General features: G+C 49.4%; 7 protein-coding genes and 1 long non-coding RNA gene across 12 annotated transcripts; 4 read left to right on the top strand and 4 right to left on the bottom strand.

Annotated features, from left to right (window-relative positions):
• Window positions 1–7,718: 7,718 nt before the first annotated feature.
• Window positions 7,719–25,932, top strand: Fbxw12 (F-box and WD repeat domain containing 12). Its single transcript, XM_051140390.1, has 8 exons — window positions 7,719–7,873; window positions 8,734–8,894; window positions 10,360–10,478; window positions 18,848–19,057; window positions 21,702–21,860; window positions 22,719–22,929; window positions 24,910–25,088; window positions 25,589–25,932. Exons 1-8 carry the CDS (start codon window positions 7,719–7,721, stop codon window positions 25,715–25,717), a joined length of 1,323 nt encoding a protein of 440 aa, XP_050996347.1. The 3' UTR covers window positions 25,718–25,932.
• Window positions 25,933–42,860: 16,928 nt separating this feature from the next.
• LOC127184142 (SRA stem-loop-interacting RNA-binding protein, mitochondrial-like) lies at window positions 42,861–44,917 on the bottom strand. The gene is given in 3 exon segments (XM_051140389.1): window positions 42,861–43,097; window positions 43,099–43,227; window positions 44,913–44,917. Coding segments are annotated over 3 exon segments (333 nt in total). The 3' UTR covers window positions 42,861–42,898.
• An 831-nt stretch (window positions 44,918–45,748) lies between these two features.
• Window positions 45,749–69,209, bottom strand: Plxnb1 (plexin B1). Its single transcript, XM_051140363.1, has 38 exons — window positions 69,127–69,209; window positions 64,660–64,712; window positions 62,775–63,887; window positions 61,956–62,138; window positions 61,719–61,847; window positions 61,488–61,588; window positions 61,158–61,290; window positions 60,735–60,891; window positions 60,343–60,451; window positions 60,156–60,264; window positions 59,066–59,740; window positions 58,765–58,887; window positions 58,440–58,562; window positions 58,075–58,168; window positions 57,815–57,987; window positions 57,516–57,667; window positions 55,960–56,065; window positions 55,641–55,777; window positions 55,217–55,393; window positions 54,888–55,023; window positions 54,439–54,681; window positions 53,734–53,910; window positions 53,505–53,653; window positions 52,739–52,839; window positions 52,439–52,656; window positions 52,142–52,320; window positions 51,945–52,011; window positions 51,623–51,769; window positions 50,836–51,004; window positions 50,448–50,551; window positions 50,288–50,372; window positions 49,891–50,063; window positions 49,602–49,762; window positions 49,361–49,508; window positions 48,940–49,004; window positions 48,744–48,819; window positions 47,808–47,882; window positions 45,749–46,479 (listed from the first exon to the last, which is right to left on the bottom strand). The coding sequence occupies exons 3-38, from the start codon at window positions 63,879–63,881 to the stop codon at window positions 46,375–46,377; spliced, it is 6,366 nt and encodes a 2,121-aa protein (XP_050996320.1). The 5' UTR covers window positions 63,882–63,887; window positions 64,660–64,712; window positions 69,127–69,209; the 3' UTR covers window positions 45,749–46,374.
• A 3,016-nt stretch (window positions 69,210–72,225) lies between these two features.
• On the bottom strand, window positions 72,226–85,230 carry Ccdc51 (coiled-coil domain containing 51). 2 transcript variants are annotated; one of them, XM_051140351.1, is made up of 3 exons: window positions 85,170–85,230; window positions 73,682–73,846; window positions 72,226–73,212 (listed from the first exon to the last, which is right to left on the bottom strand). In XM_051140351.1, the coding sequence occupies exons 2-3, from the start codon at window positions 73,829–73,831 to the stop codon at window positions 72,457–72,459; spliced, it is 906 nt and encodes a 301-aa protein (XP_050996308.1). In that variant the 5' UTR covers window positions 73,832–73,846; window positions 85,170–85,230; the 3' UTR covers window positions 72,226–72,456. The 2 variants fall into 2 exon arrangements, with proteins under 2 accessions (XP_050996308.1, XP_050996307.1); XM_051140350.1 differs by lacking the exon at window positions 85,170–85,230 and adding an exon at window positions 75,311–75,664.
• Window positions 85,231–85,273: 43 nt separating this feature from the next.
• On the top strand, window positions 85,274–89,841 carry LOC127184123 (uncharacterized). 2 transcript variants are annotated; one of them, XR_007830100.1, is made up of 4 exons: window positions 85,274–85,409; window positions 85,508–85,563; window positions 85,646–85,733; window positions 89,743–89,841. It is a non-coding gene; the product is annotated as an uncharacterized LOC127184123 (long non-coding RNA). The 2 variants fall into 2 exon arrangements; XR_007830099.1 differs by having other exon boundaries at window positions 85,402–85,563.
• Window positions 89,842–94,121: 4,280 nt separating this feature from the next.
• On the top strand, window positions 94,122–111,143 carry Atrip (ATR interacting protein). 2 transcript variants are annotated; one of them, XM_051140342.1, is made up of 13 exons: window positions 94,122–94,402; window positions 95,940–96,073; window positions 97,111–97,281; window positions 100,115–100,233; window positions 102,126–102,283; window positions 102,930–103,031; window positions 103,974–104,100; window positions 104,240–104,920; window positions 109,486–109,622; window positions 109,772–109,863; window positions 110,160–110,240; window positions 110,359–110,608; window positions 110,996–111,143. In XM_051140342.1, the coding sequence occupies exons 1-13, from the start codon at window positions 94,153–94,155 to the stop codon at window positions 111,061–111,063; spliced, it is 2,370 nt and encodes a 789-aa protein (XP_050996299.1). In that variant the 5' UTR covers window positions 94,122–94,152; the 3' UTR covers window positions 111,064–111,143. The 2 variants fall into 2 exon arrangements, with proteins under 2 accessions (XP_050996299.1, XP_050996298.1); XM_051140341.1 differs by lacking the exon at window positions 94,122–94,402 and having other exon boundaries at window positions 95,903–96,073; window positions 109,775–109,863.
• On the top strand, window positions 111,123–113,331 carry Trex1 (three prime repair exonuclease 1). 2 transcript variants are annotated; one of them, XM_051140354.1, is made up of 2 exons: window positions 111,123–111,266; window positions 111,964–113,331. In XM_051140354.1, the coding sequence occupies exon 2, from the start codon at window positions 111,971–111,973 to the stop codon at window positions 112,886–112,888; it is 918 nt and encodes a 305-aa protein (XP_050996311.1). In that variant the 5' UTR covers window positions 111,123–111,266; window positions 111,964–111,970; the 3' UTR covers window positions 112,889–113,331. The 2 variants fall into 2 exon arrangements, with proteins under 2 accessions (XP_050996311.1, XP_050996310.1); XM_051140353.1 differs by lacking the exon at window positions 111,123–111,266 and adding an exon at window positions 111,493–111,702.
• A 484-nt stretch (window positions 113,332–113,815) lies between these two features.
• On the bottom strand, window positions 113,816–131,582 carry Shisa5 (shisa family member 5). The gene is made up of 6 exons (XM_051140357.1): window positions 131,416–131,582; window positions 128,599–128,755; window positions 120,349–120,435; window positions 114,862–114,977; window positions 114,465–114,677; window positions 113,816–114,321 (listed from the first exon to the last, which is right to left on the bottom strand). The coding sequence occupies exons 1-6, from the start codon at window positions 131,483–131,485 to the stop codon at window positions 114,242–114,244; spliced, it is 723 nt and encodes a 240-aa protein (XP_050996314.1). The 5' UTR covers window positions 131,486–131,582; the 3' UTR covers window positions 113,816–114,241.
• Window positions 131,583–139,010: the final 7,428 nt, after the last annotated feature.

Below are 139,010 nucleotides of genomic sequence, written 5' to 3'. Positions count from 1 at the left end.
TTTCCTCACAAGTATGTCTGTGTACCACCGGTGTGTCCGCTACCTACTGAGATCAGAAGAGGCTGTCAGATCCCCTGACACTGGGATTGTGAGCTGCCATGTGGGTGCAAGAACAAGTACTCTCAGCTGCGGATCCGCCTCTTCGTATCAGAATACCAGGCTAGCCTGTGACTCCAGCTCCACGTCATTCCAACACCGTCTTCCGTCTGCTGTGGACGTTATTTTTATAAAACTATGTTTGTTTCTCTTAGCTTATTTAAAAAAAAAACATTGATTATTATGTATACAGTGCTCTGCCTGCATGCACACCTGCAGGTCAGAAGAAGGCATCAGATCACATTCTAGATGGTTGTGAGCCACCACTCGGTTGCTGGGAATTGAACTCAGGTCCTCTGGAAGAGCAATCAATGTCCTTAACTGCTGAGCCATCTCTCCAGCCCCTCTCTTAGCTTCTTTCTTAACTTGGCTATCAGACAAATAATTGAGACTCTTATATTTGTTTATAAATAAGCTTTACAACACAATCTTGAGCAGTTTAAGTCTATTTTTTTCTTAAATATTTATTTTATGTGCATTGGTGTTTTGCCTGCATGTATGCCTCTGTGAAGGTGTCAGATCTTGAAGTTACAAAGAGTTGTAAGCTGCCATTTGGGTGCTGAGAATCAAACCTGAGGCCTCTGTGAGAGCAGTCAGTGCTCTTACCACTAAGCCATCTCTCCAGCCCTTAAATCTATTCTTAAGCTTCTCTGTTATTTTGTCTTACTCCCAGCAATACTAGCTTTCCTAGGCTCCAGCCCCTTCCTGCTGATCTTTATCTAACCTCTACCAGAGGCTAAGTCCCCCTACTGAATCCCCTGCTTCCTCTTATAACTCCTCCTCCCCAGGCTGGCAGGAAGTCTAGCCCTATTCTCTTCCCTGCTCATCGATTGGCTGTAAGCTGCTTTATTGACATATCAGGGGGACAATTGGGGAGTAGAGTTTATACAACATTAAGATAGGAGATTCTCCCCCTACCCAGATCTAGCCAATGGTCAGAACATTCTCCATAGTTGAGTGGAGACTGGGATATGACTTTCTCATGTACTCTGGTGCCTCACGTTTGGCCATGTCCCCTGGAGGGGGAGACCTGGTGGCACTCAGAGGAAGGACAGCAGGTTACCAAGAAGAGACTTGATACCCTATGAGCATATACAGGGGAGGGTAGATCCCCCCTCAGGAACAGTCATAGGGGAGGGGAAGAAGGGGAAAATGGGAGGGAGGGAAGAATGGGAGGATACAAGGGATGGGATAACCATTGAGATGTAACAAGAATAAATTAATAAATAAAATAATAATAAATAAATAAATAAAATAAGAAAAAAAAAAAAAAAAAAAAAGGAGATTCTCAGAGCAAGGCTTGCAACCAGATATGGGGGGAGGTACAGAAATCAGCATTTGAATTACACAATAACCTTATATCAACAGTCTCCTTTGGATACCCACTCACAAAAAAACAAAACACAAAAACAAAAACAAAACAAAAATATATGCACACATATAGATGCACACTCGTAAATTTAAAAATAAAAATTTGAGCCAGGTATGGTGGCACACGCCTTTAATCCTAGCAGTAGGAAGGCAGAGGCAGGAGGATCACTGTGAGTTCAGAGGCCAACCTGGTGTACAAAGCTAGTCCAGGACAGCCAAGGCTACACAGAGAAACAAGAAACAACAAACAAACAAACAAACAAAACAAAACAAAAACCAAAAAACAGATGTTGTGGAGACATCTGTTAGTAGTTTTTAATCCATATAAACTGTTCGAGGTAGATGAAATGAGAGGAATCAGGAAGCAGACATGGCTTAATGCCGGGACCCAGACTTCCTTTGCTGAATACTATGGGGTGATTTGTGGGAAAATGCATGCTTCCAGGAAAACAGATTAAAAAGGAAATCAGATTTTCAAAAACGAATCTTTATGACATCTTCAGAGAGCGGCCTAACTAACTAGAATTTGAGTAGGCGGAATATTCAAAGAAGGGAACCAGTGTGGGGAGCCAAAAAATTTTTTTTATCTGATTTCTGCCTTTGGGCAACTGACTGTTAATACAAAGGTGGCTGAAATGCCAGTCTAAGGAGTCTGAGGCTGCTGAGCCACTGGAGAAGAGAACAAAGTAAGTAGCGAGAGTGAAGTGTGGAAGGCAGGACTCTGGGAGACAGCATTGCAGTGAGAGGAGATGGAAGGGGAAACCTGGACATCTGATTTGGGGGTCTCCTTCCCGGGAAGCCTTTCATGCAGTTTACTCCTGCATTACATAGGGGACTAAAACTGTGAGCAAAAGAGCCTCTAATGTGTGCCAGCTCTCAGGGCCAAAGAAGAAAACACATTGTGTTTCAAGACCTAAGCAAAAGGGGGAACCCTTTAATAAACACACTTTTATTTATTATTGTGTTTCATGGGTGGTTTGCCTACATTCATGTCTGTGCACCATAAGCACTTCTGGTGTCAGAGAGGGCCAGAAGAGGGCACTGGGTCCCCTGGGACGGGAGTTACTGTGAGCTGTCATGTGAATGGCGGGAGTTGAACCTGCGACCTCTGAAAGAGCAGCAAGTGCTCTTAACCACTGAGCATCGTAAACACACTTATTTTTTTAATGGGCTGAGACGGCCCAGATTCAAGTAATAAAGTAACATCAAGGTGATGCAGAAGGCCTTAAGAGGTGCACAGCTGGGGGGCGGAGGGATCCCTCAGCAGTTAGGAGCACTTGCTGGCTTTCCAGGGAGGAGTTGATTTCCCAGCACCCACACCAGGCAGCTCATAACCTAATGTAACTTAGCTCCAAAGAATCAGATGCTTTCTTCTACAGTCCTCAACCACCCACACGTATGTACACACACACACACATACAGAGAGAGAGAGAGAGACAGACAGACAGACACAGGCATTCACGCACACACACAAATAAATTTCAGGGCCTAGAGAGATGGCTTGGCGGTTCAGAGCACTTACTGTTCTTGCAGAGGACCCAGGTTTGGTTCCCAGCACGTGTATGACAACTCCCAATTATCTGTAGTCACAGTTCCAGGGTATCCACACCTCATACATACACTCAGGCATTACTCATACACACAAAATAAATAAAATTTAAACATAAAATTAGGAAAAGGAGCCCAATTTGAAGCACTGTAAATTTGCTTGACATTAAGATCCGTCTTGACGAAGACACAAATACGTTTGCTACTGAAATGGGTTACTAATTAGAACATCACAGCGAGCCCTGTGGTGGATCACCTGGTTTCCTATCGAAGCGCTCAGTGCAGTGTGATAAAGAACATACAGTGCCAGATTGGTTGGATGTCCTACAGAAAAATGAATTCATAATGACTCACAGGGTAAAGCGTTGGGAAGGCGCCTCAGTTAAAAGCACTAGCTGCTCTTGCAAAGGACCAGAGTTCCATTCCCGGAATCCACTTTGGGCAGCTCAGAACCTCCTGTAACTCCAGCTCCAGGGGATCCACGGCCCTCTTCTGGCCCTTGTGGGTACCACACACATGGAAACACAAAATAAATCTTTTAAAACTTTTTGTGCCTGGTGTGGTGGCGCACGCCTTTAATCCCAGCACTCGGGAGGCAGAGGCAGGTGGATCGATGTGCGTTCGAGGCCAGCCTGGTCTACAAAGTGAGTCTAGGACAGCGAAGGCTACCCAGAGAACACTGTCTCTAAAAAAAAAAAAAGAGATCTTTGCACTAGATCTCATTACAGATGGTTGTGAGCCACCATGTGGTTGCTGGGAATTGAACTCTGTACCTCTGGAAGAACAGAGGGTGCTCTTAACCTCTGAGCCATCTCTCCAGCCCACATAACTTTTTGTTTTAAGGAGGGTCTCTATGTAGCCCAGGCTGGCCTTGAATTCTTCATCCTCCTGCCTCAGCTGTCCATGTGTTGGGATTATACATATGAGCCACCATGCTTGTTTGTTTGTTTTGTTTTGTTTTGAGAGACAGGGGTTTACTGTGTAGCCTTGGCTGTCGTGGACTTGAACTCACAGAGATCCACCTGCCTCTGCCTCCCAGTGCTGGGATTAAGGCATGCAACACCACACTCAGTTTCCATGCCTTACTTTTGCTTTTTTTTTTTTTTTTCTTTCCCCAAGACAGGGTTTCTCTGTATAGTCCTGGCTGCTCTGGAGCTCACACTGTAGACCAGGCTGGCCTCAAACTCAGAGATTCACCTGCCTCTGCATCCTGAGTGCTGGGATTTAAGGGTGTATGCCACCACTGCCTGGCTGCCTATTTTTAACCACATAGATACTTAGGCTTAATGGAATCATTGTTGAAAAGATTACTGCTGCCCTGTGGAATGAAGCTGGCACCTTTATTGAACCCAGGACCACCAGTCCAGGGATGGCACCAACCGCAATGGTCTGGGCCCTCTCGCACCAATCACTAATTAAGAAAATGCCCTACAGGCTTACCTGGTATTTTGACAACCTTTTCTCAGTTGAGGCTCCCTCCTCTCAGAGGGTGTATAGCTTGTGTCAAGTTGACACAACACAAGCCAGACAGTGTCTAATGTGCTTGTCGTCAAATGGAATCCCTGGCAGCACTCATCGTCTGAGCTTTCTGTATTCTATCTGCTGCCCGGGCGGCAGGATCTAAGTCCCTCGCTACTATTTAAATGGTATTATAGGATCCCCAACCAAATGAACATGCAAATGTGTTTTTATTCGATAACTGCAGTGGATCGACTGGTTTCCTCTTCTAAAAGACACATCCATGCCCCAGTCCCTGGAACTTGTATTACCTTAAGTGTGAAAGTCACTTAATATAAAAAATTTGACTTGGGTGGGATTGGAGTCAGCAATTAAGAGCATATACTAATCTTACAGAAGACCCAGGTTCTGTTCCCAACCTCTACCTGGGGCAGCTCACAACTGACACCTCTAACCTCTGTGGGCACCTGCACTCAAGTTCACACCCACACACTCATACACACAATTAAAAAATTAAAGATGTAATTGAGTTATCAATCCCAAAAGAGAAGCTTATCTTAGTTTACTCGGATGAGCTCTGAATACAATTGGGAGGTGACCTAATAAGAAAGGCATCCTAGCCTGGTGGTGGCGGCACACACCTTTAATCCTAGCACTTGGGAGGGAGAAGCAGGCAGATCTCTGAGTTCAAGGCCAGCCTGGTCTACATGGTGAGACTAGGTCAGCCAGAGTTATGACATAGTGAGGCCCTCTCTCAGAAACAAAACAAAACAAAACAAAACAACAACAAAAAACAAAACAAAACAAAACAGAAAAGAACGTGCACCTGGATAAGAACGCAACTGCTGGCAGGGACAGAGAATAGCATACAGACTCTTCAAGTCCAGGGGTGCCAGGGCTGCTGCCGTGAGCGGGCAGAGACAAGGAGTGGATTGTCTCCTCATGCCCCTGGATAGAGCAGGGCCCTGCCAATTTTAGAAAAGCAGTGTCTAAACCCGGGAGGGAATGTGCTTTTCCCACAGACCCCTCACTTATACTTATTTGTTATATTTTTGGTTGTGAGCCTAGCCTTTATGAGCTGAGCTGTCTCTCCAGCCCTGTACTGACTTGTTGGTGGGCCTCAGAAAGCTAGTTCATCCCACACTGCGTGGTCAGGGCATTCGAAAGGTTTTTCACCTCATCTTTCTACTAGTCACCTGATGGTCACTTAGACAGATAGCACTTTTTGAACCACTGTTTTGTTTTGTTTTGTTTTTTTCCTGAGACAGAGTTTCTCTGTGTAGCCTTGGCTGACCTGGACTCACTCTGTAGACCAGGCTGGCCTCGAACTCACAGTGATCCGACTGCCTCTGCCTCTCAATACGGGGATTAAAGACGTGCACCACCACAGAACTGGTTTCAATATAGCCAGAAGAAATATCTATTTGAGGGGCTAGAGAGATGGCTCAGTGGTTAAAAGTACTGGCTGCTTTTCCAGAGGACCTGGGTTCAATTTTCAGTACCTACATGGTTGCTCACAACTGTCTGTAATCTCAGTACCAGGAAATCCAATACCCTCTTCTGGCTTCTGCAGGCAGGAGGATTTTGTGTTTGAGGCCAGCCTAACCTAACCTACACAGTGAATTGTATACTAGCCTGGACCTTAGGATGATATCCTGCCTCAAACACTCTCTCTCTCTCTCTCTCTCTCTTTCTCTCTCTCTCTCTCTCTCTCTCACACACACACACACACACCTTAAGCAATTATACATTGTAAAAATAAATCAAAATTTCCACATGGATGGGAAATGCCCATTGTTAAAGGGTCTGGGGTAGCCATGCCTCATGCCTGACATAAGGAGTAATGCAATAGCTTTGCATTTGAACATCTAAATCTGTTGCTCAGAGAAAGAGGCCAGGACCACCCACTGCCTCAGTAACCATGCAAATAAAATTCAAAGCCAGGCATGGTGGCACACACTTTTCATCTCAGTACTTGGGAGGCAGAGGCAGACAGATCTCTGAGCTTGAGACCTGGTCTATCAAGTTACAGGCTGGTCAGTCAAGCCTAGATAGTGAGACCTATCTCAAAATAAGACATAAGAGAAAAAGAGAAGAAAAATCAAGAAAACTAGAACAAGGATGTATCTGGGTTCTCTCAGGCCCTGGCCTGTGCCTGTAGACCTTCTTTAGGCTTCTTTAGCTTGGCTGGGCACTTCACATTCTAACCTCCAGCTGACTCAGTGGTAGCAAAGTCAGTGGTGGGATCCGCAGTCCTCAAAACTGTTTTCAGTCTGAATCAGTAGAAAGCATAGTTTAAAAAGTGCGTCCACATGTGCATATATATGTGTGTGTGTGTGTGCACATGTGTATATATGTACATATCCATTGTGTATGTGTGTGCTCTCTAACTTAGTGCTGGATTCCGTGAGTTTTTGTCTTAAAGGATAAAGGGGCACAGTTCCAGAGGGTCCGGATACAAGCGCTATCCTGTGGGTGCACAGGAGAATGTAATTTTGGAACAAAAATGCCTTTTGATTTCTGATTTGTAATATATGCTGGAATAAAACCAGCTTGAGGCTTTTGCTCTTCCTCCCCACCTCCCTCCCTGAGACAGGATTTCCCTGTGTAGCCCTGGCTGTCCTAGATTCACTTTGAAGATCAGGCTGGCCTCAAACTCATAGCAATCTACCTGCCTCTGCCTCGAAAGTGCTGGGATTAAAGGCGTGCTCCATCACGCCTGGCTTTGTCTCATTCTTTAGCCTAGGCTGACCTGGAGTTCATATGCAGTACATGTGTAAGTGCTTATATGCATGAGTGTGTGTGTGTGTGTGTGTGTGTGTGTGCCTGTTGATCTAACTCAGTTCTCAAGACTTCCTACACTAGTAATTTGGGGCAACCTAATGGCTTCCAGCTGAACCTGATGAAGACGAGTGTGCCACTTGGTATTTTCTAGAGAGTTCTGACAAGTGCATCAGCAATCAGGGTTGCCCCAGGAGAGCCAGGAAGGGGTTGTTGAGTTCATCTACATGAACTGTGGAGTGAATTAGGTGTGAGTGCCCTCAGCTGAGTGTATGGAGCCCCGAGATAGGGGGCGGGGCGGGGGCGGGCTGAGTCTACACACCTGCAGCATGCTCCATCCAACCAAAGCCTGATGAGCTGCAGTTGGCGAGGCCGCTAAATGCCGTCGCCATCTTTGGCCAAGCCTTTAAAATCCGAGGATGGGAAGGCGAAAGAGGAGCGAACCTGGACTTAGGTCCCGTAAGATGGCGTTCAACTTGCCTAATGTGCCGCTGTTAAAAGTCTTCTCCTACCTGGATGTCTATAGCTTGCTGCAGGCTGCCCAAGTGAGCAAGGTAAAGACGCTGCCCCTTTCGCCGCTGTCTAATCGACCAGCTTCCTGCCTGGACTCCTCCACTTTGTGCGTTTCCTGCATAAGGCCCTTTCGGCCTTTCTTCCTCAGTCATGGAGTCTTGGGTACCGCAGCATCACACTCACACAGGCTCCCTTCATTCCTTACACACCGCATTCGGACCTGTCTGTTCAGCTCTGACACCTTAATGCCTGGAGGTGGGGCAGGGGCGCTCAGGCGCTTCTCTTGAGCAGCGGGAAGGACAGCCTACTAAGATTAGCAAAGTGCTGCACCGAGGAGGGCTCGTGGGCTGGCGCTATTCACTCTGAAGACCTCAAATCTTGTTAAATGAGCTGGGAGTGGTGTTGCGCGCCTGTACCGGGGGGGGGGGGGGGGGGGGGAGGAAGCGAGAAGATCCAGGAGTTTGGGTCAAAATTCAACCACATGAATTTAGAGCCAGCCCAGGCTACTGGAGACCCTATCTCAGAACACTGCCAACAGCAACAGCAAAAGTCTGTCCCGTGGATGGCACAAGCTGCTATGTGGGGCTCTGCTGCTGCTGTGTGTGGGCTCCTGGAGACTGGTCCCCCTCCTCCTGGGCCTGGAGAGCTGGGATTGGGTTTGAGTAACCTGTGCAGGCCCAGGACAGACCAAGTGAGGGCAAAGGGGAGGCTTTGCTGACTTAAGGATTTTTTTTTTCCTGTCCTGTAGACCTGGAATATGCTTGCAAACAGTGATGCCCTGTGGAGGTAAGGAAAGTGGCAGAGCAGGGTGGGAAGGGAAGAAGAGGCCCCCCCAATTTTGCACCTGGACCTCTGCTGCATGAGGAAAGTGAGTGAATAAAAGGTTCGCGCCAAGTAACGTAATGGCGGCTCTAAGGTGAGCTGCCGCGAGAGTCAACCTGACAGGATCGCAACTGTGCATTGCAGGGACGTGTGTCTAAAGAGATGGTACTGCTCTGACGTCACCCTAGAGTTCCTGGGCGCACAGACGTGGAAGCAGTTCTGCCTTTCCCGAACCAGGCAAGAGCACGCCAAGTCCCGAGCAAAGCCAGAAGACTTCATCTATAGAGAGATTCCTGGAGACTTTGGTATGGGCGTGGGTACTCTAGAAGAGGCGCCCACTAGGTTTTTTCCCCCATTTCATGCAGTCAGCCAGGGGTGGTGGCGCACACTTTTAATCCCAGCACTCCAGGGAGGCAGAAGCAGACGGGTTGCTGTGAGTTCGAGGTCTACAAAGTGAGTCCCGGACAGTAAAGGCAGTCCTGCACTTAATTTAGAGGAAGTGAGTTTCAGTTTGCTGCGCTGATGCTCTGGCCAGCCTAGCCATAGAACCAGTCTGTGTTCTCCTCCTGTGCTGTGCTGAGTGGAAGGCCCAGCAGGATTTGATCAACAGTATAAACCCAGCCCTATCACTCCCTCTCCCCAAAGGCTTCCGACCCTTCCCAGAATATAGAGAGAACGTAATGGGGAAATTACTAAATTGCATTGGCTTTACTATTTATCTTTTCCTAAAAACCCCCATGGGGCAGTTTTCTGGTGGAGAGGTACTTTTTAAATGTTTTACATTATTACTATTTTTTAAAGATTTATTTATTATGTAAACAGTATGCATCAGATCACGTTATAGATGGTTGTGAGCCACTATGTGGTTGCTGGGAATTGAACTCATGACCTCTGGAAGAGCAATCAGTGCCCTTAACCGCTGAGCCATCTCTCCAGCCCATTATTACTATTCTTAGCGTGTGTATGTGACGTATGTACATTACACAACATGTGTGTGTCAGAAGCCAACTTTGTGGAATCCATTCTCCTGATCGGAAAAGGCCTTAATTTTTTTTGTGACAAGGCCTCCCTGTATAGCTATGGCTGGCCTGGAACTCGATATATAGACCAGGCCAGTATCAGACTCAAGTTCTGCCGCTTGCTTTCGCTGGGACTGGAACGTCACCACCCTGGCTTTTTTTTTTTTTTCCTTCTCACTTTTTGTTTCGTTTTTCCAGATAGGGTTTCTCTGTGTAACAGCTCTGGCTGTCCTGGAACTAGCTCTGTAGTTCAGGCTGACCTTGAACTCATAGAGATCTGCCTGCTTCTGCCTCCCTAGTGCTGGGATTAAAAGCCAGGCGGTGGTGGCGCACACCTTTTTTTTTTTCTTTTTTTTTTTTCTTTTTTCTTTTTCTTTTTTTTTAAAGACAGGGTCTTAGTACCATAGGCTGATCTCAGCCTCCCCTTGTAGCAAAGTTCTGGTCCTTCAGCCTCCAAATGAGTGCCTCCAGGCCTACAGTTCATAGGATTCTAGGAACAGAACCTAGCACTCTATGCAGGAGTTTCAGCCCCAAACCCCAGTACCCATGGTGTGTCTATAGAAACAGATTAAAGCGTAAAGGCATCTGACCAGATGGCCAGCCGGCAGCTTGTTTGGCTGTTTTCATCCTTTCCACAGCTGTTGTTCAGGCCTTCCTTGCAAAGGCAGAGGGAAGTGAAAACATAACTTCTTTTGGTTTGAGCCGCCCTTCGACTATCTAGTTTCCAAATATTGTTGGGGTTTCCTTGCAGGATTTAAGGGGCATGCGAGTTACCTCTCAGGGAGCGGCTTAACAAAAACAGGAAAAGGAAAGTCGGTTGTCTGTGTGGTGACCTCCACGACCAGGCTTACCACCTGGGATCTTAAAGAGGTGAGTCGGGCCGGTGAGTTGCAAAAGTCACCTAGACATGAATTCTGACGTCATCTTTTGGTGGTTGTTGATAATGAGACAAGGTTTCCCTGTGAGGTCCTGACTGTCCAGACTCCCTATGAAGATCACATGCCTCTGCCTCCCAAGAGCTTGGGTTTAAGGTGCTATGTGTCACCACTCTCGTCCTCCTTTTTTTTTTTTTTTAATGAGACAGGGTTTCTCTGTGTAGCCTTGGTTGTCCTGGACTCGCTTTGTAGACCAGGCTGGTCTCAAACTCACAGCAATCCGCCTGCCTCTGCCTCCTGATTACAGGCGTGTGCTACCATGTCCGGCCCTACTCTTTTTTTTTTTTTTAACTTATTTTATGAGTGTCTGCCCTGCATATATGTATGTGCACCACATGTGTGCCTAGTGCCTGTGGAGGTCACAAGAGTGTCAGATCCCTGAAAACTGTAAGCAATGGGCACTAGGCATCCAATACAGGTCCTCTGCTGAACCATCTCCAACACCTCTCAGCGTTTAAAGTTTTCATCATAGAGATCTTACACATAATGGGTTAGGTTTACTCTCAGGAATTTAATTAATTAATTAATTTTTATGGTTTTTTTGAGACTGGGTTTCTGTGTGTAGAGGAATCTTTTTTTTAAGATTTATTATTTTTATTTTGTATGTGTGTGTGCCTGTGTGAGTTTACAGTTGGTGCCAGCTGGTAGAGACTAGAGACTATGAGCCGCTGTGTAGGCTCTGGGAAGGCAACTGGCCTCCTCTGCAAGAGCAGTAATTTCTCTCATTGTTTTTTGTTGTTGCGGGTTTTGTTTGTTTGTTGGTTGGTTGGTTTTTTGAGACAGGGTTTCTCAGTGTAGCCTTGGCTGTCCTGGGCTTGCTTTGTAGACCAGGCTGGCCTTGAACTGCCTACCTCTGCCTCCCAGGTGCTAGAGTTAGAGGCATATGCCACCACGACCCAGTTTGGCATATTCTTTATTTTATTATTTTACTTTTTAAAAGGTTTAAAAATTTTTTAAAAGATTTATTTATTTATTATGTATACAGTTCTCTGCCTGCATATATACCTGCAGACCAGAAGAAGGCATCAGATCACATTATAGATGGTTGTGAGCCACCTTGTGGTTACTGAGAATTGAACTCAGGACCTCTGGAAGAGCAGCCAGTGCCCTTAACCTCTGAGCCATCTCTCCAGGCCCTTATTTTATTTTGTTTTTTATTTTTTGGTTTTTCAAGACAGGGTTTCTCTGTTTAGCCCTGGCTATCCTGGACTCCCTTTGTAGACCAGGCTGGCCTCGAACTAAGAGTGATCTGCCTGCCACTGCCTCCCGAGTGCTGGGATTACAGGTATGCGCCACCATGCCCAATTCCCCAGTGTGCGCTTGCATTCAGTTTGCTGGTCCCAGTCAGGGCTACACACAGAAAACCCTGTCTCAAACCCCCTGCCAAATAAAGGGCTTTATCTGGTTTTTGGTATCAGGTAATAACAGCTTCATGGAAAGAGTAAGGTAAATTGGGCATGATGGCACACGCCTTTAATCCCAGCACTTGGGAGGCAGAGGCAGGCAGATCACTCTTAGTTCGAGGCCTGCCTGGTCTACAAAGGGAGTCCAGGATAGCCAAAGCTAAACAGAAAACCCTGTCTCAGAAAAAAAAAAAGAGTAAGGTAATTTCCCTTCCTTCCTTTCCGATGACACGGAGTAGTTTGAGAAGCATTGGTATTAATTTTTCTTTTCTTTTTTTTAAGATTGATTTATTTATTTCATGTATATGACTGCTTTATACCTGGAGGCCAAAGAGGGCCAGAGAGGGCACCAAATCTCATTATAGAGAGTTGTGAGCCACCATGTGGTTGCTGGGAATTGAACTCAGGACCTCTGGAAGAGCAGGTGGTTCTCTTAATCTCTGAGCCATCTCTCCAGCCCTCTTTTGGTTTTCAAGACAGGCTTTCTCTGTGTAACAGCCCTGGCTGACCTGAACTCACTTTGTAGACCAGGCTGGCCTCAAACTCAGAGATCTGTCTACCTCTGTCTCCTGAGTGCTGGGACTTAAGGCATGTGCCACAGTGCCCAGCTGGTATTAATTTTTCTTTGACAGGTTGTTAAATTCAGCAGGGAAGCCTTGGGGTGATGGTTGTACGCCTTCAATTCTAGTACTGGGAAGTAGAGGTAGGCAGATCTCTCTGAATTCAAGGACAGCTTGGTCTGCAGAGTGAGTTCTAGAACAGTCAGGGCTAAACATAGAAACTCTATCTTAAAAAAACCAAAGGCAAAAAAAAAAAAAAAAAAAAATCACCAGGAATTGATCTGGCCCTGGATATTTTTTGTGATGCTTTTGTTTAATTTTCCCTTTTTGCATGTATATGTGTGTGGCATGCATACATTTATACATGCCTGTCTGTTCATGTCTTAATTTTGGTAGGTCATAAACATCTAGAAATGTATCCATTTTTATTTTCCAACTTATTGGAAAATATTTATTTTTAAGGTATAATCTAATAAGTTTCTGAATTTGGCTGATATCTGTCGTAGTGAGTCCCTTCTGTAATTTTATTAATTTAGGCAATTTACTTGGTTCTTTCTTAATTTTTATTTTTATTTAATTAATTTCTAAGCCATCTCTTTATTATACATGAATTTTATGTGTATGTGTACATGCATGAGCACACACTCACGTACCTGCAATATCATGACATGTATGGAAAGGTCAGAGGACAACTTGTGGGAGTCAGTTTCCTCCTCCCGTCATGTGGAGGTCAGGGATCAGACTCAGGCCAAATGAACTTAGATTATCAGTTTTGGTGGCGCGTGCCTTTACCTACTGAGCCATTTCACTGGCCCCTTTGCCCAGATCTTAGTGATTTATTGATGTTGGTGTTTGGTGTGTTTTATTTTCCAGGTATATATTGTTAGGTTATTTATTTGAGATTTTTCTGAAAATTTTTTTCTGTAGCCCTGGTTGGTCTGGAACTCATAGAAATCCACCTGCCCCTGCCTCTACCTCAGGATTTCTGATTTCTCTGGTGCGCTCCAATTTCTTTTCTTTTGTATTGATTCTTCATGAGTTTCATATCATGCACCCCAGTCTTGCTCATCTCTCTGTCCCCTCGTATTTACCCATCACCCTCACAAATAAAAAGTACATAAACAAAAGCATAAACATCTCAGCATAGAAGCTGTAGTAATGTCACAGTGTGTTCCACAGGATGTCTGCCCATCTTCACTTGCAAAAGTTCACTACAGTGAGTCACTGGTCTAGTTCCAGATCAGGACTGGATCCTCACCAGGACTCTTCCTGGTCATCCTGTTGTTTCCCTTTGTCACGGAGACCCTACAGCTTTGGAACCGCAGGATTCCAACTGTTTCCAGATGGTACAGGTTTTAGAGTGAGCCAGCTCAGAGCCCTGAATCTGGGCTGGTCATCTTGGTGGTTCTTCTTCTCTATACCTCCAGCACAACTGCAGCTATGCTACCTAATGCTGTCAGCTCCCCTGCTCTCATGCCCGTGAGTCTGTTTCACCCACATCCACACCTCCAGAGCTAGCTTCGCTGTGCTGCCTTGTCAGAGCACTCCACTGTCTGGAGTGCTACAGCCAGTGATGGGCAGGGCCAGCTCTCCTGACTAGAGTCGGGGAGGGCATCACGCCCATGCCACCTAGAGGCAGACCTAGAGTGGCCATTTCTCCTGCACACTCACCCTCGAGGTAGCTCACCTCTCTACTAGGGCCAGCTCCTACTGTGCTACCTAGGGGAAATATAGAGCTTTTCTGAGTGTTAAAGCCAGGAGAGAGACAGGGGACAGCTCACCAGCTCTCACAACCCCAGGGCCAGCACTCTCAATCTCTCTGATTTCTTTTTATTTATTTACTTATTTATTATATATACAAATCTCGTTATAGATGGTTGTGAGCCAACATGTGGTTGCTGGGAATTGAACTCATGACCTTTGGAAGAGCAGTCAGTGCTCTTAACTTCTGAGCCATCTCTCCAGCCCCTCTCTGATTTCTTAGCATCTGTAAATTTCCCTTAATATCTGTAAACTTCTCTTCTTAGAGCGGCTTTCCTTGTGTCTCATGGATTTTGGTGTGTTGTGGTTTTGTCTTCATTCAATCCTACTGTTACAGACGGGTTCAGGAATAGCCACTGGACACCAGACTCAGATTGATGGAAATTTATTTGAACACTGAACAAAAACTGACCAGTTAGGGACTTAATCTGGGCTTGAGAGCCACACTGTGACACTAGTCTGCTTCTAAGGCATGCTTTTAAATAAGAAAAACCAAACTAGGTAACCAGGGAGGAAGGAAGGGAGAGGGCAGCATCATTTTAACCAGTTAAAGCATTTCCAGGTACGTTGTATCTAGAAAGCTAGACAAAGCATTTTAAGGTGATTGGCTAGGATATAGGCTTGGGGACTTTCCAGTTCTCCACTGGTCTTTTTTTTTTTTTTTTCTTGAGACAAGGTTTCTCTGTGTAGTCTTGGCTGTCCTGGACCCATTTTGTAGACCAGGCTGGTCTCGAACACACAGACATCGCCTGCCTCTGCCTCCCGAGTGCTGGTATTAAGGGCGTGCGCCACCACCGCCCGACTCTTCTCCACTGGTCTTAACTCTATTTTTTTTTTTTTTAACTTTATTTATACAGTGTTCTGCCTGCAGGCCATAAGAGGGCACTAGATCTCACTATAGATGGTTTTGAGCTGCCATGTGGTTAACTGGGAATTGAACTCAGGGCCTTTGGAAGAGCAGCCAATGCTCTTAACCTCTGAGCCATCTCTCCAGCCCCCCTAATTTTTTAAAGATTGATTTATTTATGTATACAGTGCTCTGCCTGAATGTAAACCTGCAGGCCAGAAGAGGGCACCAGATCTCACTATAGATGGTTTTGAGCTGCCATGCAGTTACTGGGAATTAAACTCGGGACCTCTGGAGGAGCAATCAGTGCCCTTAACCTTTGAGCCATCTTTCCAGCCCTCAGTCTTAACTCTAATAGAACATACATTTATCTTTAACTCAAGGAGAATGTTCATTTATCACCAGGTGTTTTATTCTAAGCAGCAAGTGAGCTGTCCTGGTCTCAGGCACTTGGGGCCTGAGGACTTGAACTTAATTTCAGCTTATGATCAAAATGGAGTGTCGGAGGAAAAATGGTTCCAGCAGGTGTTAACAGAGGAGCTACGGTTATGCTAAGAATGGAAGCAGGTTTCAGCGAGGGACTATAGAGGTTAAGCAAGTTAAGCAGGTTACAATACTAGGAAAGTTTTGTCCCTTCTGATTTCTTGTTTTTTTGGTTTTTCGAGACAAGGTTTCTCTGTGTAGCCCTGGCTGTCCTGAAACTCACTCTGTAGACCAAGCTGGCCTTGAACTCAGAGATCCTACTGCCTCTGCCTCCTGAGTGCTGGTTTAAAGGTGTGTGCCACCATTGCCCGGTCCCTTCCTTTTGAATTTTGTTTGTTGTAGTTTTGTTTTTGAGACAAGACTTCTCTGTGTAGCCTTGGCTATCCTGGTCTCGATTTGTAGACTGGGCTGGCCTTAAACTCGTAACAATTCACCTGCCTCTGTCTCCTGAGTGCTGAGATTAAAGGCTTGTGCCACCAGGCTCGGCTCTAGCTCACTTTCTTAATAAAAATGAAGTGACCTTTATCTCTTCTGGCTAGTTTCAGCTTGAAGTCTATTTTCTCAGATATTAAAACAACAGCTGTTTGTTTCCTAGGTCCATTTGATTGGAATTCCATTTTTCTATCATTTTACCCTCAGGTAGTCTGTCTTTTATGGTGAGGTACATCTTGGGAGACATTTTGCTAAGGGCTCAGTTTTGTTATCTGCTCTTGATCTAGTAAGTTTTTTTTTTCATCTCTTGAGTCAATTTTAGTAGGTTTTTGTTACTGTGCTTTGTTTTTGTTTTTCGAGACAGGGTCTCTCTGTGTAGCCTTGGCTGTTCTGGGCTTGATTTGTAGACCAAGCTGACTTTGAACTCACATCTATACACATGCCTCTGCCTCCCAGTGCTGGGATTAAAGGTGTGTGCTACCATGTCCGGCTGTTATTTTTTTTTTTTCAAGATGGGCGTTCTCTGTGTAGCTTTGGCTGTTCTGGAACTTGCTCTGTAGATCAGATGGCCTCAAATTCATAGAGATCCTCTGCCTCCCAAGTGCTGGGATTAAAGGCGTGGGCCACCACACCTGCCTTTTAGTAGGTTTTATTAAAGAAATGTGACCATTTTTTTCTGAATTTATGAGACTGCCTTGGTACTCACACAGTGGTTTGTCAGCAGCATATGATAATCTGTGGCTTGATCAACAACGTAGGGAACATGGTGATAAACACATCAACACATTGTCTTTTACTTACTATGTATACAGTATTCTCCCTGCATGTGTGCCTGCAGGCCAGAAGAGGGCACCAGATCTCATTGTAGATGGTTGTGGTTGCTGGGATTTGAACTCAGGACCTCTGGAAGAGCAGACTGTGCTCTTTAACCACTGACCCATCTCTCCAGCCCCAGGTTGCCTTTCAAAGGAATCAAAGTGAGAGTCACATTTTAGTGAAATGTGTTGACTCAAAAGGGAGATTACATTTAGGGGGAAGGAGAGGTTATTTATAGTTTCCATGCAAATGGGATTAAGGCTTAGAAATGGTTATATTGATCATTGCCTGTAATTTACTAAATTCATGTTAATGTTTATGCTTTTGGCTCTTTGTTGTTGGTGGTTTGTGTGTGTGTGTGCACATGTGCATACACACGCACATTTTAAAGAAAATCCCGGTAGAGAACCTATTTTCATAGCAATGTATAAGAATTGATGATACAATAATAAGTTTTGCAATTGATTCATTGTGAATAAGTTTTGTTTCATGTGTTATAAAACTTAATACTGTGCTGGGCATGGTGGCGCACACCTTTAATCCCAGCACTAGGGAGGCAGAGGCAGAGGCAGGCGGATCACTGTGAGTTCGAGGCCAGCCTGGTCTACAAAGCAACTCCAGGACAGCCTAAGGCTACACAGAGAAACTCTGTCTCGAAAAACAAAAAGAAAAAAACCTTTAATACTGCCAGAACTCTGGTAGCCCAGGCCTTTTAACCTAAGAACTCAGGAGGCAGAGGCAGGTGGATTTCTGTAAGTTTGAAGCCAGCCTTGTTTACGTACTGTGTTCTAGGACAGCTAGGGCTATAGAGAGACCCTGTCTCAGAAAACCAAAAATAGCTGGGTGCCATGGTACACACCTGTAACCCCAGCACTCAGGGATGCAGGGGCAAGCAGATCTGAGTTTGAGGCCAGCCTGGTTTAAAGAGCAAGTTCCAGGACAGCCAAGGCTACACAGAGAAACCCAGTCTCGAAAAACAAAAGCAAAACAACAAAAATAATGTGATAATAGGAAAGTGCTGCCTGTTGGCACTGTTTGTTTGTTTGTTTCAAGGTAGGGTTCTCTGTGTAGCCTTGGCTGTCCTGGACTCACTTAGTAGAGCAGGCTGACTTTGAATTCACAGTGATCCACCTGCCTCAAGTGCTCAGACTATAGGCGTGCACCACTATGCCCAGTTTTTTGGCACTGTTGTTATTGAAAGACTAACTTGATTTGAGCACCTGGCCAGTGAGCGATCTTCACAGACTTTTGTGAGAATCGGTTTTCTCCTTCCACCATGTGGCTCCTGGGGATTGAATTCATGTCATCAGATTTGGTAGCAAGTACCCTTAGCTTCTGAGGCATCTCACCAGCCATGTTCCTTATGCTCCCCTGCCACAAATAATTTAGACCTGTTTTTCTTTTTCTTTCTTTCTTTCTTTCTTTCTGTTTTTTTGGTTTTTCGAGACAATCTCTCTGTGTAGCCTTGGCTGTCCTGGACTCCCTTTGTAGACCAGGCTGGCTTTGAACTCACAGCGATCCACCTGCCTCTGCCTCCCGAGTGCTGGGATTAAAGGCATGCGCCACCACTGCCCGGCTTCTTTTTTCTTTTTCTTTCCTTTTTTTAAAACATAGTCTTGTATCATAGCCCTAACTAGCCTACAGCTTGACATTGTAGACTAGACTGGCCTCAAACTTGCAGCAACTTTCCCATGTCTGCCTTCCTGGACTGGGATTATAGGCATGTGCAACCATGAGTAGGGAGAGATACTTAGAATTTTCATATCCTAGGCCCAGTGTGGTGGCGCATGCCTGTTATCCCAGCACTCAGGAGGCAGAGGCAGGCGGATCCCTGTGAGTTTGAGGCCAGCCTGGTCTACAAAGTGAGTCTAGGACAGCTAGGGCTACTCAGAGAAACCCTTTCTTGAAAAAAGTTCGGTCTGGAAGAGGCTCCCAAATGAGGTTGGTGGTGAAAGCAGTGGAATTAGAGGTCCTTGGACATAATGGTGCTCTTGTGCCCTAGGGTGTTATGCTCTGGATAAGCCCAGTGCAGCCCACCTGCATCTCACAGATGACCACCCTCCCTGAGATGCACCTTGCGATCACTGTGGACGTGGAAGCAACCATCAAACTCTGGAACTGTTGTGACAGGGATGCACAGGCCACCAACTACATGTCCGATTGCTGTCAGATACTGAATGCGGTCATTACAAATGATGGCCCTATTGTCTTGGTAAGTGACCCCCAAATCTAGAATAGGCACACCACACAAAAACACTTCCTAATTTGAGGTTCCATAACCTTCACATCTCAACTTGCCATCTAGGAATCATCTCCGTAACCCTGAGAGTTGGTCACAGTCTACCAACAAATGATGGGCATAAAAATGCCCATTCCAGCTGGGTGTGGTGGCGCACGCCTTTTAATCCCAGCACTTGGGAAGCAGAGGCAGGTGGATCACTGTGAGTTCGAGGCCAGCCTGGTCTACAAAGCGAGTCCAGGACAGCCAAGCCTACACAGAGAAACCCTGTCTCAAAAAAAAAAAAATGCCCATTCCTTGGCCCTTGATCTACCTCATGTATACTTCCTAAGACATTCTTTTAAAAATAACAAAGGGGGGGCGCTGGAGAGATGGCTCAGTGGTTAAGAGCACTGCCTGCTTTTCCAAAGGTCCTGAGTTAAATTTCCAGCAACCACATGGTGGCTCATAACCATCTGTAATGTGATATGGCGCCTTCTTCTGGCATGCAGGGGTACATGCAAGCAGAGCACTGTATACATAATAAATAAATAAATCTTAAAAAAAAAAAAAACAAAGGGATGGTGGTGACGCACGCCTTTAGTCCCAGCCCCAACACTTGGGAGGCAGGGGCAGGTGGATCTATCTCACTTCAGACCAGCCTGGTCTACAAAGTGAGTTCCAGGACAGCCAGGGCTAAAACATAGAAAACCCTGTCTCAAAAACAAAAACACAAAATTTCCTGGGGCCTGGAGAGAGATCGCTCAGTAGGTAGGAGTTTGCTGTGCGAACGTGAGGATCTGAGTTCAAATCCCTGACACTCACATAAAAAGTGGCGTGTGGCTAAAAGTACCCTGTAACCTCAGTGTTGTTGGGGATGGAAGCAAAAGGGTCATTGGAGCTACCTAGCTCCAGTTCAATAAGAGACTATCTCAGGGACTGGAGAGATGGCTCAGTGGCCGAGAGCAGTGACTGCTCTTCCTAAGGTCCTGAGTTCAATTCCCAGCAACCACATGGTAGCTCACAACCACCTATAATGGGATCTGATGCTTTCTTCTTCTTCTTCTTAAAGATTTCTTTATTATGTATAAAATATCCTGCCTGCAAGCCAGAAGAGGGCACCAGATCTCATTATAGATGGTTGTGAGCCACCATGTGAGTGCTGGGAATTGAACTCATGACCTTTGGAAGAGCAGTCGGTACTCTTAATCTCTGAGCCATCTCTCCAGCCCTCTTGATGCCTTCTTCTGACCTGCAGGTGAACATGCAGGTAGAGCACTCATATACATTAAAAAAAAAAAAAAAGACTGTCTCTCAGGATGAGGAGAGACATCTTTATCTGGTTTCCGTGTATGCACAGGTATGCACATACACATATACATACACAATTATACATATAATCCCCATACACAGATTTTTTTCTGAATGATTTCACGTCTTCTCTTCTTTCAAATGTTTATTATTGCTAGTCCATGAATTTTGGGCAGAGACAGTAGAGAGAAAAATGAATTTTATCAGATACTGAGGAAAAAAATGATAATGTTAGTGTTCTATTGAGTCCTTGGGGAGAGTGTTTTAGGGCCTAGAAAATGCCACACACCCCCGAGTGTATTTTAGACAGTCTCATGATGTAGCCCTGGCTGGCCTAGAACTCACAGTGTATATCAGTCTAACTCAGATCTGCACGCCTCTGCCTCCTGAGTGTTGGGATTAGCAACATATGCTCTCATGCCCTGTAAAGGTCTCTTTAAAAAAAATTCCTGCATGGTGGCACAGGCCTTCAAGCCCAGCACTCTGGAGGCAGAGGCAGGTGGATCGCTGTGAGTTCAAGGCCAACCTCGTCTACAAAGTGAATCCAGGGCAGCCAAGGCTACACAGAGAGACCCTGTCTCAAAACAACAAAATTCCTGCTGGGTGTGGTGGCTCACACCTTTAATCCCAACACTTGGGAGGCAGAAGCAGGCAGATCTCTGTGAATTTGGGGCCAGCCTGGTCTACAAAGTAAGTCTGGGACAGTCAAGGCTACACAGAGAAACCCTGTCTGGAAACCCCCCCTCACAAAAAAAATTCCTGCAGGGTATGGTGGCATATGCCTTAAATTCCAGCACTCAGGAGGAGGCAGAGCAGGGGGATTTCTTGAGTTTGAGGCCAGCCTGGTCTATAGAACAAGTTCCAGGACAGCCAGAGGTATACGGAGAAACCTGTCTCAAAAAAGAAAACAAACAAACAAAAACCCAAAACCAAAACAAAAGAGAAAAATCATTTTGTGCGTGGGTATTTTGCCTGCATGTATCTATGCACCAATGCATGCTTAGCTCTCTCTCTCTCTGGAGGCCAGAGACCAGAGGAAGTTGTTGGAGTCCCTGGGATTAGAGTTATAGACAGTTCTGGGTGACCCACCCTGTGGGCACTACATTCTCTCTGCCTCATCTCTCCGACGCTCTTACCCACCGAGCTGCCTTTCCAGGTCTAGACAGGTTTATTACATGGGATCACCATAGCCACTCTGTTAGACAGGCTGGCCAGAGCTTTGGATCTGTTACTGGACTGAAGAAACAGTGGTGCATCTCAGAGCTGACAAGCAACGCTTCAAGCTTGAGGTTTTCCTACTGACAGGGTGCCGGTGCTCTGATTTCAGGCGGCTGATAATACGGGTCTACTCTACACATTTAGGATTCCTGACTTGCACCTTATTTCCAAAATCCGTGTGTTCCAATTCCCTATTACTGAACTCCGCTGCTCTCCTCAGAAGAAATGGGTTTTTCTGAATAAGAAACATCCACATGTTTTGCCAAAGGTAGGTTCATTCTAGCAACTTCCAATATAAAGGTGGGGGAATGTGGGAAGGTCCAGCCCTCGGGGAGGTCAGAGTGGAAGGCTCTTTCACAAGTAAAAGCCGTTCCTACAGTCAGAAAATAAGAGTTCTTGGCAGTAGTCACAGTCCTTGTCATAATGGCAAATGTCTACCAGTGAAAAGTGTCTTTGAAACCTGGCTCAGGCCAAGGACGAAGGCAGGTCAAATAAGGGTCCCTGGAGACCATTGAGCTCACAGCAATCTTTCTGTCGCTGGATGCCACCTCCACCTGCCCTCTGAATCCACCACTAGTGCTGACTTTCAGACACATGCCACTGTACCCAGCGCTCTGTATGTTTCCTTCCCTCTTAACTCCTGCTCTCTGGCACTGACTCATAGTACTGGGAGGCAGATGGTCAGCTCAGACCATGTACTTCCTCAGGGCCCATAGTTGGTTATTTGGTTTTGTAGTATGTCACTGCACTCTCAGAGCCAGCCTGGGTTACAGTAAGACAGTTTCAATGCCTCCTTATTTAAACAAAATCCCGAACAGCTCTGGGCTAGTCTCTTCTGCAAGGGAAAAATCTATTCAGTCCATTGTGGTAGGGTGAGTGAGTCACCCCCCACCCCTTGATCTGGGTCAGGGACCCCATTCTGTCTCTGAGTAAACCGGAAGGAGAGGAACACAGCCGGTTGGTTACTCATTCCCTGAGTGAAGGATGTTGACTGCTCAACCCTCTGGTGAAGAGCAGAGGCAGTCACACCAGGGTTTCTTCCTAAAGCCTCGTGTCTGGAGCTGCACACATGCAGGCTGCTGGAGAGTTCATCTCCATCGCTCACACTGTGTGACACTCTCTGCAGGTGTTTCTCATAAAGAGCTTAATGAAGCCATCAAGATACCCCGACCCTGTGGGTGTCATTCTCTCATTTATGTTATGCCAAAGTGCCTTCTGGACCCCGAGAAGGGAAGACAGACTGATCCTGATGAGCCGGAGAGGCCCTTCCCGGAATGCAAAATTTGTCACGTTTGATATGGAACTGGGAAAGATGGAGAACAAAGTAATTGTTAAAGGTAAGTCTTACCAGCCAGGCAGAGGTGGCTCACGCCTTTAGTCCCAGCACTCGAGAGGCAGAGGCAGGCCTGGTCTACAAAGAGAGTCCAGGACAGTCAAAGCTGAAAAAAAAAAAAAAAAAGGTAAGGTAAGCCTTACCACCTTAGAAATTTCTCAAGCCAGGCATGATAATGCATGCCCAAGATCAGAAGACTGAGTAGCTGTCTCAAAAAAAAAAAAAAAAAAAAAAAAAAAATGGGGCTGGAGAGAAGGCTCAGCAGTTACGAACCCTGTTTGCTCTTCCAGCGGTCCTGAGTTCAATTCCCAGCAACCACATGGTGGCTCATAACCATCGATACTGGAATCTGATGCCCCCTTCTGGCATGTAGGTGCATGTACAGAGGAAAAAAGAGAAAAGATCGGGCTTGTAAAGTGGCTTAGTATATGCATGCACACGCACGCACGCACGCACGCACGCACGCACACACACAAAATGATAAAAATTTCAAAAAAAATTTTAAAAGGCCAAGCATGGTAGTATACACCTTTAACCCCAGCATTCAAGAGGAGAGGTAGGCAGATCTCTTCTGGGTTCCAAGCTAGCCTGGTCTATGTAGTGATACCAGGTTAGCCAGGAATGCATCGTGAGACCTTGTCTCAAAACAAACAATGACAATAAAGAACTATATTTTCATGGGGCTGGCAAAATGGATTAGAGCAACGTTTTTTGTTTTTTTTTTTTTTTTTCAAGACAGGATTTCTCTGTGTAGCCCTGGTTGTCCTAGACTCACTTTGTAGGCCAGGCTGGCCTCAAACTCAGAGATCCTCACGCCTCTGACTCCCTGAGTGCTGGGATTACAGGTGCGTGCCACCATGCCCAGTGGCGCAGTGGTTTTCTACCTACAGGTTGTGACCCCTTGGCAAACCTTATCTCCAAAAATACATTATGATTCATAACAATAGCAAAATTACAGCTATGAAGTAATTCTACCGTGGGGGGGGTCACCATAACATGAGGAACTGTATAAAGGGTCACAGCATTACGAACGTTAAGAACAACTGGCTTAGAGAGCAGGGACACTTAACTGGCAACCTAGTTCAATTCCTGGGGTACTACACAGTGGTGGAAGGAGAGAACCAAGTCCCTCAAGTTGTCCCAACTCTCACATGTGTGCTTGTGGCATGAATACCTACAAACATAATCAATCATGTAAAAACTAATTATTTTTTTCAGTTTTTCGAGACAGGGTTTCTCTGTGTAGCCTTGGCTGTCCTGGACTGGCTTTGTAGACCAGGCTGGCCTTGAACTCATGGAGATCTGCCTGCCTCTGCCTCCCTAGTGCTGGAATTAAAGGCGTGCTCTACCACTGCCTGGCATAAAAACATTTTTAAAAAGAAACCCTGATTTCTCTTTCTCACAAGCTCTCGTATTAAGCCATAAATGCGTGTTTTGGTTTTGTTTTGTTTTGTTTTTTAAGTCTTTCAAGACAAGGTTTCTTTGTGTAGCTATAGCTGACCTGGAACTTGTTCTCTAGCCCAGGCTGGCCTCAAACTCAGAGATCCATCAGACTCTGCTAGGATTAAAGACATGCATCTCCATATGATAATGCAAGTCTTTGTAGAGGAAGTAGAAGGGCTCCTTGGCCAGATGAGAGCGTGTGCCTGTTGGGTGGTCACTCTGCTCTCCCCTGCTCTCTTGGGCAGACATGTTTCCATTTCCATTACCTGTTAGAGACTGGGTTGTAATGTCCTTGGCCAGACACAGGTGCCTTTCCAATGCTTGAGCTGCTTTTGTGTACACTGTCCCTGTGTCATAGCCTGCCTTTCCATGGCCGAGAACATGGATCTGTCAGACCTATGGACTGTCTTCATTGTCTCTACTAAACTAGAGTTGTGGAGTCAGGGGGCATGCTTTTCACTAAGTGTTAAGGATTTTGCTCTGACTTATAAATGATTTGCAAAATTGCCTACATATATTGTGTATGTTTTCTATGGAACAGCAACTGAGGTGGCAAGCTTTGAGTTGCGAGGTCACGTGAGCCCGCTGGAATGCATGGGAGTCGCTGATAATAACATGATTGTGTTTTCAAGTGGGTCATGTCTCTTCGTCTTCAACATGGATGGCTTGCAGATGCAGTCATTCCAGAGCCAAACGCAAGAGATCCTGGAATTACGAGTGGTATGTTCGGGATGTTTCCCCTCCAGTGGGTGTTTTTTTTTTTTAAATAGGTTTTCGTTTTTTAAAGAGTTATTTATTTATTATTTATACAGTATTATGCCTCATGTGTCCCTGCAACCAAAAGAGGGCACCAAATCCCACTATAGATGGTTGTGAGCCACCATGTGGTTGCTGGGAATTGAACTCAGGCCCTATGGAAGAACAGACAGTGCTCTTAACCTCTGAGCCATCTCTCCAGCCCCGATTTACGTTTTTAAACTTAATACTGTTGGAGGTGTACGTGTGCATTTGCACCTGCGCGAACGCTCGCAGAGACCAGAGGACAACTCTCTGGAACTAGTGCTCTGCTTCCAGCTTTATGTGGGTGGTGGGCTGCTAGAGCTCAGAGCTCCAGGCTTGCTCAGCAGGGCCTCTACCTGATGGACCATCTCAATGGCTCTCTTCCTGTATTTTGATCTGCCCTCGACTCCTGTCCACTCACATCTGGGTGTCCTTTGAAGGATCCCATCCATGTCATCGTCACATTTGTTGATGGCTCTTTGGAGGTCTTTGCGTGGGAGGAGAGACGTCCCTTCCTCAAGAGTTGTTATAGTCTGCGACACAGGAAACTTATGGGACAACAAAAGTAAGCTCTGTTTTGTGACTTAAACTTTACCTTCATTTAGAAAAATGTCTGCATAGCGTGCATTTTTAAAAGAAAAATGAACTTTCTTGAAAAAGATGATTACATTTGTGATCTTCAGCATCACATAAAACAGGCATTGTAGCCAGGTGTGGTGGCACATGCCTTTAATCCCAGCACTCTGGAGGCAGAGGCAGGTGGATCTCTGTGAGTTCGAGGCCAGCCTGGTCTACAAAGCAAGTCCAGGGAGGCCAGCCTGGTCTACAAAGCAAGTCCAGGACAGCCAAGGCTACACAGAGAAACCCTGTCTTGAAAAGGAAAAAAAAAAAAAAAAGGCATTATGTATGTAACACTCAGGAAGTAGAGGCAGGAGAATCCAGGAATTCAAGGTCATCTTCAGCTACTTAGGGAGTTTGGGGGCCATGGCCAATCTGTCACAAACAAAAAGAAAACAATAATTGGCTAGGCATAACACACACCTTTTAATCCCAGCACTCGGGAGACAGAGGCAGATGGAGACGGTTGTGTCTCTTGTCAGTTTAAGGCTAGCCTGCTCTACATAACAAACCCGAGGACAGCCAGGGTTACGTATAATAATTTTGTCTTAGGAAGGAAGGAAAAAGAATTGCTAGTTCCATCAGACCTCCGCACATACCGTTCTGTCAGCAGTTCCACAGAAGAAGTGGGGAGACTGTGCCCTCATATCTTGTAGTTAATGGTAAGACGGAGTCTCTTTTGTGTTCAGTACCCACCTGGGTTGCTGCATCAGTGAGTTGTCCTTATCTCCATTTGGCTAATTTTCTCCTTGAGTTTCACTTGCCTTGATCCAAATTCAAATCAGTGAGCAAGGCACGGTGGTTCAGGCCCAGATCCCAGCACCCAAGGGCACTGAGCAAGTGTTAACGACAAGATTAAGGCCAGTTAGTGAAGCGCCTCCACCAGATCTCTAAAAGAAGAGGGAAAAAATGCTTGAGTTTTTCGGGGTTTTTTTTGCTTTTTTCAAGACAGTTGGAATTAAAAGTGTTTGCCATCACCACTTAGCCTGGAGTCCATTTTCAACAAGAGTCAACAGCACATGACAATTTACCAATATAATTTATATTACATGTTTGACTTAAAGATATTTTCTTCTGCTGGACAGTGGTGGTGAATGCCTTTAATCTGAGCACTCAGGAGGCAGAGGCAAGTGGATCTCTGAGTTCGAGGCCAGCCTGGTTGTCTACAGAGTGAGTTCTAGGACAGCCAGACGACACGGAGAAACCCTGTCTCAAAAAAATTAAAAAATTAAAGAATTTATTTTTTTCTCCCTCTGAACATGGTGGCAGACACCTATAATTCCAGCATGCAGGAAACTAAGGCAGAAGGATTATCTCAAGTTTGAGGCTAGCCTATGCTACATTCAAATTCAATGCTAACCTGGGCTATATATAGTAAAACCTTATCTTAGAAAAATTCTTCTCTCCTATGTGGGTTTCTCTTCATTATCTCAGTTTTTTGTTTTGTTTTTCTTCCTCTACTATGCTATGGAAAGGCTTTTCAGCTTGATTTACCTGTACTTGTGAGGTCCTAGCCAAGAACGCCTGCCCAGACCTGAGTGACAGGTTTAATGGAATGAGCTAATGGCGAGACAAAGTTACACATAAATAAATGCAGGTTTGTTGGGAGCATCAGGTGAGGGGAGGGAGAGAGAAAGAGGCATATGCTGGCGGAGAGAGAGAAGAGAGCAAGTAACAGAGAGAGGAGGAAACGGGTAACCAAAATGTCTGGATTATATAGTGAAGACTCTCTGGGAGAGGGAAAACCCCCTGACCCCCAACCTGGGTTAGGGAATCAGAGAAGAGGGCAGGGTATGCCAGCCATGCCCTGCAGCAGGGTAGGAACCTAACATCCCAGTCTTTTGTTGATCATAAATGGATAAAGGGCGAAGAAATTGACTTTGGATGCTTCCTGCTGGCATTGGGGCATTGATACTGGGTAGAGGGGAAAAGCTGGAATGTTGGACCAGTCCAGGAAGAGCAGGCTGTTCTATTTGCTCTCCAGGATCTGTGAGACCGTCTGCGGCTAGGAAACTGCAAGCCCAGCTGGGGCAGTCTGTGCGGTTTAGGCTGGAGCACCTGCATTCTGGGATGCAGATCTTGAGGGAGCACCTGGCAGGATGCTGGATCATGTATTCATATAGGGGCAGAGTATACATTTGAGACTTTTAGGCCAGTGGTCTTGGCAGCTGGAGGCAGGTGGGTCCCAGAACCAGGGGAAAGGGGAGTAGATCCCACCCTCAGCCAAGCAGGCTGTGGTACTTAATCTGGAGTCCACTGATCCTGTGGGAAGTGTATTCCCTGAAGCTTACAAAAATCTTTTTAAGTTTACAAAGAGACAAAATTTAAATGTTAGCATCATCTCCAACCTTCATAACTTGTATTTACCAACCTTAAAACACCTTCTTAGACCCTCAAACACTTTCTCAGAACCTCAGACCTTACATAGACTGTACAGTTTTATGAGAAGGCAGCGGAAGCCTTGGTTTCTGCTGTTAAATTGCCCTTCACAACACATCAGAGACTTGAGAAGGATAAATTACTACAGGAAGCACAGTCCAAGTGGTCTATGTATCCATTAATATGAAAGAGGCTTACCCATTATCCAGACGGACTTCCCATTAGCTTTCGGATGCCAGACCCAACTTCCCTGTGGAGGAGGAACTTGGGAGACTGACGGACCTCCTTTTGTCTAGGCAAAACGGGACAATCAGCTCTCCGGGTGTCATGTTTATCCACAGTTTAGACAGGGCCGTAGCAAAGGAAGAGTTGAGGTGAGGCAGCCTTGTCCAGTGTCACAATCCAGGTAGTCATCTGCCATTGTACCCAAATCTTCTTGGAAGCTTTGGAGTCAGCGTTAGAACAGACGTAGTTTGGAAAAATTCCCACAGACACCCAGTGCTACCCATGTTCCCAGCCTTTGCTGAATCCCAGCATTGGAGTAGGGTCCCAAATCAATCTGGGATCGGACAGTCTTGGGTAGGGGTAACCTACGGTCAGACCTAACACTGAGGCTTTTTCTCTAGATTCTCTTTTAGTCATTTCCAGTCTCAGGTCTAATCTTGTCCTTAATGTGCTGTAAATTGATTATTGAATTATTGAGTAGAGGGCGGGGTAAGACTGTGGTGGCTACACAACCTTCCTGACATTTATTGGAGAGACTATTCCTTTTCCTTAAAAAAAAAAAAAATATCAATTAACCATAAATGTGTAGAGTTTTTTCCCCTAGGTGCTGATGCCTCAGTTTTATAGCAGTCCCATTTTGCTTTGATCACAGTAGCTCTGTATGATTGTTTTTTCAATACAGGGTTTCTCTGTGTAGCCTTGGCTGTCTTGGACTTGTTTTGTAGACCAGGCTGGCCCAGAACTCACAGCGATCTGCCTACCTCTGCCTCCCATGTGTTGGGATTAAAGGCGTGCGCCACCACACCTAGTCAGTTTTGTTGTTTTGCTCAAGAAGACCCTAGCTATGTGAAGTGTGTGCATGCATGCATGTGTGGTGGTGTTTTGAGACCTCTTGTATCGCCCAGGCTGGCTTCGAACTTGCTATGTAGTCAAGGTAAGCCTAGAACTTTATGTAGCCAAGGCTTGCCTGGTCCTCCTGCCTTTCACTTCACTCTTTTAGTTGGTATTAGCTTCTTCTCCTTCAGGATTAAAAAGGACTCAGCTGTGTCCTTCTGGCTTCTATGATGTGCTGAGAGATCTCTTGTCTTTGGAGTCTGTCATTCTAGAGATCAGGTGTAATGCTCCTCTGGATTCAAGTTAGAGTTTTTAATCTGTTTTTAGTATTTTGGTGATGGTGTATCTAGTGTGACTGTCTGGAGTTTAATGTGTTGGGGCGTTAAGCTTTTGACTCGGTAGATTTACCAGTTTGGGGAAGGCATTTTGTCTTTCTTGAGCTGGGGGAGTGAATTCAGGGTCTTTCACATGTAAAGTATGAGCTCTGATAATGAACTGTACTCCAAACTTCATGGAGTTTTGCTGTGTTCTCAATATGCCCCATGGAGAAAACTAGGGGTGCCATTTTTACCACCTCAGTGCAAAGGAGAAGATTGGTACAGATGACAGGTTGGCTAGAGTGTGCAGGGCCAGGGACCGGAAGCTGTGCCCAGGGCAGGCCTGACACTTGTGAGTTCCTCAGTGCCCCTCATTAGTGAAGAACAGAGTGACTGGCAGGTCTGTGCCCCTCCGTCTCCATACCACCAAGTGGGAAGGGGGGATGCACTGCTGATTTTACTATGTTCACTTTGAATAGACTAAGTATTACCGCGAGAGCAGAATTCATCTTTAAATTTATGAATTAAAATATTTTTGTTTTGAGACAAGGTCTCACTATGTAGCTTAGACTAACCTCAAGTGCTGTCAATTCTCTGGCCTCAGTCTCCTAAGCTGAAGTGATTTATGGGTAGTCTACATCATGCCCGGGCCCCTTTCATCATTACTTAAGCTAGATAATCTATCAAAAAAAATTGAGAAATGAGAATTGTGGCAGAGGTCTATCAGAAGGCTGAGATTGGCACCCGTACTGTGAATGGATAGCCTACCTTTGCCAATGCATGTAGTTATTCAAAAATGACCAGAGATGGCTCAGGACTAAGGCAAGTGCCACAAAGCCGGGCAATGAGTTACAGTCTCTGGAGCTGGGCTGGTGAAGAGCGAGCGAGCTGAGTGCCACAGGTCGTGCTGACCCCTTGTTGTAGGCAATTTTGCTATTGACGTTTACTACTGATGCATAGATTATTATCACTGGGGCCCTTATCTAACCACTACGATATCAATAGAAGACACAAGCATCTGTTAGATTTTTAATATGCCTCTACGGTGGAGCCGGGTAGACACTACGCCCTTAAGCTACCTTTACCTTCCAGTCCACAGCCTATGCCAGTTGCCCTAATAATTCCTAGCTGGGCTACTTCCCATCCAATAACCCATAATATTTGTCCATGTTTCTCATCTGAGCGTCCTCTCTCCCTCACCAGCCCTCAGAGGAAACACCTTCTAGCCATGTGGTTCTTTTGCTAACGGTCTCTACTTTCTTCTCTTTCTGCCTCTTGTTTCTCTTTCCTGTGCTCCAAGCCCCAGAACCTTACCTCCACCCACCTCACGGCTGCATGCCCCCGGCGTGCGTGCAACTTTATTTAGCCCATGTGGGGTAATTTTGAGGCAAGGTTACAAAGTATCATTTTGGGTAGGTGAGTGTCTGCTCATAAAAGACAGCAAGCCAACTTCAGGGAGCAAATTAATTAGCATTAGAATACATAGCACCAGACTAACCCCCAACATCTCCCCCCACCCACCCCCTCATCCACACATACACACTCATTCAGAGTCGTACACTCATACACTCTCAGTCACTCACAGACACATTCTTTTTGTTTGTTTTTGGTTTTTCGAGACAGGGTTTCTCTGTGCAGCCTTGACTGTCCAGGACTCACTTTGTAGACTAGGCTGGTCTCGAACTCACAGCGATCCGCCTGCCTCTGCTTCCCGAGTGCTGGGATTAAAGGCATGCGCCACCACCGCTCGGCTTGTTTGTTTTTTGAGACAGGGTTTCTCTGTGTAGCCTTGGCTGTTCTAGACTCGCTTTGTAGGCCAAGCTGGCCTCGAACTCACAGTGACCCACTTGCCTCTGCCTCCCGAGTGCTGGGATTAAAGGTGTGCACCACCACCGTCCAGCCACAGACACATTCTTGGTCACTTAACAGACACATGTGTGTGCACATAAACATGACAAATAAGCCAGCACTCAGGAGGCAGAGACAGGCAGATCACTGTGAGTTGGAGGCCTGGTTTACAGAGTCCAGGGCAGCCAAGATAACACAGAGAAACCCTGTCTCAAAAACAAGAACAAAAACAAAAAATATGACAACTGTTTCAAAGTTTTAAATTTAGGACTATAATTAAAGGACCATTATCATTTAATAAGACTTCACACTCCCATTTGTGTACTGAGATTTTTTTTTTGTTTTTTGTTTTTCCCTTTGGCAGCCAGGTTACCCGAACACTGTGTGATGACGTCAGCATAATGCGTGTGCTATCAAAAGATTTCAGCTGCTGTCTTCTGATTGCATATATATTGAAAACTAATTGAATGGGCTGTGTGCCCTCTTCCTCAACTATAATAAAGCTCTATTTGCAAGCCCAGACTGATAATTTCAGTGTTGCTAAAAAGTAGTTGGGGCTGGGCATCATGGCTCATGCCTTTAATCTCAGTACTTGAGAGGCAGAGGCAGAGGCAGGTGGATCTGAGTTCAAGGCCAGCCTGGTCTACAAAGTGAATCCAGGACAGTCAGAGCTACAAAGAGAGACCCTATCTCGAACCCACCCCACCCCACCCCCCAAAAAAAAAAAATGGTCAGGTAGCTGGGCAGTGGTGGCACGTGCCTTTAATCCTAGTACTTGGGAGGCAGAGGCAGGAGGACCTCTGAGTTCGAGGCCAGAGCAAGTTCCTGAATATCTAGGGCTACACAGAGAAACCCTGTCTCAAACAACAACAAAAAAGTGATAAGGCCAAATATAGTGGCACACACCTTTAATTCTGGCACTGGGGAGGCAGAGGCAGGAGACAGATCTGAGTTTGAGGCCAGCCTGGTTTATATAGCGAGATCCAAGCCAACCAGGGCCACATTGTGAGACTTATCTTTGAAACCAAACCCATGGCTAAATGTACAGGCAGTTTGTCTGTGACACCAGTCCTTCCATTGATACAGAGTTGAATCAGCTGAGCAGGCTATGTGGGCAGCTGGTTTTCACTGTAGAAGCTGTGTGGGCAGATGGTGAGCATCACTTTCCCTAATTTAAGAAAGAGAAAAAACCCAAGCTGGAGAGATGGCTCAGTGGTTAAGAGCACTGTCTGCTCTTCCAGAGGTCCTGAGTTCAATTCCCAGAAACCACATGGTGACTCACGCCCATGTATAATGAGATCTGATGCCATCTTCTAGCATGTAAGTGTATATGCAGATCTCTAGCATTCATATACATAAAATAAAAAAAATTAAATTAGTGGAGCACAGTAGCGCATGCCTGTAATCCCAGCACTCAGTGGGGCAGAGGCAGGCATATCTCCTGAGTTTGAAGCCAGCCTCATCTACAACGCGAGTCCAGGACAGTCAGGGCTAACCAAAACAAAACAAATCTTTACTTTTTTTGAGACTATACTATATACCAGTTCTCCTTCCCTCCGTCAAACCTTCCCATATACCCTTCCTTATTGCTCTTTCAAATTCTCGCCCCCTCCCTTTTTTTTTTTTTTTTTTAATACTACCTTTTAAATCAAGAGTGTTTGGGCTGGAGAGATGGTTCAGCAGGTAAGAGCACTGGCTGTTCTTACAGAGGTCCTGAGTTCAATTCCTAGCACCCACATGGAAGCTCACAACTGTAATTCCAGTTCCAGACCCCTCCCACAGACGTACATGTAGGCAAAACACCAATGCACATAAAAAAGCTGGGTGGTGGTAGAGCACACCTTTAATCCCAGCACTCGGGAGGCAGAGGCAGGCGGATTGTTGTGAGTTCGAGACCAACCTGGTCTACAAAGTGAGTCCAGGACAGTTGAGGCTACATAAAGAGACCCTGTCTCGAAAAACCAAACCAAAACAGCTCCATCAGCTAGGAACCATTCGAGCCTGTGGAGGTTATTCTCATATACCACACCCATACACCACACATGCTGAAAGCAAAACAAAAACAAACCCAAGCTAAGCCACTTGGGTGGTGAAAGCAAAGGGGTCCTCAGTGACATGGTGTGCTCAAGGCTAGGCTGGGTTACATGATGCCCTCTCTCAGAGAAAAGCAAGGGACTGGAGAGAGGCCTTGGCAGTTAAGACCAGAGCTGCTCTCCCAAAGGACCCAACTTCAATTCTTAGTACCCACATGGCCGCTCACAACTGAAAATCCAATTCTAGAGGATCCAGTGCCCTCTTCTGGCCTCTGAGAGAACTACATGCTTCTGGTATGCAGAAGTTCAGACAAAATGTACGTACATACATATGTACACACATTACACACATACAACACACACAGCCAAAACAAGGCCCCTGGCTGTCTAGGGAACGGTGGTATATGCGTGGAATGCTTAGCATGACCACAGGAAGTTCAAGGTAGCCTGGGCCATTTAACAAAACCCTTTCTCAAAGTAAGGTGGCTAAAATAGAAATCTCCTGAGTTGGGGAATGAATATATTACCAACTGAAAAAAGCAGGCAAGACAGACATTGTCTTCATACAATTTTGAGGAATTTCATAATGAAATTCAGTGTTTCTATAACACTGGAGATTGTGTCAGAAATCCAACACCAGTCTCAGAAGTAATACTCCCAAAGGTAAACTGAACAGACTGTGTCCTGGAGGAGGAGGATGGCGATGGCTGGCTCAGAGACACAACAAAGCCAGAGATGACTCTCCAGAAGGTCCAAACAGGACTGACACCCACTCTTGGTACTGGGCTTCCTGTCAGTTGAGGTCTTAGTATGGTAGAGGTGTCACAAATTAATTTGATGAAGGTTTTATGAAAAGATAATTTGAGCCAAGCGGTGGTGGCGCACGCTTGGGAGCTCCCAGCACTCGGGAGGCAGAGGCAGGTGGATCCCTGTGAGTTTGAGGCCAGCCTGGTCTACAAAGTGACTCTAGGACAGCCAGGGCTAACACAGAGAAACCCTGTCTTGAAAACAAAGATGAAAACAAATCCAACACCCTTTTCTGGCTCCTCTGGTGCACATACATACATACATACAGGCAGGATGCACATATATTTCAATTTCAAAATGTTATAAAAACAGAGATGGCTCAGCAGTTAAGAGCACTGTCTGATCTTCCAAAGGTCCTGAGTTCAGTTCCCAGCAACCACATTGTGGCTCACAACCATCTATCTATAATGGGATCTGATTCCCTCTTCTGTTGTGCAGGCATACATGCACATAGAGTGCTCATATACATTTAAAAATAAATCTTTTTTAAAGTTAGAAAAAGCACATACCTATAACTTAAATTTATTTTTAATTTTTTTCATAAAATTAATTTTTAACAAATGATCCTACTTTTTTGTTTTTTTGAGTCAGGGCTTCTCTGTATAGCCTTGGCTGTCCTGGATTCACTTTGTAGACCAGGCTGACTTTGAACTCACAGCGATCTGTCTACCTCTGCCTCCTAAGTGCTGGGTTTATAGGTGTGCGCTACTACACCTGGCAAATGATCCTAATTTTAAAAAGTATTAAGTAACAACAACAAAAGAAAGGATTAAGTAAATGAGTTTTTATTTGTCATTTTTTGAGGCAGGGTTTCTCTGTGTAGCCCTGGCTGTCCTAGAACTCTCTCTGTAGACCAGGCTGGCCTTCAACTCACAGAAATTTGCCTGCCTCCGCCTATGCTGGTGTTAAAGGGAGTGCTCCACCACCTCTCACAACAAAATGAGTTTAAATGACAGCTCTGAGGCCGGAGAGATTAGTATTGGTGTCTTTTTCTCTTTTGCTATACATCTTTAAAAACAATTATTACGAGAGGACCTCAACCCTCTGCTCTGATGTAGTTGATAGGCAGCTCAGTCTCCATATAGGTCCCATAATCTGAGGAGCAGGGACAGTCTGTGATATGGACTCTTGGTCATTTGCCCCTGGCAGGGTGGCCCTTGCCAGGCCACAGAGGAAGAGGATTCAGGCAGTCTGAAGAGACCTGATAGGCTGAGGTCAGATTGTAGGTGGGGAGGGCTCCACCTTTCTGAGGACTGGGGGAGGAGGGAGGAGGGAGAGGGAGGGAGAGTGGGACTGGGAAGCGACAAGAGAGGGAGCTACAATTGGGATGTAAAGTGAATAAAAACTTTTTTTGTTGTTTTTTTTGAACAGGGTTTCTCTGTGTAGCCTTGGCTGTCCTGGACCTGCTTTGTTGACCAGGCTGGCCTCAAACTCACAGCGATCCACCTGTCTCTGCCTCCCGAGTGCTGGGATTATAGGCGTGTGCCACCATGCCTGGCTGAAAGAAAGAACTTTTTTAAAAACCCACTTATTGAGGAGGAGAAGGTACCTGCGTGCCACAGTACACATGTAAAAGTAAGAGGGCAATTTGCAGGAGTATGTTCTCTCCGCCTACCTGTGGGACTCAGGGATCGAACCCAGGGCAAGACAGGGTTTCTCTGTGTAGCCTTAGCTGTCCTAGACTCCCTTTGTAGACCAGGCTGGCCTCGAACTCACAGAGATCTGTCTGCCTCTGCAAGGATTAAAGGCCTGCACCACCATGCCCAGCTAAATTTTAAAAGTTTTATATTGGAGGCTGGAGAGATGGCTTGGCAGTGAAGAGCACAGTCTATAACACCGGTTTCAAGGCTCCAATCCAATACCTGCTTCTGCCCTCCATGGGCACTGCATACATGCAGGGCACAGACATGTATGCGGGGGAAAAATTCATATATGAAATAAAAATAAATCTTAAACCTGCTGGGTATAATAGTACACACCTTTAATTCCAGCGCTTAGGAGACAGAGGCAGGTGGACCTCTAAGTTCAAGGCCATCCTGTTCTACATAGCAAGTTTCAGGACAGCCAAGGCCATGTAGAGGCCTGGTCTCAAAAAACAAAACAAGCCAGGCAGCCAGCCAGAGCTGTTACACAGAGAAACCCTGTCTCGAAAAAGAAAAAAAAACACAAAACAACAACAACAACAAAAAAAAACCCCAAAAGCTGGGCGTGGTGGCTCACCCCTTTAATCCCAGCACTCGGGAGGCAGAGGCAGGTGGATCTCTGTGAGTTCAAGGCCAACATGGTCTACAAAGTGAGTCCAGAACAGCCAAGGCTACAAAGAGAAAGCCTTTCTTGAAAAACAACAAACAAACAAAAACTGGGCTGGTGTAGTAGGACAGCTTTTACTCCCAGCACTTGGGAGGCAGAGACAGGAGCATTTCTAGTCTACAGAGCAAATTCCAGGATAGCCAGGGCTACACAGAGAAACCCTGTCCCAAAACCCCAGAATGAGCAAATATGTAAGGTACCAGTTACTCTTCTCATTGCTGCGAGTTAAATATCTGACAAAAGCAAGTTACTGGACGGTTTATTGGGGCTCACTGGTGTAATTGGAGGCACCCCTTCATCATGGCGCAGGTGGCAATTGGTCACTGTGTGTCTGTGAATGCTCTCTTGCTCCTTTGTCACTTTTTAGTCTGAGGATAACCCCAGTTCAAGGGATTGTGCTGCTTGAATTTGGTGTGGGGGGTCTCCCTCCTCCCTCAGTTAACCGTCTCTGGAGACAGCTTCATAGACTTGCCCAGAAGTGTGTCCCCTAGCTGATCCCAAAGGCCTTGGACGTCAGCCGCCGCCCACATCCTTCTGAGCAGTGTGGTGAAAGCTTCCTCTGCCCCATCCAGGGCATGAACCATCCCTTTGTCCACGATAGTGCCCACTCTATGCACTACCCATTTGTCAGTCTCTTAGTGGCTACCTGCCTTCTGGGACAAACTATCACAGTGTGTCAATCAGTATAGATGAACACGGCAGGTTCATATCTTGGTGAGACCAAAGCACAAACAAAAGTGCCCTCATCAAACAGGAAATGCAAGGATTTATTCAGGGATCCAATACATGCTCATATGGGAAGGTCCCGAGAGACAGAGTGCAGACTGTACTCCTGAAAGAGCTCAGCTCAAGGAACACATATTCAGAGGGTATGAAGGTAGACAAAACGACTTCTGCTCAACCCCAGAGCTTTAGCTGAAACAAAAAGGACATTTTGAAGGCACGTGAAGGTGCCAGCTTGCTTTGTTGCCAACAGCAGGGCTACAGGTGGGCGGCCTCCATTGCATGACGACTTTCCTTGCATTTGTCCGGCTGCATTTTTTTTTTTGTTTATTCATTTGTTTTGATTTGGTTTGAGAATGACTTTGTAGGGGTGTTCGTTTGAGATAGGACTCACTATAAAGTCTGACTTATTGTGTAGCCCAACTCACCAGTGAGTACAAGAATTCTCCTGATTCAGCCTCCTGAATGCTGAGGTGATAGCCAAGAGCCACCATGACCAGGTTGTCTTTCATTTAAAAAAAAAAAAGCCTTAAAACAATTTTAGTTTTAAAATACTTTTAATATGGGAAAGTGGCATATGCCGGAGGGGTGGCATATGCTGAGAGGGGTGGCATATGCTGGAGGGGTGGCATATGCTGAGAGGGGTGGCATATGCTGAGAGGATGGCATATGCTGAGAGGGATGGCATATGCTGAGAGGGGTGGCATATGCTGAGAGGGGTGGCATATGCTGAGAGGGATGGCATATGCTGAGAGGGATGGCATATGCTGAGAGGATGGCATATGCTGAGAGGGGTGGCATATGCTGAGAGGGATGGCATATGCTGAGAGGGGTGGCATATGCTGAGAGGGATGGCATATGGTGGGGAGGTGGTGGCAAATGCTAGGAGTGTTGGCCTATGCTGAGGTTAGCATATGCTGGGTGGCCTATGCTGGATTGGTTGCATATGCATGTGACTCCAGGTGGCCTGAGCTTAGAGGCTGATGCCCATCAGACACAGACCCCACTGGAGCTGTAGTTACATAGTTACAGGTACTTGTAAGGTTTACAGGCAGGTGAACTCATCCTCTAGAATTGGAGTGTACCCTATTTATTTATTTATTTGGCTTTTTTTTTTTTTTTTTTTTTTTTTTTTTTTTTTTTTTTTGGTTTTTCAAGACAGGGTTTCTCTGTGTAGCCTTGGCCAGCCTAGACTCACTTTGTAGACCAGGCTGGCCTCGAACTCACAGCGATCCGCCTGCCTCTGCCTCCCAAGTGCTGGGATTAAAGGCGTGTGCCACCACGCCCGGCTTATTTGGCTTTTTAAAAAAAGATTTATTTATTTATTATTATGTATAAGGTGCTCTGCCTGCATGTACATCTGTAGGCAGGGGAGGACATCACATTATAGATAGGTGTGAGGCACCATGTGGTTGCTGGGGATTGAACTCATGACCTCTGGAAGAGCAGCCAGTGCTCTTAGCCACTGAGCCATCTCTCCAGCCCCTTATTTGGTTTTTTGAGACAGGGTTTTTCTGTGTAGCCCTGGCTGTCCTGGACTCCTTCTGTAGACCAGGCTGGCCTGGAACTCACAGTGATCCTGCCTCTGCCTCCCTGAGTGTGGAGATTAAAGGTATGGGCCACAGTGACTGGCTGGCAGTGTGCACTCTTTTTTTGTTTTTGTTTTTTTTGTTTTTTGAGACAGGGTCTCTTTGTGTAGCCTTGTCCTAGACTCACTTTGTAGACCAGGCCTGCCTCTGCCTCCCATGCCACCATGTCCAGGAGGTCTGTTCTTTATCTGCAAACACACAGTGATCAAAAAAACAAAATAGGGCTGGAAAGATGGCTCAGTGGTTAAGAGCACTGACTGCTCTTCCAGAGGACCTGGATTCAATTCCCAGTGCCACATGACAGCTTGCCACTGTCTGTAACTCCTGCTCCAGGGGATCCAACACACTCTGAAAAACATATATGCAGGCAAGACACCAAAACACATGAAAAAACAAAATATGGGGGCTGGAGAAATAGCTCAGAGGTTAAGAGCACTGACTGCTCTTCCAGAGGTTCTGAGTTCAATTCCCAACAACCACATGGTGGGTCACAACCATCTATAATGTGATCTGATGCCCTCTTCTGGCCTGCAGGCATACATGTAGGCAGAGCACTGTTTACATAATAATAAATAAATCTTAATAGAAAAAAAAATATGCCAGGCATGGTGGTACACCCCTTTAATCCCAGTACTCTGGGAGGCAAAGGCAGAGGCAGGTAAATCTTTTGAGTTCAAGGCCAGCCTGGTCTACAAAGTGAGTACAGGACAGTCAAAGCTACATAGAGAACCCCTGTCTCAAAAAATCAAACCAAAACAAAAAAGAAAAAAAAAAATACAAACAAAAAATGGTGGTGGTACATGACTTTAATCCCAGCAGAGGCAGGGTCTGATCTACAAACTGAGTTCCAGGCCAGCCAAGGCTATACAGAGAAACCCTGTTTTAAAAACAACCAACCAACCACATACTTCACCTGATTACTGTGGAAGAGAAAGGCTGGGTGGAATTAAACATTAAGTCAGGAATACTGAGAGAGATTGTTTTGTTGTTGTTGTTTTGTGTGTGTGCGTGTGCGCGCGCGCGCGCGCGCGCACGCATGCATGAGCAAGCACATATGTCTTGATTTTTTTCAAGACATGGTTTCTCTGTGTAGCTTTGGCTGTCCTGGACTCACTGTGTAAACCAGACTGGCCTCAGACTCACAGAGATCCACCTGCCTCTGCCTCCCGAGTGCTGGGATTAGAGATGTGCACCACCACCTCCCGGCTCTAGCTGAATTCTTCAGCCCCGAGATGAAGCTATAGACTGAGAACTTGTCTTCCACAGATGGAAGCTTGGTATTGTCCTTGGGTCCCAGCCTGGAGAGATGGCATAGGGGCAACCTCTAGCCCTGAGAATTGACATTCCCAGGGTCCTCCAGGTAGACCTCGTGGCTCCTCCAAAGGAGAACCAGGGCATGGGGGAAGGGGAAGGTCCTGAAGCCAGGAGGCTTGGAGCCAATTCTTGCTCTGGCAGGAACCATGATGTTGCACAGAGACCCTGCTGGTCACTTACAGAGTTGGTGAGAGGGATGGCAGTAGGTGCTCAGGTTAGTTGCACCACTTGTCCTGTCTGTTGCTTTGCACCCTGTCCTGTTTTGCAGAGATGACCTCTGTACAAGGAAGACTTCCCCTACCCTTGAGCTTTCAGACAAAGTGAAAGAGTCTGGCCAGTGGGAAGAGCAGCCTGGCTCAGTTTCCTCAGCATCCTTTTTGTAGCAGCCGTCTTCCTCCTCTGTAAGATATAGTGCTGGTGTGTATCCCCTCCTTTGGCTGCAGTCCCCCACTCACCCCAATGGCCTGTCCTTGGCCCCTCAAGGCTGGTGGCAGCTGCTCACCTCAGCCCTGGACTGATGACAGCTCTAATTCACACCATCTGGTAAGTAGGGCTCTGGGCAAACTTGCCTCTTTCACGGTACATGCCATCAAAGCGCTGCCTGGACCTGGACCAACCTGGTACTTAACTGTTTCCTCCTTAAACCCTTCCAGATGCCAGCTTAAGATGTAACCCACCTTAAGATGTCGCCTGCTGTGTGCCAGATGCTTCTTCCTGTCTAAGCTACCAAGCCACTCAGGGAAGTGAAATTAGAACCCAGATCTCTTACCACTGCAGGGCTCCAGTCCACTTTGCAACCCAGGGCTCAGTGGAGATAAGTCCTAAGCAGGAGGGGCTTGGATCCTCCTCCTGGTGACAAATGATCACTGTGGCAGCAAGGCATCCTGGCACCACCAACTTACTAACCACAAGCCTAAGCCGAGAACAGGGTGTCAGCTTCCCTGACCCGTATAGCCACAGCAAGTGACTGCAGGCTGCAAGAACTGTGGCCTCCTTTGTAGCCTCTGGACAGCTTCTCTTTTCTCCCCCTCCCAACACTTTGCAATCTCTACGACTATTGGGAACACCTACAGTGGTTTTCCCTACCAGCCACTCCTTGTCACATTATCATTTTCTGTCCTTAAACGTAGTTCCCTCTCAACCCAGATTTTAGAGCTTGCCTCTGGCAACTAGAGTCCATTATAACAATTGTTAACATTATGTGTAGATGTTTGTGTCTGCATCAGGTGCTCGGAGACCAAAGGTGTCACACCTGGAGTTGGAGTTACAAATGGCTGTAAGCCGCCTAATATGCATGCCGAGGACCACACTGCTTTGGGATAATAGCTAAGTGCTTTTGACTACGGAGCCATCTCACTTTTGCACTGTGACCAGAAGATGGCAGTATAAAGCCAGACGCCAACAGTAGTGACAGCAAGTTCCCTTATCAGCAGAACAAACTGTGGGACTCACTGGTCTCAGGAACAAGTCAGCCAGATAATCCAACCACTTGGGAGAAGGACCCCATCTCACAGCCAAGGAAGAAATTTTCTTTCAAACAGCACGCAGATACATTTTCCTTCAATTTCTGGTAAGTATGGGATGGGATAAACTATTATCACTAAGATGTGTGTGTGTGTTGAGACAGGGTTCCCCTGTGTAGCCTTTGCTGTCCTGGACTTGCTTTGTAGACCAGGCTGGCCTTGAACTCACAGCGATCCGCCTGCCTCTGCCTCCCGAGTGCTGGGATTAAAGGCGTGCGCCACCACGCCAGGCCCATCATTAAGATTTTGTTGTTGAGAATAGATTTCTATCTAGCTCTGGCTGGCCTGGAATTCACTGTATAGACCAGGCTGGCCTTGAACTTGCAATGATCCTCCTCTCTCTGTTCCCAAGTGCCTGGATTACACAGGTGCACCACTGTGTCTAGCAAGAACAGAACTTTTAAAAAATTAACAATGACGGTGCTGGAAAGATGGCTCAGAGGTTAAGAGCACTGCCTGTTCTTCCAAAGGTCCTGAGTTCAACTTTGAGCAACCACATGGTGGCTCACAACCATCTAGAATGAGATCCTCTTCTGGTGTGCAGGTGTATATGCAGGCAGAACACTGTATACATAATACATTAAGCCGGGCATGGTGGCACACGCCTTTAGTCTCAGCATTTGGGAGGCAGAGGCAAGCAGACCTCTGTGAGTTTAAGGCCATCCTGGTCTATAGAATGAGTTCCAGGACAGCCAAGGCTACACTGAGAAACCCTGACTTAAACCAAAACACTAAAAAATTAGTTTTGCCTGCATGTGTGTTTGTACACCATGTGTGTACTTGATGTCCATAAAGGCCAGAGGAGCATGTTGAATCACCTGGGCCTAGTTACAGTTGTGAGCTGCCATACGGGTGGCGGGAACAAAATATGATAAAATATTAGTGCTCTGCAAAAGCAGCCAGTGTTTAACTGATGAGCAGAAAACTGAGATCTGGCCAGGCTTGGTAACCCTGAGCTGTAATCTCAGCACTTGGGAGGCTGAAGCTGCAAAAACCAGGCTAGCCTAGGCAGAGACCCTTCTAACTGCATGCGCTGCCGCCCCCTAGCCTAGAAGAGGCCATCACCACATTCCCGGGACATGGAGTTACAGTTGTGTGCTACTCAATATAGGTGCCTGGGAACTGAACTCTGGTCTCCTGAACTGTCTTCCCAACTCTTTTATTTTTAGTTTTTCTTTTTTCTTTTAAAGTCTCAGGTATGTTTATTTAATGGGTAGTACACTAATCATCTCAGAAATCTTTTTCTTCATCAGATGTTTGAGCCCCTTGCAAACCCTTTGGTTTCTGAGCTTGAACATAGATCTTTACTCCATCAATAATATGACTTTCCTGTTGTAGTGCATTCTGAAGTTCTTCCTGTGAAGACGACTGAACCCAACCTATGCCTCTGTGAAAGCCAGTCTCTCTGTCAAAAGGTACAGTACATTTTTATATGGCCAAACTGAGCGAAATGTTGTCTCAGCTCACTCGACGCTGCAGTCCAAGGAATTTTTCTGATAAAAGCAATTGGCTGACCAGCACGCGAATGTGGCGCCATTGCTCCCCTCACAGCGGAGACTCTATTTTTAGTTTTTCAGGACAGGGTTTCTCTGTGTTATCTTGGCTGCCCTGGACTCTCTGTAGACCACACTGGCCTTGGCCTGGAACTCACATCTATCTGCCTGCCTCCGCCTCTCAAGTGCTGGGATTGAAGGCATGTGCCATCACACCTGGCCCAACTCCTTCTCTTTGAGACAGGGCCTCGGGAGGGACGAAGCCATGAGCCTATGCACTGGCTGGCCTGGCTGGCTCGGATGTGTGCTTTTGAATGTGTTGTCCTACAGGAGCCTGATGACGCGGCAGCGATTAGTGCCAACACAGAAGACAGGTGGATGGTTGCTGTGGCCCTGGCACAGGGCAGACTCCCTGGACCTCTCACTCCCAGGGTTCCATGTGACTTCCAAAGTGGTCTCAGAAACAATGAGCACAAACCCAATGTGGCAACATATGCACCATTCTTCCAAGTTTCTTTTTGTTTTGAAGACAGGCTTTCTGTGTAGCCTTGGCTGTCCTGGACTCACTTTCTAGACCAGGCTGGCCTCAAACTCACATTAATCTGCCTGCCTCCTGAGTGCTGGGGTTACAGGTGTGCACTACCATGCCTGGCTCATTCTTCCGTTTAAAAAAAAAAAAAGTAATAAAATATATAGGCCAGGCATGGTGGCGCATGCCTTTAATCCCAGCACTCGGGAGGCAGGGGGATCTCTGTGAGTTCGAGGCCAGCCTGATGCATAAAGTGAGTCCAGGACACCCAAGGCTACAGAGAAAAGCCCTGTCTAGGGGGTAAAATATATTATGGATAGATATAGGTATATAGATATACGCCTTTAGTCCCAGCACTCAGGAGATAGAAAAAGGGTGCAACTCTGAATTCAAGGCCAGACTTGTCTACACAGCAAGTTCCAGGCCAGCCAAAGAGAAATAGTCTGTCTCAGAGAATTAAAAAAAAATATATATAAGGCCGGTCGTGGTGGGGCACGCCTTTAATCCCAGCACTGGGGAGGCAGAGGCAGGCGGATCGCAGTGAGTTCGAGGCCAGCCTGGTCTACAAAGTGAGTCCAGGATGGCCAAGGCTACACAGAGAAACCCTGTCTCTAAAAACCAAAAAAAAAAAAAAAAAAAAAAAAAAAGATTAAAAAAATAAAATAAAATCTGGACATTAGGTTGGTGGGAAAAGTAAAAAACAACGAGCCTTTGTATACTCACAAGTTTTGTGGAAAATAATGAGGGCACACCTTTGCAAACTCAGAGAAAAAAGGGAAAAGATGGATCAAACCGTATTATAAACACTATACTGAAACTGACCTAGACCCAAGTGAGAGTCATCACCAAGTCCTGTTGGTATTCTTGGCTGCAGTGTTCGAGTGAAGACTTAGTTTCCTACCTTACGTGGCAAGATCTTGTTTTTTGTTTTTTATTATTTTCATAACATCTTTTATCACAATGTTCTGTGAGGGTGAGACATGAGTGACTCAGCGCACATTCAGCACTCGCCGTTCCCAGGAACCCGTCCACCCGGGCATGCAGGTACTTGGCCTTCCGTCTCCAGGAACCCTTACCTCCTCACAGGACTCCTAAAGACTGCAGAAGCCCAAGCCTGGAGCAGAGGTGTGGTTGTGGCCATCCCTGCCTTGTTGACTTTAGCTCCCTCCCTCCCTGTGCCTGTTTGAAGTCTAGCCAAGACCACATTCCCCTGTCAGCCAACGCCATGGTTAGCTGGAGCAGCCCCTGGGGGGGTGGGGGGGTGGCGCAGAAACATTCCGAGTGAGGATAAAATCTGGACTAAGACAACTATTATTAGTACTAAAGTTCAGAGGCTCCCAAATGAGGGCCTGACTGCTGACCCCTCTGTGACTGTGGCTCCCCACATCTGGTAGGCGTGGGCAAGATAGGATGTCAGAGCTGACAGAAACAGCAGCTGTGATTACCCCTGGCATGAAAACCAACATGGCTCCTGCTATCTTGAGGACAAGGGCTGCTTTAAAGATGGCAAGAACTGCATCAGCCCATCTCTTCAAAGCCTCGGGGAAGACCCCAAAGGTGGCTGGATCACTGGTTATGCACAGTAAGAGAGCTGAGGGGAGCCCTCACATGGTAAGCTGTTCTGCACAGGACACCTCAGTACCATGGTCTTGAAGCTCACCTGCAGCTTCAGACAGGAAATGCCACGCAACGTGGCCACCACTCACGCAGGTGGTTAGCTCTGAGCCCCTGCCCTAAGCTACCTCGTCATGGACAAGCAATATGAAAATGGAGTCCAGAAAACAAGGCTGTGGACAAGAGCCCTTGAGACCCACACTGCTTGGAGTCATCTTAAATGATGCCACACATTTCCAATTCATGGAACATGACCTGTGAGCAAGGTGGGCCCCGTGAAGACAAAGGACAGAACCTCACATGGTCCCCAACTCTCCCTGAACCGTACTGGGCTTCAAGTTCTCCTTTTTGGGAAGTGTTGCCCCTGCCAGCCCTGGGGATCAGGAGACCACGTCCCCCAACAGCTGCCAGTTATGCCTTAGTAGAGGGGCCGGTGAGTCCACGTGTTATCCTTTAATGAAGAGCCGCTGCTCTCTCCGAGGCTCCCCTGAAGCAGCTGTCCCTCCCACCAGCCATTTGGAAGGCAGGGTGGTCCTGAGGCACCAACCCTGCTGAGGCAGCAGCAGCCTAGAAAGGCATTTTTTCTTTTCTCTCTCTCAGGCCTTGGAACTGGCAACAGGGAACAAGGACAGAGGAAGCTACACCGAGGTCAAAGCGGATGGATGAAGAGGACAGGAAGTGGGAGGGCTCTTTTCCTTCCACTGATTCCCAATGGGACACAAGCCAGCACTCAAGACAGTACAGTTTCCCCAGGGGCCAGGAGGCCATACTGGACATTCTCTGGAAACCTAAGTCTCCCAGCTCCCTGCAGGCTGGTGTCACCCAAGAAGTAGGTCACAGAGTCACCAGGCTTGGCACAGGCCTGGCACTACCCACTGAGCCACTAGGTCCCAGGCCTACAAGGTGGGCCTTAACAGGGCCAAGGCTGGTGCGACCAGGGGGCTGGGAGCCACCTTTCATTAAACTCTGCTTGTCAGTCACTACAGGCATCTACGAAGGTGGCTTCTCCCTTGAGATTCCAGGGCTGCCCAGGAGGTGCTGAGACAACAGCAGGCCAGGTCTCCCAGTCCCTATAGATCCGTGACCTTGTTTTCCACAGCAGCAGCGATCTGCTGGAGCCGGTAGCCCAGCTGCATCTTCTGGGCAGTGCCATCCTCCTCCAGGGCAGTGATGATCTGAAAGGCAAAAACAACAGGATTGGGGCGACGTCTCTGGACCCCTCGATCACCGCAGGTGAACCTCAGCAGGCCTCCTAAGGGGCCAGGTAAGCAATGGAGATTCAGTGAGCCATATCACTTGGTTGGGTTGACTATGGGTCTCACCAGTGAACAAAGTCACCTGGGTTGCATTTCTAAAGTTTCTGGTTTTAAGACAGGATCTCAGTATAGCCTCAAAGTTCCTGCCTCCACAGCGGTGAGGGTCCAGCCCCGCAGCACCCCCCTTGCCAAGCTCCTTTGGTGTAAAAGCTAGCCTTACACACATCTACTGGCCTTATTTATGTTTTGTTTTATTTTGTCTTGTTTTGTTTTTTGAGACAGGTTTCTCTGTTACACAGAACCCTGGCTGGCCTGGACTCACTTTGTAGACCACGCTGGCCTGGAACTCAGAGATCCACCTGCCTCTGCCTCCCAAGGGCCAGGTTTAAAGGTGTGCGCCACCATGCTCGGCTTCCACTGGCCTGACAAGGTCTGCTGTAGCCACCCCCATCGTGTCTGCCAGCTGCTCACATTTCATGATTCTACGCACCAAGACCAAGAGGAAAAGGTGTGGGAGACAGATACTGAGGCAAAAGAGCAACCCTAAAAGTCACAAATGGGTTTGCTTCAAAGAAAAGAGGTGGCAGGCAGAGCGTGTGGAGAGCAACGGCCCCCTCTTTCTCCAACAGGGAGACTGCATCACCTCTGCCGGCCCATGTTGGAATTTACATCAAACTGAAGTAGGCTGTACATCCACTGGCTGTTGTTACTAGACCACTGAGCTGTAGGCCGTCACGCAGGTTCCTGAGCTTTCAACAGTGACCCATGAATGTGGTAATTCTAGTAGGCACTCAGATTGCCTAACAGGGTACTTAGAACATCGAGCCTGGTCAAGAGAGGCCCAGAAGACCCCTCCCTGGCTTTGCTGGACCCTCACCCATCCTCATCCTGTGCTTACCACCTCACCCCCTGCTCCTCTGGTTTACAAAGCCCTGCCCAGTCTGTATGCATATAAGTGATCATGTCCAGGACAGAGCCAACCTTGGGATCTGGGAGGAATGGCAGCTGGGTGGTCTCCCTGCACATCCCATGTACCAACTCCAGATCCTGGCAGGTTGTCTAGGGACTCCCAACCACAGCTGCCATGCCTGGGAAGCCCTGGTGAAGGAGGAGAATGGGGAATCGTGGGACACCGAGAGCAGAGCCAACATCACTAACGGAGCCTAGGGGACCCTCACTCAGCTTCCCAAGGAGCTCAGTGAATTCAGGGTCAGCCCTGCCGCAGTCAGGGCCCAGGCTGTGCTCACCTGGTCGTAGTATTTGTTGATATACTTGTAGAGTTCGTGCAGAGCTACTCGTGCCCCGAGGTCACCAGAGTAGTTCTAGGGAAGAGGGCAGATCAAAGGTGAGAGAAAGGACCCCATTGAAGGACAGGCCCTGCAGTGGGTGGGAAGCAGAGCCTCCCTATAGGGCGGGGACCCAAGGCAAAGCACAACTACAGCTCAGGAGAGGACAAAACCAAAGGCCTCCATGGCAGGAAGAAACTCCAGGAGTAGCTTCAGCAGGCTGGAGTTTCCACCGGAGGCCTGCCCGCCTCTCCCGTGCAAAGCTGTAGCTACAAATCACTCCTATTCATTCACGTGGCTACAGGGCCACGGGGCTAGGGACTGGCTGGGAAATCAGCACAACTTTGGTCTGACCTTACTCAACCGTTTTCTGAGAGCATTCCAAGGCTTCCCAGGGGGACACTGGACCCTCAGCCTCCTCCCTCTAGATAGTAGCGCTGATGCAGCCTGAGCAACTCATGGAGCTCTCAGATGTACCAAATGCAGAGGCACACCCCAAGAAGGGTTTGACACAGCTGCTATGGGTAGCGCGGGTGTCCTTGTGAGCACCTAAGTGACAACTTCAGGAATCATGACAGTGTCCCTTAGGTGCTAAACATGCAGCGTGGCAGCAGAACAGTGGCTAGCATGAGCGCATAGACCCCCAAAGGCCCAGAGCTTAACCATTCACTCTGCAGACCCAGCAAGGGCTGCAATCATGTAAGCACCTGGTAGGGCACGTAGGTCGAAAAGTATAAAAAACGAGAGCCCTGATCGCTCTGACAAGATGCCAGGAGGATGCTGGGACACTCTGCCTATATGGTGACAGGGTTGTGTGTCCTCTCCCAGGCAGATCAGAGAGACATTGGGGTAACAAGGCCTTCTCTACAAATGAGACACATGAAGCAGAGGCCTTACCCGGGACAGCTCCGCCAAGGCTGAGTTCATCTCCTGGTCGCTGGCTGGGACGGCCTGTCTGATGTCTGCATAGTAACTGCCAAAAAGCCCGGGACAGGACATGCTAAGTCATCAGAGCCCACTTCCTCGGTGCCAGCAGGGCCCGCCTAGGACCTCAGCTGCACGCACGCCTCTCCAGACCCACCCCCTCTCGTACCTTTCCACCATCTGTTTGTAACGGGGAATATCTCGAGCATATAGAAGCTTGTTGATGGGAGAATCCTGCACAGCAGAGAAGGGTCAAAGTTCAGTAAGGTGATCAGTTCCATGTGTGGCAGTCAGAGGACAACTCACAGGAACTGGCTCTCCTTTCACATCATGGGTCCCAGGATTAAACCCAGGGTTGGCAGGGGGTGCCCGCCTCCTCTGTGCTCATATCTTAAGACTGACCATGACCATCTTCTGGGGAGCCCTTGGGATGAGGCCTGGGACAGGAATGCCTTAGGTCACAGGCTGCCCCCTGATCGTCTCCTCTTTGCTGAGGAAAGCCTGAAGGTCGGTGCACCTGACACTCCCCACACCCACTATCTACCTGGGTGACACCATCCTCCCTGTCATATCCCTCCCAGCCTGCTCACCCGGCCCAGTTTGTGGTCAGCCAGGGTGCAGGCATCCATGAAGGTCTGTGCAATGACCAGGAGCACTGCGTCCATGTTATCAGATGTCTGCACATCGAACACAAACTGGGGGTTTTTGATGATGTTGATCCAGAACCTCAGTGGCAGGCTGCAAATTTGGGGGGGGGGGAACAGGGATTAATAAATGTGCTGGGGAGGCAGGAGGCACCCAGGCATGTCCTGAGCCCCATTCCTCCCATACCTGTTGGTCTTCCAGATGTGGATGGTATCCTGATCGGAGATGCCGTGCTGCTGAGCCTGTTCATCCAGCAGGTCAAAGAAGTACTTGACAGCCAGAGGCACAGGGCGGCTGGTGCTGAGAATCACCTGGAACAGGTCGTCCACAAACTTCTGCAGTGTGCCCTTGGGAAAGAGAAGGAAGCCACGAGCCAGTGAGGATGGAGACCTTAGCACCAGGCACTCCCCTGTGCAAGCCCCACACTAACCCCGTGTCCCATGGGTAGCCATTCTTCCTAATAGGCCAGACTCACTTTCATGGACAACAAGCGAGTCAGGTAGATCTCAGGGATAGCCTTGGCTCGCTCGCGTTCCCCGCCCCGAAGGCTCCCCCTCCGCGGCCTGGGAGGCTCTGGTTCATCACTTGGCTTTACCAGGTGCCAGGGCCGGATGCCCCCTTCGTCTACATCCTCCAGCATTGGAGTCCCTGTGACAAGATGTAAGAATTTGGTGGCGCCTCCTCTTAGGACCCCAAGTCCAGTTAACTGCTCCAGGAGAGGGAGCACCTGGCGGAGGCTCCTCTGAGAAGAGAAAATGGCACTAGCTCCTCCTCAGTCCAAAGGACCTTCCCTGCTCCCCAGAACTGGGCAACCCAGGTGCAGAAAACCACGAGGAAGAGGAGGGAGGAAGGGGGGGGGAGAAGGCACTCACGTTCTCCAGGGACGTAGTCCTGGTTTTCCCTAAGAACGTGCTTGGTGAGGCAAGGAACAAGGGCCACCGTTGCTCCATCTGGAACCTGCTAACCATAGCTGGTGACACTTCCATCAGTCTTTGCCCACCCTACCCGCCCTCCAGCTCCCATCCCACCCACCTTGTAATGCTGCAGTGTATTCAGACGTCTCCACAGACCCTGGATCTCAGAAGTCACGTCCTCATCAGAAAGGATGAGGTGCCCAGCCACTCCAGACCGCCATTCTGCAAGGACAAGAGAGGACTTGGCTCAGGACTTCCAGGATCGATTCCTGGCATGCAGCTCAGCTCATCCTAGGTAGAGACGTGACCGCTCCACCTGGAAAGAGCTTCACCCATGCTCTCCAAAGAGTAAGAAGAGAACCCTCCCTAGGTCAAAGGTCATCTGCTAAGTGTTCCAGAGCCAGCCTTTGTAGCAACTTCCAACATCCCACCTTGTATAAGACTAATCTTGGGCTAGCTCAGGTCTAACACGGTCTCAGGGTCCTTAAGACACTGTGCTTCCTCACCAACATCCAAAGTACGCGAGTCTGGCCGTTGGGCAAGAGGCACTCCCTTATAAAGCTGGTCTAGCATCTTCTCCTTGGCCTGCGAGATGGTGTCACAGTCCAGGACTTTCACAGGTACGCTCTGGGCCTCTCCTGCCCCAGGCCCCACAGCCAGAAGAGCATTCAAGGTCTATACAGAAAATGTAAGAGATTTCAGGATTGGCCCCACATGCAGGGTGACCAAGACACAAGTCAAAGGCAGGGACAACCCACGAGAAAGGCACTGCCATTGAGCCCACCCCGGCACCAAGTAGTCCTTAATTCTTGCCTCTTCACCTGTCTGCCGCCCCCTAGATGAATTCACTTGTGGGGTGAATGAGAGAACCCCAACATGAGCACACAACCCTCGTTTAGGCCTGAGGGAAGTCTGTGTGGGCCAGGACTCCTCATGCAACCTGACTGAAAAGTGGGTTTAGCAGAGACTAGCTGGGCCCTCAAAGGAACCCTCCTGTGTAACTGAGATGAGCCACAGGCTTAGGGGAAAAGACTGCAGCATCCCTGGTGAGATGGCAAGAAAGATACTCCCACTCAATCTGGTTCCCCCCTAAGCCGGGGACCCTATGTGCCTCCCAACTGTCAATCCAAGCCAGGGCTGCAGCTCAGGGGCGGAAGCCTGTGGGAAGCCATGGGTTCCTACCACAAAAGGATAAACAGCCTCTCTCCAGGCAGAGGTCAGGTGGTTCTATGTCCAGGTACAGACATGCAGACCAGACAGTGCAGTGTACAGCTGCCCAGAGCGCACACTTACTAGGGGACGGTACTCCACATCCTCTCTGAGCAGGCGGTTGTCATTCAGGGTGTATTTGGCTTTGCCTGTCACACTGTCCACAGGACCCTTGTCCACTTGATGTTTAATCCCCCGGAAGAGCATGTACAGAGGCTCTCCTACAGAGTCCTGTGAAGGTGAGGGCAGTCAGGCCTCTAGCAGGAAGTGAAGGCACATGGGGCACGCTTTGTTGGGTGAGGTCTTTGCTCTGGCATGGGGTGGGCAGTCTCCGAACTGCGGGGGGCTTAGGGCTCTACAGGGCCTGACCCTCCCCCTAAGGAAGAGCTGCTGGCCCCTCCCTCACCCTCACAAAGGTGTAGAGGCAGATGGACATCCAGTTGGTGAGCAGCTTCTCCACCACAGTCTCTGTCCTGAGATAGCAGCAAACGGAAAGCCAGGGTCAGCAGGGGCTAGAGGGCACTATTGCACAGAGCCGCCACGCCCAAGGCCCCGGCTCAACCCCTGCCTCCCGCTGTCTGCCACCCTGAGAGCCACTTGTACCTGCGCAGCATCAGCTTGGGGTTCTTGGCCACATACTGAGCCACCAGGTCACCGAGCAGAGTGCGGAGGATGTCAGTGAAGTACTCAAGCTTCCCGTGCAGGGCCACCGTGAGCAGGGATGCCACATAGGCACGGTCCCGAGCAGAGAAGGTGCGCTGACTCTCCAGGGTGTGGATGAACTAAGTGAAGCCAGGGAGAGAGTAAGAGGGAGCAGAGGGGTTCAGAGCCAGGTGGGCAGGAGTAGGGCAGCCCCGCCAGGAGCAAGAAGGAACGGGGAAGCCTGGCTGGGGAGTGTACCTTGGTGAGGAAGAGCTTGCTGTTGAGCAGGTTGGAGAGCTGGCCAAGGCCCTGTTCCACAGTGGGTCGCCTGCTGTCAGGCACACCGAGGTCCCTGTGCAAGGGTGACTCCCGGTGCCCAGGGAAGAAGACCCTCTCTGCATACACCTTGTAGTCCAGGAAGGGGATGCCACTGCCAAGGAGGTCACTGGTGAGATCAGTCATCTCTGTCATGAGGTCTGTTGAGCACAAGAGTGTCAGTGGAGGCCATGTGACCAGAGCAGCCTTAGGCAGAGCCCCGGGGGCCCCTCCCACTCTCACCTGTAAACTCCTTCTTACAGCGGTCCCGCACACTGCTCTCCAGATTCTCCAACTGAATCTGCACTTTCTTATAGTCCCTCAGGGCCTGCTTGCTCTTCCTCCTACTCAGCACCAAGGGCAGAAGGGAAAGGTTAGCAGGCCAGAGGCCTTGCTAAGCTCGACTTGGTTCAGGCCTGCCTAATTCTACTCCAGGCCAACCCCAACCTTGTCTACCAGTCTAACCTGACCATAGTCAAGCAAGTCAAGGCCTCACCCAAACCAATCCATCCTCTCCGGTTCCCATCACACACATCTACCCATCACTCGGCCTGAGGCTCAGCAAACTGACCATGCCACACAGGGCCCACAAGCTATTTTTATAAACGCAGGTTTGTTAGAACTCAGCAACACTCAACGGCCGAGACCACAGGGCCATTCCCAGAGGTCTGATCCCTTATGTAAAATATTTGCGGAGGTAAGAGGGAGGCTGGTGAGATGGCTCAGTGGTTAACAGCACTGGCTTCAGCTCTTCCAGAGGGCCCAGGTTCAATTCTCAGCACCCACATGGCAGTTCACAACTGCCTATGACTCCAGTTCCTAGGGATTGGCATCCTTACACATAAACATGTGGAGGCAAAATACCACTAAAAGAAAAACAAAACACACACACACACACACACACACACACACACACACACACACACACACACACATATGATTTTTTTTTTGGCAGATCCCTGCTCTAGTCTGTGCCTTCTCCCTCCAGCCACCAATTGGCTTCACCTACCTATATATGAGGACAGTGACGATGACACCCAGAGCCACGAGAGATGTGCCCACTCCCAAGCCCACCTGGGCTGCCACAGGAAAAGCCACGGGGCTCTCGCCATCGTACTGCACATGGCCCAGGGAGAAGAGCAGGTTCCCCATCTGTACCTACACGGGAAGCTACCTGTGAGCCAGGGCCCCAGATGTCATGACGCCCAGCCCTGCCCAGGTCCCGCCCACTGACCGACCGTGAACTTAGGAAGAGCATCCAGTCCCTCCCGGAGGGCATGGTGCTGTGGCAGAGGCTGTTCCACAGGGGGCTCACAGTACAGGTGGTGCCGGGTCAGTGTCTTCACCACACAGGGGCCGTCTCCTATCATGGCCACCACCTCCTCCTTAGACATGGCGAGGTCTAGATTTTCCCCCTGGAACATTGGGGCACTGATTTGTTACTCAGAACACGCGCCACCTGAAGCCTATCTCCCCAAATATGAGCGGGATGGTGCTGAGAGCATCCTCTGCATGTGGAACCCACGGTCCCAGAGCAGTCCTGTCAACTGCTCGCCATAACCTTCTGTGCTTTCCCACGTTTCTTCTCACAGCTGAAACCCTGGAGAATCTAAAACAGTTCCTCACACCCTGGGCAGTTTAACTGAGTTACTGTTGGCTAGGTGATGACAGACTGTCCATGTGTCCATACACTGCTTACCATGTGTCACAAAAACGGTCTAATGTCACCCATGTAAGCCCAGTTGCCAATGAGGATGTGTACTACCAATTACTCAATACGCCAAACCATTTACTTAAGCAAACACAGACACCTTTGTGGAGCGTGGGGACCCAGGACCTAGGCTGACTCATATGCTGTGCCAAGCACTTCAGGCTCTTTCAACCCTGACCTCTCTAGCATACACTGTTCTCCTATAGAAGAGCCCGAGGAGAAGGTATGTTACCTCCACAGAGAACACGCTCCCTGGCTTGTGCCGGAATGGTGTGGCAGGATCCTCAGGGTTGAGGGAACGCAAAGTGGGGTCTGCCTCATAGGAGAAAGGGGTGGGGCTCAGCGTAGCGAAGTCCAAGACTATGTTGTCGAGGATAAAGTCCACCTGGACCCAAGGGTCCTCTGGCGGGTCCCGGAGAGCAGGTGTGCGGCACATGATGAGGTGGGAGGAGTTTATGAGACACGTCTCCTCAAACTGCAGAGGAAGATGAGGGCAGACCAACTAAGTGAGGCACCTCATGAGATATGCGGCTGAGCAAAGGTAGAAAGCACCTCCTTTGGTACCAATTACCCACAGCCGCCCACAGGTTGTGCTATGGGTCAGGGGAGAGATGGACATCCTGGTGCGTACAGGAGAGGCTCATGGGTAGGCTACATAATGATGGCTCCAGACCAACATACTTCCTCAGGGGCCACATGGTGCTGCTGTCCAAGCCCCTGGCCAGGCTGTAGCATTCTTGGGACCACAGTCACTCGGATTCTTGGCATCTGTACCACATCCAGATTCTGGCCACGGACCCATATCTCACGTCCTCCACTGAAACACAACCCGGGAGCCACTCATGATTGATACAAAAGCTGGACCCGAAGCCCAGCCCAGGCCCAACCAGCTCAGGCCCAGCCCCATTTTGTCATTGTGAAGGGGTCATTCCTAGAACCCCACCTCCCCCCCCCCCCCCTGCCACTGTGAGAACTGCAAAGACCTTCCACACATGCTTTCGGCCCCACACCTGAAGAAGCTCTTGGTGGGGCCCACAGAGGTGATGTTGGGGTCTGATGTGTACTTGAATTGGCCGTGCTGAAGCCTCCGCTCAGTGTCCCCAAACCAAACAGTCACTGGGAGCTCGGCAGGCACAGGGGATGGGCTAGTCTCACAGCACAACTGTTCAGGCTGCTGCTCCGGGAGCCTGGGTCAGGGTACAAGATAGGTCAGATCCAGGAGCTAGACACCACCTGCTAAAATCTTGGCTCACTTCGCCGCCTCTTCGCCAACCGTGGGCTCCACCAAGCATCCCTGGAAAGTACACTTCTACCACAGCCCCAGCTTCTGGGGGCCCGGGCAGAACTCAACCCAATTCGCACTGGCTTTTCCCGACACCCCCACCTCCTCCCTAGAGCGTGTGGATTTTGTAGAATAAGGAAGCAAACTCTTACAAGTGACAAGGCTGGCCTCCAACTACCACACGGATATCCTCTGGCCGCCCAGTCAGGAGCTTAGAACCATGGAGGGTGAGGCGGGTGCCTCCGGCTCTGGGGCCATGGGCTGGGAAGATGGAATGTACTTTTGGATCCTGTGGGAAAAGAAGATGGGGAAGGACGGGCAAAATCAGGACAACGAGGCCGGGGGCGCCTCAGACAAATAAGAAAGCCTCAGGGCTGGGAGCTCTATCTATGAAGGCAAAACCAGAAGGGAGGTGACTTCCACAGAGGGAGAGACCCACTGGAGGCTGGGAGCAGCTTAGCATTCAGACACCTGGTAGGCAAAGTTGAACTCTGAGACATCGTGTCCTCTTCCAGGGACCTCCACTGCCACAGCGCCAGTCACTTCTTCCCCGCTGGCCCCAGTGACGCACACAAGACTGGAGGCACAAGACAGGTGGGGAGACCAGGCTGTACAGATGTCCCTCAAAGCGACCTGGCAGATCCTTTTCCTGCCGCACTGCCAGGTGGCCTGTCTTCCCAGTCACCCCCATAGGACAAAGCCAGCATCCGCTCTAGCTTTGACAGGGATTCCCTGTGACACACTAGCAAGCCTTGGCATCACAGAAGTCAGATTCCTGGTTTAGTTGTTCAGGTACACCCTCCAACAAGGAGGAGCATATCTCCCTAACGTGGCAAGTATTTATAAAGGAGCACTGGAGAGCTGATTTGTGGTGAATGCAGCTGAGCAAGTAACAAGGCCTCACTAGCCACCCCAAGTCCCCTCCCCACCCCCCTGCCCATCGCCATGGCCAGCACCCACTTGCAAAGGGATGGGGACTTGATCTGCTCTTAAACAAAAGGTCCCTAGAAGTCTCTAGTCAGAACTGCGGATGTGAGCAGTCGAAGAAAATGCTGGTTCTTAGCCAGAAAACAGAAGCCCGGGGCACGTGAACTTCCAGAATGTTAAGCCAACAGTGGTTAACATTGTCACGGTCACCACAAACACTGGCAAAACAGAACAAGTGGTATGAACTAGCCAGGGAGGCTCCAACCACATTTTATACTTTGTAAGCCACTTCATAAATTACCCAGGTCTGATGATCCTAGAATTATTAATAGTCTAGGGGCTCTGGAAGTTCTCAGTTACCAAATATCTGGAGGAAAAGTGCATGCTCCTGCAGAGTGACCTCTTGTTTAAAATATAAATTATGGGGCTTTAGCCAGGCGGTGGTGGTGCACGCCTTTAATCCCAGCACTTGGGAGGCAGAGGCAGGATGATCACTGTGAGTCCAGGACGGCCAAGATAACATAGAGAAACCCTGCCTCAAAAAAACCAAAACAAACAAACAAAATGGGGCTCTGCAATACTCCTTCTGAGGGTGCACTGGGGGGGAGTCAACCCTGATATTCTGCCAGGTTTGGGCCCTGTTGCTCATGGGCATCTCTTGGAGAATGTTCTGTGTGCCTCTGTGGCACTCTGAAGACATGCTGCAGGAGCCCCACCTAAAGACCCAGGCCAGGGTAGGCCCGGGGGGTGGGGGTGGGGGTGGGTAGGTGGGGTGGGGGAGGAGAAGGCTGGCCCTTGAGGAGCCTGCTGCGATGGTATCCTAGGCCACAGAGAAAGCCAGTAAGTCACCTAAGCAGAGCCACCCACAGCTCCAGCTGTGACTCTGCCCAACACAGTAGAATGATCCCGAGCTGACTGCGGCAAGTACCTGCAGGCCTGCACAGGAAGCCAGAGCTCCAGGCCATGATAACCCACCACTTACGGCACTGATACCATAATCAGAGACGGGAGAAAGGCAGGCAAAGAGCGGAAGGAGGGCCCGGGCAGGAAGCCATCTAGCCACAGTGCCCTCCCTCCCGTGTTGGGGCCAATCAGCTCACCTACTGGAGACCTCGTATTCGCCAGCAACAACAGCACAGGGCACTCCAGCCACTCTGACCATGTCCAGAACGTCCTGCACATCCTGGCCCAGGTTGGAGCCCCTGATAGTGACACGGGTGCCCCCGTCTATCGGTCCAGTTAGTGGCTCCACCTGTTCCAGGACAAGGACAGTCACCTCTACTTATCGCCCGACCGCTTCCGTCTGAGGCAGCCCCAGCCTCCTATTTTGAGTCCCGTGTGTCCATGACACAGACATCCTCCCTCCAAGGGCAGCAGTGACGATAGCAGTCCAACATACCGAGTGGATGAGCGGTGCAGGGCACTGCGTGGCCACAGTCTCAGCCTCATTACAGGCTTCCCGGGCCACGCAACGTGGACGCTCCCCCTCACACCACACACAGCCGTACTGGGGCGTGGCAGTTTGGCAGCGGCTGCAGTCCCCATGTCCCACGGAGCAATCGTACACCACCACTAGAGATAAGAGGAATGAAACGTGACAGGGAGGCCTAGAGGGGCCCTGACACCACCGGCCTGCCCTGTGGTCCCTAGGCAGCTCACCGTGAAGCCCGTCAGCACTGTCCACACGCAGAACACCTGCCCAACGCAGGAACAGTCTCACCTGGAGTTCTGGCTTCAAAGCCTCATAGCTGAACTGCAGAAAGTGAAGTCAAGAGCCTAGAGTTTGGGCCAGGCCTGGGGAGGGTGTGGCTCAGAGAAAGAACTAAAATCACAAGTATAGGAAGACAGTGTCGGGTCAGAATTGGAAGTCAAGGACCCCCATGAGGCATGTGGCACGGTTGGAGTCCACCTGTCGTCCCGTGTCAAAGGCTGGGCTGTGGCAGGTACAACGTAACCGGCTGAGGTTAACAGCCAGCCTGTGGCCAGTACATCTGTGCCCACTCGGGGTCTTGTGGGGTCTATACCTGGTGCCGCTGGCACTTGATGTGGCACCAAGTGTCTGGAGGGGGCTCACACTCCACCTGGGCCTCAAGTACCACCTCGAGGCCCTCCAGCTCCATCACACATTCACTGTTCCTCGGGACATCCTGGGGACAGAGGACATGTTCGAGTAGTTGTAGAAACCGGGCCCCGCAGGCTGCAGGACAGGTCCTACCCCAATACAGCCTAGGTTGGGAGGGAAAGCTGGGGCTGCCGATGCCCTCTTCCTGCTTTCTAAGACTCTGGGTAGAATCTGTCAGTAGCCAAGCAGTCTGAAGGGAAAGTTGTTAGCTGGATAGACAAACACACCTGGTAGAGCCACAGGTTCCTGCCTCGAAGCTGGATTTCTCGCTCCACGTGCACCGGTATCAGCAAGGAGCCTTGGACGGTCTCCACACAGGGACAGGAGCTCACCCTCGGATTTGCCTCTCCCTGCAGGCGCCAAGAGCAAGGCAGTCTGTGGCTCCCACCCTGCCCGCCTCGGTCATATACCTTGCTTGGCTCCATGGCAACACTCTGTCCCCACCCTCCCAAAGGAGAATCACAGGCTGAGCAAATGGCTGTGTCTTCCCATCCCCTCCCGAGGCCTCCTTCCTGGGCTGGACCTCACCAGCTCCCAGAGCCCGGGGGTGTCGTACTGGTAGTCGAGGCTGGACAGGAGGATGAGGGGGGCAGGAGGGCCCTCGTGCTCTGCTGAGTCTCCGTCACCTGAGAGGAGTGTGGAAGTGGAGAAGGCGGGTGTGTCACCCCCCATCCACTCGTCCGCCGCGGGCAGCTCGCCGCCTCCTTTCATGAGCCAATCCAGAATGGGCTTCATGGAGCCAGTGGCCCCTGGGAAAGTGGTGGCAGGAGCAGTGCCAGGGGGCTGGTCCAGGGCCACCGTGGAAGGCAGGGCCTCAGGGCCAGGCTCTGCAGGGGACAATGTGGCTGCATCTGAGGGCAATGGGCTGGAGGCTAAGAGGTCCTCAGGTGTGGTCACTTGTCCCAAGTCAGTGGGGGCAGGGATAGTGGTTCCAGGTGTGGTAGGAAGGTCAGGATGGAGGGGCTTCTCATGGAAAGGTGACTCTGTGGAGGTAGGGGAAAGTATGGGGCCAGGACCTGCCCACGGGCCCCAGAGGTTGAGCTGGGAAGGCTTAGCCTCAGGTAGGACATCCAAGGCTGTAGAAGGAACCCTAGGCTCTACTGGGAAGGTGTTGGGAGTAGGGGTGACAGTGGCTTTGGGGACTGTAGGTGGGAAAGGGGTGAGTATATCCCTTGCAGGAGGGACTAGGGGGAGAAGTGGGCTCTGAGGGGGAAGGCCAAGAAAGACAGAAAGGGCCACTCAGCAGGCAGGTGCAGGAGCAGGCAGGCGAGGGTATGTTAAGAGGGAAGAAGACCAAGGAAAAGAGAAACAAAAACATCCCATTAATTCTCTAAAGCAGGAACACAGAGGGCAGGCTCCAGAGGGTCTGTGCTGAGGTGGGAAACCAAGGCCACACCTCTTGCCTCTTAGCTTAAGTGTCCTCTCCCAAAACAGGTGGGATGGACAAGTAGCCATTCTCCTGTGAGTCTGTCACACAAAGCATCTGGGGTGCTCAGGACGAAGCTTCACAGGAGACAGGCAGGCACACAGACCCCAGGCCATTAGAAAACCCTCACCCTGGTCCCCAGGGGACCCCATGCCCAACCCCCAACATGCATCATTGTGGAGTCCCACTCACCTGCTGGCTTGCCACCATGGGCCCAGCGTCACAGGAGGCCTTGTGCGTGCACAGGTGCTGCCATACACACCAGTTACACCCCCAGCGGCTGCTCACACAGGCCCGGCACCTGCACACAGGGCAGTCATGGATTAGAGAGCTTCATAAGGGAGCCCCAGGGCTCGGGCAGGCCCGGTAAGGAACTCACGGTGAAGATGGGAAAAACTCAGTAACCGCCACGCAGTCATAGAAGGAGAGCGAAGTGTTGGCGATCACCACAGCACCGAACCTGAGCTCCACATTCACGGAGACGTGGTCTGAAAAATGGGGGAAAAAGCCGAACTGAAGAGACGGGAGGGCATGGGGTCCATGTGGAATGAGGCTGGAACCCCAAATGGAGACAAGAACTAGGGTCAGAGTACAAAGTCCACAGGACACAGCACGTACACTGTGGGGTCCTGGAGCCAGTAAGGGGGCTCAGGAGCACAGCCAGGGCTATTTCTGGATTCACTTCTCATCCCAATGAGACCCCTTAGGGCAAGATGGAAGCAGGATGGGGCTCCCAGGTCAGGTCCGGGGCTGGCCCCTTCTCTCACCCACCGGCTCCTCTCTGCAGCACTGGAGCCTCACTAGGGTCTGGGGAGAGACACATCACACCAGGACCGGTCAGTAGAGCAGGACTCTGAAGGTCTCCAAAGTAGCAGAAATACGACTCCCCTGGCCAAAGAGATGGCAGGCTTGGCACCGACAGGAAAACCTACCAAGAAAGCCAAGGGCACACTTTGGGACCACTCTCATTTAAGGAGCATCCTGTAGCCCTTGATACAAACACTCGCTGACCTCGGTTGATAACAGAAATCTAAGGACCAAGAGAAGTGGCTGAGCAAGGCCATGTGGTATTGGATGAAATGACAAAGAAAAAAAAAAAAAAAAAAAAAAAAAAAAGGAAAAGAAAAAAATCCAAGGTCTCCACCCATCCCCAGAGCTTTCCCCACAGCGGCCCCGCCTCCTATGGTCACTCACCTCCCTCCTCTCCTCCAGACTGATATTGGCAGGGCTCACGTGCACTACACGAAGACAGCCCAGTTCCGACTGGAAGCTCCATAGCCATTGCTCTGGGCCCTGGCCCCTTGAGCATTCGGACCGGCGACTGCACCTAAGAAGAACCAGCATGTGACTGTGACCCTCCAGTAGCCAGCCATGTCTCTAGTCCTGAGGCCCTGGTCATAGCCCTCACGTGGACAGGCCGTGGCTACCCGGAGGTTAGAGGCAGAGTCGGTGGGCAAGGTCAAGTATCTTACAGAAAAGCTTACAGAGGCACAAGCCCAGGTCAGGAGTTGGTGGAGCACTGACCTGCCCAGGAGCACGCACCATCCACAGTAAGGATCCCTGTGGGCAAGGCAGGACTCACAGTCCAGATGCTGAGCACAAGGGGCCACAGGAACCTTCACAAGCTGTGACAGCAAAGAGGACCAAAGAGGTTTTGGCAGTCCAAAAACCAGTGGCTCACACACCTTTGGCTCCCTGTCCCTTCCCAGAGACCCCCTCCCAGTGGCCGCTCCCTGGCCTGGTTCCAGGACTCACAGTAGTCTGGGTTGCTACATACAGATGCTCAAAGTCACTATCGAAGGTGAGATCTCTGCTCACAACAGACCCCGGCTGGATGCTCTGCTTTGAGTACGGGGAAGCCCTTCTTCCAGGGCCTAGGTAAACCTACGGTGAAAGAACAAAGTCTGGCACCACACCCAAGGTGGGGCACGGGCGGGAAGCATGTGTGTAGCATGTCACACATCTCAGCCTCAGCATTCCCTAAGGACATACCCTATGCAACTGTCCTTGACTGTCACCCAGGAAAGCAATGGTGTGTCCGTCCTCCATGGTGACTGCCACAGCTGTTAGATGAACCCCTGGCAGCTCCAGAATTGGTGTGGCTTCCAAAGGGACACAGCTGACCATGGGGCTGGGTGTGTGGTCTGAGCCACAGGGAAAAACATCCGGGGTGTCCTACAGGTAGCAAAAAGCATCACTAAGACACGGCCTGGATAACGTCCCAGGACAACCATCCCCTAGGCCCTCCCAACAGTCCTGCTCGGGGCAGCACACTCCATCCTTAGCGCCACCTCAGCGTGCTTCCATCCTCTGAGTTTCTAGTGGTTCTTCCCCCTCTTCTCCACCTGCACCTTGTCTGTGGCCTCATCTTCTCAGATCCTTTTCCTGGAAGCCATTTCCTCCAGCTGCCATATTCAATACCAACGTTCTCACCGCTTGGCTCTTCCTTGGTTCCTAGCCCACTTGCCTGGGCTCCTTGCACCTCACTGACTTGGTGAACAATCTCTCCATCCTGGTACCCTCCCACGGCTAGAGCCACACGAGTCCCAATCTTTACCTTTTCCTTTTGCCCCAGAACCTAAAACAAGAGAGTCCATTCCTCCCCACCTTCCACCCTCACCCTAGAGGCCCAACACCCTCTTAGCTGACTTCTACAAAGTCACCCCTTTAGCATCCTGACACCGGGCACCGCTAATGTGATAAGGTACTCTTTCTGCTCAGGCCTCCACCTGTTGTGAGAGCCACTGTACCCACTCCCAGCTCCCCTCAGCCTTTCTGGACAGGTGCTTGGTGGCAAACGCCTGAACTCACCACTGGCAGCCGTGCACAGTCAGAAAGGACATCATATGCAATGTCAGCCACCTTGGTCCCGTTCTCAGCACGGCCTTCCCGGGTGTAACAGGCATCTCGAGTGTAATTAGCGAGCTGGTCTACCTCATCCAGGGGGAAGGCACAGAGCACAGAGGTTCCAGAGGTTCCAGTAGATGCTGACAGGGGCCAATCCACAGTAGGAGGAGCCACTGAGGAAAAGGCTGCAAAGAGGACTTCACCACGGGCCACCTCCTTGGATGTGGCTACAGCTGCAGCCTGGATCAAACCATAGCGGCCTCCTTGGCAGGCCAGGGGCAATTCCACATAAGAGTAGTAGTGCTGGTCCTGAAGGCACACTCGAGACACATAGGCACGGAAAGCCCTAGAAGGGGCCTTCAGGTCTCGCCGCAAGAACAGGAAGTAGGCGCTGGTCCCACGTACAAAGGCGCTCACAAAGTGGTGGCTGTACTCAGAGAGGCGGCCCACTGCCAGCTTGGCTGTCTCTTCATAAGAGAAGGCAGCTTGGGGGTCCGGTGGTCGCAAGGCCCGAGTTGTAATGGGAGGAATGCCGCCACCAACGCCCCTGCTGGTGTATCCCCGCCCCACAAACAGGAGGGGCTCCCCTGCAGATCCCTGGGCTACCAGCCCCACTGTGCTGACTGCAGGGTCATTTGCAGCCACATACTGGGTGTCCCCAGGCCGTTCTGGCCGGAGCAGCAGCTGTCTGATCTGCCCCAGGCTCCGTAGCTCACAAATGCCCTGGTGTACACTCCCACACACCACCAGAGCCTCTGGGCTCACCAGCAGCAGCTGGTTAGGGTTGTTAGTAGGTTGGGCTTGGGGACATTCATCAGGTATCACAGGTGGCAGGCAATCCCGGCTGTCATTCACGGGGCCTGTGGACACCACGGCTTCCAGCTGCAACTCAGGACTCAGCTGGAACAGGAAGTTGGTGGCCCCTACATAGAGGGTCCCCGAGGCGGGGTCCCTTGCCAAGTGCTGTAGATGTGTGCCATTGGCAGTAAAAGCAGCTGGTAGAGGGGACTGTTGGGTGAGGACACACCCAGCCCAGAGCACCTGGAGAAGAACTGGGCCGAGGACAGGCATGGTCACCTGGCAGAGAAAAGGGTCGGGTGAGGCTCAAATGGCCAGCGAGGTACTCAGAAGCCACTGATAAGGGATTGGACTGTGTTATTGCCAAGACATTCCTCCTAACCTGGGCTGCTCAGAGACTCCTAGTATTCACTAGGCCCGGATACCCAGGGTGACTCCAGGACTACACACCCGGGCAGAAACAGGAGATAGACACTGCCCATGGAAACCTCAACACCACCTCTTCGCTCTCAGGGGACCTGCACCCACCCATTCTCCACCCTGGCTCCATGCTTGATCTCCTTGTTCCTTCTAGACCTTGCTCTCTGATTTCAAGTGAGATGCCAAGGTCTCAGAGGAGAGAGAGGGCCCCCTCTATATGGATGCTGGGTTTCTGGTAGGAGGAGAGATGAGGAGGTCTTATAGGCCACCAGCATGTCATAATACTGCAAGAACTGGACGCAGAGATGGGTGTGGTGGCGCACACCTTCCATCCCAATCACTTCAAAAGCAAGTGGACCTCGGTGAGTTTGGGACCAGCCTCATCTGTATGTAGATTTTCAGGACAGCCACATAGGGAGCCCTCATCTCAAAACAACAAAGTAAATAAATAAAAGAACTGGATGCAGGGCGTTCGAAGCTAGGGATCTAGAGGGGTTATAACCACAGGACCAACAGGCCATGCTGGGATGGGTGAAGGCTGAAGGACAGGGCCACATCTTGGGGAGCCTTGGGCAACAATGAGAGTCACACTGCTCCCTGCCCCACCACATCAGGGTAAAGTCTGGCTCACCTGGCAGGGCCGGCTGGATCGGGAGATAGCAGCATGACCTGAGCAGAAGTCACCTGGCCAGTGGGGGGAAGGGGGGAAGCAGAGTATGAAACTAGGGGCTGGGCTGCAGGCATGTGGGAGCCCTGGACACCCCTCCCCACTACCCAGTCGGCCTGTGGAGTCCAGCCCAGCCTGGCCCTCAGCCACCAAACACATTCCACAGAGGACGCCTCCTCAGAGCCCACACGGGGAGGGGGAGGGCAGCAGAGCCAGGGACTGGAGGGGCCTGGGAAAGGTCAACTAGAAAGGAGCCCCGTGGCCATCTAGGCCCAGAAAGGACCCCAGCACTGAGGTCCCTTCTCAGCATTCTCCCCATGCCACCCTTTGCTCTGACTCTGTTCTGTCACGGCACTTAGCTATATATTGCCCATACAAGCCGGGGCCACCCTAACCCAAGGTAGCAGCACACTGGCAAACACACACACACACACACACACACACACACACACACACACACGATCTACGCATACCATCTACCCTGAAGCATATACACCTGCACATAAACACAGGAGCACTTGCACAGATACACACACAACGACACATGCACATATGACCTACGCACAAGGTAGACGCACACACACAAACATAAACATACCACCCAGGGCCCAGGGTAGCTATGCTCATACACCACATAAAAACAGTCATATAAAACTCGGCCCCCTACAGATGTTGCCTAGATACGTCACACCCACCCACCAGAGACAGACACATCACCCACATTAGACTCCTGCACACTTCCCCGGTTGTAAGTCCTAGAAAGCTGTGGAAGGCAAGCCATCTCCTGAATTTTCCCTCCTGTAGGTTGTAGAATCAGAACCCAGAGTGCAGTGTGAGTGGTGGGCTGGGTATTCTGAGGAAGTGGTCATGCCTGGTGGTGCCCTGCAACCCCGGGTCCAACCCTAGGACCCCCCACCCAGACTTTGAGTGCCTGCTTTCTCACTCTACGCCCTCCACCCCCAGCTAAGACTCCTAAATCCCATACCTAGGTAACTATGGCAACACTACCTTTCCCATTCTCCAGTGGACCTCAAGCAGGAGCACAGAGTTTGGTTAGGGTATGGGATAAACTATTCCACACTGAGAGACACTTTCCCCTCCTTGTGCCCAGGCCACACTGCCCAGCCCCTCCCACAACCTAGCTGCCAGGCTCTCTATGTGGAATGTTCCCGAAGTTCCTTTTCTTGTGCCTGGATTGGCCCATCTATCCTAGGCCTCAGCAGGGCTCCTGAGACTTGCCCTATCATAAGCAGGGCTGGGCACAAGGCTAAGAGAGAAAGGTCCAGCAGCCTGGTGGGAGCAAGGACGCTGTGGTCACAGCCCAGTGGGAGCAGGGGGCCATGGCCACAGTCTGGCTGGGCACTGCTCCCAAAATAGCTTGGGGGTTTCCATTTTTAGTGTGCAGAGAACAGGGCAGCCCTATGCGAGCAGGAACAAGGCTGCCTCTGTTTGCCACCCAAGGGGGTGGGGGGCGTGGAGGCAGGAGGGAAAGTCTCGAACTTAGCCAGAAGCCAGGACTGTGGCAAGGCCAGGCTACTAAAGAGCCCCCCCCCACACCTTGTTTCCAAGGGATAGAGAGACCAAGTTTCTTCCACTGGAAGGACAGAAGCCACCTCTCACTCTCGACTACTGTCCAACTCTCCCACCACCTTGGGCCACAGATGGGCCTTGGGCACAGGGTCCTATAGTGAGACCAGCATTTGCTGTTTCATTAGCTTGTAAATATTTGCTCAGAGCCTGCCACATGCCAAAGTTTCTCAGCCCTCAAGGGTCAGTAGCAAAACCGCTCCCTAAACTGAAATTACAATTGTGTCGAGCGGAACATACAGAGAAATGTAAGGGCTCTGGAATAGCTCAGTGTACAGGTCAAAGGTTGACTCATGCGTTGGAACTACTCCAACAGGCCTCCATACCACAGACGGAGGAAGGACAATGGGTAGTGACATTTTTCTCCTCCATGCTAACAGACAGACTTTACTTCAGCTACATACCACGGAGGCATCTCTAGTCCCTCCATTCTATGAGGACCTCACTAAATTTCCTTTAAACAAAAAATGGAGTGCACACACTCCTTAAGCTTCTGGGGGGGGGGGTAACCTTAGGGCTGGAGGAATAAAGGTCAAGCTCCTCTCCCCCACACATGCTCCTCGTTCCTGCCAAAACTGCAGGCTTGTTCTACCCCTCCCTGCCATCACAAGGGCAGTTCCCTCAGCCTGGAATGCCCACTCCCTCTCTCTCCCATTACCTCCCACGCCCAGCCATCACCTCTCTGGGGAGCCTTCCTAGGCCTCCCAGGCTCCTGAGGAGGTGACCTCGTGTGGTAGATGAAGTGGACACGCCCAGTCACCAGCCTGACCTAGCTGTCCTGCCTGCTCTTCCTTGGGCTTTGGGCCTAAGATTTCCCACTGGTGGGAGGGGAGGAAGAACTGCTCTGACCAGTAAGCCTACTGAGTGTCACCAGCATGGACCATTTCCTTCCTTTGCTGACAAGAGCTCTTCAAAGGCTGGGAGTACCCGCCTTTAATTAGGAGGCCCGGCAACCCGCAGGTGTTCCCTACATGGAAAACAAGGCCCCATTTTCACCCTCAAGGAGATGGGAGCATACTATGGCGCTCACACACTGCTTTCCAAGCCCCTTAGCCTCTCAAAAGGCAAGGAATTGACCCAGTTTTATTAATGATCAGACGAGAGCAGACTGAAAAAACGCTTACTTGGAGCCAAGCCTCACGTCCCTAACTTGCACTGCCAGTATCTCCTCCCAACTCCCCACATCTCAGGCTCTGTCCAGGCTCCTAGCCAAAGTCTAACTAACTCTGCCTGTGCCCAGGCCTGCCCCACAGGCCTCTTTGGAGCTTACACTCCCTGAAACCCTGCGGCAGGGCCCAAGACTACTTGCCTGACTTCTGCAAAGAGGAAGCACCACCACACCTGCGCATGTCTCGTCTGCTCTGCGAGGTGGGAAAACTGGCTTTCCCTTTCTGAGCGACCCCCGCCCCCGCCCCGTGCCAGTATCCACTTAAAAGGGAAAGTTACTTATTGACAATGAAGTGGTGCGCACTGCACACCTGCTTTCTAGGGGTTGAGTAGGGTAGAGGGAAGCCATCATTTATCAGGCACCGGCGATAAATTAAGGCGCCCACCAAGCACCTAGCTGTGTCGGAACTGAGACGGAGTCCCAGTGTTAGAAGGCTCATGGTCCTTTGTCAGTCTCAGTCTTAAGGGTCTGTTATCCCATAGAGAAGCCTCCACCTCCCAGCTACGGCTCATCCTTGGCCCTCCTCCCTCCACCGCGCCACGGGACAAAGACCCCAGCAGTGTGGCCCTGGGAGGGCGGGGAAGGGGCCGGCCGGTCTCGACAGCGGCGGTGGCGGCAGCGAGGAGGGGGCGCGGAGGAGCAGCTCCACCTCCTCTATCTCCCAATCGCGTTACAGGCGGTGCCGCCAGAGTTTGCCTTCGCGCGCACGAGTGTGGTCCCAACTCTCAGGACCGCAGTCGCCCACCAATCCACTCGGGCTGCCCGTGCCCAGCAGGATCAAGGCCTCTGGCCTTTCCACCTGGGTGCGCGCGACTTTCGCCTCGGCCCCGCCTTCCCTCCCCAAACCCCGCAACTCACCGCCCGACCCGCCTGCGGGATGCGCGCGGCGGAGCGTCCGCCGGCAGCTCCGGGCTCGCTCGGGATCTGCGCGCGGCGGCCTTCCCTCCCCCCCGGAGGTGGGTCTGGCGGCGGAGCCGCAGCTGTTACCCGGAGACCGAGGGGCGGAAAAACTGCGCCCGCTGCCCGCCCCTCCCGCCGCGGCGCTGCCACCGCTGGGAACAAAGGAGACAAAGCCGCGTCGGCCGGCCCGGGCTCCGCTCCTTCCACCTCCCCCCCCCCCAACCTCCCGCCCGTCGGGCCGCCCTCCCCACCCCCACCCCCCGCGCGCAGCCCGGGCTAGGCCGGAAGCAGCCGGGAGAGCGGGGTGCTCAGCCCCAGCCACCCGGGACCCCGTATTCCGGTCCCGCGGGACCCGAGTTTATGAAGGGCCTGGGGGGTGATCAGCCCCTCTCATTAAGTGGGGGCTGTTGCACCCGGGCGGTGGCCATGGCAACACGGACGTGTAGCGAGAGGAGCTTAGCCCGGAGCGTGGGCGGTCCGCCCCGCCCAGCCGGGCCTCACCTGCGTGCTGCTTAGGACCAAGCAGCTGGCCCCACTCCCCGAAAGCCAAAGGCTGCGGCCATGGTTGCTAGCCTTACTCCTGGCTGTTGAGATAACAGCACCGGAGCCTCTTTCCGACCTGCCAGAGTTCGATGGGACCTGTACCCCACACCTGCTCGGCCTGTTCCCTAACCACCATCTTCACTACCCACAACGCGCCTCGCCCAGCGCCCGGAGCGTCCTCATTACATTCTCGTTCCCGGCCCTCGTGGCCATCCTCCGCCAACTTTCTTCACCTGAACTTCTAGGCGCCAGCTTTCTCGAAACTCTTCTCACCTGGCCCTGCCCACCTTTCCTTTTCCCGGTACTCCACAATACCAACCTCTCCTTCCGGCCCCCACCCCTGGCTGTTTGAGGAGAGCCCGGGCTTTGGACCCGAGTTTGCGCCATCACTAAGCCATGTAACCTGACACCCCTCCCCCAACCTATTTGCTCACGGACCTGTGGGCGGGTGGGGTGTGATACCACCCACAGCTGGGCTGTGAAAGCAGGCCCCACTAGCTGCGAGGTACCTAGGTAGGGTCTCTTTTTCCTTCCTTTCCTCTAAAGCCTGTACCTGGTGCCATCCAAAACTCAGAAGCTTTGAACAAGTCTGGACTCCGTCCTTGGAAAACACCTGGGTCTTCCTGGGAAAGAAACGCTGGGCAGAAGTTCTCTGCCTTATGTAGGGCCCTTCACACTCAGGCTTGCCAATGGCAATCTGTGGAGCCAGGACCTGGCCCATCCTGAAGGCTTTTGGAGGACTTTGGCTCAAGGCCATTGGCATAGCGTCCAGAAAGGCAAAAATCTGCCATTTCACCGGAAAGCCTCAAAGGTTAGAGGCCTCTAAAGCGGGGAAGACCTAGTCTTCCCCATCTGCCGCGTCCCTCAGAGCTGAGGCCAGGCTACACTATTACCACACCCACCCACCCCCATCTCAAGGAGGGGACTGTGCTGGCTCATTTTATGCCAACTTGGCACAAGCATGAGTTATCTGAAAGGAGGGAACCTCAGTTGAGAAAATCCCTCCATAATATCTGACTGTGGGGCATTTTCTTAATTAGTGATTGATTGGGGTGGGGTTGGGGAGTCCAGCCAATTGTGGGTGGGGCCACCCCTGGGCTGGTGGCCCTGGGTTCTATTAAGAAACCATGCTGAGCAAACCAATGAGCAGTGTAAGAGCTAAACAAAAGCCACCTTGCACCAAGCCCCTGTCTTGCCCCCAGAGTGAACTCCCTCTCTTGCCATGTGTTCCCCAAGTTCTCAGAAAGCCCAGAAAAGTAAGCCTGGTGACACCTGGGGGTCAACTCATAAGGTGAAAAACCCACAATGTTACAGAGGATAAAAAAATTAGAGAAGATGCCCCTTGTGAGGCGTGGCACGGTAGCGCGCACGCCTTTAATCCCAGCACTTGGGAGGCAGAGGCAGGCAGATCATTGTGAGTTCGAGGCCAGCCTGGTCTACAGAGTGAGTCCAGGACACCCAGAGCTACTCAGAGAAACCCTATCTCGAAAAACAAAAAAACACAAACAAAAATTCCCTTTGGGGCTTGGCCCAACTCCCCTACCCTATTCTACTCTATCAGTGTTAAGGCCAACTTCCCTATAACCCCCATACCCAATTATGAACCGCCAAGGCTTAGAAAGCCCCCACTTACGGTTTTTGCCTTTATAAACCCTGTACCCTAAGGAGTCGAGGCTGCTACCTTCCTCTAGTTACTGGGGAACTGACAGTCCTTGCTCTGGAGCTTGCTCAATAAAAGACCCTGTGTATCTTGCATCCAGTTGGTCTCTGGTGGTCTACGGGGGCTCTGCGACTTGGACATAGCAGCAGCACCCCTCCATGGCCTCTAGATCAGCTCCTGCCTGGCCCTGTTTGAGTTCCTGTCCTGTCCTGTCCTGTTTGAAGAACAGTGTTGGACGCTTAAGCCAAACGAACCCTTTCCTCCCCAACTTGCTTCTGGTCATGGTGTCTCACTGCAGCAATAGAAACTGTAACGGGGACAGAAGACAGGGGGGTCCTCACACTCATCTGCCTACTTTCCAAAATATCCTTCCCTCCCCTAGGTCTCAGATCACCCCCTCTCTTTCCTCCACCCCCACTTTCAGCACCTGATTTCTGGTCACCTAGCACCTTGTCAACACCTTTGGGACAACTCAAACTCTCTCATGCCTGCCCTGACTCCAGCTGCCAGCCCTGTACACCCCCTCCCGACCCTCTAACTTTATGTATGGCCCACAACTCTCCGAAGCCATCCCCACCTTGGCTAGGACAGTCTGCACGGACTCCCTCACTTATGTTGACCTTCCTACTTCTGCAACTCATAGGAGCCCCTTTCACGTGTAGCGAGTCCTCTTCCCCCCAAATCCACTTATTCAAACACATGCCCAATGGAACTAACTTCCTCCTAGCGGGGAGCCTGGCCTCAGCTCTGCAGCTTCTCATCTGTACAGCTATGGCACCTCCTGACCCTTCAGGGGTATGAACAAACACTAAACCAACACCCTTAGGTGCTGGGGTTGTTTTGTTTCTGGGGGACTATTATATGCTGACAATGAAGTGACCAAATGACCAAGAGATTAGGTTCTCAAACGTTCAAAGAACTTAGGAGCCATTTTGGGCCCGTGGTTGCCATATTTAGGAATGAGCACAGTGGCTCCTTATGAGAAAGAAACACTTCTGGCTCCACCAGCACAAACAAGCTCCCACAGGAAGCGTGAGGTTGTGACCACTCCAGGGTCGGGGTGCACTCTGGGGGAGGCTGTTAGACTGACTCTTCACTGTAGGTCTAGACCTCTAATACTCAGGCACAGAGCAACAGCCTACAAATTCTGTTTACTCAGGCCACCCACACCATTTAGCAGAGGAGGTCATGGGTTACTGTTCCCTTTGTAAAGAGAGAGAGAGATCAAGGTACTCAGGGTAATCTGCTTCCAAGGTTCTCACTGTACCTTTCCTTTAACTACCAGCATGAACTACGTATGCCCATCCTTTCAAGGGTCCTAGCTTGCATGGGAGTGCTGTGCAGCAGGGATGCAGGCCAGCCATGGATCTTCTCTTCTTCCTCTTCTTCTGAGCACTCTTCCAGCATCAGAAACCTATCTCCAGATCCCATGGCAGAAAGCCACACACTGGGCTAGGTTCTACCTGTCTGGATCCCAAGACAGAAAGGCCCAACAAGCAGGGGGCAAGTCAGGAATATTCATCGTGAGAATCCAGACCTCAGGGCTAGCTTCATCCAATACAGTCCTCAGCTAGGACCAAGAGGGGATGAAGAGAGGGACTAAAAGGGGTGAGCCCTCACTCCGAGATAGACCCCAAGTCCCAGACTTCTGAAGTCAATGATAAAACTGAGCCTGATGTAAGAGTCTTTAAAATAATACAAATTTTTAGATATTTTAATTGGACATTTGCACAAAGTTTTGATACATGATGTAAATAAACATTACCTACAAAATAAATACCTGCCGGTGAGCCCCTCACATGGTACTCAGAGTTAGGCTGAGGTCCTGTGCACCTCAAGATTCATTATATGACCAATCAAGGCCACGTTCCCCCTTCTGTCCCTTTGAAGAAGGATTCCGGGGCTAACTGGCCTTGAATAGCATGTAGAGCACAGGCAATGTGGCCACGAAAGTCACACAGGTGACCAGCGTGCTGCAGATGGTATTCCTGTTGACTTGAGCTTCTAACTTCCGCTCCACATCAGACAGGGCCAAGATCACGCTCCCCTGTTCTAGCAAAGAGCTGGGCAGGGCCCCATCCTCCTGCTCCGCCAGGCCTGCATGCGCTGTAGCCTTTGCAAGCTGAACCACCCCAGCCATCTGGCTGCAAGTCTTTTCCAGCCCATCGAGCCGCTCTCGTAAACCCTCGAGGCAGGAATGGACCTGCCGAGAATGACTGAGCTGCTCTCTCATGGCAGCAGAGAGGACATCTATGTCTTTTCCTGGGGTAGAAGAAGTTCCTGTGGGTGACCTGGAGCCCTGGCCCTGCCCAGCATGCACCAGGCCCCTCAGATCCACCATAAGGTCCTGGAGGTCTCTCTGTTGGAGGGAGTAGCTAGTAGCCTGTTCACGGATGGCCTCCTGGAGACTAACAGGCCCTTTCTGGGCCTCTAGGAGTAAGGCCTTCAGTTCTTGCAGCCGGACCCGGTTAACATAGGTGGAGCCAGCCACACCGATCAGGGCTCCTAGAACTGACCCAATGAGGGACCAGTTCTTGGTCCTCTCAGCCCTTGTGCGCTCCTTCTCATGACTCTCCCGCACAGCTGCAGAGAAGAGGGAGAACTTCTCCCGCTCCGCGTCTTCTGCACGCACATACGCTGTTCGGAGCCTCTTTTCCTCCTGTGGGAAGCAAAGTGGTATCAGACAGCAGCAAGGAGCCTTGGGACTACAGCCTAGGGCACAGAGGCCACTCCCCTGCCCCTGGCTCCACAAACACCAGCTGCAAGAATGAAGTCAATATGTTTGGCTGAGTGTGGGAGCAGAGCTTGGGGAAAAATGTGAAAGGTAGCCATGTGATCTTCCCACTGGGCAGTCATGCAGAACAAGTACCTAGTAGTCCCTGAGCCAATACCTCCACACTCTTCAACAGTTTGGGCGCCAGGCCACACTTTGCTGCACTGTCAGTCCAGTACTCAGGAAAGAGCAGGCAGACAGGCTTTGGAAGCCTCGGGCTGAGACTACCATAGAAGCTTCTGGTTTACCTCCTCCAAGGCCTCGGACTCAACAGCCAGGGTTACCACCTCTACCCCCTGCCATGCTCGGGCCCTTGTGCAGGTGAAGGAGGGCTGTTGCCTCCCGAGGGACCCACCTGTAGCATCCTGTGCTCCAGAGTCGCCAGTTCCAGGTACTGGTTGTCCTCCCTGGAGACTCGGTCCAAGCGGTCCCTTACCTCCTTCAGCTTAGCCTGCTGAGTTTCTAGATCCCCCCGAGCCTCTCGGACAAGGCCCCGAGCCACCATGAACACCTTCTCCGCCTGCAGAGAGACCGGCAGAGGCATTAGCCTTTTCTGCCTGTCCCCACTCAGGCTCTGCTCCAGAGCTAAGAGGGCAGCAGCAGCTGGGAAGGGGTCACTGCGGTGTCACTGTGAGAGGTACAAACAGCGCCTTGGACGTTAATGTTAATCCCAGCTTACTCTGGCATGCTCAACCTGCAGCTGTAGGCGACACCCACGCGAAGCACTGGATTTGCTCATTCAAGCAGAAATAACATGCCCCTGAGAAACTCGCAAAAAGCAAACAGTGACACAATCTCTGTCTACTAAATCCAGCCAACTCTTGTCTGATGGGAACCACCATGAGAAACGCATGTCCTTACACTGTTTCCAGTGTGCTACTGAGGCCTACCCCACCACCATCCGCCATTGCTACAGCCTCCAGTTTATGGCCCTGGAAATTTCAACTCAGCCAAACTCATGGGCACAAATATTTTTCCAAGGAGAAGAGATGCCTCAGATCCTGAGGCAACCCTCTCCTCCTGACCCCCCGCATCCCGTCTTTTCTTACCTTGCTACACTGCTCTGTATCTGAGTGGAGACAAGGGACTGAATGCATTTCTGCAGCCACCAGGGACTTGAAAACCACATGCAGCTCTGTCCACCACCCAATACGATATTTCCCAGTGCCCTCTGCCTTCATACCACAAAGTAAAAACATCCACGAAGGACAATTTGCTGGCCTAATATAAGGGGAGTCATTAGTTAAGGACGTTTGGGTATTTGAGTATTTTCACAGAGAACAATGGGTGTAATTACATGGAAACCTTCACCTCAGTAGAATAAACCCATATTTCCACATGAGAAAGAGTCAAATATTTATTTCTACCAATGATGTGTATTTAAGAAAAGCCAAGTCTGGGGGCTGGAGAGATAGCTCAGTGGTTAAGAGTATTGCCTGTTCTTCCAGAGGACCCAGGTTCAATTCCCAGCACCCATGTGGCAGTTCACAACCATCTGTAGCTTCAACTCTAGGGAATCTGGTACCTTCCCAGACATGCATGCAGAAAAAAACACCAATGCACATAAAATAAAAATAAATAATCTTAAAAGAAAGAAAGAAAGAAAAAGCTGGGTGTGGTAGGTGTTACTCCATGCCTATAATCTCAGCGCTGAGGCAAGAAGATCACAGCGAGACTAGAAAATATTCTAAGTTCAGGCAAAGCCTGGACTTCCAGACAAAGCCTTGTCTGGGGGCAGTTATGTGGCACATACCAAAATCCCAACACTCAGGAGGTCGACATGGGAACCTCAGGAGTTTGGCCACCTAGGGATTCCAGGGCCAGCCTAGAATACATAGGACTCTGACTCAAACAAAAAAGACATAAGGCTCCACCCAGCTTCCCAGCTGCCATCACACATGCAGCCACTAATGTTTCTGTTAGGAGCCCAAGCCATATTTCCTAAATCCAAAGGCCAAGTCAGCCATCCTGGCTGCCCCCTCACCTCTGCCACATTTCCTTGGGCCTCTCGCACTTCATTGAGTCCCACAAACTCTTCATATCTGTCCCACCATGCCTTGGCTGTGGAGGCTGCTTGTTGCTGAATGGTGTGTCCCAGCGTTCTTCCCAAGGCTGGGAGGCGCTGATACAGCCCTAACGCTGCCGCAGCCTCGGGTCGCTTCTCTCTGGGCTGGCTGGGACCTGGACTGCACAGAGTCCTTGTCACAAGGAGGTCCTTTCCAAGGAAGGTTCTTCTCGCCAGTACATGAGGCACACCTACCATGTGTTGCATTGCAAACATAGGGCTGCACCCCGTCATCGAAAACGCTGTGAGGAAAACATCAGACACATTAGCTCCTGACTGAGGAAACCTGGATATAAGTCAGGTCTCAAAACCTATAGGCTAAACAGACTAATTGCTGTAGGGGCGTACAGCAAGAAAAAGGCCAGGAGCCTGGTATGGTGGCTCACACCTGTAATCCCAGCACTCAGGGAGGCAGAGGCAGGTGGATCTCTGTGAGTTTGAGGCCAGCCTGGTCTACAAAGTGAGTCCAAGACAGCCAAGGCTACACAGAGAATCCCTCTCTTGAAAAATAAAAAAAAATAAAAAATAAAAAAAAGAAGAAAAAGAAAAAAGAAAAAAGAGGAGGAGGAGACCAGGCTTTCCCGTGGGTCTGCAGGACGAGGGGACATGTATGGGAAAGCTTATCAGGGTGTTTGCCGTCCCTTCCTTAGGAGGATGTCATGCAGACCAGCTCCCCAACTGTATACACACCATCCCCTAGGTCCCTCTGACAGGTCCTAGAAGAGAATCTTGGTGCTTCCTTTTTCTGCTAATGCCAGAGAAAATCCTCAAATCTGTTGCCCATGAAGACAAAAAGATTCGCAGAGGCCATGTAGACTAGGCCTGATGATATAGGTTTGTAATCCCAGATACCTGGAGGGATCCAGGAGGGCTGTTCAAGAACAGCATGATCGAGCAGGTGTGGTGGCGCACACCTTTAATCCCAGCACTCGGGAGGCAGAGGCAGGCGGGTCGCTGTGAGTTCGAGGCCAGCCTGATCTACAAAGGGAGTCCAGGACAGCCAAGGCTACACAGAGAAACCTTGTCTTGAAAAACCAAACCAAAACAAACCAAACCAAACAAACAAAAAAACCATGGTCGGGTTAAGAGCATTGGCTACTCTTGTAAAGGTCCTGCGTTCACTTCCCAGCAACCACATGGTGGCTCACAACCAGCTTTAGTGAGATTTGATGCCCTCTTCTGGACTGCAGGTGTACATGCAGGCAGAGCATTGTATACATAATAATAAATAAATAAATGTTAAAAAAAAAAAAAAAAAAAAAAAAGAATAGCATGGTCTATATAGTAAGCTGCAATCTAGCCAGCAGTAGAGAGTGAGACCCTGGCTCAAATAACAGCAACAAGAAAATAACAAGAAGTAAAAAATGTTTTGTTGTTGCTGTGTTTTCTTTTTTTGTTTGTTTGTTTTTTGTTGTTGTTGTTTGTTGTTTTTCAAGACAGGGTCTCTCTGTGTATCCTTGACTGTCCTGGACTCACTTTGTAGACCAGGCTGGCCTCGAACTCACAGTGATCCTGCCTGCCTCTGCCTCCTGAGTGCTGGGATTAAAGGCATGCGCCACCAAACCCGGCATGGTTCAAGGGTCTTTTATAGGAATGAATCTGAAAGTTAACTTTCCCTCACTCATCCTTAGTTCTATCATTTCCAGGGAATTATTGTGTGTGTGTGTGTGTGTGTGTGTGTGTGTGTGTGTGTGTGTGTGTTTGCAGTAACGGGGATGGAACCTAGAGCCATAGGCATACTGGGCAAGTGCTCTGTCACTGAACTATATTCCCAGTCCCTTAAAAACATTTTTACAGGCTGGAGAGATGGCTCAGAGGTTAAGAGCACTGACTGTCCTTCCGAAGGTACTAAATTCAATTCCCAGAAACCATATGATGGCTCACAAACATCTATAATGTGATCTGATGCCTTCTTCTGGCCTGTGGGTGTATATGCAGGCAGAGCATTGTATACATAATAAAAAAAAAATCTTTAAAAAAACAAAAAACATTTTTTATTTTTTGGTTTTTCGAGACAGGGTTCCTCTGTGTAGCCTTGGCCATCCTGGACTTACTTTGTAGACCAGGCTGGCCTCGAACTCACAGCGATCCACCTGTCTCTGCCTCCCGAGTGCTGGGATTAAAGGCGTGCGCCACCACGTCCAGCTCACAAAAAACATTTTTACATCTGGGTGTGGTGGCGCATGCCTGTAGTTACTAGGGACTAGAGTCTAGGACAGCCAAGGCTACACAGAGAAACCTTGCCTTGGGGAGGGGAAGACCCTTGCACCATTATTATTATTATTATTTTGGTTTTTTGAGATGGAGTTTCTCTATGTAACAAGAGCCCTGGCTGTACTGGACTCACTCTGTAGACAGACCAGACTGGCCTCAAACTCACAGAGATCCGCCTGCCCGAATGCTGGGCTGGAGAGATGGCCTAATGGTTAAGAGCACTGACTGCTCTTCCAGGGGTCCTGAGTTCAATTCCCAGCAACCACATGGTGGATCTGATGCTCTTTCCTAGCAAGCAGGTGTACATGCAGATAGAACACTCATATATATAAAATAAATAAAACCGTAAAAAAAGATCTTGCACCTAACATCCAGGCTCCCTGAGACTGCCACTAGCTTGCCTTTGAAAGGACAATTCCAGGAGAGGAAAAAACAAACAAACAAACAAACCTGTTTTCCTCGCTTTCCTTAGGTTAAAATCACACCACCCTTCTGCCCTCCCACTTGACTTTTCAGGTCAGGCGTCTCTGCTCCCTTTTGGCCCTGCTTGGATGTTTGGGCCCTAACAACACCTATTTCCTCTGAACTGCACAGGACAGGGAGTATACAGAGTCAGGCACCGCACAGCCCAAGAACAGAGGGGCTCAGAACCCTGAGGGAAGGGCCGGGTAACCCGGAATCCCAGAAAAACCTGCGAACTTCCTCTGGTCAAAACAGCATTAAGCTTGGCACACGCACTTTAAACCCAGCACTCGGGAGGCAGAGGCAGGTGGATCACTGTCAGTTCGAGGCCAGCCTGGTCTACAAAGCAAGTCCAGGACAGTCAAGGCTACACAGAGAAACCCTGTCTCGAAAAAAACAACCCCCCCAAAACAAAAAACAAACAAACAAAAAATAACAAACACACAAACAAACAACCCAACCCAAACCAACAACAAAAACCCAGCGTTAAACCCCATAGCATTGATCAGAGCGACACCTGGTGGCCAACAAGAGAAAGGGACGGGAGTGGGGAAAGAGGAAGAAGGGCCAAGAGAACACAAAAGTGCTTCCTCAAACTATTATTGGAATTTCTTTCCTTAGTTTCAAGGCATAAAACTTCTCACAGGTAGAAGCTAGGAGACAGCAGGATCAGCTTGACAATTTCTCTCTATATATTAACTTGATCATTAATTTGATATGTAAATAAACATATCCTCACGTAGACTTGCTTACAGCTTCCCAGTCTCTTCCCCATCAGTGGAACTTGTGGGTCCTTCTGAAAACAAAGCTGGATAGACAGGACATGCCTCCTGTCGAAGTGGGCTCAAGCTGAGAGCCACAAAAGAGGGCTCCTCCGTGACACTGGTTCCAAGCTAGTACCCCACCTGAAATCCTTAGTCCCATTCATAAAGCTGAGGACAACGTTCACACCCCCGTGGTTGGCTGAACATCCCAAGCCTCAACAGCAGGGCCCAGAGAACACAGGTCACCACAGTCCCTCAACAGTGCTACAACCAACACCCTCTCCTTCCAGCAACGTGTGACAGAAATGAGTTGGCCATTGACCACTCCCTCACACCTCCCTCTATCTCAAACCTAGCAGGGCCTGACACACGCACCAGTCCCTCTCTGTACCTGTACTGGCACAGGCCCAGTTGCTTCCCTTCTCTCTGGACCCTACTGTATGACCCAGAGACCCTGACTACCCGCCGCTCTGACACCTCCCATCTCCCTATAGCTTTCAGAAGCCCATCTCTTCCTGAAGTCACTGCTTCCTCTCAGTCCCCTCCACCCTTTTCTGCCCAGTTCCTGCCTTGTCCTCTGCTAGCTGTCTGCCCTCCATTCCCTGGAACATGACCTATACCTGGTGGAGGTGAGACCTACAGTTTATTTCTGACAGAGCAGCGCAAAGGCCAGCTGACACAGGAGTAAGAGCATAGCTTGTCATTCCCAACTCACCTGGCATAATGAGAGCTGGCAGAAGCCAGTAAGCTCCCAGCCCTCAACTCTCCCTTCTTTCCATGGCCACACCCTGCTCCAACCATCCTGACACACTAAGCATGATCTGCACAATCCTGCGCTCTGCCACCTCCCCCAAATACATCCTTCTTCCTCCACAAGTCTGTGCCACCCATCTACATTGACTTCAATTGTCCCCTCAGGAAGGGGACACTCCCTTACTTGCCACCCTTTTCTTGGGAGGGAGGTTTCAAGACAGGGTTTCTCTGTGTAGCCTTGGCTGTCCTAGACTCACTTTGTAGACCAGGCTGGCCTCGAACTCACAGCGATCTGCCTGCCTCTGCTTCCTGAGTGCTGGGATTAAAGATGTGCGCCACCACACCAGGCTCTCACCACCTTTTTTGCTTCTGCATCACATACAATTTCCTAGCAAGAACATGCCCTGGTCCATCACTGAAACCTCACAGAGAAAAGTGTCAATAACTCTCAGCTTCTTTTCCTGTTCTACCCTCTCCGTTCAGCCTCTCCTTGCCATCCCATCATGCAGTGGCCTGTCTCTCCATCCCAGTGACATGCACACACAGGTGTCTCACAAGCCCTTCCACCCGTGAGGGGAGAATGATGCTGGCAGAGAGAAACACTAGGAGGCTCTCAGAGTAATCTAAAACATGGAAGCAGTCAGTGCAGATGGAAAATAAGGGAGAGATGGGTTGAAGGGGAAAGGCTGGACAAATGGACAGAGGCCATATTAGGACCCAAGGACCAAGCTCAAAATCTTGCCTTTTCACATCAGTTCTCCCACTGCTGCGAGATGGTGTCTCTTACCCCGCTCTTCTCACACTTTCCCATCTTTTCTTGCCCTCACTTGCAGTTGATAATTTCCTTGCTTCTCACCAAGAAAACTGAAAGTGGAGGAGGGGGGGAACTTCTACAAATTCCTGGCATACTTTCTCAGTTGCCAGTGTCTGCCCAGCCCAGCACTGCCCAGTGCTGGGGGTAAAAACACATCACCTTGTACATGCTAGGAAAGCGTTCTACCAGAGGCCAGCATATCTGTCTGCTCAGTGCTGCTCAGCGCTGCCCAGTGCTGGGGGTAAGAACCCATCACCTTGTACACGCTAGGCAAGCATCCCACCAGAGGCCGGCATATCCAGTTCTCACCTTCTGTCTTGATTTTTTTTTTTTTTTTTTTTTTTTTTGGTTTTTTGGAGACAGGGTTTGTAGACCAGGCTGGCCTCGAACTCACAGCGATCCGCCTGCCTCTACCTCCCGAGTGCTGGGATTAAAGGCGTGCGCCACCACGCCTGGCCTGTCTTGATTTTAAAAATTAAAAAAAAAAAAAAAAAAAAGCATGCTTCTTAGGAAGAGTCACACTCGTCCTCTGGTGCTGCTCAGTAGCTGAGGAGACACCTCATCCAGCAATGCTCCTGTGCAGCATACACCCGGTGACAGAGCGCCAAACCCCCTGTGCAGCATCACACCCCATGACAGAGCGCCAACCCCCCTGTGCAGCATCACACCCGGTGACAGAGCGCCAAACTCCCTGTGCAGCATCACACCCCATGATAGAGCGCCAACCCCCCTGTGCAGCATCACACCCGGTGACAGAGCGCCAAACCCCCTGTGCAGCATCACACCCCGTGACAGAGCGCCAAACCCCCTGTGCAGCATCACACCCCGTGACAGAGCGCCAAACCCCCTGTGCAGCATCACACCCGGTGACAGAGCACCAAACCCCCTGTGCAGCATCACACCCGGTGACAGAGCGCCAAACCCCCTGTGCAGCATCACACCCCGTGACAGAGCGCCAAACCCCCTGTGCAGCATCACACCCGGTGACAGAGCGCCAAACCCCCTGTGCAGCACCACACCCCGTGACAGAGCGCCAAACCCCCTGTGCAGCATCACACCCGGTGACAGAGCGCCAAACCCCCTGTGCAGCACCACACCCGGTGACAGAGCGCCAAACCCCCTGTGCAGCACCACACCCGGTGACAGAGTGCCAAACTCCCTGCCCTCTCCTGTTGTCTTCTGAACCCTCTCAGCAGTGCCCTCCACTCCCACCCTTGTCCAGATGTGTATCTGCTCACATGTCCCCTGGTTCTTGTCCTGGTCACCTCCACCTCTGCCAGTCCTTCATCCTCGGCTCACCTGTCCTTCATCAGCCTGTGCCTTGTGACAGTTCCCACTTTCTTCAAGGGCCATTTTCACTTGGCTTCCATTTGCCCTCTCTCCAAAATTGCTAGACACTTTTGCAGCCCAAAGTACAGTGCTCACATTCCCCTCTCATATGGTTTTCTGGATTTAAACTGCTAGAGGGGGGTTGGCTGGAGAGATGGCTCAGTGGTTAAGAGCACCACTTGCTCTTTCAGAGGTCCTGAGTTCAATTCCCAGCAACTACATGGTGGCTCACATCCATCTGTAATGTGATCTGATGCCCTCTCCTACAGATAAAGCACTCATATACAATAAATAAAATAACTTTAAAAAAATTAAAAATAAGCCAGGCGGTGGTGACACACGCCTTTAAACCCAGTACTTGGAAGGCAGAGGCAGGCAGATCTCTGAGTTCAAGGCCAGCCTAGTCTACAAAGTGAGTCCAGGACAGCTAAGGCTATACAGAGAAACCCTGTCTTGAACAATAAATAAATAAATTAATTAAAAAAATAAAAAATAAAATGCTAGGGAGGCTGGGATGGCTTCCTGGTGGAGAGAGCACATTGTTCTTGCTCTGGTTCTCAGGATGCAGATCAGTGCTTATACCACTCTAGCCATAGGGAATCAACGCCCTCTTCTGGCCTTCACGGGCACCTGCAGTTACATGCACATTCCTCCAAACAGACACACATATGTACAAGTAATTAAAATAAAATATAATAGGGCTAAGTAGTGATGGAATTAGAGGCAGGTGGACCTCTGTGATTTTCAAGGCCAGCCTGCTCTACATAGCGAGTTCCAGCTCAGCTAAGGCTACATAGTGAGACCCTGCCCCAAAAATAAATTTAAAAATAGAAAATATTTATTTTTTGAAATAGGGTCTCTCTGTGTAGCCCTGGCTGTCCTGAACTCGCTTTGTAGACCAAGCTGGCCTCAAACTCACAGCCTCTGCTCTGCCTCCCAAGTGCTGGGATTAAAGTGTGCACCACCACTCCGGCTCAAAAATATTTTAAAATAACTAACTTTATAATTGAGTGTGATGGCACATGTCTTTAACCCGTATTCAGAAGGCAGATCTTTGTGAATTCTAGGCTAGCCAGGCTTACACAGTAAGTCATTGTCTCAAAAACAAACTTTAAAACCTGGTTTGGGGTATGGGGGGAGGAGGGAAATATTCTGACAGACTAGTTAGGGCAACTGCAGTTCTTCCAGGAGTTCAGGTTTAGTTCCCAGGACCTATAAGCCGTGGCTCAAAACCACCAGCTTCGAACTCACAGCAATCTGCCTGCTTCTGCTTCCCGAGTGCTGGGATTACAGGCATACGTCACCACGAGGCCAGCCTGGTCTACAAAGTGAGTCCAGGATAGCCAAGGCTAACAGAGAGAGACTTTGTCTCGGAAAAAACCAAAAACAAAACAAAACCTACCAGCTTCAGTGGATCCAGCTCCCTCTTCTGGCTTCCACAGGTACTGTATACATATGGTGCATGAATGGACAAGCAGGCATACATAAAAATTAAAATTAACAAAACAAAAAAACCCCAAGGGGCTAGGGATGTATCTAAGTGGTAAATTTTGGGGGAGCCCTGGCCTTGATCCCAGCACTGGAAAGAAAATAAAATTTCTTTTTGGAGTATTTGTCTCAGCATACTCAACATGATGCTCATACCTGCAATCCCAACACTAATATTTGCATAATCTTTGGTATACCAAAAACCACTGAATTGTACAAATTAAATAGCAAGCTTTATATCAGTAAAAATGCTGTTAAAAATAACTGGGCTGGAAAGATGGGTTAAGAGGGCATATCAAGCCGGGTGTGGTGGCGCACGCCTTTAATCCCAGCACTCAGGAGGCAGAGGCAGGCGGATCGTTGTGAGTTCGAGGCCAGCCTGGTCTACAAAGTGAGTCCAGGATGGCCAAGGCTACACAGAGAAACCCTGTCTCGGAAAAAAAAAAAAAAAAAAAAAAAAAGAGCATATCAGCTAGACTTTGGTTCCTAGCACTCAGTCATACTGGGCAGCTCACAGCAGCCTGTAACTCCAGTTTTATGGTACCAGATGACTCTGGCCTCTAAGCGCTCTCTCTCTCTCTCTCTCTCTCTCTCTCTCTCTCTCTCTCTCTCTCATACTCTTAATTAGAAACAAAACAAAACAAAACACTACTGGAAGTACAGTTCAATTGTACAGCACTTTCTAACCTGTATATGGCCCTGGAATCAACCCCTAGTGTACATGAGCACACACATTCATTCACACACACACACACACACACACACACACACACACACACACGCACACACACGCACGTAACTTTTTCAGCCAAAACTTCTCCTTGGGATTTTATATTATCTTAACTGTCCAATCCATATAAGGGCTTGACAATCTAACAGGAAGCTATCTTTCCCTCCACCATGGTCAATGGTAACTCAAGCACAAACTCTAGGCTGACCGCCTTAAATCACTCTAACCCCTCTCTTTTTGTATCTCAAATCTAATCTATCAGCAAACTCCCACTGACTTTCTAAAGCTGGGTGCCCCTCCCCCTATTTCTGCCAGGGCTACAAAGTGGTCTCAGTGACTAAGCACCCCATGGCCGGGCTAGCTCTCACTGGTCTGACAGGTCCCCCTGCCTCTCTGCTCCAGTTCTGAGGTGAACTATCAACAGAAAGCCAGCAGTCTTTTCAAATACAGGCAGCTCCTTGTCCCTGCTCAAACTCTGCAACAGTCCTGCATCTCTTTCGAGGCAAAAGTCTTCTTCACAGCTTAGAGGAGGTCAGACTCTCATTCCTCTCTGACTACACTTGCCTCTGGTTTCTCTCTGCCTCCAGTCATATGAAAAACCGGAACACATGAGGCATCCCTCACTCAGCGCCGGGGCACTTTAGCTGTCCCGTTTATAGTCGGCTCCATGGCCTTCCTCAAGTCCCGATCAAACAGCCCCTGGAGTGGTCTTTTCTAATCACCCTATCAAAAATCGACATCCCACCCAGGGTGCAGTCCTTAACCTTGTTCTTTTTTCTCCCCACACAGGTCGCATAGGTGATACATAGTTTATTTATTTACTTTGCTGTAGCTTTGTCTTGCTACAATGTCAGCTTTGCTCAATCCCCAGCCCAGGGTACTATCTATTTATCCAGTACATACTCAACAAAACGAACGAGAAGAATTTGCAGACAGTTGTACTCATTATTTCATAAAGTCCGAACTTTTTCCCGCGGCTTCTGAAGCTGAGGACCGGGTGATATTGGCCACTACCCACTTCTGTCACTCCCATCCTATCTCGTTCCAGCCAGCTGTACTTTCCTCGGTTCAGGAAAGGCGCTTTGCATTTGCCCTCCCCTCCACCTGCAATTCTTTCTTTCTGTGCACGATTACAGGTCTTATAGCTAGATGCCCTCCCCACAACCCCCACCACAGGCATTCGTCTGGACCGTCCCCACGCCAAATGAGCCTTCCACCCTGTACCTGAAGAGCTTAAGCCTATTACGCTCCAGCCGTAAGCCCCGCGTCTGCCACTCAATTGACCCCTGACCGGCTAGCACCCGCCCCTGGAGATCGCGTCATTTAAAACACACGAGGGAAACTTCCTGCCTAGAAGCCAATCAGGAGCCCTCCGCGCGGCATAGGCGCAGGCTGTAAGCACCGTTTCCGGCTTAGGATCAGGGTCTGGTTAAGGGGCCGTAGGCACCATGTCGGGCCGCGAAGGTAAGGGTATTTGGGGACCCCGGCACGGATGGACCGGGAATAAGGAGGAGGGCGTTGGATGGCGGGGACAGGCCGATCATGCCACGTGTCGCCCACAGGTGGCAAAAAGAAGCCCTTGAAACAGCCCAAGAAGCAGGCCAAGGAGATGGACGAGGTGAGGACGGGAGCGGAGGCGCGGGCGGGCGCTAAGGGAAGGGGCGACTGGTCTGCAGTGAACCTGCTATGCCTCTCCGCAGGAAGATAAGGCTTTCAAGCAGAAACAGAAAGAGGAGCAGAAGAAACTCGAGGAGCTAAAAGCCAAGGCCGCGGGGAAGGGCCCCCTGGGTAAGTGGTGGCCGATATGCATACGAGGACCGGACAGTCTGTTCCCGCGGTCGCTGGTGAACTGCAGCCTCTTGGTGCTCTGGACAAGCTACCTGGCCTGTCTTGGGTTTGCAGCAGTACGAGGGGTGGGAGTGGAAACGTGGCTCTCAGACAGTCCTGGGCATCCAGTTCGTAGAGAAGCTACAAAAATGGAAAAACGAAGATGAGCCCCGGACAAATGCATAGGGCTACGTTTCTGAACATCGTCCAGTTTCTGGGCTCCAAACTAGTAGTTCACTGATTCTTTTTAATTTGTTAACGTTAGAACACAGAACCCGGGGCCCGGTGCAAGTGGCGCACACCTGTAATCCCAGCACTGAGAAACAGAGGCAGCCGGATCTCTGTGAGTGCGAGGGCAGCCAGGGCTACACAGAGAACCCCTGCCTCGAGAAAAGAAACGAAACATAGAACTCTTACCTGCTGTTCACATTATCTGAAATGGCATTGAGTCTTGAGCCACCTTTGGGTGTCTAGACTAAAAGATAAAGTCCAGGCTCCCTAACATGTACTTTGCGCTGGGTGCTATTTTTGTTTTTATTTGTGGCTATGCTGGGGAGCAAACTCGTGTGTGCAAGGCAGACACTCCTACCTGAGCTGTACCCGCGGCCTCATGCTATCCCTGTGCCTTGCTACCCGAATCTCCCCCTAGTCTCTGCCTCTTTGGAGTGAATCAGACCCAGGAGTGCAAATGCCACATTTATTAATCGTTTTTATTTTTGTATTATTTTATGTGTATAGGTTTTGTTTTGCTTGTATGTATGTATCTAAGTACGTTTGTTTCTCTGTGTAGCCTTGGCTGTCCTGGACTTGCTTTGTAGACCAGGCTGACCTCCGACTCACAGAGTTCGCTGCCCCTGCTTCCCCAAGTGCTGGGATTATAGATGTGTGACGTCACGCCCGGCATGTGTATGGGCGCAGTGCTCTTGGATACCAGATCCCCTGAAGACTAGTCATAGATGATTGTGAGCTGGGAATCAAATGCAGGTCTCCTGGAAGAGCAGCCACTGCTCTTAACTATTGCTCTTAACTTAAAATTACAGCTACCACGCACGGCACTACCATTATTATTTTTGAGACATGTTTTTGCTAAGTTTCTCGGGCTGGCCTTGAACTTATGATCCTCCTGCTTTCACCTCTTAGCTAGCTGAGATTAGAGCCTGTGACACCAGCCTGGCTTTGTGTGCATTTCCTAACTGGCAATTATTTCTGTGTGCTATCAGTGTGACACAGATGGGGAACTGTCACGCTGAGACCTAGCTGTTGAGACTGTCTTTTAGAATGTGGTCAGGTATCTGGTGCCTTTCTTTAATCTGTGATTATGTATAAGGAGGTCAGACCTTGGTGGAATCCTATACAGATTGAGCAGTTATAATCTGTAAATCCAAGCTGCTCCAGATCTGAAAGCTAACAGAAGTAGGAACCTCCACTCCTGGCCTTGGGTGATGGGTGGTAGTCAAAATGCTGAGGCACTGAACACTTGTGGTCCCAGAAATTTCTTTTGTTGTTGTTGTTGTTTTTAATATTTTTTCAAGATTTATTTATTATGTATACAGTGCTTGCCTGCATAACAGAAAGGGCATTAGATCACATTATAGACGGTTGTGAGGCACCATATGGTTGCTGAGAATTGAACTCAGGACCTCTGAATGAGCAGTCAGTGCTCTTAACCCCTGAGCCGTCTCTCCAGCCCCCCAGGAATTTCTGACAGGGAAATCCAGCTGGTACTACAGCTCGCTGAACAGCATCTATTTTGGGTTTGTTTGTTTGTTTGTTTGTTTTAAACAAGGTCTCCTTAATCCAACCTGAACTTACCTGGTATTCCTTATCCTGCTGCCTTCGCCTCTACATGCTGGGATGTGCCTCTGTGCCTAGCTTATTAAAATATTTATTTTGTTGCAGTTCTTTTGTGCTCTGATTCCTTTTTTTAAAGACAGGATGTGTGGCCTTGGCTATACGGGAACTTACTATGTAGCCCCAAACTCAGTTGGCCTTGAACTCGGAGAGAACCACGTGCCTGTTTGCCAAGTGCTGGGATTAAAAGTGTGCGCCATCCCCATGCCTCATTCTTTTCTTTTTTTTTTTTTTTTAAGATTTATTTATTATGTATATAGTATGCATCAGATCACATTTATAGATGGTTGTGAGCCACCATGTGGTTGCTGGGAATTGAACTCAGGACCTCTGGAAGCACAGTCAGTGCTCTTAACCGCTGAGCCATCTCTCCAGCCCCTCATTCTTTTTTTTTTTTAAAGATGTATTTATTATTATGTATACAGTGCTCTGCCTGCATGTACACCTGCATGCCAGAAGAGGGCATCAAATCACATTATAGATGGTTGCTGGGGATTAAATTTAGGGCCTCTGGAAGAGCAGTCAGTGCACTTAACCTCTGAGCCATCGCTCCAGTATGTGCCCACCCCAGTTCTTTTTTTGTTTTTGTTTTTTTTGAGACAGGTTTCTCTGTTTAGCCTTGGCTGTATTAGAGTCCCTTTGTAGACCAGGCTGGCCTCGAACTCACAGAGATCTGCCTGCCTCTGCCTCTCAAGTGCTGTGATTACAGGCATGGTCAGCCATCATGCCCGGCCTAAAAAGAATTTTTAAAAGAAAAATTATTTTTAAAATATGCACTAAGGGGCTAGCAAGATGGCTCATTTGGTAAAGTGCTTGCCTAATAAGCCTGAGAGCCTGAGGGGGATACCTAGCACGCACAGGGGGAGGCAGAGGTAGGCAGATACCAGGGGATCTGACCACCCAGTCTAGCTACTTGGCCAGTGAGATACCCTGTGTCAAAAACAAGGCTGATGGGGAATACTACGGGGGGGCGGGGGGGTTCTGGCCCAAACATGCACACATAAAATATGAAGGAGAAAAAAAGTATGCAATTAGAAGTTAGACTTCCTAGGTAGGCATGGTGTGTCTACTAGTAATCCTAGTACCTGGGAGGCTGAGGCAGGAGAATGAATTTTTTGAGACAGCGTTGCTATCAGTGGTTCTCAACTTATGGGTTGCAGCCCCTTGGGGGTCAAATGACCCTTTCACAGGGGTTGCCTAAGAACATTGGAAAACACAGATATGTACATTACAATTAATAACAGTAGCAAAATTACAGTTATGAAGTAGTAATGAATATTCTATGGCTGGGGTCACCACACATGAGGAACTTTATTAAAGGGTCACAGTATTAGGAAGGTTGAGAAGCACTGCTGTGTATAGTCCTGGATGCTGGAACTCAGTGTGTAGACCAGGCTGGCCTAAAACTTATGGAGAGCCTCCTGCCTCTGCCTCTCTAGTGCTGGGATGAATCGCATGCACCACCACTTCTGGCTAAATCTGTTTCATACAATACACTTGATTATGCTTTCTCTTCCCCAGACTTTCTCCACCTCCTACCTACCAGCTACTGTAGTCTCTTTTTAAAAAGAAAAGAAAAAAAAAAAGCCGGCCATGGTGGCTCACACCTTTAATCCCAGCACTCTGGGAGGCAGAAGCAGACAGATCTCTGAGATCGAGGCCAGCCAGGTCTATAGAATGAGTTCCAGGACAGCCAGGGCTACACAGAGAAACCCTGTCTTGAGAACAAACAGACAAAACTAAAAGCCGCCCCCCTCAAAAAAGGGCAGATTTGAAGCCCACCTGTGCTGTTTAATAGATTTGGCCTTAAACAGAAAGTCAGACTCCCAGATTAGAAGAGGCTTCTCACATGCTAGCCTATAACCCTGAGGAACACCACCATCAAGACATACTTACCTGTAGGGTATGGGGGCAGGATGTGGCTGTAGAGCAGTGCAGTTGTTGCCTTGCCTTACCTGAACCTGCCCTGCCTTTCTGTAGAAGAGTTGGTATTGATGAAGGAACTGTGGTGGATTTGTGTCAAACTTAAAACCCAGTACAAGAGTCAAGTGGTACTAGGACCCATAAGACTTCTTAGCCACAACTCTTATTTTTCCCTAACTGACTTTTATTTTTGCAGCCACAGGCGGAATTAAGAAATCCGGCAAAAAGTAAGCTGTTCCTCATCTGAGGTGATGGTGACCCTCTTCCATTCCTACTTAAACATCTGGATTCCCTGCCGTAACATCTTTGCCACCTACAGCTAGAATGAAGTGTTATCCTGGAGCCTATTGTACATTGTAATAAACTTTTGTAATAAAATAAATTCAATGGCTCATTGTCTCTAGTGTTCAGCAATTCCTACCTCAGCTGTGAATTTCAAGTAAGCCCAGTCTGGAATCCTGCCAGAGTCTGCTGTTTCCTCTTTGTTGGACTCTGAATTCTGTATCACTTTGAATTAAGCCAACCCATTTAAAAGGCTATCATTCTTGTGTGGTTGTTTATCTAAAGGGATACTTTTTCAGAGACTAGTAAAAGAAAAATAAACTTTGTAAAGAAAACCACCTGCCTTTTGTGATATCCTGCTTGCCATATGTTTGTGTGTTTAAAGACAAACGATTTGGGGCAGAGGGAGACAAGCTGGGTGTCAGGAGGAAAAACAGTGATCTTGATAAACCGCAACTCAACTCATACTCCCCCTGCCCCTTTAGCTTAGCATTTTTCAGTGCTTTAAAAAAAAAAAGGACAGGGTTTTCTGTGTAGCTTTGGCTGTCCTGGACTCGCTTTGTAGACCAGGCTGACCTTGAACTCATAGAGACCCGCCTGCCTCTGCCTCTCCAGTGCTGGGATTAAAGGCATGCACCACCACGCCTGGCCCAAAGTTCTTAAACTCAGGCTCTAAGGCAGTGTTTCCTAACCTTCTAACACTGTGACCCTCTCATACAGTTCCTCATGTTGTGACCTCACCATAAAATTACTTTCATCGCCATTTCATAACTACTTTTGCTACTGTTAAGAATCTCACACCAGCCGGGCGTGGTGGCGATTTTTACTTGTTTTTACTAGGCCTTTTCTTAGTGGTGAGGAGATACACATACAGTAAGCCCACACAGAGAAAGACCCTCGCGCAAGGTAGTGAGGAAAGCCAAGCCCTGTATTCACCAACTCGATTCCTTCTGTCTCACCTTTAGAAAATCCTAACTACCTGGGAAGATGAGCAAGGAGGATCTCTCTCTCTCTCTCTCTCTCTCTCTCTCTCTCTCTCTCTCTCTCTCTCTCTCTCTCTCACACACACACACACACACACACACACACACACACGACTGGGCTGTAGCTCAGTGATAATCTAATATCCCTGTTCTGAAAGAAAAAAATCATGATGATTCTTCCCTGATCATACTTCGTAAAGTCACAGTTTTTGCCAGATGTTATCTGCCACTAACTACCAAGTAAAAAAGAAAAACAAAACACTCCAGAATAGCAATTAATCTTGTTAGGGAAGGAGGGGGTTGAGACAGGCACTACATCACCAGCTGACCTAGCACTCTGTAGACTGGACAGGCCTTGGCTTTGGATCTTGCCTCAGCCTCCCTCGGGCTGTGATTACAGGTTCGTGCCATCATGCCCAGCGCACTGTGATCCTACTTTATGGGAGACAGAATGCTAGAAATCAAATCCAGACCCCTGAACATGGGAAGCAAATATTTCACGCTGTCCAACCGCCATGTGTATTTACCGAAAAACCTAACTGAGAGGCACAAGATTTCAGATTTGCCCTCTAGACCATTCATACAACTGGAAATGATAGTAAGCTTTTCCTGAGGACTTTATCCCCCCCCCCTTTTTTTTTAAGACAGGCTCTCGCTTTGCTCAGGCTGACTGATCTAGTTCAGGGCCAGCTAGGCCTTGAATTTGTGAGTCTTCATTACAGGCCTGAACCACCAAACCCAGCTGGCGTTCCTGTAGTCCCAGCATGCAGGCAGCCGGTGCAGGAGAATCAAAATTCTAAAACACTTCCTTGTGGGCTAGAGAGATGGCTCAACAATTAAGAGCACTGACTGCACCGGGCATGGGGGGGAGGGGGCAGCAGCAGGCGGATCTCTGTGAGTTCGAGGCCAGTCTGGTCTACAAAGGGAGTCCAGGACAGCCAGGGCTACACAGAGAAACCCTGTCTCGAAAAACCAAAACCACCAAAACAAAACAAAAAAAGAGCACTGACTGCTCTTCTAGAGAGTCTGGATCCACATGGTGGCTCACTTAATTCCAGTTCCAGGGAGCTGATACTCTCTTCTGGCCTCAGACATACACGCAAGCAAAACACCCAAACACAATCAGCTTGTTTTGGTGATCTCCAAAAAGCAGCTTCTTTGGGCTTTAGGCCCATAGGCCTTGTCAGCTGTCACCCAGCCCCATGCTGCTGGAAATAACTTGTCAGCAGTCCAGCAGTCACAGCCTCCTGTCCACAAACTCTCTCTCTCTCTCTCTCTCTCTCTCTCTCTCTCTCTCTCTCTCGCTTTCTCCCTTCCTCCCTCCCTCCCTCTTTCTCTCTGGTTTTTCAAGACAGCATTTCTCTCTGTAGCCTTGGGTGCACTGGACCAGGGGCATTTCTCTTTTATTTGGTGGAATCCCATCCCTCCTGACAATGAACAGTCTTGTCTCTTTTCAGAGCCAGAGATCTTAGTTATTAAGACTGGGGAATTTAAGCAGGGCGTGCTAGTGCACGCTTTTAATCCCAGCATTCAGGAGGCAGAGGCAGTCTGTGAGTTCGAGGCCAGCCTGGTCTACAAAGCAAGTCCCGGACAATCAACGCTATACAGAGGAAATGTCTCAAACAAAACAAACAACAACAAAAACTGGGGAATTCAGCCAGGCATGGTAGCCCACACCTATAATTCTAGCACTTAAGAGACTGAGACAGGAGGATTGAAAGTTTGAGGCCATCTCAAAAAGCAAAAACAGCTGGCCATGGTGGCTCATGTCTAAAATCCTAGCACTAGGTGATGGTGTAGGGGGGTGAGGGTGGGGAGACATGGGACATGGACATTTTGGAGTTCCAGGCCAGCTTTCATTACATGTCCAGACACTATCTAAAAGGGGGTGGGAGGCTTAAGCATTCAACACCTGCAGCAGAGAGAGGAGGTAGGGCAGCTAGCAGAAACTACCAGCAGCTGAATCAAAAAATTAAGGTAATACTAAGTGATCCAATGCTTTCTGACCTCTACAGGCACCAGGCGTGCATGTGGTGCACATACATACATGTAGGCAAAACACTCATACATAAAAATAGTCTTAAGACAGGAGCAGGCATGATGTGAGCCTTTAATCCCAGCACTCGGGAGGCAGAGGCAGGCGGATCTCTGTGAGTTTAAAGCCAGCCTGGTCTACAAAGAGAGTCCAGAACAGCCAAGGCTACACAGAGAGACCTTGTCTTGAAAAAAACAAAACAAAAATCCTAGAGATTTATGACATTCTACACCTGAGCGCTCTCCTTTTCACTAAATGCCTTTGCAAACATCGACAGCTCAAAAGCTAAGTCTGACACTGAGCAAGTGGAGTAGAAAAAAATCTTGATCCATGCGAGGCGTGGTGGAGGTAAGAGAGTTCGAGGCCAGCCTGGTCTACAAAAGCCAAGTCCAGGACAGCCAGGGCTACACAGAGAAACCCCGTCTCACAAAACAAACAAACAAACAAACAAAAAAGGGTTGTCTTGTTGTTCTCCAACGCTAAGCCCTTACTTCTGCTAACTGTTCTGCCCACCACTTCTGCTCATAAAAGCCTGTCGTCCACCCAAACCCAACTCAAATCTTGCTCCTCTCTTAAGTTTTACCTCCTCTCTCTGCTGCAGTAACTTCCACGTAGCATCCTTGTCGAAGTTGAATTTTTCTCAGTAACATGCGTCAGCCTCCTACCCATTTTGCTTGCTAATTTCCCCTCAACCTGTTGGACAATTCAAGGATTACTCCCAGGGAGTCTTCCTTGACCTCTTGAGCTTCATTCATCTCTATACAACCAGCCCTCAAGACATACTCTCCAGAAAATAAAGGAAAGTTAACGGAGCAGTTCTGAAGAGGCCCACCCTTCTCAATACCACCCTTCCCAAACTTTTCTCAAATACACACACACACACACACACACACACACACACACACTTAAATGAAAGTGGGTCAGGCTCTATGAGTGAGGTCAAAGAGAGCTGACGCCTGAACGAGCCTGCCTCGATTCAAGGTGAACTGTTCCTGTACCTACGCAGCGCCAGAGGGGACAGCCACAGGTGTAGTCGGGCAGTTGTTCCTGGATCCTGCAACCGGGGTGACCCTACACAGCACAGAGACCTGGCACTATCGGGGACCTACGGGTACTGAGCCTAGGGAGGCAGGACCGGCGCCCTCTGTATACGTCATCCATCCGTGCCCGCTAGCTGGCAGCTGATTGGCCCGTAGGCTTAGCTGAAGGGATCGGCGGCGCGTGGGCGGTTGAGCCAACTCCGACTTTCTGTGGACAAGGGTTGCGCTTGGCGGGCGTCCTCGGATGCTGCGGGCAGAAGGAAGTCATGGCTGGGATACCCGCACCGAACAGCTACAGAAAACAGAGTGGCGGCCCGGCGGCTCTCCCTGGTCTGTCCCGGGCCACGGAGAACCCTCCGAGCAAGCGGGCCCGGAGCTTCTCTGAGACCACAGTCCCGGACCCTGAAGACCCATTTGGCGCGCACGCGGAATTTACCGCGGACGACCTAGAGGAGCTCGACATCCTCGCGTCACAGGCCCTGAGCCAGTGTCCAGTCGCGCCTCGGAACCTGCCCAGTGAGTGCCTGTAGGGCCTGTCCCCCGGCGGCCGGGTGGTGCGGACCTCGATACAGTATATGTATGTTGAAGACAGGGTCTCTCTGTGTAGCCTTGGCCGTCCTAGACTCACTTTGTAGACCAGGCTGGCCTCCAACTCACAGAGATCCGCCTGCCTCTGCCTCCCGAGTGCTGGGATTAAAGGCGTGCGCCACCACGCCCGGCCATTATATTTTTCTTGAAACATGGCTATGACCACCTTAGCACTGTCACTGCCCATGTGAAAGGATTTAGATGTTACGCAGCCCACTGTAACCCTTGCGCAGGAGGAGCATAGAAAATGCCCGACAGAGGCAAGAGATGAAAGAGTTTCTTACACACCCAAAAATGTCTGCTAGTTGCCCATAGATTAGGAGTGGCCACAGGCACTAGGCAAGAAGTGCCAACTCTTCTTTCCTACTTCGAGCTTACAGTCTACTTGGGGAAATAAATGAAATGTTGTGAACTGTCAGAAGAGTTTGGTGGGCACCTTGCATCCGTACTCAGCACGGAAAGCATCTGAAAGAATAGGACTATTCCTGGAAATGTGGTCCTCTCTCTCTCCAGGCATTATAAAACACTGATTGCTGACCAGATGTTTTATATGGCAGTGGTTAGGCGCTACTCTCCACCCACTGGCACAAGGCAACTCCTCTCTCTTTGGCGGTACAGCACATATCATCCACTTTACCTTAGTCCATCCCTTCGGTCTCACCTCCCCCATGGAATGTATTCATTTTGTTCCCCATTGGTCTTTAAGGACTAGCAGATCCTATGCCTAGCATATTGCAGTAAATAATATTTATGGTAGATGATAGTCAAAGCCAGTGAAATCTCCTTTCAGCCGTTAGCTGAGACTCTTGGTATTGGGTGAGGATATAAAGGGTATATATTGGGTGAGGTAAGTATAAAGATAGGCTACCAATAAGGATTCTTTATGAGTTTATATCATGTTCTGAGATTGAAAATACTGATTAAAAATTGTTCCCTGAAGCCGGGCGTGGTGGCGCATGCCTTTAATCCCAGCACTCGGGAGGCAGAGACAGGCGGAGACAGGCGGATCGCTGTGAGTTCGAGGCCAGCCTGGTCTACAAAAGTGAGTCCAGGATGGCCAAGGCTACACAGAGAAACCCTGTCTCGAAAAAAACCAAAAATAAATAAATAAATAAATAAATAAAAATAAAAAATTGTTCCCTGGTCTTTCTCACCTTGGCTTTCAGGAGTGATTCCTTTAGCAGTTTATGACAGAGTTGGGTACATACTGAATCCTGAAGTATATATGTATGTATGTATATATTTGTATATATGTATATATGAAATATGTGTGTGTGTGTGTATATATATATATATATATATATATATATATATATATATTTTTTTTTTTTTTTTTTTTTTTTTTTTTTTTTTTTTTTTTACTCCCCAGACAGGTTCTTGCTCTATAACCAGGCTACTCTCTTAAATGTGGGGTTACAATTCTGTGCCACCATTCTCAACTTAATGGGAACTACTTTTTACACAGGTGCTCCTCATAAGGTCTGCCGATTAGATGGGTTATCAAATAGTCCTGTAAGGAAAAACAGAGAAAATGCTCCAGTTAAAGAGGATTTTGAACTAGAAGTACTTCAGGCACAATACAAAGAACTTAAAGAAAAGGTATGTCACTTTTGGGCTTCTTTTGTTTTTGCTAATTGGTTCTAATGCTGAGAGTTAAACCTGGAACTTTACCTTCACAGATGTACACATGGACACTCTACTGCTAAGCCATACTTCCAGCCCTAACTTGTTGTTTGTAGCTAATGCATTCACTTAGGTAGTAAAAAGCATTATATAAAATATATAAAAGTTTTAAAACAAGCATCTAGGTCCTTTGCCTCCCGAGGGACCCTGACACATCAACAGCTGGGACTTCTGGTGTGTCAGTAATAAATTTTACCTATACCTCTCAAAAAAAAAACCAAACAAACAAACAAAACAACAACAACAAAAAAACCAAGCACCTAGCTTCATTCCTCTGAAATGAAAGGCTAGAAAAAGAATGGCTGAAACTTTTTAAAAAAAGTATTTATTTTATTTGCATTGGTGTTTTGCTTGCATGTATATCTGTGAGAGGGTGTTGGATCTTCTGAACTGGAGTTACAGACAGTTGTGAACTGCCATGTGGGTGCTGGGAATTGAACTCAGGACCTCTGGAAGAGCAAGCAGTGCTCTTAACCGCTGAGCCATCTCTCCAGTCCCATAAATGGCTGAAATTTTATTTACTCTGTGTATGTTATGTGAGCCTGTGTGAGTTTATATGCACCACATGCATGCATATGTCTGAAGGCCGAGGGTGTTGGATCCTTTGGAACTAGAGTTACATCTGGTTGTGAGCCACCTGATATGGGCACTGGGAAAGCACCCTGAGTGCACTGTAAGAGCAGGAAGTGCTTTTAGCTGCTAAGCCATCTCTCCAGCATCCACAGCCTATATCTTTATATGAGTAATATGTCTTCATAGTGGTTACTATTTCATTAGTTTTGCAAGCAATCAGACATCTCTCATATGGCTTTTGTAGGTATGTAAGAAATCCAGGCATATAACATGGAAGTTTAGTTTGTGGAGTGTATGACCCATAGCGTTAAACCAAAGCTGAAAGAATCTGTATGTGGCAAGTGTTTTCTGAATATCCATTGGTTGGACATAATTTACAGCTGAAAGCAATGGAAGAAGAAGTCCTACTCAAGAATGGAGAGATTAAAATTTTGCGTGACTCACTGCACCAGACAGAATCTGTTTTAGAAGAGCAGAGGAGATCACACTTACTTCTTGAGCAAGAGAAGACTCAAGCGCTCAGTGAAAAAGAAAAGGAGTTCTCCAAAAAGGTGACCCAGAACAATTGGTTTGCATGCTACAGACAGCGGTTTTGCCTGTTGACTGAATTGCATTAGAAGCAATAACCAAGAGCCGGGCGTGGTGGCGCACGCCTTTAATCCCAGCACTTGGGAGGCAGAGGCAGGTGGATCACTGTGAGTTCGAGGCCAGCCTGGACTACAAAAGCGAGTCTAGGACAGCCAAGGCTACACAGAGAAACCCTGTCTTGAAAAAAACCAAAAAAAAAAAAAAAAAAAAAAAAAAAAAGAGAGAGAGAAAACAATAACCAAGACTTGAGCATGGTGTATGCCTTTAGTCGGTGGCAGAGGCAGGTGGATCTCTAGGCCAGCCTAGACTCCATAGTCAATTCCAGGCCAGTCAAGGCTACACAGTGAGACACTGTCTCTAAGAAATAAACAAAATACTCCGGGCAGCGGTGGTGCACACCTTCAATCCCAGCACTTGTGAAGCAGAGGCAGATGGATCTCTGTGAGTTCAAAGCCAGCCTGGTCTACAGACCAAGTCTAGGACAGCCAGGGCTACATAGAGAAACCTTGCCTCAGGAAAAACAACAACAACAACAACAACAACAACAACAAAATAGAAGCAATAAGCACTGCTGACTGGAAATATTCAACCACTGTTTGTCTTAAGTACTTTCTGGTCTTAGTGAATGTCACATATCTTTCTTCCAGGGGCTTCATTTAGTTTGGAAAAGACTAAGAAGAATCTCTGCTTTGCTGTGGTTGTTAGTCTTGTCAGGTCCACTAGTTTAGAATTTCTAGGAATAAGCTTGAATTAGGGTTCTTTGGTAGATTAGAATTCACTTGACTTGGCTTAGCCAGAAGGAAATGTATTAGCTGCCACCTCCATGGCTTCAGATGACTAAAGCAGATGTGTCCGGATCTCTGTTGTGAGACCCGCTGCTCTCTCAGCAGTGTGTTCTCACTGAAGTGCCCAGGCTTGTGCTCATACATTTCAAATCTCCAGAGCACAGTTCAGACTTGGGCCTCCTCAGTTTGTAATGCTAGCATGGAGGCTGGGATAAAAGGATTACCATAAACCCAAAGCCAGCCTGGGCTATATCCTGAGACTGTTTCAAAAAAACCAAATAAAAGGGGTAAACAAACAAACAAAAAGACTAAGGTTCTCTCATCTCAAACTTAACATTATTAAAGCAGCAGCTGCCTGGTGTTAGTTAAGGTGCCTGTATCCAAAGAGACAATAACTGTTGGCTCTGTTCCTTAGCAATTAAACTTTATTATACAACCCAGCTAGCTTACACAAGAAGGAAAAAAGGTTAAAGGGACAAAAGAGTGAACCTTCCGGTATCCGTTCCATCGGACGGGTCCTTAGGTGTTCTCTGGCCCGCGTGGGAAAAAGCCAAAGAGCTTGCTAGCTAAAACCTCAAAAGCCCCTTCTTAGGCTGGGAGTGGCAGCACACACCTTTAGTCCCAGCACTTAGGAGGCAGAGGCAGGCAGGTAGCTGTGAGTTCAAGGCCAGCTTGGTTTACAAAGCGAGCCCAGGACAGCCAAGGCTACACAGAGAAACCCTGTCTCAAAAAAAAAAAAGCCCCTTCTTATCCATGCTGTCTTAAATACCCTTCAACTCAAAGCACCCCCTATAATCCCTGTCAGTTGGTTTCTTGCTCCACCCGCCCCCACTCCCTGGTTTTCTTCTGAGACAGGGTTTCTTTATGTAGCCCTGGCTGTCCTAGGCTCGCTTTGTAGACCAGGCTGGCCTCCAACTAATGGAGATCCACCTGCCTTTGCCTCCCGAGTGCTGGGATTACAGGTGTGCGGCCACCACGCCCTGACCCATGCTCCACCTCTTGACCTAGGGTTAACTTTATTAAATCCTTTGTACAGAAAGGTCTTGGATTAGTGTGTGCTAGGGCTGAACCACACCGTAACCACCTGTTTACAATGAACAGAAAGTTCTTGGATTAAAGGTGAGAGTTAGGGCTGAACCACCACACAAGAGATAGGGTTACAGTTTACAGTCTCGGGGTTCACAATGGGATCCTGCGACAAGCCGCTTGCATCTGATGGGCTATCCTGCGACAAGCCCCCTTGCATTTCCTCCCTCTGCTTTCCTACTGCATGCATCCCATTACCCAGTTTCCTACTTGCTCGGGACTTTTCTCCCTCCTGTGACCCTCTTTCTGGTTTCATGACACACAAACATACAAAGCTAAGCACACACATCACATACACACAGATTTTGCTAAAACTTCTAGACACTCTGCTGAGACTTGCAGGAAGACCTAGAATTCTGTACTACTAAAGCCAGTTAACAGACAAGCACCAAAACCAAGAGCACAGGACAGGGTGGGCCAACAAAGCATGTTCCTGCTGAGCAAGGGCGTCTACACTCATCTTACGTCATCCTCAGTCCCCGCCCAGTGTGCTGAGTGAGTGTCTGCTAGAGTCACCAGGGCTAGTGAAATAATGGGGCTGGTTTCAGAACCCTCATAAACTGCTTCCACAATAGAGTCTGATGTCTTTCCAGAGTATTTTTCAAGGGGAAGAAAGGCTAACATTTGAGGACATTTATATCACAGCAGACTTTGGTGATATATTTTTCATTGTTTCCCTTTACCAGCTTGAGGTTTTGAAGCTAAGGGGCTTATTATTGGATTTATTTATTTTTGAGACAGACTTACTGTGTGACTCTGGCTGCCTTGGAAGTCAATATATAGATGAGGCTGGTCTCAAATTCACAGATTCACCATACCTGCCTCTGCCTCCTGAGTGCTGGGATTAAAGGCGTGCACCACCACCATGCACCTACTTTTGTATGTATATTATGGTGCTAACACAAATATCTTTCTTTGGCTTCAGCTCCAATCTTTGCAGTCTGAACTCCAGTTTAAAGATGCAGAAATGAATGAGTTAAGAACGAAGATTCAGAGCAATGAGCGAACAAATAAAGTAGCTGCCCCCTCTGCTTCCCACACCAGGTAAGGAGGCGCTGGCGGATAGATTAGTTTGCATTGTTCTGCAGAAAGCTTGACAATGATCTGGATTGTTCTGAAGGAAAGGCATCTTCCTGAAGGGTGTGGGCTAAGTGGTGTGAGCCTTTACAGTACAAATGTTCTCACTCTGGAGTGGTTACTCTGAATGGGGCACTATTAACATTAATTCCTTGAGACTAGAAAAGGCTGGGTAGATAATTTCTTTCTTTTTTTTTTTTAAGGAAAGAAAGGCTAGGGGCTGGAGAGATGGCTCAGTGGTTAAGAGCACCACCTGCTCTTCCAAAGGTCCTGAGTTCAATTCTCAGCAACCACATGGTGGCTCATAACCATCTGTAATGTGATATCGCACCCTCTTCTGGCTTGCAGGAGTACATGCAAGCAGAGCACTGTATACATAATAATAAATAAATAAATCTTTTAAAAAAAAGAAAGGCTTATTTGGCTCATAGTGCGGGGAGTACGTCCATGATGTTGAGGAAGGCATTCAGCTGAGCTGGTCAGGAAGCAGGGAGAGAGGCACTGGTGCGCAGCCCATAACCCGGTTTATTAAATCCTGAACCCCAGGCTAGGGTGTGGCACTAGCCACACTCAGGGTAGGCCTTCCTTCACACTTTGGAAACAGAGCAGGCTTCATTTTTATGTAATTTGTTTAGTTGACATTGCCACCTCCTCCCCAAGCATGAGTGTGTTTCGGTCCTGCTCCTTAAAACGCTTTGCTCATGTGCTATCCTGGACCTGTGTCTTACAGCGCCCCCTTTGCTGCCAGATGCGCTCAGCTTGTTAATGATCTGTGTCCCACTCTCTGCCTCCCACAACAGTATTAGCCTTGAAATTTGATCTCTTTCTGGTATGGAACATTCTCCTGCCTTTGCTCATTTTGGGCAGAGTGTGAATTTTAACTTTCCTTGCCTTGCATTGCTTGGGGTGAGACAGGAGAGATGAGGAAGTCTTTTTTTTTACCACTTTACCCCACAGTAACAGGAAGAAGGCCTGGATGGTGTTCCATCAGTGCTGAGGAGCTCACTCAGTTTTCAGTACACTTTCTAATAGACCCACTTTGTTTTAAAGATACGTGTGTGTGTGTGTGTGTGTGTGTTTTTCAAGACAGGGTTTCTCTGTGTAGTCTTGGCTGTCCTGGACTTGCTTTGTAGACCAGGCTGGCCTTGAACTCACACTGATCCGCCTGCCTCTGCCTCCTGAGTGCTGGGATTAAAGGCCTGCGCCACCACGCCCGGCTAATGTGTGTGTATTTAAAGATTATTATGTATACAGTGTTCTGCCTGCAGGCCAGAAGAGGGCACTAGATCTCATTATAGCCGGTTGTGAGCCACCATGTGGTTGCTGAGAATTGAACTCAGGACCTCTGGAAAAGCAGCCAGTGCTCTTAACCACTGAGCCATCTCTCTAGTCCAGGTATTTACTCTTAATGCTGTGATAGACTCTTTTTTTTTTTTTTTTTTTCGACAGAGTTTCTCTGTGTAACAGCTCAGGCTGTCCTAGATTCTCTTTGTAGACCAGGCTGGCCTTGAACTCACAGAGATGTACCTGTCTCTGCCTAGCATGATAGACTCTCTTTTGAAAGTTTTTGGATCCAGGAACTGATTACTAAAAGTTGGGTGTTCAACATTTAAAACTTTTTTTTTTTTTTTTCGGTGGAATTAGAAATAGTAAGGAGTAATAGCTGGTTTTTTCAGATGCTTAAGAGATTGTGAAAACAAATGCTACCTTTGACACAGACTAACATCTATAATAGATGAAACCTTTAGTCAAAATGTCTGGTCAGGAGACGTTTATGTTAGAAATTTAATAACCAGGTATTTTAAGTGGTTTTCACTTAAAACCACCATAACTTTGCTCTCATAGTTAATTCTTTCCAGCCCTAGGAAAGGCTCTTCTGTGGTTACAAAGTCAGAAGCATGTTCTCCACACACTGGAAAAACAACTTTCCCTACAAAGGAGTCTTTTAGTGCTAACATGCCACTCTCCCACCCCTGCCAGACAGAGGCAGAGGACAAATTTCTGGTGGGCCAAGAGGGTAAGTCACACTGTTAGTAATTGATTGCTGTATAATGGACTTCCCCAACTAGGGCCTAAATAACGATATTTAGGTTCTTTTTCCCAGCTTCTGTGCATCAGCGGTTTGACACATGGAGACCTTATTGAGGCTGGAGAGTCCTTTAAGGCGACTCTGAGACTGTGCTGTGCCACTTACATATAATTAGACACAGCCTGTCTGCCCACCATCAGCCTTTTCAAATCACGGTCACTGCTGTCCTGGGAAACCGCAGCCACATTTTTGGTGACCCAACTTATGGGGCACTGCACAGTAGGTCACAAGCAGGCAGAGCGCAGCAGCTCGGGTGTGAGTCCCGGCCAGACTCCTCCCAGCCTCTGTGGCCTGGCAAGTGCGTCCGCTCTTGTGCTCCACTTTCTCTGTATGTAAACAACTAACTGACCTTTAATCATGGGTTGCCGTGTGAAACAGATGACCACTATTCCCACCACATTGCTTCATGTTAAGGGAGGCAAACAGATGTTCTTTTTAGGGGCCTGGAGATGCTTTGGCTCTGGTTTGGACTGAGTTTAAAGAAGAAATCATCCAATCTTTTACATATTATGTGTAGGAGTTTCTGGAACACCTGTTCTTTTATGGTCAGCTTTTGATTCACATTTTTTTCTAGTTTCAGATAATAAAACCCACAGTCTGCGAGAGAATGCCATGAAGCCAAATGTGCAGGAGAAAATCCCTACTGACAGCTGGGTGCAGAGATCACACACTCAAGGTACCAGAATACCTGCTCTTCTGTAGGAGCCTGAATGGCTCCCTTTTCTTCTGTAACCCACAGAATTGCCTAGGGGAACTGTCTGAGAACCCCGTCCTAGGCATGAGGTTTAGCATGTTCAGGCACATAGGAGTCTGTGCCTTAAAAGAAAAACAAAACAATGTGGTTTGGTTAGATGGCATGGCTTAGTGAGTGAAGGTGGCTATCAGTAAGCCTCGCAACCTGAGTTCAATCCCTGGGACCCACATGATCAAAGGAGAGACCCATTGCTCAAAAGTCGTCTTCTGATCTCCATATGCACACTGTGGCACACATCCCCCGTGCCCATAAATGAAGGAAAAATTTAATTTTAGTTAGGTGTGGTAGTGCATGCCTGAATCTCAATGTTCCAGAGCCAGAGGTGGGAGATATCTATGCAATAAGTACATATGCAGACAGAAAAGTAGGTAGGTAGGCAGAGTGATTGATTGATGGATGGATAGATAAAAGGATTGTCTTTAAAGGCTAAGAACAGAAGGGCCGGGCATGGTGGCACATGCCTTTGATCCCAGCACTCAGGAGGCAGGCGGCCTGGTCTATAAAGCGAGTCTAGGACAGTCAGGGGTAACATAGAGAGACCCTATCTGGAAAAACCAAAAAAAAAAAAAAAAAAAAAAAGCTAAGAACAGGTATGTCCTGCCCCCACAAGTATCATAACAGAGTTCAGTAGCTTATAGGATGGTGAGTCTAAAGGTCACTCACCTCTTCCCCCTGAGGGCAAAGAGTCTCCAGTGTCAGGCTTGTAATCCCAGTACCTTAGAAGCCAAGGCAGGGGAATCATGAATTCAAGGCAGAGAGGGCAACAGTGAGACGTCTCAAAAAAACGAAGGAAGGGAGAGAGGGTGGAAGGAAGGAAGGACTCTCCCATATCAGAACATTCTAGAGTCACCTTGTCCTTTGCAGGTTCTGTTTTGATAAACTTGCTCCTGAAGCAACCGTTGGTCCCTGGGTCATCTCTAAGTCTTTGCCACCTTCTGAGCAGTTCTTCTGAGGGCCCTGCTGGCACCCTCTTGCAGCCACCAGGTCTCAGGTAAGCATGAGACGCCTAGAAAGCTTGTTTGGGAAGTTTTTCACAAGCTGTGAGGTTTATGGCATGTTTGGGGAGGATGGAGAACTTGGCCAACTGACATTTGGGGTCCCTGACCTACGCTATTTTCTTTTGTTTCCAGTAACTTGGCTGGGATTTCAGGCCTCCGAACTGTCAGTTCTCGGGATGGGTCATTTTCCCCTTCTGCCCTGAGAGAAGCACAGGCCTTGGCATTCACTGGATTACATCTGGTTGCCAGGAGTGAGAGCTCACATGATGGAGACCTAACAAAGGGGAGCAGAAGAGTCTTCCCACTCAGCCAGCTTCCTGGAGCTGTGCACCTCCTCCCTCTTGTACAGTTTTTCATCGGTTTACACTGCCAGGCTTTGCAAGACTCAGCCCCAGCTAAGAAGAGTGGGGCACCCGGGGACTCCCCGACACCCTCCCCTTGCATGAGCTCTGGGATTGAGGCCAGCCCAGAGGACTCCACTTATAGCCTGGAAGGCTTCTCTGTAGCTTCGCTTAGCATCCTTCAGCACCTGGTGTGCCACAGTGAGGCAGTCGTCTGCCTGTTACTGTCAGGCATGGACACAGATGCTGCTGCGGCCAGGAAAGGAAACCTACCTCAGCCTTGTGCAGATACGACCTCAGCCACCAGGAAGGATGTTCATGACCAAAAACAGCATCCACTATTGAAGATGCTTCTACAGCTGCTGGCTTTCTCCTCTACAACATCAGGTCATTTTCAAGCCAGTGTCCTGAGCCAGTGCCTCAAAGTTTTGGTGACATTAGCTGAAAATGCTTCCTCTGATTTCCTGCCCAGGTATAAAGAATCACAGGAGGCCTGCTTCCCTGTGGGTCCACCCTGGCCTCTTGAGAGCTAACCTGCGCCTCTTGCACTTTGTTCACCTCTTGCCTTAACACTGCTCAGCTGTGGCTTGGTTCAGGGCGTTCTAAAGTGATGGGAAGGGGCCAGGTAAGCCAAGGCACATGCAATAAGGGTTTGACAAGCCACCGTGGAAGAGGGCCTCGCCCCTGGACAAAAGCTGAGTTAAGAAGCCTTTGAGCCAGCCGGGCGTGGTGGCGCACTCTTTTAATCCCAACGCTCAGGAGGCAGAGGCAGAGGCAGGCGGATCGCTGTGAGTTCAAGGCCAGCCTGGTCTATAAAGCGAGTCCAGGACAGCCAAGGCTAACAGACCCTGTCTCGAGAAAAACAAAAGCTTTTGTGCCTGAGATATGGCTCAGGTGAAGGACATGGAGCACACTGTGTTTAAGTGAGTTCAGGAATGTCTACAGCTGACTTTTGTCCTTTTTTTTCCCCCTCCAAGACTGGATTCCTATGAGTAACAGCCTTAGCTGTCCTGGAACTCACTTTGTAGTACTTGAACTCATAGAGATCCACCTACCTCTGCCTCCCAAATGATGAGATTGAAGGTATGCACCAGCATGCACAGCTGTGTCTACATCATTATGAGTCACGGGTCACTTGTTTGTTTGTTTCTTTTTTTTTTTTTTTCCAGAGCTGAGGACCAAACCCAGGGCCTTGGCACTTGCTAGGCAAGTGCTCTACCACTGAGCTAAATCCCCAACCCCAGGTCACTTGTTTCTTCAGAGAGGTTTGTTGAAAGTGATAAGTCTAGCTTACAAAAAACCCACTGTTATACATTACTAACTTGGGTGTGGGAGAGATGGCTCAGCAATTAAGAGCTCTTACTTTTCTTGTAAAAGACCCACATAGTAACTCACAACCATGTTACCTCCATTCCAAGGAACCCAGTAGGCATGCATGTAGGAAATAAATGAATCTTTAAAAAAAAAAAAAAATTGGGCTGGAGTGATGGCTCAGAGGTTAAGAATGCTGGCTGCTCTTCCAGTGGTCCTGAGTTCAATTCCTAGCAACCACATGGTGGCTCATAACCATCTATAATGAGATCTGGTGCCCTCTTCTGGTCTGCAGACAGAACATTGTATACATAGTAAATATATAAATCTTTAAAATAAATAAATATATATAGTTCTTAACTTGGGAGTTGAGAACATCAAGAGCAAGATTGCCCAGGCTGCCCTCCATCCATCCCTCCATTTGTTTCTCTCAAAGCATGTTTGTAAGAGGCCAATTCCAATGGGGGTGGTGGCACACCACCTAGCACTCAGGAGGCAGAGGCAGGCAGATCTCATGAGTTTGAGGCCAGCCTGGTCTATAGAACAAGTTCCAGGACAGCCAAGGCTACACAGAAAAACCCTGTCTCGAAAAATCAGAACAAACAAAAGAAGAGGTCAGTTTCTATGTTAAAATACTATCATGGCCCAGATGCAGGTTATGTCCTGTCTCTGCCAGGCATCGTGGCCTACGCTTCTAATTCAGCACTTGGGAGACAGAACAGGTTGATCTGAGTCTGAAACCAGCCAGAGCTACACAATGAAACCACATCTTAAGAAACATGTCTTATCTCTGCGCTCAACTTTGTTTGTTTGTTTGTTTGTTTTTCGAGACAGGGTTTCTCTGTGTAGCCTTGGCTGACCTGGACTCACTTTGTAGACCAGGCTGGCCTGGAATTCACAGAGATCCACCTGCAAGTGCTAGGATTAAAGGCATGCACCACCATGCCTGGCTAGCTTGTCTTTTTCTTTCTTTCTTTTTCTTTTTTTAATATATTTATTTATTAGTATGTATACAGTGCTCTGTCTGTACATACACCTGTAGGCCAGAAGAGGGCATCACATCACAGTATAGATGGTTGCGAGCCACCATATGGGAATTAAACTCAGGACCTCTGGAAGAGCAGACAGTGCTCTTAACCTCTGAGCCATCTCTCCAACCCAACTTTCCTTTTTCTTAAAAGTACTTCTGGATCATGTTTCCCACATGGTAGTTTTCGGCCAGTCTTATCTGTCCTAAAGTGATGTATGAAAGTGTATGTGGTGCTTTGTGCAGTATAAACAATACACGGGCAGAACTGCCATTCACAGGCCCAACTTAGACTGGCTAGTTGCTTATTATGTGCTTACTGAATGAATCCCAGAAGCCACACACTCTCCAGGTCTGTTGGTAGACTCCTGTTGCTGTTCTGCTGACTCACAGGGTATTCAGAGCTCCATGTGCTGCCAAGTGCTTTAGTAGCTGGCTCAGGTGACACTACCGACGACGCTGCACTTAACTTCACCCGGAGCCTGGTTCAGTCTAAATACTCAGGCAGTGTTTGTTAAATAATCCCTGTACTGAAGCAGGAAAACTTGTCTGAAATTGCAAACATGTTAGGATAGTTCCAAGCCACTTACTGTGAAAACCATTGCCCACTGCTTTCAGACGCATCCCCCCACAAAATACTCTGTGTGTGCTCAAGATGAACTGCACAGCTTCCTCTTTACCTTCTGGTGAAAGCCAGGGCAGATGTTATCAGGGCTGTAAAGTTGGCTGTGAGTAGCCAGAAAGCCTACAGTCTCTGCTCAGTGTCAGTACCCCTAGCCAGAACATGATCCTGGACTTTTGTAATCTGGTGCTGTGTGCAACTTTTGTTTTCCTTTTTGAAAGTCTCATTACATATCCCTCCCTAGCCTGGAACTTGCTGTGTAGACCAGTCTGGCCTAGAACTGAGAGATCCACCTGCCTCTGCTTCCCATGTCCTGGGATTATAGGTGTCTGGCATAACATTTCATGGTAAAAAGAAGGCCTTCTGGCCAGGCATGGTGGCACATGCCTTTAATCCCAGCACTTGGGAGGCAGAGGCAGGTGGATCGACCTGAGTTCGAGGCCAGCCTGGTCCACAAAGGGAGTCCAGGATAGCCAAGGCTACACAGAGAAACCCTGTCTCAAAAAAACAAAACAAAACAAAAACAAAAAAAAAAAGAAGGCCTTCTGGGTATGAAAAAAATAACTTGGAAACCAAAGGTAGAAACTTTCCAGCTATGTTCCAGGGCCATAGTGGACTAAGTAGGACTGTTGAGCCAGAGAACAACCAAGTTAAAGTGTTTTCCCAGTGATCCATAGTACCTGGCAGCTAAAGATCACCCCAACTTCTTGCCTGTTTGTAGAATGTGCTAATAAAATGGGGCCTGAGAGATGGCTCAGCGGTTAAGAGCACTGGTTGCTCTTCCTGAACCCAGGTTCAATTCCCAGCACCTACATGGCAGCTCACAACTCTCCGGCACCCCAGTTCCAGGGTATTGGTCACCCTCCTAAAGACAAATGCAGGCAGCGAGTGTGGTTAATCCCAGCACTTGGGAGGCAGAGGCAGGCAGATCACTGTGAGTTCGAGGCCAGCCTGGTCTACAAAGTGAATCCAGGACAGCCAAGGCTACACAGAGAAACCCTGTCTTGAAAAAAAAAAAAAAAAAAAAAAGACAAATGCAGGCAAAACGTGAATGCACATTGAAAAAAATCATTTTTAAAAAATGCTGTCAAACAGGTTCACCCCAAATAGTGAGCCTATGCTTTCTAATGACATACAGATGCATAGTCTCTATGCTGAAACACCACATATGTACATACTGGTACATACAGACAGGCTCATGGCTGCTCTCGCACCCCACACTTCTCCCTCATGCTACTGTAGGTGGTGTGGCTGGAGCCGATCAAGCCCTTGGGACCTGGTTCCATGGCTGTACCTGTCCCATTGTCTCAGACCTGAGGGGGAAATGACACTCATTCCTTCATACATACATGTGTATGTGTGTGTGTGTGTATACTTTCACATACACACCTCCATAGTAGGTACCTTTTCTGACAAGTGGTGAAGAATGATTTTCCCTGCTCTGAATGGCCTCAGGATGGCTGTAGCCATGTCCATGCTGTTGCTTCAGAGCCCCGACCACTCCTGATGATAGACATGCTGAAGGTATGGGCCTGCGTCCCTGTTGGAGTGCGGACACAGGAAGGAGCCTGGGGTGTAGCGGGTCCCCTTGCTGATAGAGCCACAGGAGCACCTACCTTCTTCAGGGTAAATGAGGGCTTGTGATGTGGTGGTGAGACATGGGTGCATCTAGCCTAGGCTCATCTCCAACTCATTGTGTGGTGGGTCCTGTCTCTGCCTCCTGAGGGCTGGGATTACAGGCATGTACCTTCTAAGTGACAGCAGCTCTGTAGTGAGGGCTAGTGCCTGTCTATTTGTGGGTCTTGACGCAAGGAGGCGACGGGTCAGGCCAGCATGTGAACCTATGTGGCACTGCAGTGGGTGTCCTTTTTTTTTTTTTTTTTCTTTTTGGTTTTTCAAGACAGGGTTTCTCTGTGTAGCCTTGGCCATCCTGGACTCACTTTGTAGACCAGGCTGGCCTCGAACTCACAGCGATCCGCCTGCCTCTGCCTCCCGAGTGCTGGGATTAAAGGCGTGCGCCACCACGCCTGGCTCAAGTGTCCTTTTGTAAAAAGTCCTCTCTGTGCCCATGCTGCAGGTTCTCCTGTGTGTTGCCCGTGTTGCCACAGTGCCTCAGCTCAGAGCTGCCACTGCTTTGTGTGCTGTTGGCTGTGAAGCTGCTCTCTGTTCTGGTGGACCATGACAGCCTTGCGCAGCAGCTGTGCTCCCACTCAGGTAAAGCAGGGCAGGCTGGGGCTCAACTGTCCTGTAGCGGGAGGGCGGGATTGGGACAGGAACAGGTTCAGAGCCTGTCAAGGGCTTCTGTACTTGTACCCCAGGCTACAGTGAAAAGGGGCCCTGAGTGAGGCTGGCATCCTTTTCAGAAGGCTGCCTTCTCCTGAGGCTACACATGTACATTACATCAAGGCCTGACAAAGTGGCCTCAGAGGCACAGTGGCTACAGCTGGAACAAGAGGTAAGACTTCCAGACACCACTCACCCTTCCCCCCTTCCTAAGAGTCCAGGGTCTCCTTACCTTCTGTGGGAAAACAGGAGCTAAATTCATTTTGGTTAGTCTGTCAGTGACAGATGCACCCTGGGTTACAGTGGTGCTCAGCAGAGTTGCCTGGTATTGCCGCCTGGGCTGTGAGGCCTCATCCCGGAAGAGGTAAGTTGTTGGTGAGATCCAGGTCCCCACTGCTCAGACCCCACTTGTGCAGGCAAGTAGACAAGTGTCCTGCAGGGGATGAGTACCATCTCTTCTTGTTCCAGGTAGTATGGCTCTTGGCCAAGCTGGGTGTGCAGAGCCCTTCCCGCCCTGGCATTGGTTCTGACTGCCAGTGCAACATGGAGGTGAGTGGCCAGGGGCCAACAACGTGGTAGCTCGGCTGGATAAGGGCAGTCCTGCTTCCTTCAAGTGGCCAGGCTGAATAAGTCATCAGACCTCAGTCTGTGCCCCCTCTTACCCCAGGCAGTCAGAGCGCTCACCGTGATGTTGCACAGACAATGGCTGACTGTGCGGCGGGCAGGGGGTCCAAGGACGCACCAGCAGAAGCAGACAGTACGCTGCCTGCGGGACACTGTGCTGCTGCTGCACAGCCTGTCTCAGAAGGACAAGCTCTTTACTGTGCATTGTGTCGAGGTCCTGCACCAGTATGACCAGGTGATGCCAGGAGTCAGCATGCTGATTCGAGCCCTTCCTGACGTGACTGACTGTGAAGGTACGTCAGTCAGCAAGAGGACCCTGTAGCCTTCATGTCCCTCTGCCTGAGGCGCATGAAAAAAGTCAGACTCCTTTGCTGGACTTCAGTGGGTCTCCCCCGCCACCAGAGCCGTTCCTGGCTCTGCAGACATACCTTACTGCTCTGGTTCTTTGAGTATGCTAGGTTGCCCTTTGATCATGTCTGTTGAATTGGCCTTGCTGAGCCACGGTTTTTCCAGAAAGATCTGCCCGAACTGCTTTTGTATCACTTTTGCTCACAGTAGCTGTGGGAGCAAAGCCTGAACATGGAAGGGACTGGTTAGTTCCTGTGATGCTGGGGAGGATGGGTGGACTCCCAAGCCCCAGCCTATCGGTTAACCTCAGAACCCTCTTCCCATTGGCTCAGAGACAGCCCTGGATGACCTGTGTGCTGTGGAGACAGATTTGGACGACTCTGAAATGGACTGTAGCTGAGGGCCTGAGCATCCAGCCACATGGTGGCACCAGCTCCCACCGCTGTCTTTGCCATTTCCACTGATTAAAACTGCAACTCCTGCTGAGAACACAAGCTTTGTTTCCTGTTTTGTGTGGCTGAGGGAAGGATAGAGCCGACTGGGAACTAGCTTGATTACAGGACTTCCCTTGCCTCCCCTGTTGGAGTGGAGACGATCCCTATGGTAACTGATTTGCCTTGAGGAAACACCCTGCCCCTCTTCCAGGAATCATCCTGAGTCATGACTCTGGGCTGGGGCCATGGGGAAAACCACTGTAGTGTAGCCTAGGAGGCAGCCCTTTCCCAGGAGGGAAGGCCTTGGAAAGTGGGTCAAGGACTAGGGGACAGGAAGCCCAAGGCAGAGACTCAGGCATGTTTGAATCCTGGAGACAACCCAGTTTAAGTGGAGCACTAGTCCAGTTTTTCAGCTAGCAGGGTCACAGCTGTGGCTCTAGGAAGGCTTAGGGAGGGAGGGGTTTAGCATGCGAGGGCCAGGCCTGGCTGACTAACAGGCAGGGCGGGCCTTGTTCAGGAGGCAGGCCTATGGGTGGACAGTTTCACTTCCTGAGCTACTGCTGCCAGCGGCAGAACCGCCAGAGTGCCTTGCTGCCTGCTTCTCGGTAAGTGTGGCCCTTAAGGTTATGGGATAAGGCAGAAAAGGGCAGGTTTCCCTCACCTTGAAGGGGGTCAGCACTAGGGAAGGGCAGTTTGCCCATCCCACAGGGAAAACAGCCCTACCATCCAGCTTCTTGCTCTGAAAATGGGCCCTGGGTAGAAGCTGAGGGGAAGAGCTGAGCTGTGTTTCGGCCCACCCCCCACCCCTACCCCCGCCACTTTATAGACCTTTCTGCTGCTACTCATCTACCCCTGCTCCTCCTCAGGCTCAGCATGGGCTCTCAGGCCCTGCCCCATGGTCCCATGCAGACACTCATCTTCTTGGATCTGGAAGCCACTGGCCTGCCTTTCTCTCAGCCCAAAATCACAGAGCTGTGCCTGCTGGCTGTCCACAGATATGCCCTGCTGAACACCTCCGTCTCTGGGGGGAAGCCACCTCCAGTGCCCAAACCACCCCGTGTGGTGGACAAGCTCTCTCTGTGCATTGCTCCAGGGAAAGCCTGTAGCCCCGGAGCCAGTGAGATCACAGGTCTGAGCACAGCTGAGCTGGAAACCTACGGGCGTCAACGCTTCGACGACAACGTGGCCAGCCTGCTCCAAGCCTTCCTGCACCGCCAGCCGCAGCCCTGCTGCCTTGTGGCCCACAATGGTGACCGCTATGACTTTCCCCTGCTCCAGGTGGAGCTTGCTATGCTGAACGTGACCAGTCCTCTAGACAGCACCTTCTGTGTGGATAGCATCGCTGCCCTAAAGGCCCTGGAACACGCCAGCAGCCCCTCAGAGCGCGGTCCAAGAAAAAGCTACAGCCTGGGCAGCATCTATAACCGCCTGTATGGGCAACCACCAATGGACTCACACACTGCTGAAGGTGACGTTCTAGCCCTGCTCAGCATCTGTCAGTGGAAGCCAGAGGCCCTGTTGCAGTGGGTGGACAAACATGCCAGGCCCTTTAGCACCACCAAGCCCATGTATGGTATTGCAGCCACTGCTGGAACAACCAGCCCAAAGCCACATGCTGCCAATGGAAGTCCCAGCCATGGCAGGGGCAGGCGACGCAAGGATTCTCCTCAAGCGAAGGTCCCAGAAGCCTCATCACAGGAGGGGTTGCTGGCCCCACTGGGCCTGCTGACCTTCCTGACCTTGGCAATAGCCATACTGTATGGACTCTTCCTGGCCTCACCTGGGCTGTAAGCCAAGAAGGAAATACGACTAATAAAGACCCTCATAGCACTGACCGGTACTTGCTGCCTCCATTTCTTTGCAGCCTGGGCCTCTGGCCATAATCAGGACCCTAGGGACGAGGTACAGTCCCTGTCTTTTGGTCTCTAAGCAGGGTAATCAAACCTATTAGGCTAATTAAGGTAGAGGAGAAACAAGTCCAAGAGGTAGATAGAAACAGTATTTGGTGTCAGCCAAAGCCAGCAGCCCAGGCTCTGAAGAAAGGGGAAAATGGGTCCAAATGTTTGCATTTATTATAAACCAGGTGCACAGAGCCTGGATGCTCAGAAACAGACCAGTACACACAAAGCTAAGACAGCTGGAGGAATAGCAACCAACAGGGAACACCGCGGCATTCATGTCTGGGCCCACCTTTGGTCCAAATCCCTGGCCTTGGTGTCCCTGCCGCTAGGACAGACTGGGCTGTAGTACAGGAGTCGGGTATGAAGCTGGTACCAAGGGAAGCTGACTGTCAGAGGGCAGGCTCCTCCAGGAACCAGGGTATGTGCTGGGCAGAGGCCCTCGCCTAGTGGCAGGAGCCAGGCCAGCAAAGGTGAGAAAGTGCCCCCACTGATTCCTGAACAGCAAATGCATTTACATAGTCCCAGGAAAGAGTAGGGCAGTCCAGGCAGCTGATGGTGAGTGGACAGGGCTTTGCCTGGTGTGCTCTGACTTGAGAAGCTGACCCGCTGCCACTGAGCACAAGAGGTCTGTCCTCAGCACTGCGCTTCAGCCAGGCTCCTTGTTCCCTGGCCACCAACCTGCCTCGCTGCAAAATGCAGCGACACCGTGGGGACAAGCCATGGTCCTGAGCAGCAGCTGGCTGCATGTGCCCGCAAAGAGCCTGAGTGCAACAGGCCATGGTTGGTCACTTTAGAGTGAACTAGGAAACACCCCCCTACCCCACTGTGTTTAATTTACTTGAGATTTCAAAAAGCATAATTTCTGGGTGTTTTTTGTTTGGTTTGGGTTTTGGTTTTCCGAGGCAGGGTTTTTCTGTGTAGCCTTGGCTGTCCTGGACTCACTTTGTAGATCAGGCTGGCCTCGAACTCACAGCGATCCGCCTGCCTCTGCCTCCCCCCAGAATGCTGGGATTACAGGCATGTGCTGCCAAGCCTGGCTCAGAAAGTATAATTTCAAGTGAGGAAGAAAACAGGTTGGTCCTGACCCAAACTGGTAAGGATCTGTGCCTACCTGGTCAGCAGCAGAGGCGGCCACATGTCTAGACAGGGTGCACACACACCAAAGACAGCAGTAAAGAACTCCGCATACCACACACTCACACACGACATAATCAAATGGCACCCAAAGAGGTTGAGCGCAGGCTCAGGGGACTGCTTTTTGGGGATCCATGTAGGCCGGGTTGTATGGAGGCTGGCTGGCAGAATAGGGTGCGGCTGGACCTCCTGAAAGTAGAAAGGACATGGGTTAGCTGTGGGAACATTGGGCTGCGGTGTACACGGGCAGGCAAGGTAGCAGGAAGGGACCCTAAGAGTGGAGGCATGAGTTGGGGGACCATGCCGGGTTACTGATCCACAGTGGTACTCACCGGCCAGGGTCTCATGATAGGCTGGGGGTCCCGTGGGCTGGGCCAGGTAGGGTGGTGGGTACTGTGTCGGGTAAGGTGCTGCTGGCATTCCTGGCTGGGGGGGCATGGGGTGGTAGCCCTGGTACCCTGGTCCAGGGTAGCTGGGGGCCACACTTGGAGGCTGAGGGTAAGGGGTGTGAACCACAGTAGTAGTTGTGGTGTTGGTCACGACAGCTGCAAAGAGAATCCTGATTAGTCAAAACCTTAACCGCTCCCTAGGGCCAGGAGAGGCCAGGCCTGCCCCTCCACCCCTCCAGCTTAACCAAAACAGGTTTCTGGTCAGCTTGCCCACTCTGGGCTCTCCATGTTCACACAGGGAGGGGCCCAGGTGGACAGGGTTGGGAAGGGCGAAGCTTACGGCGTGGGCGGCGGCACATCTTATACAGACAGCAGCAGGAGCAGGTAAAGCATATGATGATGGTGGCGATAAACACCACAAAGATGGTAAGGCCGATGGCGACAGTCGCTCCAAACCTGCCAAAGAGCCAGTCAGAACCACTTCCCACTCTTCCCTGTAACCAGCCACCCCCCACTTCTCCTGTCCCCAGGGGCACCACTTTTGGCAAAGGGACTCTGAGAAATGTCCCAGTTGTGCAGTAGGAAATCTGTTTCTGCCTCAGTTTCCCCATGGATACGGCAGGGCTGTTTCTATGGAAAGTGCCCTATCCCGACCTGCTCCCTGCATCGGCCTACCCGACACCTGTCTTCCCTGGGAAACAAGCAGCCATAGAGTTGACAGGCCTTATGCCACGTGCCAGGCCAAGATGGGGTCTGAGTCAAAAGAGGGGCCTAACTGCAGCCCAGACAGGTGGTGGGACATCCCAGGCTGCCCCACCTGGGTCCATGCCAGGGAGGCAGAGAGAGGAGGCAGCAGTGCTCTTTGGAGGAGGCCTCCCCAACCAGCCCAGGCACCCACAGAACAGAGAGAGGGCCTGCCCTCAGAAAGCACACGGCATAGACTGAAAGTTCCCCCAAATTACTGCAAATAGCAGACAGGGCCCCCCAACTATGCTCCCATGGCCTCAGGGCCCATATGTATTCTAATAAAAGACAGGTGTTTGGCCCTTGCAACAGGCACATTCAAAACTCCAAACTCGGTGGCATCTGCCACTCTGAGAGCAGAGAGGCAGGAGGTTAAGGGCTACCCCACCCTGCCAGGAGGCTTCCAACTCACAGCCCAAAGGAGAAGCAAAGCTTCATCAAGGGGCAGGCCCCCTACACACTTCAGGCTTCCAAAACAGGAGCCTTCACCACCATGTGGCCCAAGACAAGCATCCCAGGCAGAACCAGGAAACCGTGGGGTCTCCCTGAGCAGACAGAGGCAGGAAAAGGCAAAAAACACATTCGCACAGCCGGTGGCATGCAGCGGAAGGTATCTCTCTGCCTCTCACTATAGGAACGTGCCTGCTCACCCCATGTTAGCCTCCGCCTTCACTCAAGGGGTTCTCGAGGCCCAGGACTTCCCCCCTCTTCATCAGGGGTCACTCAGTTTCAATCTCCTCCCTTTTCAAAGAAATGGAAATTGAACCCTTGGTCTTTCCCCTATTCCTGACGTCAGCGGCAGGAAGGACAGACTAAGGCCCTGTAGCCACCCTCTTAAAGACACAGCAGGACTCAAGCACCGTCAGCATGCAGGCTCAGAGAGAAGCGCAGAAGGGGAAGCCGAGGCCCTGACACACTCTTCCTGCCCTGTGCACCCTGGCCTCTAAATGCAGCCCAGCCCCAGCCTCTGAGGCACCCCTCAGGCGGGATCCCTGCAGGACCCCTGCTTCCGGCTGACACAGAGACAGTTGATGACACAGTTCTTCCACACCCACTAGCTGCTCCCAAGCCTGTACAAGACCCAGCCAAGTCTGATCTTGTTTCCTTGGTTGGTTCTAACGCCCGAGGCTCCCCAGCCCTGGAACCACCGGAAGTTGTTTCAGCCTCACCAGTGACAATGTGTGTACCTATCTTTCTGTGGGTATATCATAAGTATAGATAACAATTAAAACCTAGGGTTTGTCTAACCAGATAGTAAAACTTACCAAAAAAAAAAAAAAAAAAAAAAAAGCCAGTTTCAACCTTTAATTAAAAATTTAGCGGGGTGTGCTCCCACACAGGTAACATCTGAAGTTAGGAGGCCGTTGGGGCAGGAAAATGATGAATTCTGGGCCAGCCTGAACAACACAGTGAATTCCAGGCAGGCTTGGACTATACTGGGAAACCCCATCCCCCAAAAACCTAACAAAAAATTAGATTTAAAAAACTCCTTGCAGGAGCTGGGCATGTGGCACACGCCTGTAATCCCAGCATTCAGGGAAGCAGAGGCAGATGGATCTCTGTAAATTTGAGGTCAGCCTGGTCTACAAAGCGACTCCAGGATGGCCAAGGATATACACAGAAACCCTGTCTTGGAAAAAAACCAAAAAGGGTTGGGGTGGGTTGAGGGATCAGGCATTGTAATTAAACAAATAAACAAACAAAAAACAAACAAACTCCGTACAAGGTCTACAAAGCCAGGTGGAGGCCCAGGACTCACTCCACCCTCTTTACTTCTGTCCTAGCCAGATCACCAAGCACTCAGCTGTGTTCTGCCTTAGGGTCCCTGTGCACCCAGGTCTTCCTGGGGACCGGGGTGGGGGTGAGGATTCCCCCACAACCCTCACTCCCACCTAGTAATTCCTATTCATCTCAGTCCTCAGCTCAAAGCATCAGTTTAAGGGACACATTCCTTAACCTCCGTGACACCAGACTCCTTGGCTAATGCTATTACAGAATTAAAGGCCATCCATTCAGATGGCTCAGTGGGTCAGGTATTGGTGATGCCCACATGGCAGAGACAGGGGGAGGAGCTCTGAGTTCGAGGCCAGCCTAGTCTACGTATGAGTTCCAGGCCAGTCATAGCTACATAGTGAGCTAAAAACCCTAAGCCAAAACCAAAGTTAAGCATGCTGAGGGAGGACATTTTCTATAGGGTGTGACAATTCTGGACTTGGCAGATGTGCTCTTCCAAGACCACTGTTCTGACCTGTGACTCAATGATGTGGTTCGGGGGCAGAGGTGCTACAGACCCCAGGCCCCAGCATCTTTCCCCTGGGGTCTTCTCTGGGGTCCCAAGCCACTGCCAGGCAGCAGGGACAGAACTCCACCATGGAATCCACTTTGGACAAACAGAGCCCTCAGCATAAGTGGGGGCACAACAGATGTCCAATGGAGTGTCTGTCATGGACAGCCCTGTCCTCCAGCCTCCTCTCGTGTGCACAAGTCTGGGACTCTGAAGAGTAAGAGAAAAAGAAATCCCAGCAATCCACTCTCTTCCCCACCCCCATACTTCCAGCTGCCTCCGCCATGGCCAAAGCACGCCTTTCTGCACACTGCCAGGCCCCTGAGTGGTCTGCACGGAGCAGTCTACACTCGTCACACACGCTTCCAATCGATAATTCCATGTACCGAGCTGGGCGGTTCCTGCCAAGGATGCCGTGCTGGTGTGGGGCACCAAGCCCACGTCTGTGCAGTCCACGGTGCCTCAGACCAGCTGCCTTCTTGCCCACAACCCCAGCCTTCCCTAGGGGGCTCTCCCTGACACGGTTCCTCAAAAAGCTGCTGTCCTTCTGGTTCCATCCTCCACAGGTTCCTCTCGCCCCAACGTTCAAGGCAAGGCCCCATCACCCCCATCCCGATGGTGGCCTGTGTCTATGCGGCATCACTACGCAGGGCTGAACCTCCGTCTCCGGAGCAGAAGCCAAGGAAACCAGTCCCTTTGTCCATTCTCTCCCTTGCTCCTTGCTGGCAGGCAGCTGCCGAACACCACCACCACCACCAGCCCTCCCTGCCCTCCCAGCACCTCTGGCCAGGAAGTCACAGCCACTCCCAGTGGCTGCCTGCCATGTCGACACATGTGTTCTTTTCCTCTGTGACTTGTTCTGTGGCCTTGGATGGTGACAAGATGACAGTGCAGGATGGTAACATGAAAGCTCACACCTGTAATTCCAGCAACCAGGAAGCTGAGGCAAGAGGACAGGGTCTAGGCCAGCCTGAAGAACACAGTGAGTTCCAGGCTAACCTGGGCTACAGAGAAGGCGCCTGTTTCAAAACAAACAAACAAACAAACAAACAAACAACGAGGGAGATACAGCTCCGTTGATAGAGTGCTTGCCTAGGTAAGAGAGAAATTATTCTGGCCCAAAAAGTATGCAGTGTGGCACAGAGTGCAGGTAGATAATCATTGCTAGTAGGCCCCTCTCCCCAACATGAGCAGCTGGCCTGCTTGTCTCAGAGAATTGGAAAGTTGCTAGTGTAGCCCGGTCCAGTGGTGCATGCCTGTAATCCCAGCACTTTGGGGAGGCAGATGTAGGCGAATCTCTGTGAGTTCCAGGCCAGCCTGGTCTACAAAGTGAGCCCAGGACACCCAAGGCTAAACACAGAAACCCTGTCTCAAAGAGCAAACAACAACAAAATACGAAAAACAAAGAGAGAAAGTTGCAGGAATTAGTTTTGTGACCGAGCCCCAGATATTCATGAGATAAGGCTTTGCTTGCTGAACCTATAAGATGGGGGCATCCTGGAAGGTGGGGTCCTGGAAGGGGGCTATGGCAGAAGAGCTGGAAGACTATACCTCTCTGGAATTGCTCATGTCCAAACACCAGACCAACCATTTTAGCCTTTTCTCTAGACTGGGCCCTGTCCTGTAGAATCATATATTTAAAACGATTTTACTTTCTCAAGTCGCTTGAAGTTGTTATTACAGAACAAGGGTCTTGTTTTCACACCTAACACACAGGAGGCCCTGGGTTCAATCCCCAGCACCGCATGAACTAAGTGTGGTGCACACGCATGTAATTCAATCACTGGAGAGGGCTATAAACTCAAGGTCATCCTCAGCTACATACCAAGCTCAGGGTTAGCCTGGGCTACAAAAGGTTTTGTCTCCGGAAGAAAGGGAGGGAGGAAAGGAAGTATGAAAAGTGGGGCAGGAGCCTGGCCAAGAAGTTTAGGGCTAGGGCCGGGTAGTGGTGGCGCACACCTTTAATCCCAGCACTCAAGAGGCAGAGGCAGGTGGATCGCTGTGAGTTCTAGGCCAGCCTGGCCTACAAAGCGAGTCTAGGACAGCCAAGGCTACACAAGAGAAACCTTGTCTCAAAAAACCAAAAAGAAGAAGAAGAAGAAGAAGAAGAAGAAGAAGAAGAAGAAGAAGAAGAAGAAGAAGAAGAAGAAGAAGAAGAAGAAGGAGAAATAGCAGTAGTTGTTTAGGACTAGGAGAGTGTGGGGCCTCTCCAAGTATGGAAGGGAAGAGTTTCAGCCGCATTCCCCTTTCATGAAGGGGCCATCTTGTTCTCAAGACAGGAGACGCCAGAACAGTGACAATGATCATGATCCACAAACCTTCACGTGGCGACGGGGGCACTTCTGCTGCCTCAGCACCTTGACTCAACAGTACCACACCACAGCCTCACCCTCATCACCCTTCTCACCCCATCACTCTGCCACAACCATCGGCCAGCCAGCTGCCACCGCCCCAGTGCCACCATCGCCTCACAGCACTGCAGCCGTCGCCAAATGTCATTTCCTCCTCCACCACCTCTACCCATCAGGTATCTGCCACCCCACCCCATCATCACCCAGGTCAATATGGACCCCACCCCTGGACTTTCAACTATCACCAGATACGCCCCCCCGCCACCCTCCCCCCCATCATTGCTCTCCCCAGCATACCTCTGCTGGAGGGCAAACATGGCTACAACATCACAGGGACACCATCCCATGGATTCTGTGCTACCTTAGACACAGAGGCCACCCCCCAGCCTACCTGAGGCCTTATCACTTCTTCCAAGGAACATAGACTCGACCTACAGGCTTTATTTACCCTGACATGGGGTCACTGTCGAAACTGGATCGAAACTTCAGCGCCGAGCCCAGCGGCTCCAGTGGCTCCAGGTGGGTGGAAAATCTGCTAAGAGAAAAGAAAAAGGTCGTGAGGAACACACTCAATCCCCACTGCACCCCACAACACATTGCCTCAAGGCACACAGGACACTCCAAGAACAGACGATGTACACACTGGGATCCCAAACCGTGGTGCCATACACTCAAGGCAGTCGACAGGATACAGTGCATATGAGGCCAAGAAACAGCAGATCTCAAACTTAAGACCCGGAAAGTACCTTCTACGACCACAACAGGATGAAGGTGGGAACCGAGAGCAGAGGCAACACTGCCACAAAGTTAAAGGCAAAAGAAACACAGGGGACAAAAACCAACTCTTCTGAAAACAACAGTATGAGTTGTAATCTGTCAAAGGCCTGTGATTTCAGCACTGGAAACAGAGGCAGAAAGATCCCAAGATTGAAGCCAGTCTGGACCACATAAGATGCTTTCTGAGGAGGGGAGGAAAGGCAGGGAGGAAATAGGAGAAAAGAGGAGAGACGAAAAGAACAAAGGAGACCGATAGAGAGGCAGTTATATAGACTGGAACGAAAATACTATAGGTTGGGGCTGGAGAAATGGCTCAGTGGTTAAGAGCGCCACCTGCTCTTCCAAAGGTCCAGAGTTCAATTCCCAGCAACCACATGGTGGCTCACAAAACCATCTATAATGTTACCTGTTGCCCTCTTCTGGTGTGCAGGTGTACATGCAGGCAGACCACTGTATACATAATAATAATAATAAATAAAAATCTTTTTAAAAAGGAAAATACTATAGGTCAAGGTTCAGCAAACAAAAGCCATTGGCAGTACATACCCACAATTCCAGCACTCGGGACGCAGAGCCAGGGGAGCCAGGGGAATCAGGAGTTAGGGCAAGCCTTGGCTACAGGAGACCACATCCCAAATAAACTGGATAATAATCATGAAATGGCTTAACTAGCTTTTTTTTAAAAAAACATTTAAGTTGTTTGTTTGGTTTGGTTTTTCCCTCAAGACAGGGCTTCTCTGTGTAATAATCCTGGCTGTCCTGGAACTCTCTTTGTAGACCAGGCTGGCCTCAAACTCACAGAGATCCATCTGCCTCTGCCTCCCAAGTGCTGGGATTAAAGGCATGCGCCACCACACCCAGCTTTTTTTTTTTTTTAATTTATTTATTATGTATTCTGCCTACATGTAGACATGCAGGCCAGAAGAGGGCATCAGATCACATTATAGATGGTTGTGAGCCACCATGTGGTTGCTGGGAATTGAACTCAGGACCTCAGGAAGAGCAGACAGTGATATTAGCCTCTGAGCCATCTCTCCAGCCCAAGTTCAAGGCCATTCTAAGCTATACAATAAAACCTTGCCTTCTCTTTCTTTATCCTAAATTCATGTGTATGAGTGTTTTGCCTGTTGGTGCATCAACAGCGTGTAGTGCCTGCAGAGGTCAGAAAGGGCATTGGATTCTCTTGGGCTGAAGTTACAGACAGTTGAGCTGCCATCTGTGTGCTGGGAATTGAACTCCAGTCCTCTGGAAGAACAGCCAGTGTTCTTAACTACGGAGCCATCTCTCCAGCCCCACTTTTTCTTTTAAAGCAGAGCAAATGAAAATTAAGAAAAATTAAGAAAAGAACTCCCAAGAGTGGGAGAGATTCCAAGAGAGAAACACCCTAGACCGTATTTTATTTTATTTTGGCTTTCTGAGACAGGGTTTCTTGGCCGGGCATGGTGGTGCACACCTTTAATCCCAGCACTTGGGAGGCAGAGGCAGGCGGATCTCTGTGAGTTCAAGGCCAGCCTGGTCTATAAAGAGAAGTTCCAGGACAGCCAAGGTTATACAGAAAAATCCTGTCTCGGAAAAAAAAAAAAAGAAAAGAAAAGAAAAACCAAAAACCAATAAAACAACAAAGAAAAGTGTTTAAAGAATAAACACGGGGCCTGGCAGAAGCTGTGGCTGTGCCAATGAGATGGCCCGGGGTACAGGTGCTTACTGACAAGACTGAGGACCTAAGTTTGATCTCAGAGCCCACATAATGGAAGAAAACTGACTCCTGCAAGTCAACCTTTGCCCCTACATGGACAGCATAATATACATAGACATATACACATACAAAAATAATAAGAAGGGCTGGAGAGATGGCTCAGAGGTTAAGAGCACTGGCTGATCTTCCAGAGGTCCTAAACTCAATTCCCAGCAACCACGTGGTGGCTCATGACCATCTATAATGAGAGCTGGTGCCCTCTTCTGGTGTGTAGGCACACATGCAGGCAGAACTCTGTATAAAAATAAATAAATAAATCTTTAAAAAAAACTTTTGAGCCGGGCGTGGTGGCATCCCAGCACTCGGGAGGCAAAGGCAGGCGGATCTCTGTGAGTTGGAGGCCAGCCTGGTCTACAAAGTGAGTCCAGGATGGCCAAGGCTACACAGAGAAACCCTGTCTCGAAAAACCAAAAAAAAAAAAAAAGAATAAATAGTGAAATTACCAGGAAAAACTTGAAGAGGCTAAATTCTGAGAATTTAAGGACTCTAGAAAGACTGCTGAAGAGACTTCTAAGCAATTTTTCTAGAAATGTGTGTTGTTTTTTGTTTTTGTTCTTGGTTTTTCAAGGCAGAGTTTCTCTGCATAGCCTTCACTGTACTGGACTTGCTTTGTAGAGCAGGCTGGCCTCGAACTCACAGCCTCTGCTTGCCAAGTGCTGGGATTAAAGGCACGTGCCACCACGCCCAGATGAAATGTGTTTCTAAACAGAACACCCGTGGCCCCCCTGGCTGTGCATGGGAAATGCAGGACAGAGTGGAATCAAAGGGAAGAAATCAGAACTTCAAGATTTGGGAAACAAAAGGCTGGGAGTAGAGGTTTGGTTCCCAGCACCAAAACACACACACACACACAAACACACACACACCACCACCACCACCACCACCACCAAAACCAAAAATGTGGAGAATTCTCAGCCTATTTATATTGCAGGCAACCAGACTGCAGTCTTTTTTTTTTCCTCTTTTTTTTTTTCAAGACAGGGTTTCTCTGTGTAGCCTTGGCTATCCTGGACTTGCTTTGTAGAGCAGGCTGGCCTCGAACTCACAGAGATCCACCTGCCTCTGCCTCCCAAGTGCTGGGATTAAAGGCATGCGCCACCACCACCCGGCAACTAAGACTGCAGTTTTAAACCCCACTGGTACGGAGAGTGGGACTGGCGTACACCAGGTAGCGCCGCCAAAATTCTGCCAGCTGGAACTGAAGGAAGCGGAAACAGGACTCGGCTCCCACAGGACCTGACCATGGCGCAATGCCACTGTGCACCACTCTCCCAGACAAAGTAATGACCTCAAAGACAATCTAGGTCCGTGGAAGCTGCATGGCCATGACCCTCAGCTTGGACTGCGCAGGGGAAGGGGCAATGCCCTGGCTTGTTTCTGTCTTGCTTTTGAAAGCTAGTTAGAAATCATTCTGAAGCCTTAATGCCCCCTGGTGGTCATGACGTTGCAGTGCACATCTTCAACCTCAGCAGGCTGGAAGTAGTAGAGACAGGCAGAGGGCCAACCTGGTCTACATAGAGAGTTCCAGGACAGCCAGGGCTACATAGTGAGACCCTGCCTCAAAACAAAAACAAAAACTAAATAAATGCAGTATCTGGAGAAATGGCTTAGTGGTGAAGAGCACTTCCTGTGCTTATAAAGAACCCAGTTTTGTGGCTTTTAATCCTAGTCAATACTCAGGAGGCAGAGGCAGGCAGATCGCTGTGAGTTCTAGGTCAACCTGGTCTACAAAGGAAGTCCAGGACAGCCAGGGCTACACAGAGAGACCCTGTCTCAAAAAAAAAAAAAAAAAAAAAAAAAAAAAAAAAAAAAAAAAAGCATGTGCTATAACACTTGGCCGTATATTTATTTTATAGTATATTATGTACACATAACTGCATTGAAGAATAACTCAGCCAGGCAGTAGTGGTACACACATTTAATCTCAGCACTCTGAGGCAGAGGCAAGTAGATCTCTTGAGTTTGTGCCCAGCCTGGTCTACAGAGTTCCTGGACAGCCAAAGCTACAAGAGAAATCTCGTCTTGAAAATAAGTAAACAAATAGCCAGGAGCAGTGATGCACACCCGCCACCCCAGCACTTGGGGAGGCAGAGCCAGGCAGATCTCTATGAGTTGGAGGCAAGCCTGGTCTACAGAGTGAGTTTATTTGTTTCTTTCTTGAACGTATTTATTACGTATACAATGTTCTGCCTGCATATACACCTGCAGGCCAGAAGAGGGCACCAGATCACATTATAGATGGTTGTGAGCCACGATGTGGTGGTTGCTGGGAATTAAACTCAGAACCTTTGAAAGAACAGGCAATACTCTTAACCTCTAAGCCATCTCTCTAGCCTCAGAGTGAGTTTCAAAACAGCCAGTGCTACACAGAGAAACCCTGACACAAGGAGGGGGGATAAAAACAAAAAATACATAAAGGAAGAATGAGATTTTGGCATCATGAAGTTCAGTAGTGTGTCCAAGGCCTTTGTTTGCTTCTTGGAACCACAGAGGAAAAATAATCCCTTGCTCTCCTCCCTCCTTTTTCTTTTTCCTAGACAGGGTTTCCCTGTATAGCCCTGGCTGTCCCAGACTCATTTTGTAGATCAGGCTGGCCTCGAACTCACAGAGATCCACCTACCTCCTCCTTCTGAGTGCTGGGATTACAGGATTGCTCTGCTGCGCCCTGCGCTCTCTTATTTCTTTTTCTTTTCTTTTTTTTTAATATTTTTTTATATATATAGTCTGCAAGTACACATGCAGGCCAGAAGAGGGCACTAGATCTCATTCTAGATGGTTGTGAACCACTATGGAGTTGCTGGGAATTGAACTCAGGACCTTTGGAAGAGTAGGCGATGCTCTTAGCCACTGAGCCATCTCTCCAGCCCCTTTTTTTTTTTTTTTTTTTTTTTTTAAGATTTATTTATATATTATGTATACAGTGTTCTGCCTGCATGTATACTTGCTCAACAGGAGAGGGCACCAGATCACATTATAGATGGTTGTGAGCCACCATGTGGTTGCTGTGAATTGAACTCAGGACCTCTGGAAGAGCAGTCAGTGCTCTTTATCACCGAGCCATCTCTCCAGCCCTATTTCCTGAGAGAGAAAAATGAAGATTTAACTGATTTTCAAGCTCATTATCTCAATGAAAATAATAGAAACTGAAAGGCAGTGGACTAGAGCTTTCCATATGTCAAGAGAAAAAAAAGCCATCAACCTATGTTTAATGCTATTTTAATTTTTCATTTTACATTTAGTGTACACTCACATGCACACTCAGTATGTACATACACATACATGCGGAGGTCATAGGACAAATTACAGCAGTCAGTTCTTTCCTTCCACAATGTGGGCCCCAGAGGCTGAACTCAGGTTGTCAGTGTTTACCCACTGAGTCATCTCACTAGCCTCATATTTTTATTTTAGGGGCCGGAGCACTGGCTGCTCTTCTGTAGGACCTAGGTTCAATTCCCAGCACCAACACCGCAGCTCACAGCATAGCTCCAGTCCCAGGGGATGCAATAAAATCTAACTTCCAGAGACACTGGGTACGAATGTAGCACACACACACACAGGCAAAAACGCTCAACACAAAAAAACAAAAACAAGTAAAATATTATTTTAGAATGACACACAATTATTTACCACATTAAGGCTATAAAAATAGCTCATGACCATCTCAGAAAATAGGAGAAAACATCTCACAAAGTTCAAGTCTCTTCATGACTAAAACTGCAGGTGAAGTGGGGGCTGGAGAGATGGCTCAGAGGTTAAGAGCACTGACTGCTCTTCCAAAGGTCCCGAGTTCAATTCCCAGCAACCACATGGTGGTTCACAACCATCTAAAATGTGATCTGGTGCCCTTTTCCGGCATACAGGCATACATGCAGTGTATACATAATAATAAATAAGTAAATCTTAAAAAACAAAACCAAAGGAGCCGGGCGTGGTGGCGCACGCCTTTAATCCCAGCACTTGGGAGGCAGAGGCAGGCGGATCGCTGTGAGTTCGAGGCCAGCCTGGTCTACAAAGTGAGTCCAGGATGGCCAAGGCTACACAGAGAAACCCTGTCTCGAAAAACCAAAAATAAAAAAATAAAAAAAATAAAAACCAAAACTCCAGGTGATGTACAATAGCGAGCATGGAACAGGGTACCTCCAAAAAGCTGGCATTGTACCCCTAAAGGTGGAAATAAAATATGCGTATACAGTTGAAGAGATGACTGGAGTTCACTCCCAGCACCAACATGGCAGCTGGAACTCCAGCTCCAGGCGAGCTGACACCCTCCTCTGGCCTCCGAGGACACTGCACATACATGGCACACATATACACATGCAGGCAAACGCACTGTGGTCGTTTGAATAGCTATGGCTGTAGACTCGTGTGTTTGAATAACTGGCCAATGGGGCGTGGCACTATTAGGAGGTGTCTCTGTGGGGGCGGCCTTTAAGGTCTCCTATGCTCAAATGAAGATAGTCACTGCCTGTGGACCATGATGTAGAACTCTCGGCTTTTCCTCCAGCACCATGGCTGCCTTTACTAGAGTGGTCATGCTGTCTCTTCATAGCAATGAAATCCTAACTAAGAGTCACAAATTCACATAATTTATTTTTATTTTTCATCTTTTATTTTATTATATTATTTTTTTTTTTAAGACAGGGTTTCTCTGTGTAGCCTTGGCTGTCCTGGACTCACTTTGTAGACCAGCCTGGCCTTGAACTCACAGCGATGCCTGCCTCTGTCTCCTGAGTGTGGAGATTAAAGGCCTAGGCCACCATACCCAGCTTTCACATAACATTTTAAAGAAAGATTTTAGCAGGAGCCAGGTGTGGGTGGTGGCGCACGCCTTTAATCTCAGCACTCACAAGGCAGAAGCAGGTGAAGCTCTATAGTTCGAGGCCAGCCTAGTCTACAAAGCAAGTCCAGGACAGCTAGGACTACAAGAGAAACCCTGTCTCAAAAAGACAAAAAGAAAAGAACAAGCAAAGCAATACACTTAGCATAATCAAACTATTTTAAAACATCGTCTATAAGCCAAGCATGGTGATGCCCATCTTTAATTCCAGCACCCAAGAAGCAGAGGCAGGCAGATCTCTGTGAATTTGAGGCCAGCCAAGCTTATATAGTGAGTCAGTCAGTCAGTCTGTGTGTGTGTGTGTGTGTGTGTGTGTGTGTGTGTGTGTGTGTGTGTGTGTGTCTGTCTGTCTGTCTGTCTGTCTCTTTCAAAAAAAAGGAAAAAGACAACTGTAAAATATAAAGACAGCCAACGATTACTCTAAGTGCCTGTGTGGCATCTCTAGGACCCAGCAGTCCCATGCAGAGCCTCAAGAACTTCTTACAGATTCATGAAAAGCAGGAAGAAGGAAGGGTCCAAAGGTACCCACTGCTGCTGCCTACGATGCTCATAGCTTTGGACTCAGGGAATGACACAGCTACAGCCTTATGAGCACTGTATTGAGCTCAAAAAGTAAGGGCATTCGTTAGGGACCCCACCCCACCCCACCCCACCCCGCCACAAAACAATACAGTCTTTTAAAGAACACAAACAGAAGAATACACCTCAAACACAGTAGACTGGGGTGCCTGTGGGAGGGGAGGGGACTAGAGTGGCCATGAAAGGCTGAAGTGGACATAGATGGTGTGCACTGGACTTGCGCAGAGCAGCGACGGCTCCCTGCCGTGAGCTAAGTATGGCCACTACAACTCTCCATCTGTGGCCAAGCACAAAGAAAAACACAATCTGAGGACAAGAGCCACATCTCGGTCCTCACCACAAAGACAACAGCCTATACGGAAGATGAAATATAAACACAGAAATCTTCTGAGGGGACACAGCCCAGCTCACTCTGGGCACACACCCATGCCCTGTACCTGGTATAGCATACACATAACTACGGCATATATACAGTGTGGGGGTACCTTCATAACCAGCTGCTCACCCTGAGGACCTGTGGGTTCGAGTACACCCCCAGAGCCAAAGCCAGCTGAGACCACTGACCTTTGAGGATGGTGGGGGTGGAGGGAGGAGAGTGGAGTAGCTCTAGGTGAACAGGGCTCCTCAAACTTTCTGGCTCAATGCACACCCCACTCTCAATGCACACCCGACTCTCTCGAGAGGAGGAGCAAGGCACTCTCCAGGGACTTCCTTAAGGTTCCTCCCCTTCCTCCCCTCCACACACACACCTGGACTCTGGCTCGGTACACATTTCCTCATTCCACTGAATTTTCTTCAGTGCGTCAGAGCAGCAGTATTGGTTGGAACAGGAACCGCAGCAGAAATCAGGACAGGACTCTGGGATCAGGCTGTCTTTACCAAAAGGCCTGCAGCTCTCACCGTGGGCTGAAGGACAAAAACAAGCTCAATCCTCGCTGTCCCACAGGCCAGTCCGCGCATCCCCCAGCCAATGGCAGGGACTTCCCAGTGCAGCCACCAGGCAGAAGCATGCTTTAGGCCACCGTGGACCATCCTTCTACCAAGCCTCTGCCCTCTCTTCTGGGCCCCAGCAAGGTGCCCTCTGTCCCTTGCCAGTCTGTTGGTTTCCTGGTAAAAGACTGACTTTTCTAAGTGAGTCTGATTGTGTTACTTGCTGCGCTCCGAATCTCCTACTTGAGCCGGGAGTGGTGGCACAACCCTCTAATCCCAGCACTTGGGAGGCAGAGGCAGGTGGATCGCTGTGAGTTCGAGGCCAGCCTGGTCTACAAAGTGAGTCCAGGACAGCCAAGGCTATACAGAGAAACCCTGTCTCAAAAACAAACCAAACAAACAAACAAACTAAAAACCAGAATCCCCTACTTTAAAATCAAGACCCCAAGGCAATGTCAACTGCAATGGCACTGAACAATTACCCTTTCTGCCTCAATGTACACCAGTCTTACCTGTCCCTCACCTGTGACTCCACTCCTTCAAGGCCTTATTCCAGGCCACCTCCCAGAAGCTGCCAAGCCCAGAAGGCATACAGCCAAACAGAAACACACCTGAGCAACTGTAGGCACAGGGCTGTCCAATATTTTTTTTTTTTTTTTTTTTTTTTTTTTGGTTTTTTTGAGACAGGGTCTCTCTGTGTAGCCTTGGCTGTCCTAGACTCACTTTGTAGACCAGGCTGGCCTCGAACTCACAGCGATCCGCCTGCCTCTGCCTCCCGAGTGCTGGGATTAAAGGCGTGCGCCACCACGCCCGGCAGGGCTGTCCAATATTTAATCCTCATTACCTCCATAGTATCCTCACCTGGCGGGGGGAGGGGGGAGAGACAGAGCGAGAGAGAGGTCTGAACCTCACCAGCGGCTGAATCCTAACCCTCACTAGGCTCTCAGCACATGAGCAAGTGGCATCCTTGCAAATTTCAATAAGCGAAGTCATGTCGAGAGATGTGGAGAAGGGCACAGGGTACCCACAAGCTTTACATTGCTCTGGGAAGATGCCACACACCAAGCGCCCGTCTGTCCTTAGGCTACACTAGCAAAGAGAACCCGACATGAAAAACGCAGCCCATCAAGGCTCATCGGACTACATCTGTGGACAGACCCTAAGTGTCAGCCTGGAAGCAGTCCTGGCCCAGCACATGAAGCACCCTGGTCAGAAGGCCCAGCCAGATCAGTAGAGTGTGCACCCTGAGGCTATCAGAGGGCGGAGGCCCAAGGGCAGAGGCCCTATGCTACCCCCGAGAAAAGATAACTCCGAGCTAAAGAGAGCTGGCTGGTCTTTGTGTGTGTGTGTGTGTGTGTTTTGAGACAGGGTTTCTCTGTGTAGCCTTGGCCATCCTGGACTCACTTTGTAGACCAGGCTGGCCTCGAACTCACAGCGATCCGCCTGCCTCTGCCTCCCGAGTGCTGGGATTAAAGGCGTGCGCCACCACGCCCAGCTGTGTGTGTGTTTTTAAGACAGAGTTTCTGTGCAGCCCTGGCCATCTTGGAACTTGCTCTGTAGACCAGGCTGGCCTCAAACTCAAGAGATTCAGAGAGCTGCATTTTTGTCGACGTTTTTTGGCATCACCAAGCAGAACCATGGAAGTATCTGGCCGTTGCAAGCCCAGTTCAGGCCGCTGAGCACCTGATACAAGCACACGTACAGCCACAGGCCAGGCTGCGACTCTGAGTCAGGCTGAACTGTCTACACCAAGGAGACTTTTCTTTCTTTCTTTTTAGGGCAGGGTCTCACTATGTAGTCCTGGATCGCCTGGAAACTCACAACCTAGACCAGACTGGCCTCAAACTCACAGGGATCCTCCTGCCTCTGCAGTGCTGAGATTAAAGACAAAAGCCACACCAGCGGGTCTTTCCGGCTGGGTCGCAGGCATAAATGCTCTTCTCAACTCCAGACTCAGAACAAAGCTCTCTAGGCTGGGGATCCGTCCTCCCATAGGCTCACACCAGGGGTGGGCTGACTCTACCATCTCATCTCCCAAGCCCAGCTCCTCCAAAATGAATTTGGAGGAATTTTCCGGCCTCAGGAAGCAGGCCTTTTCTTCCATGAAGCCACCCATCCCAACCGAATCACTCATTAACCTCCCATGGCTGAGCTGTTCCAATATACACCCCATATGCCCCCAGCCTGCTCCTCCAAGCTTGTGAGTCATCCCTCTAAGATGACAAGAGAAAGCAGAGTCTCCTCCTCACAAGAGGCCAGCCTTAGGGCCCAGCTTCTCCGGGAATACAAGGAAGGGCTGTGGAGGCAGCGGATGTAGAACTCCCGGCCAGGAAGTCAACCCATCACAAGTGCTGCTGGAAGGGCCAGGTCGCCTTGAGGCCCTACCTGGAGCTAGCCCCAGGCAAGGAATCCTGGAAGAGGTAGGGCCTACACACCATTAAGGACACAACAAGGGTGGCAGTAATCAGTTCAGAAGGGAAGGGGTTCACAGACGCCGCCCTCTTCGGTTATCAGGGGGTCGAGTCGAAGCACTCCAAGACTGCTGCTATCTGGCTCGGTCCAGAGACAGCTAGGGGAAGTGTCTGACCCGACCCGGTCCCAGGGCAGCATACACCGCCCACTCCTCCCAGGCTCACCACCCGGAGGCGGCCGCAGCAACAACAGCAGCACCAATACAGTCCACGGAGAGGACGCCCGGGAGGCCATGGCAGCACAGACAGACAGACGAACAGACGGGCCAAGCAGAGGGCGGCGGTGTAGCCGCAACCTCAGCAACCAGCGCGGCCCTAGCCTCCTTGCCCCGCCCCGGCCGGTTCCCGGAACCCCCGCCCCAGAGGGGAGGAGGTGGGAGGGAGGGGGAAGAGGTGGAAAGGAAAGAAGCGGCTACCCCTCCTAGCCTGGCCGCTGCTCTCCTGCCGGCCCCTGTCCGTGAAAATTTGAGACAGGTTTCCCAGATGCGGGAGCAAGGACTAGAACACTCAAGTTGCTTTCTGCTTACGGGATAATTTTACGGCGAGACATCCTTGCGGCTGACTTAGGTGCTGGAAGAGGCTCTCTGTGGCAACGTTATGCTAACACTATTAGCTCCAGCTGCATGCAGCTGGTACACACACGTCCAACTTTGCCCTCAGGGAAGCTGCGAACCGAGGACCTTGTGCAGTGATGCGGGGGATGGTGTGCAACAAATTCAAGTTCCCTCTAGCCGGTTTCCAGGACCTCAGTCTGAGGACAGTAGGTTCCGTGGCCTGAGATGACACCTCCATCCCCCAGTGACACAGACCCCACTCCAGGCAGCTGCTCACTCTGGCTCAGGGGTCCCAAGATGAGAGTTAAGAACTAACAGCTCTCAGGGTACATACAGGCGACCTCCTTACAGAGTTCTGACATGCTGCCCTTTGCCCTCAGTGTGGAACAAAATTCCTACCAAGGCCAGGAAAGAGAGGTATGGTGTCCTTGCACTGCCCAGCACCTGGCAGAGCTAATATTTTCTACTCAAGGCTGAACCCATGAAATGTCTGCACGTGGACCACCTGAGCCAGTATGTAATCCGTGTTTCTCACCCGAGACTGGGGCATTGCTGTAATTAAAGATGGAGCTAAAAGAGACAGTCTGGGAGGTCTCCAGCAGTGATCCAGCCTATAGGATTATAGGGAGCCAGGAAAGGACGCCACACAAGAGCACTACAAACCCATAAGGGAAAACTAGTTTCTTCTGGTCAAGAAGATGAAATCTCTAAACTATCAAAAATGTAAGAGTTAATCTCCTCCACCAGCCCAAAAGGTTCCCCTGTCAGCAAGACAGGGCCACTCCCCAGGAAGACAAGAGCATTTTAAGATGTGCTAAAAGGTGGGCCAGGCGTGGTGGCGCACATCTTTAATCCCAGAACTCGGAAGGCAGAGGCAGGCGGATTGCTGTGAGTTCGAGGCCAGCCTGGTCTACAAAAGCAAGTCTAGGACTGCCAAGGCTACACAGAGAAACTCTGTCTCAAAAAACAAAAACAAACAAAACAAAACAAACAAAAAAGATGTGCTAAAAGATAGGCGGAACAGTCTGGCGTGGTGGCACACTCCTGTAATCCCAGCACTTGGGAGGCAGAGGCAGGTGGATCTCTGTGAGTTTGAGGTCAGCCCGGTCTACAAAGAGAGTCCAGGACAGCCAAGGCTACACAGAGAAACCCTGACTCAAAAAACAAAAACCCAAAAAGATAGGTGGAATAATTATTCCTTCAATGAGCTTTTTTTCCTTCCCAGAATTCCTCCAAGCTGCTTTTCTCTCGCCCTACCCCCTTTTTGTCCTTTTGAATGTTTGTCAAACTTAAGCTTGCTTTTGTTACTACCTTGGGCTTCCTCTAGCACTCTGCTCTCTATTGTATGGCTCCATGTCTGACCCATTCTGGTTTAACCCAAATTCAATTTGTTGAATTTTTTTTTCCTTCTCATTCTCCTTCACTTGCAGAAGAGTTCTGTTTGTTTTTGATAAGGGTCTCACTATGTAGTGGCTGGCCTCAAGTTCACAGAGGTCTGCCTGTTTCTGCCTCCCCAAAAAGTGTATGCCACCACACCCAGCCAGGTTTTGCTTTTAAACTATACTAAACTTGTCCTCTTTGAATAAACTTTACCTTTCCTTGACTTTCCCACCTTTCCTATCTTTTACTTCTTTGTTTTTGTTTTTTTGAGACAGGGTTTCTCTGTATAGCCTTGGCTGTCCTGAACTTGCTTTGTAAACCAGGCTGGCCTCAAACTCACAGAGATCCAACTGTCTTGCCTCCCGAGTGCTGGGATTAAAGGCGTGTGCCACCACTGCCCGGCTTCCTACCTTTTAATTCTTAAATTGGCAAAGAAAAACAAACCCATTCCTGCATGCCTAGATGGATCTCCAGCTCAGTTAGGATGCCTATCCCAAGCCAGAGGTGGCTCAGCACTTAAAAGCACTAGTTAGTCTTGTGGAGGGGCTGAGCTGGTTCCCAACACCCATGTGGTGGCTCACACCATCTGTAGCTCCACCAGGGGATCCCATGCCCTCTTTGGACCTCTGTAGGCACTAGGTGCACATGTAGTACACATACATACTCCTGCATACAACTCTAAAAATCATTCACAATTTGTAGATGAGAACTGTGCAAGGGTCTGGCAAGCCAGAACAACACCCAGTGATGCTCAGAGGCCTGACAGGATGGGGTGGCTGGGTGTAGGTGCAGCCCAGGACTGGCCTGGGGTGGCTGGGTGTAGGTGCAGCCCAGGACTGGCCTGGGGTGGCTGGGTGTAGGTGCAGCCCAGGACTGGCTTAGGGTGGCACGGGCTAGTACAGCTAGCCCAAGGGGCCTTGTTTTTCTCACCTAGCACCTGGGTCACCTAGCACCTATTGGATGACAGTCAGTCAAACATCCCTCGCCCCCTCAGCATCCATTGCACCTAGAGCAAGGGCTTTGCTGCAGGCCCAGCCAATCAGTATGATAGAAAGGTAGGGTTGGCTAGCTAGTCAGATATCAATCGGCTTGGAGGCCATCGAGGCTAGACCCCTTTTCATCCATCTTTGGACCTGTGGGGATCAGGAACCTGGGGAAGGCAGATGAGTGGTGATGGAGCCCACACAGAATCCCCGGAACTAGACTCCAGAGGCCAGACTCAAGGTGTAGCTCTAACTTTATTGTGCAGTGTATAAGCCTTTCTATGATTGAAGGACCAATCAGACCATCTCATGCTAGCCTCAAGCACCAATAGCAATCAGTCATGTTGGTGTAGCTTTTAGGAAATGCGGAGGGGCAGGGAAGATTACCTCACGAGACTTCCCCAAAGAAAGGGGAAGAAGCCAGCACCCTAGCCTAGCCTCGCATCCATTCTGAGACCTCACCAGTGTGCTGGGTGTCCTTAGTGGATCAGGATCGTTCGAGGAGCCGTAGGAGCCACTGAGGCCTCACTCGCCATTCCCTGTGGCCGCCATAAGGCTTCTCTAGACACTCCCCACATGGACTCCACCCCCTTGTCTGGGATAACACTAATTTTGAGGAAAGAGGAAATGGTACCCTTGCTCCTCCTTGGAATTTGAACCCCACTGGAGAATGAGCAGTAAACTCCCCCTTTGCTGCAGGTGGCTCTGTTGATAATACCCTGTGGTGAAGACAGCAAGAAGCCCCCTCGCCCCCGGCCTTCCATTAGGAGGAAATCCTGTTCCACAACCTCCTGGGAACTGCTAGGAGATGCAAAGAAAGTGATCCACCTGATGCCACAGAGACACAGGCAGCCCAGCCGAGCCTGACCACCGGCTCAGTCCCCAGGACCCATGTGGTGGAGTCAAGAACCAACTCCCCAAGTGTCCACACAAGCACCATGACACCTGTGCCCCCTGCCCCCATAAATGTAAAGAGAAAGTTGTTAAAGGCACGGGGCGGGGGGAGGGGATAACCATCCCCTTGAGGAGTTAGGGTGTAGGTTTCTTAGGCTACTTAGGGCCGTCGGGTTCTTTGGGAAAATACCAATCTCAGGGTATCCAGCACTCCAGCAGAAGCAGCCAACTTCTTTCTTTGTCATCTCCTGTCTCCTCGGAGGGTCCTTCTCCTTGCTTTGGGCTCTGATATTTAACCCTCTCAGAGTACTCAGAACTAAACTATCTCCATCTGGCAACGACCACGCCCCTCTCCAAGCCACAGGAGGCTGTTATCACTTGTGGCTAAACTAAGGCAGTCCCATATCCCACATTTGGGATTAAAACAAAAACATATTGCCAGACGTGATGGTACTTGCCTTTAATCCCAGCACTTGGGATGCAGAGGCAGGCGGATCACTGACTTTGAGGCCAGCCTGGCCTACAAAGTGAGTCTAGGACAGCCATGGCTACACAGGGAAACCCTGTGTCAAAAAACAAAACAAGCAGGCTGGAGAGATGGCTCAGTGGTTAAGAGTGCCACCTGCTCTTCCAGAGGTCCTGAGTTCAATTCCCAGCAACCACATGGTGGCTCACAACCATCTAATGTAATCTGATACCCTCCTGCAGATAAAGCACTCATATGAAATAAATAAATCTTTTTAAAAAACAACAAAACAAAACAAGCTAGCCTCGAACTCACAGTGATCCACCTGCCTCTGACTCCCAAGTGCTGGGATTAAAGGTGTGTGCCACCATGTCCAGCTCCGAGATTTTGAGATTTTTTTTTTTGTTTTTTTGGTTTTTTTTTGTTTTCGAGACAGGGTTTCTCTGTGTAGCCTTGGCCACCCTGGACTCACTTTGTAGACCAGGCTGGCCTCGAACTCACAGCGATCCGCCTGCCTCTGCCTCCCGAGTGCTGGGATTAAAGGCATGCGCCACCACGCCCGGCTGAGATTTTGAGATTTTATAGAAACCAAAATCTACAACGTGTGCCACCAGCACCTGGCCAATTATTTTACTTTCAATTATGTACACAATGTGTGTGCCACCTATGTATGTGTGAGCTGGATCTTCAAGCAGTGTGAGAAACATCATGTGTGCTGGGAACTGAACTCCGGTCCTCTGCAGGAATGGTACACGCTCTTCATCACTGAGCCATCTCTCCAGCCCCTAGGTAGCTATTTCAAAAGGATAACACCTCTGGCTGCAGCCCTCCCGAACAGACTTTAATGAGGTGCAGTGGAAGCCGGGACACGCCTGTGAAACCTGGTGCAGCAATCCAGGGGAGACGATCAAAGTGTGGGCCATCACTGCATCGACTTTTGCTTATTCATGGTGTTGGGTTTTGGTCCCAGGACTCATGCTAGACAAGTAGTTTGTTTCGCACGTATTTTGAAACAGACCTAAGATTGGCCGAGGTTTTAGAGTGAGTGACAAGGAGCGGCCATCAGCTAGGCTCATGGGGACACCTGGGTGTGGGAGTTAGGGATGGGGGCTAGGGTCTGCAACTCAGCCGAGTGAAGTGTAAATTAAACTCGAAGTGGGCAGTGACCAAAGAAAAACAATGACATCTCAGGAAGAGCCCTGAGCACTCCACACCGAGAGGAAAGACTGTAAGAAAACCAGGCATGGAGCCAGGCGTGGTGGCGCACACCTCTAATCTCAGCACTCAGGAGGCAGAGGCAGGTGGATCTCTGTGAGTTCAGGGCCAGCCTGGACTACAGAGTGAGTCTAGGACAGGGATGTTACACAGAGAGACCCTAAGGACCTGGGTTCAATTCCCAGCACCCAATGGCAGGTCACAAGTACTGCAGTATCAGAGAATCCAATGTCCTCTTCTGGCCTCTGTGGGCGCCAGGCATGCACATGGTGAATAGATACACAGGCAGGCAGATACCCATACAGAAAATAATTAAAAATTAACAACTAAAATGGAGAGAGATTGTGGAACTTGAGTAAGAATGGCCCCTACAGGCTCAGGTTTGAATACGTGGTCATGAGGGAGTGGATCTTCTTGAGAGGGATTAGGAGTGTGGCCTTGTTGAAAGAAAAGTGTCACTAGGGGTGGAGCTTTGAGGTTTCAAAAAGCCCATTCCAAGCCCAGAGTGTCTCTCTTCCTCCTTAAGACCCAGATGCAGAAGGTTCGATTACTTCTTCAGCACCGTGTCTGCCTGCATGTCGCCATGTTCCCTGCTATAAGAAGAGTGGACTAAACATCTGAAGCTGTAAGCCAGCCCCAGCTAAATGCTTTCTTTTATAAGCATTGTCGTGGTCATGGTGTCTCTGCATGGCAATAGGGTAAGAAAAAGATCCTCGCTGGGCACGGTGGTGCATACCTTTAATCACAGCACTCGGGAGGCAGAGGCAGGAGGATCACTGTGAGTTCGAGGCCAGCCTGGTCTACAAAGTGAGTCTAGACAGCCAAGGCTACACAGAGAAACGCTGTCTGGAAAACCAAAAAAACCAAAACAAAAACCTCCTGCCTCTGCCTCAGAGTGCTGAAGTTACAGATGCATGCCACCATGCCTTCCTATGTTTTCCTTTTTTCTTTTTCCCCAGCAAAGTTTCTCTGTGTGGCCTTGGCTGTTCTAGACTTGCTTTGTAAACCAGGCTGGCCTTGAACTCACAGTGATTTGTCTGCCTCTGCCTCCCAAGTGTTGGGATTAAAGGCACATGCTGCTATGCCTGGCTCTGGCTGTGTTTTTCAAGGGGGCACCTGGGCAGAAGCTGACTTAAGGATTTGAATACAGACCTATTAGAAAGCCTACAATAGGTGACAACAGAGCTAGCAGAAAGACAACCCCTCCACTCCCCCCTACACACACACACACACACACACACACACACACACACACACACACACACACACACACACACACGGAAAACTAGATACAAAATACCACCTTGGATTACTGTTTTTATTTTTTTATTTTTTATTTTTGGTTTTTTCGAGACAGGGTTTCTCTGTGTAGCCTTGGCCATCATGGACTCGCTTTGTAGACCAGGCTGGCCTCGAACTCACAGCGATCCGCCTGCCTCTGCCTCCCGAGTGCTGGGATTAAAGGCGTGCGCCACCACGCCCGGCTAGGATTACTGTTTTTAAAAAAGTATTTATTGCAAAGAACGATGGCCACAGTGCAATGTACAACTGAAATCCATTATTATACATTCTAGGGAAAGCAGGACAGTGTTGGCAGTTCCTCCCATGAACCATCTCACCTAAAACCCAGTGGCCAACTCAACATGCAGCTGCCTGGCAAAGGCCACTTTCTAGGTGCTTGAGGGAGGGGCTGTTCCAGGGCATATCCTGCTCCACTGACATCCTCCTGCCTCAACCCTCCGCCCTTAGTCCTCTGATTCCAACACTTCCTGTCTTCCCTGGGCACAGAGGAAAAAGGCTTTGGTGGTTTTCGCCTTAAGTGGCATCCATCTGCTGATCACAAGGATCTGCTGTGGTTCATAAGTGTGTCCAGGCAACATGACAAACCTCAAACCCTGAGAGACATGGGGACAAAAGCTGCAGACCCCATGTCCAGAAGGCAGTGGTAGGACGGTCCTCCAGCTCCAAGCTCGGCCTTGGAGGTCTGATGAGATGAGTCCAGGAGAATCCTGCCCCAGCCCCACCCATACAGCTGTTTGTCTACAGCTGCTGAGGAGTGACTCTGGCTGGAGTAATGGCACCATTTTCTTAGGGGCAGGTGGCATCTGCAAGCTACACAGCCCAGGGCTGGCAAGAGTGGACTGCTCTGCCAGATTTGGGCCTGGAAAGGTTCTTGGATGCAGGGCCTGGCTTCCCCATGGCTGCTCTGTGGACACTGGAGCACCAGGGACCGTCACAGAAAGGTCCTAGCCTGCATCACAGCCTGCT

The sequence above is a fragment of the Acomys russatus genome, chromosome 32, assembly GCF_903995435.1.
Source record: "Acomys russatus chromosome 32, mAcoRus1.1, whole genome shotgun sequence".
NCBI classification, from domain to species: Eukaryota; Metazoa; Chordata; class Mammalia; order Rodentia; family Muridae; genus Acomys; species Acomys russatus.
This window is presented reverse-complemented; position numbering and strand designations above follow the sequence as displayed.

What these genes read in the sequence shown, in the direction of transcription:
- Fbxw12 (XM_051140390.1), top strand. Translation starts at nt 7,719, where the DNA reads ATGGCGTTCAACTTGCCTAATGTGCCGCTGTTAAAAGTCTTCTCCTAC. An exon ending in AGAGATTCCTGGAGACTTTG is followed by an intron (nt 8,895 to 10,359) that starts GTATGGGCGTGG and finishes GTTTCCTTGCAG; the next exon opens with GATTTAAGGGGCATGCGAGT. An exon ending in AGATCCTGGAATTACGAGTG is followed by an intron (nt 25,089 to 25,588) that starts GTATGTTCGGGA and finishes TGTCCTTTGAAG; the next exon opens with GATCCCATCCATGTCATCGT.
- Plxnb1 (XM_051140363.1), bottom strand. Translation starts at nt 63,881, where the DNA reads ATGCCTGTCCTCGGCCCAGTTCTTCTCCAGGTGCTCTGGGCTGGGTGT. An exon ending in GGAGCGTGTTCTCTGTGGAG is followed by an intron (nt 53,911 to 54,438) that starts GTAACATACCTT and finishes CCAATGTTCCAG; the next exon opens with GGGGAAAATCTAGACCTCGC. An exon ending in CCTTGGCGGAGCTGTCCCGG is followed by an intron (nt 47,883 to 48,743) that starts GTAAGGCCTCTG and finishes CCTCTTCCCTAG; the next exon opens with AACTACTCTGGTGACCTCGG.
- Ccdc51 (XM_051140350.1), bottom strand. Translation starts at nt 75,625, where the DNA reads ATGACGGGGTGCAGCCCTATGTTTGCAATGCAACACATGGTAGGTGTG. An exon ending in CCCAAGGAAATGTGGCAGAG is followed by an intron (nt 73,847 to 75,310) that starts GTGAGGGGGCAG and finishes GTCTCTCTGCAG; the next exon opens with GCGGAGAAGGTGTTCATGGT. An exon ending in TGGAGCACAGGATGCTACAG is followed by an intron (nt 73,213 to 73,681) that starts GTGGGTCCCTCG and finishes TGCTTCCCACAG; the next exon opens with GAGGAAAAGAGGCTCCGAAC.
- Atrip (XM_051140342.1), top strand. Translation starts at nt 94,153, where the DNA reads ATGGCTGGGATACCCGCACCGAACAGCTACAGAAAACAGAGTGGCGGC. An exon ending in GCAGAGATCACACACTCAAG is followed by an intron (nt 103,032 to 103,973) that starts GTACCAGAATAC and finishes TGTCCTTTGCAG; the next exon opens with GTTCTGTTTTGATAAACTTG. An exon ending in GCAGCTGTGCTCCCACTCAG is followed by an intron (nt 109,623 to 109,771) that starts GTAAAGCAGGGC and finishes CATCCTTTTCAG; the next exon opens with AAGGCTGCCTTCTCCTGAGG.
- Trex1 (XM_051140353.1), top strand. Translation starts at nt 111,626, where the DNA reads ATGGGTGGACAGTTTCACTTCCTGAGCTACTGCTGCCAGCGGCAGAAC. An exon ending in GCCTTGCTGCCTGCTTCTCG is followed by an intron (nt 111,703 to 111,963) that starts GTAAGTGTGGCC and finishes GCTCCTCCTCAG; the next exon opens with GCTCAGCATGGGCTCTCAGG.
- Shisa5 (XM_051140357.1), bottom strand. Translation starts at nt 131,485, where the DNA reads ATGGCCTCCCGGGCGTCCTCTCCGTGGACTGTATTGGTGCTGCTGTTG. An exon ending in GCTGCGGCCGCCTCCGGGTG is followed by an intron (nt 128,756 to 131,415) that starts GTGAGCCTGGGA and finishes TTTGTCCTTCAG; the next exon opens with CCCACGGTGAGAGCTGCAGG. An exon ending in TGTACCGAGCCAGAGTCCAG is followed by an intron (nt 120,436 to 128,598) that starts GTGTGTGTGTGG and finishes CTTTTCTCTTAG; the next exon opens with CAGATTTTCCACCCACCTGG.